At 42.6% G+C, this 121,791-nt stretch overlaps 7 protein-coding genes across 20 annotated transcripts; 3 read left to right on the forward strand and 4 right to left on the reverse strand.

The window, feature by feature from the left end:
• Positions 1 to 1,780: 1,780 nt before the first annotated feature.
• LOC309442958 (transmembrane protein 178B-like) lies at positions 1,781 to 13,634 on the forward strand (the record flags this gene model as incomplete). The annotated part of the gene is made up of 4 exons (XM_082059341.1): positions 1,781 to 2,159; positions 10,232 to 10,345; positions 11,579 to 11,716; positions 13,033 to 13,634. 4 exons carry the CDS (start codon positions 1,781 to 1,783, stop codon positions 13,275 to 13,277), a joined length of 876 nt encoding a protein of 291 aa, XP_081915467.1. The 3' UTR covers positions 13,278 to 13,634.
• Positions 13,635 to 15,126: 1,492 nt separating this feature from the next.
• On the reverse strand, positions 15,127 to 23,295 carry PSMC3 (proteasome 26S subunit, ATPase 3). The gene is made up of 12 exons (XM_082059337.1): positions 23,130 to 23,295; positions 22,963 to 23,043; positions 19,862 to 19,987; positions 19,042 to 19,146; positions 18,886 to 18,948; positions 17,276 to 17,413; positions 16,993 to 17,136; positions 16,620 to 16,768; positions 16,019 to 16,115; positions 15,725 to 15,870; positions 15,468 to 15,549; positions 15,127 to 15,345 (listed from the first exon to the last, which is right to left on the reverse strand). The coding sequence occupies exons 1-12, from the start codon at positions 23,154 to 23,156 to the stop codon at positions 15,235 to 15,237; spliced, it is 1,269 nt and encodes a 422-aa protein (XP_081915463.1). The 5' UTR covers positions 23,157 to 23,295; the 3' UTR covers positions 15,127 to 15,234.
• A 123-nt stretch (positions 23,296 to 23,418) lies between these two features.
• On the reverse strand, positions 23,419 to 36,381 carry RAPSN (receptor associated protein of the synapse). 2 transcript variants are annotated; one of them, XM_082059339.1, is made up of 9 exons: positions 36,292 to 36,381; positions 33,228 to 33,958; positions 30,127 to 30,465; positions 28,698 to 28,856; positions 28,259 to 28,357; positions 28,039 to 28,161; positions 25,402 to 25,455; positions 24,566 to 24,765; positions 23,419 to 23,815 (listed from the first exon to the last, which is right to left on the reverse strand). In XM_082059339.1, the coding sequence occupies exons 2-9, from the start codon at positions 33,270 to 33,272 to the stop codon at positions 23,743 to 23,745; spliced, it is 1,092 nt and encodes a 363-aa protein (XP_081915465.1). In that variant the 5' UTR covers positions 33,273 to 33,958; positions 36,292 to 36,381; the 3' UTR covers positions 23,419 to 23,742. The 2 variants fall into 2 exon arrangements, with proteins under 2 accessions (XP_081915465.1, XP_081915464.1); XM_082059338.1 differs by having other exon boundaries at positions 33,004 to 33,958.
• Positions 30,415 to 99,875, reverse strand: CELF1 (CUGBP Elav-like family member 1). 11 transcript variants are annotated; one of them, XM_082059330.1, is made up of 15 exons: positions 99,429 to 99,577; positions 81,492 to 81,532; positions 66,777 to 66,964; positions 65,902 to 65,984; positions 65,441 to 65,489; positions 62,104 to 62,238; positions 61,842 to 61,921; positions 61,363 to 61,524; positions 60,108 to 60,189; positions 56,971 to 57,099; positions 50,443 to 50,556; positions 50,074 to 50,259; positions 49,102 to 49,245; positions 47,287 to 47,455; positions 30,415 to 30,465 (listed from the first exon to the last, which is right to left on the reverse strand). In XM_082059330.1, exons 3-14 carry the CDS (start codon positions 66,952 to 66,954, stop codon positions 47,328 to 47,330), a joined length of 1,470 nt encoding a protein of 489 aa, XP_081915456.1. In that variant the 5' UTR covers positions 66,955 to 66,964; positions 81,492 to 81,532; positions 99,429 to 99,577; the 3' UTR covers positions 30,415 to 30,465; positions 47,287 to 47,327. The 11 variants fall into 11 exon arrangements, with proteins under 11 accessions (XP_081915456.1, XP_081915455.1, XP_081915452.1 ...); XM_082059329.1 differs by lacking the exon at positions 30,415 to 30,465 and adding an exon at positions 36,370 to 36,465; XM_082059326.1 differs by lacking the exon at positions 30,415 to 30,465 and adding an exon at positions 38,050 to 41,235.
• Positions 99,689 to 102,353, forward strand: PTPMT1 (protein tyrosine phosphatase mitochondrial 1). 2 transcript variants are annotated; one of them, XM_082059342.1, is made up of 4 exons: positions 99,689 to 99,994; positions 100,065 to 100,145; positions 100,623 to 100,814; positions 102,072 to 102,353. In XM_082059342.1, exons 1-4 carry the CDS (start codon positions 99,824 to 99,826, stop codon positions 102,210 to 102,212), a joined length of 585 nt encoding a protein of 194 aa, XP_081915468.1. In that variant the 5' UTR covers positions 99,689 to 99,823; the 3' UTR covers positions 102,213 to 102,353. The 2 variants fall into 2 exon arrangements, with proteins under 2 accessions (XP_081915468.1, XP_081915469.1); XM_082059343.1 differs by lacking the exon at positions 100,065 to 100,145.
• Positions 102,354 to 103,059: 706 nt separating this feature from the next.
• Positions 103,060 to 109,839, reverse strand: KBTBD4 (kelch repeat and BTB domain containing 4). Of its 2 annotated transcripts, none has more exons than XM_082059315.1 (4): positions 109,692 to 109,839; positions 106,996 to 107,616; positions 104,729 to 104,835; positions 103,060 to 104,141 (listed from the first exon to the last, which is right to left on the reverse strand). In XM_082059315.1, the coding sequence occupies exons 1-4, from the start codon at positions 109,708 to 109,710 to the stop codon at positions 103,281 to 103,283; spliced, it is 1,608 nt and encodes a 535-aa protein (XP_081915441.1). In that variant the 5' UTR covers positions 109,711 to 109,839; the 3' UTR covers positions 103,060 to 103,280. The 2 variants fall into 2 exon arrangements, with proteins under 2 accessions (XP_081915441.1, XP_081915442.1); XM_082059316.1 differs by having other exon boundaries at positions 109,773 to 109,813.
• A 12-nt stretch (positions 109,840 to 109,851) lies between these two features.
• Positions 109,852 to 115,772, forward strand: NDUFS3 (NADH:ubiquinone oxidoreductase core subunit S3). Its single transcript, XM_082059340.1, has 7 exons — positions 109,852 to 109,972; positions 110,071 to 110,133; positions 111,231 to 111,328; positions 111,598 to 111,747; positions 112,763 to 112,888; positions 113,170 to 113,289; positions 115,525 to 115,772. The coding sequence occupies exons 1-7, from the start codon at positions 109,930 to 109,932 to the stop codon at positions 115,690 to 115,692; spliced, it is 768 nt and encodes a 255-aa protein (XP_081915466.1). The 5' UTR covers positions 109,852 to 109,929; the 3' UTR covers positions 115,693 to 115,772.
• Positions 115,773 to 121,791: the final 6,019 nt, after the last annotated feature.

Raw genomic sequence — 121,791 nt, forward strand, 5'->3', positions numbered from 1 at the left:
GGCATGACTTAAAGGTCTGGGGGCTTTGCCAGCAATGTACATTTTGGAATCTCTGTCCCTGGATTTCTCTTTGGCTGTGCTGGTCCCCCTGCCCTTGGAGCTGCACTGTGAGGCTCTCTCCCCCATCCCTTTTTCTTTCTCAAAAGCAATCAACAATAACAAGGATTAATCAGCTGCCTAGTTCACAGGTTCCACAGAGTGGCTCTGGCACAATTGCTGCAGCACAGAGGGGAAAATAATTGGAAGGATTCTCATACATGTCAACTTTCTAAGGTGGTGGTCTTGCCAAAGCCTCTGTGTTCTGAAACTATAGCCTGAGGAACTGATGTAGCGAGTAGGGTGACATAACAGGATTGCAGATTGAAGAAACATGAAAAATTGGCTCTTTCCAAGAGAGAGGTGCTAAAATTGAAGGATATTTCCATGTTATCTAGAGCAGTGACTGTATTTGAAATTTTATCGTTCTTGATGTGGAAGACTTAATTTAGCTGTTATGTGTATGAAAATTCTTTTGACAGCAGCCCTTTCAATTTGTCTGCCTTGAAGGCACTAATGTGCAGTTGCATGGATGATAATCCCATCTGTCCAGTATGAACTGCTGAAGAGGATCATGCTGAAATGTGGTTAAAACAAGCTTTATCTGTGTTTGCTGCGTGTTTCCACCAGGCATAGTGCTGTGGGGAGAGAAGCAGCACTGTGTTCTGGGCAGGGGCCCTGGGAGCAGTCCTGGGGAAGGCATTTGGGTTGTGTTTGTAGCCAAGGGTGCATGAAGTGACAAGTAGGGGTGGGGGAAGGATCTGAATCTCCTACAGTTGAACATCATGGGAGACAATTTAAAGCACTTTTAACAAACCAGACTAAGGATTTAAAAACTGGACATTAAATTTATAATTTAGACTTACCACTAGATCATTTTATCTGGAGGCCAGAATTGAAAACACTCTGTCCTAACAACTGGCTTTGTGGACTGATAGAGCTGCAGCTGGAGGAACAAGTCCCACGGAACAAACAGGATCAAAAGGGATTTTGTGCCCTGGGAAATGCTGCATTTAACTAATGGCTTGGATTTAGCCAGCTTCTCATTGCATAAAATAGATTGACATTTTTCAGCTCTTCCGGCCTTATTTTCCATTAACTGATAATGAAGGGTTGAGGAGAAATCGTAATCAAAATGCCAACAAGTGCTGCTGCTAGTGGTGTTTATATTTCATCCACGTTTTAAAAAGCGCTCCCCCGAGGTCTCGGCGTTGGCAGGACCGATCTCTGCCCTCCGGCCAGCCCAGCCCGGGCAGCGGCTCCGGCGTTGGGAGGGGGCGCAGGGCGAGAGGAAGCCGCGGAAGCGGTCGGGGACCCCCAGCTCATCCCGTGTAGCTGCCGCTCCCGCCAGCCGGCCCGCGGTTCCAGCCGCATGGCCCCGGGGCGAGCGAGGGACCCTCCCCAGGCCGCTCCGCTGCGCGGGGCCGTTAGCGTGGCCGCTGCTGCGTGCGGGCCATGAGGGTCCTCGTGCCGCGGAGCAGGAGCCTGGGCCGAGTCCCCGTGTCGTGCGGGGGGGCGAGCGGCCCCGGGACCCCTTTGAGGCCGGGCCTGGAGCGCCCTGCGGGCTGCACAGGTGCGGGACCGAGTCCGCACCGGGGGCCGGGCGGCGCCTGCCGCGAACCCGGTGTCGGGGGGCGGGGGACGCTGGCCCCGTTTCCCTTCCGGGGGCGGCGCGGCGGCGGGCGGAGGCCCCCAGCCGGGCTGCAGGGGAAGCGCCCGCCCCTGCCGCCCCCGGCGCGGTAAGATGGCGGCCGCGGCTCAGGCGCTGAGCGGCTCTGGGCTGCTCCTGGCCGCCGCCGCCCTCGCCCTCCTGGCCGTGGCCATCGGCACCGACTCCTGGTACGAGACGGACGCGCGGCGGCACCGTGAGCGCTGCCGCGGCTTCGGTCACAAGCGCAGCGACCCGCCCGGCTCCATGTCGGCGCCCAGCTCGCACCTGCCGCTCCGCGCCCGTCCCCCGCGGGCTCTGCTGCCCGGACGGCCCCCGGCCCCCGCCCCGGCCGCTGCCGCCGCCGCTCTAGACTCGCACTGCGGCCGCCGCTTCAACTCCACCGTCTCGGGGCTCTGGAGGCGCTGCCACCGCGCGGGCTACGAGCCGGACAGCGAGGAGCTCATCCGGAAAGGTGCGGTGCCCGCGGAGGGGCGGGCGGCCCCGGTCCAGGCCCGGCTCGGCGGGGAGGCGCTGGAGCCCTGCCGCTGTCCGTGGTGCTGACCGCGGCTGCCGGCGCGGCCCGGCCGGGCCCCGGGTCTGCGGGCGGGGCCCCGGCTCCCGCTGCTGCGGCGTGACCAGGGCGGCGGGCGGGCGCGTGTGCAGCCCCGCACGGGCTCCGTGGCTCCGGCTGTCCCTGGCGTGCGGGAAGCGGCGAGCGTGGCTCTGACCCGATAGCGGGGTCTCGTGTGCCTCCCTGCATGCTTAAAATGCTGCAGTGCTGGGTGGGACCGCGTCCGCGGAGAGCCCCTTCTGTGGCCAGAGCAGGGCCTGGCGCTCGGAGAAGGGCTCGGTGGGCATTCCCCTGACCCTGACATTGCTTTATTGAACCCTGAGAAATGTATGGTAGTGTTTATAGCTCTGTGGTGTTTGCAGAAAGGAGAAGGGGACCTGTTGTTCGTGTTCTAGCATGGGAGAGTTCTCATTGCTGCAGTGGATTGCTAGGCCTTCATGGTGGCAGATGTCACTCAGGGCTCCAGGTGTGACAGCAGAGAAAGCTGTGGATCTTCTGCTATTGTGGTGCTGGTACAAAGCCAAGGAGTTCACAAAGTATGAATGCAATTCCTGGACTGGATGGTAGAAATAATGTAGTGGGCTGACCCACTAAGTCAAAATAAATGACATACAAAACAAGCTTAAGATAAGAAATGCCATGTATGGTTAGTGATAAATAACAGGACTTACTGTTCCAGCAGGTACATATTAGCACAGGGAGAGTAGGAGTTGGGAGAAGTGCTTCCACTGAGGCACAAAATGGAAATGCTATCTTAAGAAAGTGGGAGCAGTTCTTCAGTGTGGCTTCCAACCGTGACGCCAGTCCTGCACAGCAGAGGATGGATAGACTGCTTCTGTGAAGCTCAGCTCATCTTTGTCTGTTCTTCCCAACGCTCAGCAGTGACTTTTAGAAACTCTAGTGGCATGTGATTAGCTTCTTTCTCTATTTAATCTCCTAGGATCCATTTTATGCATTTTCATTTTTACTTCCATGTCGATTTCATTTCACTAAAAGGCAGCTCATTAATTTATTTCTATTAATTGTGCCTGTCATGTAAAATATTTATCTATTTTTTTTCTTCACATCAAGACAAAGACTTTCAGCTCCCATTGAGATCAGCAAAGTGTGGGGGAAGGAATGGCAAGAATACTAGTTTAGTCCTTAATAAGGACTTCTGTTTTGGGGGTATTTTCCCAGCACTACAACAGTCAAACAGGGGGGCCAGAGTCTGCATTCTGCATGCACGAGGGCGTTTCAGGGTGGTGAATGATCTTCCTCAGGGTCTGACGTGTAAAACTGGAGGGACTCTGAATCCAAAAGGTTTTCCTTCTATTTTATTTTTTTTCATCAGATGTTCTAACAACAAACCTTGTCTTTACCTACAAGCCTTGCTTGCCTCGTATTCTTTGCCAGTTAGGTCTGCAGTTGCTAATGTAATGATTTACACGTTATAGAGGGAAATTATTAATAATAGTTCTTCTAGAGTCAGTTCTTTAAATAGATACAATTCTCTTCTTATCCCTTCCCCTGACCTGCTTTACTAGCAACCCTTTCTTGTTCCCACTGTGTCTCTCTTTTCTCTGCCAATGGTAATTAAGCAGCCTTTTCCAGCTGATGGGCAGGTGTGGCTGTTGCTGAGCTTTTCTCTCAAGCACAATACTAGATCTGGGGCTTGCAAAGAGAAAAAAAAAAAAATGTTTTCTTTCCTAGTGTGAGCTGGAGATCATTACTGTGCACCTCTGAAAGTCCTGCTTTCTCCTCGATTTGCAGTAATTTTCAGCTAGCTCTTTGGTGAAGTGCGATGCCTTCTTATGTTCCTAATATTCCTGAAACTTGAGATTTTTATAGGTTTTTAGTGACAGAGGAGTAAATAGTGTGTTTTTCTCTTTGGGTGTGTGTGTTGTTTGGTGTGTGGTTTGTTGTTTTTTTTTTGTGAACGTCCAGTAGTAATTTTGATTAGGGTTTATACCTATTCATTTATTCATTTTCTGGTACCTCAGGAATAAGGTTTCTTTCCTTTCTGGGTCTCTTCTGAGTTCTGTATGAATTCCTAAGTCTATAAGTGCCTGTATCCATTTAGATAATTCCATGGATTTCTAATCCAGTATTTATCTAGCAAGTGCTGTGGAAACTTTCATACTTGAGCATTTTAGCCAATGATGTGTATACATGCACACATTTCTATATAATATGTATTTTTAAAAAATATGTAAAATATATTTGCTTTATGTATTTAAAAGGTAAAAATTGGAGTAAAAAAATGTAGAGCAAAACTGAGAGGTGGGAAATGTTTAAATGTAAGAGGGGAATGATGTGTGAGATTTTTCTTAAAATGCAAAATCACTATTTTGGAACTGTGAAAAAAATAGATAGTTTCATTTAAAAATACAATGAAGAAGGCAAAATAAAAAATAATGTGCAAACCTAATGTGGAAAATGGAGATTAGCAATTGGTAAAAGATAGCAGCTGAAGAACTGAAGGGCTTCTTGGGGAAACTAAAAGGACCTCCATGTGTAGAGAGGGACTCTGTGAGTGTAAGAACTTGAGCACTATATATCATCTTACAGAGCCTGTGCTAAGTGGGTTACACACTGGATAACTGATGCTGCAACAAAAAAAGACATTTTGGATGTAGAATTCTTAAGCAGTGAGGTCCTGCAGGGACCTGCTGTTTAGTGGTCTTCCCTATTAATATGAAAAAAGAGTTGCTAACAAAGTGGTGACAGTAGAAAATGATGAAATTGGAAAGATCTGTTATAATAGACTGCTTTGGATAGCTTGGTGAGTTCATTTGAACAACAAGCATTTTAACACCAGTACATTGAAGGAATTCAAAAGTTTTTTTGCTTTTCAAGCTTGCTCTGAGAAGGCTCTGGGGTGGGACTGGTAGGTCTCACATATACTGGGCAGAAGTGACTTCTTAGTATTACAGTGTAGCTGAGGAAGCAAGAAGAACCACTGGATGCTTTATCAGAGGAACACAACAGTTTGTGGCAGTAATGAGGCCCGTGAGGACAAACTGCTTGGTCCTGGTGCCTGTACTTCCCATCCTCTCCAACTGATGATAAACTGGAAGAGTTACAGGAGTAACTATGAAGTCTGTAGAGCATCTATTATAGTGACATATTTAATAAACTCAATCTGTTTGGTCAGGCCATTGTAAGTATGATGTCTCAGTAAATATGATCTCTGAGAGTTATCATAGTGTTTTAAAGGACAGTTGATTTACCAGATCTAGTGGCTTTTCGGTGATGATGTGGACAGAGTGACTCCATAGCTGTGATGCTCTCCACAGTTCTGGGCAGAGATGGTAGCAACAGGCCATGGAGCTTCAGTGGCCACTTGGTCCTGGGGCAGGAGGGAGAGGAGGGCCAGACCTCCCATGGTAGCTCAGTGTTGCCTGCCCATGGCTGCTGCCTGGCCTTGCTCATGGTGGGAAGGAGAGGACTTCTTCCATCAGTGTGAGAGCCAAGCTCCTGCAAGGTAGGACTGGGCCATGTAGCAGAACAGAAAACAAGAACCTCTCTGCTTCCTCCTCATAGCAGTGGCACAGAGGCAGTGTAGAGAAGAAAACCTGCATGTTTCAAAGTCAGAGGAGACGAAAACTAAACCGAGAAAATAATCGGGGTCTGCTGAGCCCAGGGTCGCAAATGGAATGTGTTACAGCGGGCCTGGATCTGGGTTTCCAGGTGTCTGGCAGCCTAGGGACAAGGGGCCTGTGCTCTGCCTGGGTATCTGAAGGCCCTGAAATTCTTTCTAGCCAGCATCCTCTGGTCTTTCCAGGCCTTTGTGTTGAGTCAGGAGAAAGGACTTGTCTAGACACACTGACAAGGGTTGTGAGAGAATACAGGAGGGGAACCTGTCTGCAGTTACAATCCTGAATGAAAAACAAATAAACCAACAAAACAAACAAACAAAACACATTCAGGACAAGGTGTGAGAAACAATGTTGGCTGTGGGACGGCACAGGCATGTGGCTTGGCTATGAAAGTGTCAGTGTGACACTGCTGGATGCAGTTCATTGCTTCTTATGTTTACTTTTTAATCAAGAAAATTGTACATGCAGTGCAACTCCCACAGTGTTCTTTTAATGCCCCTAAGAAATGCACATGTGTTTTATGGTGAGCTAATGACATGAGCACTTGCTCCCTTCTGTACTGTGTTCTCAACTTACTCATGTGCCAAAAAAGACTTGGTTTTCACCACATGACTCCAACCTATTCAAGCCCTTTCCTGAAGGCCAAGTTTTTAATTTTGGCAGACTTTCTTATGGTGCTCATCTGAGTGTGTTATAAGCAAAAATGAAATCACTTTGCTAGCAGGTTTCTGAAATGGAGGGCAAGATGCTGCCCCTGTTTTATAGGCTGGGATTTAAGATGTGTAAAAGGCTTAGGCCAAAGAACTTACTGGAGGACCTTTGCAATACTTTTGACTTCATTATAACTTTGAGGCTGCAAACCTTTTTTTTTTTTTTCTTTTTTCTTGAGTACTCGGTGAACAAGGTGTTGTATCACTCTAAATGCAGCCTTGTGGAATACCTGGCTATATTTGAGTGTGTAATGTCTCCGCAAATTAGACTTAAGAGATTCACTCAGAAAATAGGAAGCGTGAACTAGTGACTGCCAGATGCAAAATCTGACTACTGAGATTTGCGTGGGTGCATGTTATAATTTTCTGGTAGAAGGTGGGTAGATACCCTGCTGAGAGATCACCCTCGCTGCTTCCCTGATCCTCTGACTGTCTTGCCTACCTGTTTCAGCTTTTCTAGCAGATGCACAGGGAGAGGCTGCCCTTGTTGTGTCTTTGGTGGCTCACACCAGAGCAGGTCCAGCCTGTGCTCTCAGAGAAGTAGGAGTCTTACTGGAAACTGGCTTGTGATGGTCTAATCAAAGGCTGTCACCCAGCCCATGGATTAGAGGTCAGAGCTGAGCATAAACCCTAAAATTCGCTAACTCCTGAGCTCTTAGTTTTGTAAACTTACTGTTTTAATATAATTGTATGTGCTACCTACATAAAATTAGAACTTTGATTTCTGGGGAAAAAAGGATTAGGAGTAAAGTTTTTAAACCAGAAGCAGAATGAGTTGATGTTTGAAAACTTCTGAATAACCAGATTTGTATAAGAAGGTGGAGAGGTTTTACTTCTAGTCTATACATGTAAACTCTTGTAATAATACAGAGCAAAGATTTTCCCAGTGACATTTTAGCTGAGGAGTCCATAGCTTTGATCATAAGGCATGTACATGCTTAGTCTTTGATTTTTCTTTAATGAGCTATAAAGGTACTAATCCTTGCCCTTATATAAAATGCTGCTTCATATATAGTACCTTTATAATCAGACTATATAAGTGCATAGATCTTACTTTTAATTAATCCAATGCACTGTAATCTAAAATCCGATGTCATTAGTTTGTACCATAGACTTATTTCTCAACAACACATGTAAATCATGTCAATATTGAGATTGAATTTAGTCAACAGTTATAGGTGAAATTTAATTAGATATTGTGACCTGCTCTTTATGGCCTAAGTTCTCAATCCAGATGTTTACAGAGCTTTTGCAGATGAACTGGCATCCTCCATTACTGGGTTGTCTTGCTGATCCATTTGGTCTGGCAGCACTAGACTTGTTCTGAAATAACCCCGAGGGGAGTGCACCGCTCCACAGGGGGAGGCGAACAGCTGAAGGTCAAGGGCAGCGACTCGGTGTGTGGGTGTCTGGGTGTATCGCTGCCAGTGCCGCTGGTGTCCGGGGAGGTGGTGGGGGATCGCAGCAGGGTAAAGGGTGGTGGGAAGCACAGCTAAGGACAGGGATCACCTTGAAATACTCTGCTGCTCAGAGGCTTTTGGAACTCTAGCTTTGAGTTTTCCCCTTTTAGGGCATGTTCTTTACATGTTGGCATGTTCCACTTTAGTAATAAATGTTGCTGTTTCATTAATGTGGGGGAATTCAGATCACCTTTCCCTCCCTGGCCTGATGTCTGGAACTGGCTGGGCCTCTTGTGTGCAACTCCTGATCTTGTGGAGCAGTGGCTTCCTCTTTGCAGGTCCTTGCAGGAACCAGATCAGTACAGCCCCAGTGAATGTTGTTAGAGAACAAAATCCTGCTTCCCATTACCGCAGGAGCAGCACAAAGCCCATTTCTTCTCCTGGGTTTTCTAGTGTCTTTTGCAAAGCTGATGACTGAGTCTGCAGTCCCCTACTAGTGATTGTTCTTAATTAGCTCGCTGGCCAATAGATTGTTTCTGAAGAGTTCTTCTGCCCCAGCATTCAAATAGCAGTAATGACCCCACAGCCATTGTTTAAGAGGAACTTTTCGTACTGTTTAGCTCTTTTACCTTTTCTGGCTGTTCTCTTCCACCCACCATTCACATTTATCCTCCACCCTGCCCTGGCTATATTTATAACAGGGAGGGCAAGGCAGCTTCCTCTCCCTCTTTATATCTTCCTGAATGACTTAGACTTAGGGGTTGAGGGAATACTAAACAAGTTCGCCGGTGACACTAAATTGGAAGTAGCTGTTGACATTCTTGAGGGCAGAGAGGCCCTGCAGAGGGATCTGGACAAATTGCAGAACCGGACAATCGCCAACCGCATGAAGTTCAACAAGAGCAAGTGCCGGATTTTGCACCTGGGACAAGGCAACTCTGGCTGTACATACAGACTGGGGGACGAGATGCTGGAGAGCAGCTCTGCAGAGAGGCATCTGGGGGTCCTGGTCAGCAGCAAGTTGAACACGAGCCAACAGTGTGCCCTGGCACCCAAGAGGACCAAACGTGTCCTGGGGTGCATCCAGCACAGCATTGCCAACCGGGCAGGGAGGGGATTGTCCTGCTCTGCTCTGCACTGGTGCAGCCTCATCTGGAGCACTGTGTGCAGTTCAGGGCACCACAGGATAAAAAGGATATAAAGCCACTGGAGAGTATCCATAAGAGGGCTACAAAGTTGGTGAAGGGTTTGGAGGGGAAGCTGTATGAGGAGCAGCTAAAGCCACTTGGTTTGTTCAGCCTGGAGGAGACCTCAGCGTGGTCTACAGCTTCCTCACAAGGGGAGGAGAAGGGGCAGGTGCTGAACACTTCTCTTTAGTGACCAACGACAGAACCCGATGGAATGGCAGGAAGATGTGCCAAGGGAGGTTGAGGTTGGACATTAGGAAAAGGTTCTTCACCCAGAGGGTGGTGGAGCACAGGAACAGGCTCCCCAGGGAGGTGTCATGTCCCCAAGCCTGACAGTGTTCAAGAGGAGACTGGACAACACCCTCAGACACATGGTGTGAACTGTGGGGTTGTCACCTGCAGGGACAGGAGTTGGACTCAATGATCCTTGTGGGTCCCTTCCAACTCAGGGCATTCTACAATTCTATGATTCCTCTGCCCCTAGTATCTTTGTTGTTATTGGTTGTTTTCTAAACTAAAAATGCCTTTCAAGAAGAGCAAGCATGTAGGTTCACATTTGCATGTAGGGTACACTTTTCTTTAAGCTATAATGGAAACAAGCCTACCTGACTACTATTGTTCATCAAAAGTAAAGAACCAGTGACTACTGGAATGAATTAAAACTTTTCTTCTATGCAGTTCACTTCCCAGCATTCACTCAAAATTTTCACAGTGATTCTATGTTCTTAGAGACAAAGCAGTGCTGTTGGTACTTGGCCATGTTCTTGTCTCAGCCGTTCACAAGAGATTGTACCAGTTCGTCTAGGAAGGTTCCGGAGCTGGTTTTGGTGACTGTCTTTACTGTCTGCTTTCAGCAGTGCCTTCCTTGATCCTGCCTGGGTCAGCACCTTGCTCCCTCTTTGCTAGCGTTTCTTTGTAGCAAGACTCTCCTCCTAATCCCCATAGGCTTTGAAGTAAATAGCTCTTGTTTTGGTTTCATTTGCTCTGTTACTGAACTAAGGTTTCCCCTGTGTGAGCTCTACTAGGGCAGCCAATGCAGGAGCAAGTGCAAGACACAGGGGTTTCATGCCATTTCACACACTGTCTCTTTCACAGGGGTTATTCAGCGCTGCACTGCTGTGAAGTACCACTACACCTCCAGCTCTCTGCCTCGCAACTTACCCATCAACATCACCAACACCATCCGGCAGGATGAGTGGCATGCGCTCCGTAAGTAACCCAAAGCAGCATACGAGACTGTTTGGATTCCTTAATGCCTGAGTGCAATGCTAAATGAGGGCTCTGAATCAACTGTCGCTGGGTTTTAAGCATAAATATGTATTAGATAGTGATGAAGGGCAAGCAGTTGTCAAGGGGACATGAGATTTGGAGGGGCTTAAGCATCAAATTCAGGAATTCAGGCATGTGAGTAGTGTGTTATAAGGTGTAATCATATTCTGGATCTGGGGACAGACAATTCCTAGATGGCTTACAGCAAAGGTGCTGCATCACTGTACAGTCCGGATAGAGCTTGTTGCATTTTTCTGTGTGCGCACCAGTGACCTGGTGCAGCTCCCTGGCAACCAGCTCTTATAGGGAATATCTCCGTTTGTCTTTGCAACCTGCCGTTACCAGCTCCTGGCCCACAATCTGCCTCATGCCCAAGTCCTTTCCACACAAATTACTGACCTTTAGCCTGTCACTAAGAATGATTTAATTGTTTTTTTTCTGCTCCTGCATCTCTTGAGGTTTGTTTTTTGGTTCTGTTGCCTCCCATAGTTCTGCCTAGCCCCTGTCATGGGAGCCTCAGTGCTGAGGAAAAGCAGCTAGAGACTGAACTAGGAAGAGACAAGAATAGCACTTGTATTAAGGATGACAGAGTGCTGTTCATATCACTGGTGCCCATGCATTTTTTTAGAGCTTGTTACTGGAGTTGCTCCCATCATACTGTATTGATCTGCTGTCTGTTTCTGTCCTCCCACTATTCCTCTTTTCAGTTCACTTTATCTGCCTTCCATGTGCTGGTCCTTTTCTTCAGTATCCCCTCTCCCTTCTTTTATTTCTGTTTTCAGCAGACACTCACCCAACAAACTCCATCCCAAAGAAACACACCACACACACACACACACACACACACACACACACACACACACACACACACAAAAGAAAAAAAAAAAAGAAAAAAAGCCTTTGTAGTACTAACATTCCTCTTGATCAGGACAGAAATGCTCTCTAGTTGTACAGAGCCCAGCAAAAGGGAATTATGTTAGCCGGATTCTTTTAGTTTCAGTGTGATGGCCAAAGTAGCTACCTCAAAGAAGCTACATGAGGACTCCATAGGTCAAGTATAAGCTTTAGAACCAGCAAATCTAAGTCTGTCTGGACTCTCCCCTGGTTGTCCTCTCTGGGTGCCATGCCATGTTCATGTCTTCTTTCTTGCCTTTCTCCTTTCTCTTTTCTCAGATCTGCGGAGGATGACCGCTGGCTTCATTGGCATGGCAGTCTCCATCATCCTGTTTGGGTGGATCATTGGTGTGCTGGGCTGCTGCAAACAGCAGGAGCTCATGCAGTATGTTGCTGGGCTGCTCTTCCTAATGGGAGGTGAGAGCCTTTCGCTTCTACCCCTGAAGTCAGCACAGTCAGCATTGCTGGCTGGGGAGGTGCTCTTAAAAGTAAAAATAGTGCTTGCCTGGGGTGTTACACCTGTTCCTCTTGGCTGGGAGCAGACTTTCTGCATGACCAATGGTTTTTCTGAGCTTTGATTGTTCAGCTCAAAACCAGGGAGTGTCTTTATTTGAAAGAGGCATAGTAGCAACATATGCAGCAAAAGGGTGAGCTCCTGAGATGCTGCAAGGATGGGGACTCTTAAATTGCAAGCAGTAAACAGGCAACTTTCAAGTAGGAAAAAATGGGGCTCTACCTTAGAGCCAGGGCTGCTATCCTAGAGGCCCATTGTCAGCATCTGTAGTGGCTGCAAGCAAGGAACTTGGTGATAAAACAGCATCCATATAAATTAAACAAGTAGGTGTGACACTGCTTTGGTGCCTATTTTTTTCTTTTTCTTTTGGTGGGGGGCGGGGTGTTACAGATCTTCCCTTGCCATCAGCGAGTCTTCTTAAGGAGAAGTTTTTGGGGACCTGCACAGAAAACCACCGTGCTGACACAGCATGATGCTAGAAGGCCTGGAAGTAGGCTTGTGCCATCCTTGGTCATCTTATGTGCTGCTTAACTGCAGTTTCCTTACAGAACATCTGCATTTCTTTAGTGCACAGCATTGAGAGAATTAAGTATTTTAAGTGGAACAGGTAGACTGGGTCCCCTTCATTAGTATTTAGACACAGAGCCAGAGCTGGAAAGAATGAAATGTTCACCTTGCCCCTGAATCTAGTGTACTAGTGTATATTAGACACAGTAAAGTGCCTTCCACTACAAATTTATTTGGCTTATTTGCTCCTCTATCTAGGTGCTTAGTGAATATGTAGCAGATGACAAAAACCTGGGCGCTTTCCATGGGCCTAGGCTACAGCTGGCAGAAGTCTGAATGTTCCTAGTAAAAACCAAGCAGTACTGCACTTGGCAGCCCTGGCCTTAATTTATTTACCTTGCACAGGAGATACTGCCAAAGTCCTGTCTGGAACCTGATGACTTTAGTCTCAGGAGAATTGTGACTGAGTTCAAAACAGAAACAGAGGCAAGGCAATATTGGTTCTTTGGGAAGTGAGGTAGCCTCTAGTCTTACATATCTTGCCTTTTTTTTTTTCCCCTGCCCTGTAAGAAGAGTGACTGGTAGGACTACAGGAAATTAAAAAAAAAAAAAAAGGTAAAACTTTATTTTGAAAATACTTAGGGAAAAAACCAACACAGGATAATTAACCTGTCTGAGGGCAGCATAGAACCCTCTTGCTTTTCTCCTGCAGGTACGTGCTGTATCATCTCACTCTGCACATGTGTAGCTGGGATCAATTTTGAGTTATCGCGCTATCCTCGCTACGTCTATGGGCTGCCAGAGGACATCAGTCATGGCTATGGCTGGTCCATGTTCTGTGCCTGGGGAGGCCTGGGCCTCACCCTGCTGGCTGGGTTCCTCTGCACATTGGCCCCGTCACTCAACACTTCACGGGCATCCGTACAAAAACCCAGACAGGAAAATGGGGCCGTGTGACCTCGGAGGGAGCGCGGAGAGACTCTGGAAAGCGCAGCCTGGGCGGAGCTGTGGGTTAACACCAGAAGAGGTGGCATGTCAGTGTGTGGAGAGCAGTGCCATAGCTGTGGAAGCAGCAGCCCGGGGGATGCTGCTACAGCCTCCAGTCGCGGACACAGACATTGCAAGTAACTCCAGGTTTGAATTATTGCTGATTTGCTCATTGATGGTTTAAGGGGGACAGTTCTTTTGTTTTTCTTCTGTTTACAAGAGATTAAGTCAAAGGCTGTGTCTTTTTTTGTGCTGTTTTTTGAACTGTACCTCCATGGTCCTGTTATTGTCCAGTTGTAAGGGATGTTTACGCACCAACTCTATTGCTGCAGGTCTGAGTAATTCAGACCCAAATTAGGGCAAGGAACTATGTGAAGTTGGCTTGAACACTTTTGCAACAGGCGTGTCTAGTGTTGGCTCAGGCCATCCTTTCCCAAAATAACCTTGATCTAAGCCGAGGTTTAGGCCAAAGAAATAGCCCATTCTTAGTATTTATTTATTTAAATCAGAAATCTGTGCTATGCCATGCTGCAGTATCAGCTATTTACTCACGACTAAAGCTGTTTCCAAAAGGAGCTGGCTGAGCAGCAAGACTCTAAAAAAAAAAAAACAAACCAAAAAAACAAAACCAAACAAAAACCACAGGTGAGGTTACTCATTTGGCTAACAACACACCCTTGTTTTAATGGGGAGATGTCTGCAACATGCAGCTTGGAACTATTCCACTAGAGGCCAGGGTCTGTTCCTGAAGTATGTCAGTTTGAGATGCTGGGATCAACTTCTACCTTCCAACTAACTTGTGGGTGTAACTCTTGTTCTGTGAAAGGAGATGAGTAATTCTCTCAAAATTCAAATAGCAGCACTGCTAAAATAGCAGAAGATGTACAGCCCCCTCTAATACTAATCTCCAAAGGAACCACAATGTATTTTCCTCAGGAACGCGTGGCTTCTGCTCACTTCACCACTCACCCCTTTCTAATGTCCAGTGCCCCTGAGCATAGCATGTCAAGAACATGCATGCTCTGCTGGAACAAGCTCCCTCTCCAAAATGAGCAGTAAGGACCTTGGAACCAGTGCAGGTACTAGGGCTAACTCAGGAACATCAGCCAAAGTACTCTGGGGTACATTTTTCTTTCTTACATCTTTTCTCCCTCACATCCCTGCCCCTCTCCCAAGTGTCCAAAAACTGCACAGGTAAAGATGAGATGGCCAGCATTTGGAGATGTTTACATTGTATTTAAAATACAATACAGTGGCATGTAAGATACTTAATGCTAAAGTCAGTGTATTTATGAAAAGTGTAATTTTTAAATGGAAATTGTAATTCTCAACTGGCATTAAAAGTACTGAAAGACTTGCTCAGTGGATTAAACCTTGAATTCTTTCTGACTGATTACCAGACTGATTCACCACACAGCTCAAATACATAACAGCAATGGTACTAAAACTTCCAGAGTTAAGTTTAAATGACAAAGTTAAAAAATCATTCACGTGTGAATCATGTTCACTTCTCTCTTGCCAAATGAGTGTTAGTTCAAAAGTTTCAAATACTCTAACAAAGCTGTACAGTCTGTTCACTGGCTGCACAGGTAAAAACAGGGGATCCTGTCTGAGCTGCAGATCATCAATTTCAAAGTACACTTTCCGCGGTATAATCTGCTGGTCCTCATCCAGAAGTAGCAGAGCAAGATTTAATCCAGTTCCAGCAGGAGTAGGCTCCAAAGGCAGCATGATGGGCACCGTGGACAGGAGGTTCTCACCTTCCCTTTTGCACATGTAGAACCCCTGAGGAAGGGCAACAGCCCCAACACATCATGGATTTGTTTTTAGAGGGAAAAAAAAAGCTTTATTTTTTCCAGACATAAAGTGGTAACAGTCCAGTCTAGTCCTGTCCTCTGCCAAGGCCACAACCTTGCCTGGGCAGAGATCAGGCGTAGTACTGCAGATTGGCTTTTTTCTTTGCTTGAACCTCCAGGATTCCTTCCATGTAGTCCTCATGGGTGAGCTCCGTAGCTCCACGGCGGAGGGCAATCATACCCTGCCCAATGAGACAGGATTTAGAAACAGCATGTGAGCACCCCATCAGTTCAAAGTAATTACTCCCTGCTAGCTTTCACACCTCTCTCCTATCAGTGCTGGCTGCCGTAGAGGGATACTTACCGCTTCAACGCACACAGCCTTGCATTGGGCTCCATTGAAATCATCTGTGCAGCGAGCCAGTTCCTCATAGTTCACATCAGGGCTGACATGAGCAGGAGGGGGGAAAAAAATAGTCTGAGAACATGTATCAAATAGAAAAAACAAGGTGTGGAGCTTCCCTAAAACCCAACAGTGAGCATTCAACAGAAGAGAGTGCCAACCGCTCCACAGCCCATGAGTGACAACCACAGCCCCAGAAGGTCATGCCTCTTCCATACCTGACATTCATTTTGCGTGAATGGATCTGCATAATTCTGGCTCTGGCCTCCTCATTAGGCATGGGGAACTCAATCTTACGATCTAATCGTCCAGAGCGGAGCAAAGCTGGGTCCAATATATCAACCCGGTTGGTTGCAGCAATCACCTAAGTAGAAGTAGGGTCATCAGTCTGAGGAACCTGGAGGACAGGCCTCTCCTCTCCAAGGCTCCACCAACCTTCTTCCCCGTACACTGTTTTCCATCCCCTACTAGAGAGCCCTGGACCTCAGCAGCACGCCCCGCTAGATCCCAACCTTGACTTGTGTGTTTGGCTGGAAACCATCAAGTTGATTAAGCAGCTCCAGCATGGTCCTCTGCACCTCCCGATCACCAGCCTTCTCACTATCAAACCTGAGGAGAAAACAAGGGGAAAACTATCAGCATGAACCTCACCACTCTGCCCCTATGTTTTTAATCACATAAAAAGACAGAATGACCACAGTTCACACTCTTTAGCTAAGGTCTTCCAAATTCCTCCTTGAAGATACAGGAAGTCCTACCTTGATGACGATGATGACTACAGTAACTGTCAGCAGCATCTAAGCCTTATTATGCCCGTAGAGCTGAACAAGACAAATGTTGTCCAGGCCCAAGTAGTAAATCAGGGTAAACGTCTCCTCGCACCCGAGGCAGTTACGAGAAAACAGTTCTGTACAGCAGGAGACCATCAGATAGATCCTGAGTCTCATGTACTTCACTCATAAGGCAAATGATTGTGGCAAGTGCTGTCTGTGATGGATTCTCCACTCTTTTTCTGAAAAAGCCATGCTTTAAAGCTAGGATTCCCTCACATACACAGGCAAAGAGGGCTGCTAGAGAGCTCTCAAGAGCTTTACAACATGGCCTACACCTCACCTTTTTGTACCAATGGCATCCAGTTCGTCAATAAAGATGATGGAAGGAGCCTTCTCCTTGGCTAGAGCGAAAGCATCGCGTACCAGCTTTGCTCCATCACCAATGAACATCTGCACAAGCTGTGGACCCGCAAGCTTCAGGAATGTAGCCTGGGGAGAGAAAGAGAATCAATCCTATGCCTTGTTTCTCAATAGGGTCAGTTCTGAGAACTACAAGAAGCCCTTAATTAGAACAAGCAAGCAAGCAAGCAGACAAGAAAATCCCAGTTTCTGTAACACCAGTTTATATGTATGTCCCCTCTCCCCTTGGAGATGTTCTTATTCTTTTTCAGTACTATTCTACAGCAGCACACACTTTCAAAGGTTCCTTTTACCTTGGTCTGGGCAGCACATGCTCGAGCTAAAAGTGTCTTCCCTGTTCCTGGAGGCCCATACATAAGGACTCCTTTGGGCGGCTGTATACCCAAATTTTCAAATTTCTCCTTATGATTCATTGGCAGGACAATGGCTTCCACGAGCTACAGCAAAAGAAAAATACTAATACATAAACACATTCTCCTCCACAGACCCAGTCTGCCTGCTTTGAGCTGAAGTTCTGAGCTGAGGTTCAAAGACTGTTGACCTCAATCCCACCAGAACCTAAACATGAAGTATCACCTCTTGGATTTGCTTATCCAGCCCCCCGATGTCACTGTACTGCTCTGTGGGTCTCTCATCCACCTCCATGGCTTTCACTCGTGAATCATATTCAGTAGGTAGAGTCTCCAGGATCAAGTAAGAGTCTTTGTTCACTCCCTGTAAACACAAGTCCTTTGTTTTTAACAAGCCCTTCAGATAGCAATTATTAAACAAGCAAAGATGATTACTAGACCTCAAGGATGCAGAAATAACCAGCTTTGACAATGGCACTCCTCAAATCACCACAGCGTGGCACAGTGCACAATGCCACAGCTAACCTAGCATGTTTTAAAAAGAATGGGCCCAATTTACTTGCGATACAAGAGATTGTTTTTAGAAAACTTACTATGTGGTAAGCTTATTTTGGGGCGGAGTCTAGTTGGAGGCCTGTATCTAGTAGAGTGCCTCAGGGGTCAGTACTGGGGCCTATATTATTCAATATATTCATCAACGACTTGGATAAGGGAATAGGGTGCACTATCAGCAAGTTTGCAGATGACACCAAGCTGGGAGGAGTGGCTGACATGCCAGAAGGCTGTGCTGCCATCCAGTGAGACCTGGACAGGCTGGAGAGTTGGGTGGGGAAAAATTCAACTAAATAAAACAAGGGCAAATGTAGAGTCCTGCATCTGGGCAGGAACAACCCCAGGTTCCAGTATAAGTTGGGGAACAACCTGTTAGAGAGCAGCAAAGGGGAAAGGGACCTGGGGGTCCTGGTGGACAGCAGGATGACCACAAGCCAGCACTGTGCCCTTGTGGCCAAGAAGGCCAATGGCATCCTGGGGTGTATTAGAAAGGGGGTGGTTCGTAGGTCAAGAAAGGTTCTCCTCCCCTTCTACTCTGCCCTGGTGAGACCACACCTGGAATATTGTGTCCAGTTCTGGGCCCCTCAGTTCAAGAAGGACAGGGAACTGCTGGAGAGAGTCCAGCGCAGGGCAACAAAGATGATTAAGGGAGTGGAGCACCTCCCTTATGAGGAAAGGCTGAGGGAACTGGGTCTCTTTAGCTTGGAGAAGAGGAGACTGAGGAGTGACCTCATTAATGTTTATAAATATATAAAGGCTGAGTGTCACGAGGATGGAGCCAGGCTCTTCTCAGTGACAACCAATGATAGGACAAGGGGTAATGGGTTGAAACTGGAACACAGGAGGTTCCACTTAAATATGAGAAGAAACTTCTTCGCACTGAGGGTGACAGAGCACTGGAACAGGCTGCCCAGGGAGGTTGTGGAGTCTCCTTCTCTGGAGACATTCAAAACCCGCCTGGACACCTTCCTGTGTAACCTCATCTAGGTGTTCCTGCTCTGGCAGGGGGATTGGACTGGATGATCTTTCGAGGTCCCTTCCAATCCCCAACATTCTGTGATTCTGTATCTAAATTTTCAGCATCTACCTGTATGTATAAGGACCCCCATCCAACTACTTTTCTATACTACAAATATGACTGAATCCATAGTATCTTTTTATTAAAATTTTAGTATAGAAATGGTCTTGGAGAAATCTTGACAGATTTGTCTCCTTTCTAAAGGGCAAGCCATATGCAATTTTCTGGCCAACATTGTATCTAACAGTCACAACAGCATCACTCACCACTAGGTCTCCAGGCTTCAACTTCTCAGCATCAACCAACCCAATAACAGGCAGGAAATATGTCTGTAGGAAAGCACTCAAAGTAAGCAAAACAGCTGTACTGAGACAAGGTCCTTTTCAGCACTTCTCACATGTGGCTGGGTACATGGGTCTTACCTGGCGTGTAGAGGTCTTGATCACAGCACACTTGCCCTTTCTCTGGGAATCCAGGTCAATGTTTGCTCCATCCTCCTCCTGGTCGTTGGGGTCAACATCCAGCAGCTGAAAAACAATGTGAGAGATTTCACGATAATGTAACCAGGCTAGCAAGATGACCCCAGAATTAATGCTTCTAAATTATATACAGTAGGAGAAATAAAACTTCCTGTCACCCATCAGCAGTAGAATCTGAAAGCATTAAAGCCCTCCTGTAAAAACGCATTTCATTTCTTCCTGTCCTCATAAAGCAGCACACAATAGCACATAGATGCTATAAAGTCCAGAACAAAGCAGTAGCTAATGACACTGATTTCTCCTTCTAAAACACTAGAACAAATGAACCCCTTTTTTAAAAATAGAAAACTGTCTGTATTTTTTAGCAGATTATCAAAATTACTGAATTACAAAAAGAAGATGAGGTAGTCACAGAGCCACCACTTTTCATCCACTGTCTCACAAGTGTGAGGAAGCATGCACCAAGTTGCACATTTCCAAGTCTACACTACACGAGGCTGTGTCACCCCCTGATGGCTGTGTCACGTACAGACGAACAGCAGCCAACACCTAAGGAACAATGCGGACAAGAAGTGTGCAAGTGATGCGCACTTCTGGGTCACAAATAAAACCAGCTAAAAAACCTCAAAGTCGTGGCTGCAGGAACATCAGCGGTTTCAGAATATGCCACATCTCAAATTACTGATGAGTTCCCCTACCTTCCTCCCTCCTGATATATATTGTGCGTGCTTCCCGTGTTGCTGCAGAAGAGCACACCGCTCACCTCAATAACGTTAGAGACAAGGTATGGCAGGGTTTTGTTCACTTTGATTTTCTCACTGTTCTCTTTGATCTTGTCTTTCATGGCCTGAAGCTCATGGGTCACTCTCAGTACTTCACTCTTCATGATCTGGAATCAGGATGCAGAAAAGATAGGAATAGTATTAGAAGACTAAGGCAAGATAAAATTCATACCTTAGTCTAAAAGTAAAACAGTTATAAAAAAAAAATAAGCCTGGGGAAACATTAGGTATAAACGGAAACACAATATAAAAGGAGGAAAAGCCAGCAAATTAGCTGAAATTGGTTAGTTCAGCCCATTCTGGCCTCCAACTAATCAATATCCCTAAGTAATTTCTTCCCAATATCACTGGATAACCTTAGCTTGATCAACACATCAGCTTACAGGGTTGCAATATGACCTAGGTAAGGATATGATCTAGATAAGGCAACTTTGTGGTTTTCCTTTTTAATATATATGGGTATGCAGGTAACTAGATATACAAACACAGATGTATCTATATGCATCCATATACACAGACCCATTTTAAAGCTGGTTTTTGCTGCGTTTAAAGAAAAATCGCATGCTGGAACTCTGAAGTGATGACACGCAATAGCGTAGGAACAAACACCCAGAAAGACCTTAAGCTGAAAATATCACAGTACAGAATCAAAGTAAACTGAAAGTATGAACAGGGAATGGCAGAACTGAGGCTCATGTCCACTGAGAGCAGGGGGACTTGCAGCACCTCTGCAAAGAGATGTACCATCACTGCTTCTAGTAGCACATAGACAAACAGAAAAGCCGTTTTTATAAAGCTGTTCTGTTCTGCAAGACCATACATATGAGAAACTAACAGATCAGCTGCCTCTGCAGGGCAAAAATACTTTTTATTCTCCTTAAAACATTCAACACCAGAGTAATATCCAGTACTTGCTCCTCACAAAGCCAGGTCCTTTACAAAACAGTGGAACGTTTTGGATATAGGACAAGCCAGGCTGAGAGGCACCTCTGGGGTTCTCCACTTCAATCCCCTACTCAAAGCAGGGGCAGCCATGGGCTCTCACTAGGTTGCTCAGGGCTTGGCCCAACTGAATCTTGAAAATTTCCAAGGACAGAGACTAAACAACTTCTCTGGAACAACCTGTTCCACTGCCTGACTGTCCTCAGAGTGATGAGGTCTTCATACCCCTGTGAAAACTCCTATTTTTTCAATTTATGACCAGTAATTTATGTTTTGAATTAACCTTGGCCTATGCTTCAATAAGATACAAAACCTTCCTATAAGAAAAAAAGAAACAAAGCATATATTAGTAGCATAATAGAAAGCTCAAATTCCTACATCTTCATTATAATTTTAACTTTTCTGAAGCTTTTACTACAACTTTTTAAAACTCTTGATGCCTAATCATAATACTGTGCTGTAACACACACTTATTTACAGGACAGAACTATTACAGGAGACAATATAGAATTTGTTGCATAAAAATGCAAAAAATTTAGAAATTTGATTTAATAAACATGGTCTGGGAAATAGTCACGGAAACAGCATGAAAGGAGGATGCCAATAAATATTTTTGCCACCTCAGTTATGATGTTTTTACTAAAAAAGAGAGAAAGCAGGTTTTATTCCTTACTGTATTCTGCAATTAAAAAATAAGACACACATTTATCTTTGCTGTTTTCAAAGAATAAGAAAGTAAGTAAACAAGTCAGAACTACTTGTGGAGCCTGAAGCATTAGGATGAAGTTACTCTGCAGAATTTAACAAAATAATTTGTCTCCATATTGCTAACACCAGGCAGTAGAGACAAACTTATTCTAAAGCTGTAAGTGAGCTTTTATGTGAACCAGGTCTACCCAGGTCTGTCCTACTTAACATCTTCATGAACGACCTAGACAAGTGGATGGAGTGCACTCTCATTGTGTTTGCAGGCAACACCAAATTGGGGGTCACAGTCTCTGCGCTCAAGAGCAAGGCTGCCACTCTGAGGGACCTTAAGAGACTAGAAGAACAGGCACAGAGAACCCTTACAATAATAAAAGACAAAGGCAAAGCCCCACATCTGAGGCAGAAGAGCACCTCATCCTTACACAGGCTGGCGACAGGCTGGATGGGGAGCAGCTCTGTGGAAAGGGACCTGGGGTTCTCTGTGGACAATGAGCTGCACACAGACCAGCAATGTGCCCTGACTGCAAGGGTGGCAAACAGCATCCTGCACTGTGCTAACAGAAATGTAGCTGGTAGACGAAGAAAAGTGATCATCCTTCTCTGCTCAACACTTATTAGATCCTATCTAGAGCAGTCTGTCTGGTTTGGGCCCCCCATACAGCAAAGACATTGATAAACCAGACTGAGGTCAGTAAAGGGCCACCAAAATGGCCAGGGGACTGGAGCACAGGCCCTGTGAGAAGTAGCTGAGAGAACTGGGATTGTTCAGCTGAAGAAGAGAACTACTGGGCAAGGTGTCAAGAAGACAGAACCAGACACTTCACAACCCTGCACAGTGGGTGGATGCGACAACACACAAAGACTGAAACGAGAAAGGTTCATACTGTACACAAAGCAAATCTTTAACCCCACGAGGGCAGCCAAGCAGTGAGCCAGAATACCCTGCGAAGTGGTGCAATCTCTGTCACCAGATGGCTTTCACCATCCAACTGGACAAAGCCCTCAGCAGCCTGGGTTATGGCTGACCCTGCTTTGAGCAGGGGGTCGGAACAGAGATCTTCTCGAGTCCCTTCCAACCTGAATCACCTGATGATCCCACCTTACCCAGGCCAAGGAACAGGCTCCCTCTCCCCTGTGCCTACGAGAGCTGGAAGGCCTGGGGCGCCTTTAGCGGAAGCATCGAGGCTTCAGAGGCTCCGTGGAACAGCCATCCCCTCAGCTTCCCGGGTCCCAGCTCTTTTACTTTGCATTTCTTCCCTGCCTTCCAGGCTTACTGTTCCTTAGCCTACTCAGTCCCGATCTAGTCAACTGCATCGTATTTTTCATTGCTCTCGGCTGTCCCCGAGCCCTCCCCGAGCACCAGCAGCCCCGGGCTCCCGAGGGCGGCCCCAGCGCTTCCCGGCCCGGCCCGGCCGGCGGCCCCCGCCGCTACCTTGATCTCGCTGTCGAGGAGGCGGGTGCGCTGTACGATCTCCTCCGTGGACATCTTCAGCACCTCCTCGCCGACGCCATCCTGCGGGGGCACAACGGCAGCGTCAGCCCCGGCCCGGCCCGCGCCCCAGCCCCGCCGCCCCGAGCCCCGCCGCCGCTGCCCCTCACCTCGGACTCGTCCCACACCGACGCCATCTTTCCCCCAGCCAGCGAGCGAGCGCACAGCGCGGCGGATTCCGGGCGGCAGATTCCGCACTGCTCGCCCCGCAGCAGCACGACAGACAGCGGGACAGGCGGCTCGGGGGCCCCGAACCCGCTCTTTTTCCACGGCGCCCCGCCGCGGGCACGTTCCCTCCGGCCCCGCCGGCCGGACAGCGGCCCAAAGAATGTGCCGAATCTGCTGGCGGGGGTGGGGAAGGGGAACCGTCGCACAGGTCACGTGCCACCGGCCAAATCTGCTGAGTGATGGCCCCGCCGCCATCTTGGTGCGGGGCAGGGGCGGGGCCGAGCGCTGCTGCCCCCAGAGCCCCGCCCGCGAGGCGCCGCGAGGACGGGGCGCGGAAGTCGGCGCGCTCCAGCGGAATCATTTATTACAGTGCATCCCGTACAGACGAGCCGGGGGGAAAAGGGAGCGGAGCGGGGCCGGGCCGATCCGAGCCCGACCCCACCGCGCGGGGGGAGGCCGAGGACGTCCCGCCGCCCACCGGGGGCTGCCAGGCCCAGCCTGAAGGGCCCGGGGAGGCGCGGGGGCCCCGCGGCCCCAGCCGAGCCCCGCGGGCGGTCAGACGTAGCCGGGCTTCACCGACAAACGGCGGCAGTTGGGGCAGCCCCGGGTCCCGTTGGTCTGGAGGCACCTGCAACAGGAGAAGGTGGTTTCGGGGGGCGCTCCGTGTCTGCGGCCGGAGGCTCCCCCAGGGCAGCTTACAGCGCTGTTCGGTGTATTAACCGCGTTGCTCCGCAGAACGCTCCCTCCCGCCCCGGGCTAAGGTGTGATCCCTTTCCCACCGCTCCCCTAGAGGCACTTCAGCAAGTGCCTCTGCAAAAGGAGGTTCCTGTCCTGCTGGACACAAAGGCACAGCGCTTTGATCCTAATTTTGGTGTCGTTGTGAGGTTGTGTTTTTAATGCTTAATTTGCAGAACTAAGTGTTTGGTCACACTCATGTTTCTTCTAGAAATAAAATGATGGTACAGCTAACTTAGTTCACAGCAGTAGCCCAATAACTGACACCACCTCTTCACCTCAGTGCAGCTCTAGACAAGAGAGAAAGTGGGGGGAGTCATGGGAAAAATCCAAACTGCCCCTGGGAGTGAAGAACTGATTCCCCAAGAGGCATTAAGTGAGAATCTGTAAACTAGGCTAAGCATGAAGTGAGGGCAGCGGCGAACAATCACGTAAGAGGATGGGAGTGGAATGGATATGATGGCTATGTCTCACCCTTCAAGGTCGTGAGATTCTCAGCACTGCAATGGGATCCTGCAGGGCACAGGTAAGTAGGATGAAGACCTGGGGAACAGCATGCATAGGACAGTCCTGCTCTGGCCATCAACAGCTCTTTCCTATGACTAATGTAATGACAAGGATCTTAGTACTTCCAGCTCATTACTTTAAGTGGAAGAAGTGGGAGCAAGGCAGCGCCTGGAGCTGGTTGTTCTTCTCCCCGATGGACTCTCCACACATGCCACAGTACAGCTCCATCTCCTCCACGCATTCATGGAACTTCACAACATGGTCACGCAATTCTTGCTGCTGCCCCTTTGTGCGATAGATCCTTTCACACAGGCAGTGGAGCTTCAGCAGGCCAAGCTGCATGTGAGGGGAAGAAAGATAAGAAAAAGTAATAACAAGGTGAAGAAAGACCCGTAACAGAAGGAGTGGAAATCACTACAGCCCCATCAGCCAGCTAGAGAAACATCAGCACAGAAAGCTGCCCGAGGGACAGGATCAGTCGAAAGGACATTGGGTCTTTCAGCCCTTCCTGCCATTAACCTGCTTCTCTGTATCACAAAAGAGGACACATGCAGATTTGAGGCACTCTGCAGCTCTTTCATCATGATGGTTTTCCTGAGCTATCCATGACATATGCTGCATTTCACTGCCCTTTGCCTCCAAACAGCACACAGTTCAGCTGCTGCTCAGGGCAGTAATATTTTTCAAGATGAGACCCCTAATCCTCCAGCTCTCCACTTGTTTTATATCCCATTTTTACTGCTTCCCGTTCCCATTTGTTTATCCCTCTGTGACTCTTCCCTCACTTTTCAGACTTGCACACTGATGATCATCTGTGCAACTGCCGACAACTAAACTCTTCATAACAAAGCAGCTCCCAAGCATTTGACTGGTTAATAAGCAATAACAAGTCTGGACACTTTAATGCTTGGCTTCTTAAGTTGCTTGACAGAAGACTACGGACAGTGCTGAAGAGAAGCTGTAAGATCCTACCTTGTTCCCTAGTCCCTCTGCCAGCTCCTGTGCCTTTTCAATGCTTTCCAGAGCCTGTGAACAGAGAGAATGTATCATCAGTTCTCAGCCTGATATATCAAAACCAGACTTGTATGAATGTTCTACGGGAATTATTAGACATAAAGAGGTGCAGAGTAGAATCTGGATAAACAAGCATCCCTGTGATTCTGGAGATGCAAGACAGCTGTCTGGCAGACTTCCCTCCCAAAAGTTCATCCATAAGAAAAGCTTGGTTTCTGAAAGGCTACAAACAATCCAAGAGCTACATTTCTGTTCCAGCCACACCGTGCAAAGCAGAGGTATGATGATGGCAGAGGCTTGTGTTCCCAAGCGTAGAGAATACAGGCTTATTTAAACTCAGTCACACATGGTCATCAGGTTGGTATGAAGCACACGCAAACCAACCCTTTTCTCCATCCTACCCTAACTCCAATTTCACTTGTGCAAGAGGGGAGGAAAGAGATTAGCACCACCAACACACCATGCTCTTCCATTTTTTCCCTACTGTTCATATATCCACTTTGTCCTACTTACACATGGTGTGATGTGGGAGTGTACTGCTATCCATCTTTTTCAATCTGAAGGAAAGTATTTTGCATAGCAGCTGTTATACCAAGTGAGTCCCTGCTTTACCCTAGATGCCACAGAGCTCCTCATGGTTCTGATCATCAGTTTCTGTTTTCCAGAACTATTGAGATCTGCTTCAGGTTTGTCCAAAGGGAAGAAGAGGTCTCCCTTGTGATGCAGTATTTTTCAGGAGAACCATTGTAAAATTTCTACCCTATAATTTGGCATTATTGCTATTCTAGAAGAGGACTAGATGAGACAAAATAATGCACTTTGAATGCAGATGGTATTAGACCTGTGGTGGCAGCAACAGCCAAGGATAAGGAACTTGGAGAAGAGGGAAGCAGGAACTGAAGGCTAGCACGTAGAACACAACTGAGCTGTGCCTAGGAAGAGTGACTGTGTACTGAAAACCCCTGATTCTTAATCTGGTCATTAATTTCAAAGTGAAGCATGTGAGGTGGGAGAAGGAATGCTGAGAAGTCCAGAGGACAGTTTCTTTTGGAAAGGAATATGGGACTCCACAAGAGTTTGGGCAAGTAGGCTGTGGCAGCTGCCTGGGAGGGTCTCCAATAGCATTGACTACATGCAAATGAAAGGAAATGGACTAACTGGCCAAGGAGACCGGAAAGATGCAGGAAGCTAGGACAAGAATAGGGAATCTGCAAGTGGAAAGTTAGCAAATTGCTTCATTAGGTAATTGATATTGGGATTAGCAGCATGAGAAATGGCAACTGGGCCTGGTAAGTTGAGGAGAGGGCTTGGGTGAGTATCCAGGGCTGTGACATTTGAGGACGTCAGTTTTGGGGCAATGGGCATAAGGTCCCTGACCACCAGGGCAGACTTCCCTCTAATGCCTAGAACAGAATACAAGATACATCTATTAATTCTCTTATTTCGTGGGTTTTGGTGAGATTAGGACACTGTGCAAAGCCCTCACCAGGTTCTCACAGGTGAGAACTGCTTGTGATATCAGAGGGTGGCAATGGCTGGAGGGAGGGCCAGCGGACGTAGAGGTTTGATGACCGCCCTGAATATTCTCTTCTGTAGAGGCCTACCTGCTGTGTCGCGTCTCATTCTTTTGAATATGAGATATGAGGCTGGGAAGGAATTGCCCTCAGCAAAGTTTTTAAGTCCACAGTTTCTTCTTCCATTGCAAAAGTAGCATTTACTTACTGAGATTGCAAGGTGTATCTCGCTCAACCAGTTCCCTGCTGTAGGCAACTCAGATGCTGACAGGAGCTTGAATTTGCCTATCTGACAGACAGGTACTTGATTTCCTAATATCTGGGATGCTATGTTTGAGTTAAAATTCTTTGTGTCTCATATGAGTGATTAAGAGTGAATCTTCATTGTATCTACAGCATCCTGATGTGACAACATGCAGGCCTTCCAGGTTGTTCAGCACTAGTTCAAGGCTGTCCTTTGAGCATCTCATTCTGCAGCCCAGTAATGTTCCTGCAGTGCAATCTGCTGTGTCTAGTGCTATCTGGATTTTAACACACATACACTGCCTAAACATTTTCAAAGTAAGTAACTTCACCTCCTTGTACTATATTGACCAGTTGGCTATTCCCAAATGATCTTCTGCTCTCATTTCTCTGTTTCACATCACAGTTTATACACCTTCAAAACTTCTCTAGGAAACTGATGCCATGTTTGTCTGCAAAGCACATGGTGGAGCTGTAGAGCTGTCTAAACATGATCAGCATCACAACAAGCTTAGTCATATAGCTAAGTAGTAGGCAGTGGAATCTATTTCAGAGCATAAGCTGATTGCCTCCAATGGCAGAATTTAGGCTTCCTTCTCTCAGTGTAGTGTTTAAAGTCACCAGGAGTGACTAATGAGACAATTCTGTAAGTTAGCAGTCTGACGGTTAGTAACAAATTTCTGAGTGAGTGGACCATTCAGAGAAATTTAACAGATCCTGTTGGTAGGACCAAAGGGTACAAGTCTCTACTGCACTTTGATGTGCCTGTGGTTCAGAAAAAGACTGTATGGTCTAATCTTGTCTAAGAAACTTCTGTAGAAACAAGTTTGTAACTGACCTTGTCCAGCTCCTTCCGCATCATCCAGCACTTAGTCATTCCTAGCAGCACCTGGATCAGGCCCAGGCGGTTTCCAATCTCTGTCATGATGCTCATGGAGGAATCATACCGAGGAAAGGCTGTCTGCAGGGGCAGGGAAGAAAACACATGTTTTGCTATGGCCTGCTTTTCACACCCTCTGGCTATCCCCTTTGTCCCTCCTGGCAGGAAAGAGCTGTACCTGCACGTCTTTGCGACTCCGATGGATATCTGCAAAGCACAGCAAACACAGCGCTTGCAGAGGCCGGTCCCCGTGCTGCAGTGCAATCTTCATGGACTCCTGAAAGAAATCGTCTTTGGTCAGTAAAAGAGCTTGTTCTGGTTCAGAACAGCAGGGCTGGGACTGTGCACTCCAGCCACTGAAGGGTGAGCTCCAAAGAAAGATCAGAGTCTTTTTAAGGCAAGTGAAGTCTTGTTCACATGTTCCCAATCAAGGGCCATTCATAGACCCAAACTTTTGAGGGCCCATGGGCTACTGAGACCACAGCCCTAAGAGTGGGAGGCAGCAGGGACATCTGGAGTCAAGGGTGAGTGCCCTGGTATCTCTCTTCCTCTCATTTCTGCAGGTAAGATCCCCTTGCAGAGATCTCTGAGAGCTCTGCATCTGCCTGCATCCATACCTCACAGCAGTCCATGGCATCTGCCAAGCGCCCCAGCTTCCGATAGGCCACTGCCATATGATACTGGCTCATTGCACGGTACTTCAAGCTCCAGCCCTTTCCGTAATCATTCACCAGCTCAGCTGCTTTACATGGGAAGAATAAGGCTTTCTCGTAGTCCTGTAAGGCAAACAAGCAGACAGACAGCACTTACAGCAAAAATAAAGCAAAAAGAAAAGATAAAGCCCAACTATTTTTTATTTACTAACACTGCAGCAGCTAGCAGATTTCTGTACACCCTTCAACCCCTGCTGCTCATTTTCCACATGGCCTATTTCACTAGATATTTTCACTGGATATCAAACTGCGGAAGGTGGAATTGCCATACGCTGAATTCATATTAATCTCTGGGCTCAGGACACTAGGGCAATGACATCGGCAGCTTTATGCTGCAGGAGTGATTTACCCTCCTCTAAATCAAAAGCTGAAAACTTTTGCTGCTCTTACATAATCTCTGCTTTCAACATCCACATGGAGCCCTCATGTTCTCCACATAGTGAGTCAGGATCTCTGAGAGCCTGGTTATCCATCGTTGCAGGAAACAGAAACAAAAAAATCATGGCCTCACCAAATCCACAATAAGTAATCATACAATATATTTTCATTTTTAAGCATCTTTCTGCATTAAAAGCATTTTAGAAAGAAATCTTATTTTACAACAAGTACATAAAACTTTTATCTAAATATCTAAACCTATTCACAAGTAAGTTACATGAGACTACAGAAATGAAAGAGTCCTCATATTTTTTAGTTCTCCAAGATGCATGAAGAAAACAACAATTTTTAAAAATTTCCTTTCTCCATTCTTATTTCATACATCAGAGGTATCCAACACAACGTTCTGTTCTTTATTTTTGGTACTATGAGGGAAATTTACTGAGGGTTTTCAACACTCCAGTTGGCGAGTCTTCCATTATTGACAAAAATCAAGACTTGGAGAGGAAAAAGTATTTGTTGCTGTCTGCAATAGAAGTTTAAACTGGCAGATCACCCCCTCCTCAGTTCCTGCCTGGTTTTGCTTATATAAATAGCTATTTGCCTGAGATAGTGGCAGTAACAGATAGAGCATCCAGGAGTTCTGGCTGCCAGCCCTGGGTGCTAACAGAACCTCCTCTGATGTGATCTTTGAAGCTAAGTTTGATCTTTTCAACACATAGGAATATTCACAGCTGTTTCTGCTGTGCTACGCAAACGTTACACTAAATCCTCCCATCCTTACTGTGAAAAGAGTGCTCAACGATGATCTTACAGAGAAGAGATTTTAGTTTACAATGTTCTCTCAGTACTGTGCTTCCCATAGTAAAGAAATAGGCTGAAATTCACACCACTTCCAATTCTTTCCTAAATCCATGATGAAACAATCACCCTTCTGTCCCTCAGGTTACCGCACCTTTATCTGGGTGTAGAAGTTCCCGAGGCTGCAGCAGACTCGACACTCCAGCATCTTGTCATCGTTGTTGTGTGCATAGCGTAAAGCTTTCTCAAAGCACTCCAAAGCCTTCTGGAAAATGCTGAGGCCCAGGAAGGCATTGCCCATGCTGAGGCTCACCTGGCCGTTCAGCTGCAGGCTCACAGTCGTACCCTGCATGTTCAGGCACGTCTTACAGTACGAGATTGTTTTCTGGAATTCACAAAGTTTCTCATTGCTGCGAGCCAGGTTTAGGTAGCTCTCTGTAAGGTAATCTGGGTCTTCCAGCTCCCGTGCTGTGTCAATCTGTACTACTGCAAACTTTAAGCAAAAAAGACAGTGTTTATAAAGTGTGTAGTTTGTTTAAATACAGCTCAAACACCCACAGTGTAGCACCCTGTACTGGAGAAGTGGCTCATCTCTGAGCAGGGCAGAGAAGACCAGCAGCGCAGACTGAGAAGCATCATATACGTTGAGCAGCTATCAGCGCAGACTGAGAAGCATTGTATACACTAAGCAGTTATCTGGTGGTTTAAAAGGCCTATGAGCAGTCTGAAGAAACCTCTCCCTTTCTCCACAGTCTCTGGGGCAAGGAAGACGAACCAGGCTGGCAGTTAGTGGGAAAAAGCTGTTAAATGGCCCTAAAGGGAAGCAGGTGAAGAAGAAGACATCTGACAATGCAGCTCAGTTTTCTTTCACTCAGTTTAATTTACTGCACTTTCTCTGGAACTCTTATGATATTAAAGTAGTCTATTAATAAAAGAAAGTAAGCAAGGTGCTTTGTTCATCAATTTTATACTAACAAATTGCAGTCTTGATAGTTTTTGTTCTATAACCTTCAGGGTTCATTGCATACAGTTCTCTTAAATTATTTGAAGTCTTTTTCTTTTAGACTGCAAACTCTTAGGAGCAGGGACTCTCTTCTGTGTTTTGTGATGATAAATATATATTTAGCAATTTTCTCAGAATGTGTTTTCATTAGCAATTAGCAGTTAGGTTTATGGATAACAGTTCCCAAGGGCACCAATTGCTTCTTTTTGTATAATGGCAACACATAATAATTTAAGCTACTATAACATTTTATGTTCTCCACAAAATAATAAAAAAAAAAAAAACCAAAACCAACAAACCCACAACCATAAATTGTGTATGTTTGGGTATATATATTCTCAGTTTCCTTAGCACTTCAGGAAAGCTGCTGTGTGGGCCCAGTAATGTGCATTAGCTCATGCTTCCCCATATTCCCTTATCTTTGTACAAGTTCTTCATTATTTCCTGATTGCCACAGCCTCTTTCCTTGGTGTGAAGTTATTTTTCTCTCCGAAAGAGGATGAGCATCATAACCCTTCTTAAATCACAGTTAATTACATGCCCTTAATTCTGACCCCTTTTCTCCTGTTATTTCCTCTCTCAATGGTCTATTGCCGAAGTTCTCCTTCTGCTATCTTTGATCACTTGTGGTGTAAAATCTCATTTGACTGAAGCAATTTTTCCTTCCTAATATTGGGAAGGACTAAAATCCTCCTACTCCTGCTTTCTATTGTCTTCTCAGGTAACAAATTAAGGTTAAGGTATATTAAGCCCACTCCTTTGCCTGTTTCTTGTTTTCTGTGAAGCCTTCAGCATTTCTTCAGGTAGCCACATCTTACCTTTTTTGCTTATTTCTTCCCTAATTAGTTGGTTGTTTCTGCCACCACCCAATTCCACACCACTTAGCAGAATTGTTTTTCTTCAAATGATTTCCAAGTGTATCAGTATCCCTCTTTTCCTCTTCATCCTAAGTACTTGGTTTTAAGACGGGGCTTTGACATACACGTGCACGGGTTTACTAGTGAGATGCAGCTCCCCCCCCATTCTAATCAGAGCAACCAAGTTTTCCAGTGAGATGTGGGTGCTCCCCCTTCACATTTTGTGCTAAATGCTGAATGATTACCAGTCTGGTATAAGGCAACCAAAAACATCAGGACAAGAATATAAAGGCCCTTTAGCAAGACCCTATTTCAGGCTGAGATAGTTTCTTAAGACTATTACAACATCCTCTTGCCTTGTCTTCCAGATTCCTGAGTCACCCTCCCAAATGCTGCCTGCTGCTCTCTATATACATCCTGTTACTTCTCAGATCTACACATCAGCTTTTCTTTTTTTTTTTTTTTCATTTAATCAAACATGCTCTTGAAATGTAACTTCAGCTTCTTTTTACCACTCTTCCATCAAGCCACATATCCTTCTTTCTTCTGTGCTGTCCTGACAACTGAGAGCCCCTCTTTGACTTCAACTGTCAGACCCTTTCTGGAACCTGTCTCAATCCCCTGGCCAAAAAAAGCATCCTTTTTCCCTTGTTCCCTTCTTAACCAGCCCCCTTGCAAACACATTATTGTAACAAAAAACACTGTAAGATCTATATTAAATATCAAACAGCAGTTGAACAAGATAACACACATCTCCACAAGACTGCTGCTTATTCTACAGAATCCATTTGGAGATTTCTTTTTACAATGACATACACGCTGTACACAGCTTTAAGTGGAGCAAACGTTCTGTTTTCATATCTTTTTCTGAGCCTGATAACATGGTGTGCCTGTATGTGGGCAATAAATCAGAAAAGGTTCCCATGATTAACTGGAAAATCTCAACCTGGGAATCCCAAGGGACCAGACCGAAGGAAAAGTAGTATTCTGTGTATCTTGTGGGATGGAGCTATTGGTCACCACAGTGATTACGGCAGTCCACAATATGCACTCAATAGCTGGTACGTTCTACTATATACAAAATATAACCCCCATTTCCCATTCTAATCTCCAGCCACTCTCCATAGTGGGTGCGAAACAATGGCATGCATTCATCTCCAGTTCACCTTACCTTCAGCATATCTTTGTATCTGCCCATCTCTGCATGAGCAGTGATGAGGCAACCCAAAACCCGAAACCTGCCAGCAGGATCCGCAGACTTCTCCAAAACCCTCATCCAGACTCGCAGCGCCTTTTCGGTCTGATTAGACTGGTAAAGATGGAGTCCTTTCTCTATCTGTTGCTTTGTCTGGTCCTGACCCATCTCCCATGCATTAAAAAGCCTCATACACTAACCTCTAAGGGCAGCAAAAAGGAAGTGCACCGAAGAGAACACAGCATAAAATGCCCATTAATAGAGGAAGGCGGGTTGTGTGCTCAGAAAGCTTGGAGCCATACAAGCCCAGCTGTGTCAGGGGGCTGGAGTTGTGGCAGTGGCAAGAAGGGGTTGCTCAGCACTGAAGGTAGAATCCCAAAATCCGCTAGGCAAACGTCTTGCTCGCTAGGACTCCATCCGTGCATTTGCTTGTCCAATCCCATAAACAAAGAGGAAAAGCACAACAGGGAGAGAAAGAGAAAAATCTCAAGCGACAGGAGTGAAACTCAATCTGAGCAGCCAGTGCTGGTCTCCCCATTGGCTGCAGCTGCGCCTGCCAGTCTGGCTCACGTGGCCCCAGGAATGCTCATCAGGCTCCCCAGCTCCCAAGGTCACGGCGAGCCAACTGGCACCCCTGACCGCCAGCAGCTTAGAAATACCCCAGGGAGAGACAATGGCTGCAGTCACAGGGATGTCTCGGTTGTCTCTTTCCTCTTTCTGACCATCCCCTTCTACAAGTACGGGGGGTGGTGTGCTAGCCTGGGAGGTGGCAGCCTCAGCTACGATAGTAGCTTTAGGAACAATAGCATGCCTTAAAACATGTACACATGTGCAGTATGATACTTGCAACAACGTGCCTGATACTTCGCCAGGCACAAAATTCAGCATCCATTTTCACAGAGTTTGCAGCACCTCCTGGATCACGCTGTTTCTGCAAAGAAAAGATTTTAAGAGGACCGTACCCCCACTTCCATTTTCCAACTTGTGTCTTTCTCACCCCAGAACTACTTCAAAGTAGCTACTATAATATCAGTGACTTTGTATAATTTCTTAAACTACCTAATTAAATTTCAGTAGTGGTTGCACACACTCCACTTAGTAAAAAATGTAGGATTTGAGTGGAAAATCTTATGAAAAGACAGCAGAAGACAGGAAAATATAAAGGTGGCCACTCTTTCCAGTGTTGTCTCTCTTTTGAGGACCTCAGCTGGCGATATGGACTGTTTCTGTGGACAAAAGGTCAGCTCTGTCACACATTTGCTGCAAATATGGCACCAACTTCTTAATTTCAGGGACAAAAAGCTTATCATCCTGAAAAGCTTTGTTCACAACTGACTATTGCTCACTGCCATCAGATACCTGTGAAAGTCCTCCAAGAGTTTTCAACAGAGATTGTCAAAGGCACTGCTGCATCCAGAACTTGATCTTTTACGACAAATTATAATAATGATCCAAAGCAACAGATTTCTGCACCTTCTGGTTGCGTAAGAGGGTTCTTAGCCCAATTACAAGATAGCTTGAACTCTCCTACACACCTTTGAAAAAGTTAGACTGGTTCCTTTAGGACACAAGTTTCATACCCCCATTGATGTGCTGCATTTTTAATTGTCCTAGTCTTGGTTATCTATACATTTAGTCTGTCCTTCACAAAAAGAGATACCAAAGTTGGGAGGTGGGGAATGCCTCAGGGAAGTCTATTGCTTTTCAGATACAGAAGCCCCAGACATCTGTTTTGGGATCCTTTTACAGGACAAAGAGAATAAATGGTGATTCAGTTTTAACATCAGACCCGCACCCAGAAGCCGGCATGTCTCCAGCTGCCTCCCTACTTCTGTGTGAACTTGGTGGCAGCTCTTCTCTGAGGCAAGGAAAATACCAACAGAATCATCTCATAGGCCACCAGCGGGACCATCCCAGCCTGGGTCATGGCTGCATAAGGTAACACAAACCCAAGGGAGCCTTCCTGACATAGTATCTCTGAGGAAAGCAGGATACAAAAGAATAATGACCCACAGTCTACCCAGAGGCTTTATATCATAGCAGTGATGAATCTTAAGAGATATTCCAACCATACCTTTATCTAAAATTTCCTCAGAAAAGTATTCTTAAAAGAAAAGCATTTTAAATGGTAGAAAAGTCTTGCTACAACCAGACAGATTTTCTTTTGGGAGTTTATGTGGTCTATAATATTTAATTTAGCATTGTTTTCCAGAGTGGTAATGTGACAGGTGATGTATCAGCATAGACTCTGTGTCCTCTCAAACTCTGGAAGTAGAAACTGTAGAAAAGTCTACAGAAGGCTGAAAAAAAGTAAAGCTTATACGCAGTTGGTAATGTGCAAAAATCACTTCAGCAGCACTGTTAAAATTATTATCTATAGATTTTAGGGTTTCCATGAAAGTCTGGTTCGGAATTTAAAAAGTCCCTCCCTGCAGTAATTCTTACGTGTCTCTCTGGAGGTGGGTGGTGGGATGGATAAAAGGTACAGGAGACGGATCCCCATGGAAAACACTGATAATGGTGAGGCCACTGGATTTCTGGACTTGGAGGAGAGGCCAGGGACAGCAATCATTGGAGTCTGCTACATAAAAGAATCAAGCCAGGACCCAAGAAGGGTGAAAGCAAAAATCACCTAGTTCTTTGCTGGAGGAGGCTATTTTGCAAAATTAACTTTCTACAAGTAACCTGCCTGTAACTCATCCTCATGTTTTTGGACCACTGCTCCTCTCAATATTTACTCTCATATCCCAAAAGAATAGGCAAAGTGAGAAGAGGATGCTCTGCAGTCTGACAACACCCACATAACAGGAGGGAAATGATGTAGCCTGCATTTTGTTGATCACACCGTACTTCCTTGCTTTTGAGTTCTCCTATTAAACAATGCTCATTAGCCTCTTAAGAATCAACTCACAACTCACCTACTGAGATTAAAACTTATCCTAGTAAAATAAGGGCTAGACCAATCAAACTCAAATTGGTAATTTTCAAAACACAGAAACATACTCTGATATGGAACATACCACTCTGAGCCCAACATGGCTGCCTAAATAAAGCAGGGTAAATGGGTAGGATCACCAAGACACTGACTACCTGTGCTGCTTCGAGAAAGTATTGACAGTCATCATCAGCCTGGGGCTCAGGATGGCTCTAGTTTATACAAGATTCAGGTATGGCTTCTACAGTCCCTGATCCACAGTTTCTTCTCGGAACTGCAAATAAGTAAGCCTGCAAGGTGCATGGGAACTCCAAATCAGGGACTCTCACCTGTCATGCCGTGGAGCTATACACGTAGTGTAGCTAATCACGCAGTCACTTCTTCAGAGTGACCACTCTGAGCTGCTTGTCCTCCTCCCCATCGCTCTTCATAATGCATCCCCTGTGATTCCTGGCCATATGAAGACAGCAGAACACGGCTTGTGAAGTCACGAAGATGGGAGACTGCAGTCAAAACAAGTAGTGAAAGGCGGAGGCGGATGTGATAGGAAAAAAATTTCTCCTAACACATTCAACATCAGGACTTAATCTACAGGTTTGTGTATTTCCTGTTGATGTTGATAAATGTAACAACTCACGTGAGATGCAGATTATTTTCAGAGATTAATAGACTGGCTCTTATTTGTAGTTTAATTGTCTACTAATGGGTGGTGGCCTTTTCAATTAAAGAAAAAAACCTTCAAAAAATAAAAAAGCCACCTATCCAGCAGGATCTAGTTCTGTAAGAAACAAATGACATAAGCTTTAATTGCCTAAGATAAGGCTAGTGAACTTCGTGCACAAGCAGGAACCTTCCACCGCACCTAAACAACCCCTTTTTTGGTGTTGTTTCTCTCCATCCTTCACCTCAGACATATCTGAACTGAAATCTCTCCAGTTCCCTTCTCAACAGCTGCAAATTAACTGCAGAGATCCCACCACACTCTGCAACAGGTGGCTCAGCGCCTCCCTTGGCCATTGGTGCGCTGCAGGGCAAGGAATGCAGCCCTGAATCCTCACGCTTGTGAGTGCTCTCAGATTCACAGTCATGTAGGAAGCAATGGGGTGAAACAGAGTATGCCAGATAACAGAGGAAAAGGACAAGGAGGAGAAACACAGCTGCTCTGAAAATCCTTGCAGTCTCTGAGATGCAAGACAGCAGAAGGAAGGAGTAACATTACTGAATTTTAGGAGCTTTCAGAAACATAGCAAAGTCATGGCCATTGTGGTACTTTCCTTCTGAGAGAGGCAGTCAGACTTGTGGCAAGTTTCTAAATGAATGATACTTTGCCTTTACCCAATGTGTATATTTTTTTACAACTCATTTTATTTCAAATGATTAACATCTCTTAGTTCTAAAAGCAAAGCAGGTAACTTTCACTTGTCACAAAACCTGAGCTAGTAAGTAATCCCAACCCATTTGGGGTTTTCCTGTGCAGTATTTCCAGGACCAGGAGTACTGGGGGCTGCAGATACCTTCAAGTTGCAGATCCAGGGCAGGCTCAGCAAGCTTGGCCGTGTTCCCAGATGGGGGAAGGAGGCAGTGGTGGGTATGGGGCTCCTAGGAGCAGTATGAGCTGGGGCTTAACTAATCCTACACACCACCAGGCAGACGTGCTGTTCCTGCGTACCTCAACTCTGGTCTTATGCCTTGAAACACCACGAAGTGCAGTGCATGGACAGGCAAGTGGCTACACAGCACCAGTTCTGTGAGGCTGGACGTGCCAACACCTCCCCCCGCCCCGCAGCGTATCTCATACTTGCATAATCTAGAATTCTCAGTTTTTCTGTATCTAATGTCTAAAGAGGACTTGACTGCTCAGTGATGCAAACTGGAGGCTAAACAACCAAAAAACCTTTTCCATTTCTACTCGAAGTAGCTCATCTACAGAGAGGTAAAAATCCAGGGCTATAGTGTACATCCAGAACAAGTGGTATTGGGCCATGGAAACTTTTGTGGCTCACAGCTAAGAAACTGTGCTCTCATCTCCCCACACTTGGACGCCAAACGAACCTGAAGTTTAAGACACAAATACAACACACAAGGACTCTTCTCAAACAGTTTAATAGCAAATAAACAAAGGAAGGTACCACACTTGGCATATACAAAATGACTTGTTGTTGGTGTGTCTGTGCAATTAAAACAGCTTTAAGTTGCCCTTTGGGACAAAAAGAAAAAAACACACACACAAAAGGAAGAAAATTCCTTTAACACATACTCGCTTGTTCCAAACTTGTAACGAATCTTTTCATTTTTCAATCCACTACACAAACTCTGCGATCAGATCAGAAAAGCAACACGTGCTTCTCTGCTTTTTAAACCATTAAAGTAAAATCCGTAATTCTCTACAGAGTACAACACAATTTCACACAAAAAGACATTTTGTTTTGCAAATCAAAACAAGAAAAAAAGGAACAGCTCAAACAAGGTAAAGAAAAGCATTTCTACGACTGAACCACAACTTCGAGTTGATTAAATCCCATTACTGCAGAACAGACTCTACATTTGGTCATAGTGGCAATTTGTTTTCTCATCACATTGTGAATCACTTTACATTGTTTTCTAGTAGAAAAGGCAAAAAACTGTACAAAACCCCTAGTGTTAAATACAATGTTTGTACCAATAAAAAAGCCCACAGGTTTGTCTCCAAAATGTAAATTTTCTTTTTAAATTATTCACAAAAAGCAGCCAAAAATCAGAAAGGCAGCTGCTGCTCCACTGTCTCAAATCCATTAAAACCACCACAGAACAATTAAAACAACCAAAGGAAGAAAAGGAAAGAAGAAAGGAAAGAAACATCCAACGTTTGGCATTTTGGTTTTCTTCAGATATTTGTCCACAGGTTTCCCCAAAGTTCCATATGGAACCAAATGCACATGTACAGAAATGTATTGGCAGTTACTCAATACACTGCAGGGTATCGGTGCTCCCACTGACACACAGCCCTGTGCATTCAGACTGTGGGACTAACAGCAGCCAGCCCACAACCCTATCTCCCAAAAAACCCGTCTCTGTCCTCCTTTCATCCAGCCTCACGCTTCACTCCCAGGTATATGTACCATTTCCAAACATGGTCTGTCTTATACGCAGATTAAGGACTGTCTACACGAGTCTACCAATATTTATCGAGAATATAGTATCCTCAGCCAACTCCAAAGTAGGATAGAAAAAAAATCCTTTTGCATCTTTGCATTACCCCAAACAGTGGAGAAAAGTAAGATTTCTGGATCAAACACGATTTGCTTTCTCAGCAAAACCCCTTCTGGGATTTAATTCCACATTATTTGTTACTGTTAAGATACCTACACTAGCTTGCTTTTCCTTCTGACTGAAACTTCATCACAGCACACACTCTTCAGGTGCCTTCATCTAGAGCAGGGTTGTCAAACTCATTTTCACCAGGGGCCACATCAGCCTGGTGGTTGCCTTCAAAGGGACGAATGTAATTTTAGGACTGTATAAATGTAGGAGGAGTTATATTTATACGGTCCTAAAATTACCTTCAGCCCTTTCCAGGCAACCGCCAGGCTGATGCAGCTTCCAGTGAAAATGAGTTTGACATCCCTGATCTAGAAGCTACATCCCAGTTTCTACCTGTGCAGATGGTACATAGGGTAGGGGGAAGCCTGCCACCCAGAAAGCCGTAACCTGTTCGAGTTCATTCTGCAAACTAGAAAAACTGCTTAGCTCATTACCCAATTAAAAACTAAACAAAAACTAAAAAATCTCCGTAGAGATTCCCCAGCTAAGGCCCTTGAGAAGAGAGCTGGGGATGGTACCCTGTTCAGGTAACAGCTTCAGAGGCTGTTGTATTGTGCTTGTCACTTGGGAAAAGAGCCAGCAGTTGTAGGATCAGGGTTACAAATGCTTTCTCTGGGATATTTCAAACACTTTATTTCAAGAGCTAACCTCGATCCTTCAGGATCCTGCCACCAAGGTCTGACTGATGGTATTAAACTGGGGCTGGACTTCACAAACATTTACCCTGAATTACACAAAATGCTCATAAAGAGCGTTTCAAAGGAGCCCTAGCTTCACTTAACTTTGGAAAGAGAAATAACTGTGAAGTTCCCCCACCTTCCTGCTCCCCAGCTATCCCCTTCCACCGAAACTTCCAGTACAGGAACAGTGCAACCGAGCCCCCTGGGAGCCCCTGACAGCACTGGAGATGGAACAAGGTCCAGGTGCTCTGTCAGGCAGACAGTCTAAGTGCACAGGTAGATGCCCTCAGGTGGCTTCTGATCAGATATTTGTCACACCAAAACCACCAATTTAAAAGATACCTTTGAAACCCATTAAATTGCTCAGTTTTTGCACAAACTATAGAAAACAGAGAGGTGAAGGTGATATATACGAGGGTGTGAAGAAAACAGCAGGGAACATGCAAAACATTTCTGGGCACTATCTTAGTCTGAAAGATTAAAACAAAAACATCACATTTTGCTGAGGAGATTGTAGTTACAAAAAAACCAAACATGCTAGGGCTTAACAAAATACAACATCAACTATGATCAAATTTTCACTGCAGACTGATAATCACACAGGGAAGCAGGGGAAAAAATAAAAATAATAATAATTAAAAAAAAAAAAAATCAATAAATGCCAGGGCAAAAAATGTAGCTACAATCAGAAGAAAATGTAGTTCAAGTGTTTTCTGCTGATGCCACTCAAGTCACAAGTTTGAACTCATAAAAACATATGCTGTCTCCTCAAGCATAGAAACCAGATCAGCAAAATGTGACTAGGAAGTCTCCTGAAAGATTGAGTCACACCACATAATTGACTTTTTCTTCAAAACTGTGTTTTTGAAACTAAGCACACAGAAAAAACTAAGCCTAGAAAGTGATTGGCTGTATGTTCACAGAAATACAAATACTCCACAAGGTATGCTAGCAAGGCTGCTCTGAAGACAATTACAAAGAACCAGATTCACAAAATCAAGTGGTTATCTTACGAAGGTCTAGAAAAATAGAAATTCTTTTATATTCAAATGCAAGTTTAAATATTCCCCTTCAGCAGTCTTTCTAGCAAAACCAATTTGGCAGCACAGAAAAAAAAAAAAAAAAAAAGAAAGAAACAAACGTAATAAAAATACACATCAGCATCAAAGGTCAACACAAGGTCAAAGGTGAGAGTTCAAGCATCAGAGAAGCTGAAGAGACAAGGATTTGGACGATGTACTTGAACGCCACATCGACATGCTTTAGGCACAACGATGAACAAACGGCAGGAATCTAGAAAAAAAAACAAACCAGAAAGAGGGAGACCCACTGAGTTACACAGAGCAGTACATCCAAACACGGAGAGAGAGAACAAGAATGGGCACTGTACAATGAGATCTCCTGGGGAAGGGAGTTGACAGGGAAGGGCAGCACATGCCAACGATGGACAAGTAAAAGTCAAAGTACATGAAGGACACCAAGTAAACATCAGACTGCCAGAAACCAAATGGAAGCAGAGGCCTGGATTTTCCTCTCACCACCCAGTCTGTGGAACACTTCACAGGCCAGTGACACATTGGTTAGCATGCATTCACCTCACCCTGTGCCCGTGTCTTCACTGGCTCTGTTGAGGAGAAGAACAGAGCAAGCTCCCTCCCCAGGAGACCAACTCCAAACAATAGGGCTCCCAGGCGGACACTCGCCCACAGAGACTGAGACCATGAGACAAGACAGAGGGCACAAGTGATTCACAGGTGGTTTGACGGCTGAGACTTTTCTTGCATTCTAACATGGGAAGTTCTTAGGCACTGGTAGCCCAGGAAATCCATGTTCTTTCCTTCAGCTACAGTCCCTTCTCATTCCCTAGGAGCCCATGAAACTGTGGGTGGGTGATTTGGAACAGGGGAAAAAAAAAAGATTATACAAGACAAATAAGTAGAACCAAAAACTCCACACATTAGAGAAGAATTCCTTAAGACCTGACTGCAAGTTAAGACTTGTCCTAGCTGAGCACTTTTCATACCATTAGACCTGCACAGGGACTCTCCCAGCCTTCTAAATAAACAACCCCCAGCTCCCTGACTTCATGAGGAGGGGATTCTGGGCTCTGAGAAGCTCTACAGTCACTGTTGCCAGTTTGATGAGTAGAAAAAATACATTTCCAGAAGCTTTCTTAGAAGAGTTTATAAATAAAATAATTCTTATATTAAGTGATATGAATACCTTTGTTTCCTTCCCTCAGCTTGTAAGCTGCAAGAGACAACATTTTGGGAGGAACATGGGAGGTAGGGGAGAGAGGAAACAAGTTTTTTCTTTTTCTTCCTCCCTCCCTGTCTCCCCACCCCCAACTCCCGTTTATCTCCTGTTTGTGGCCTTATTCTTCAGCACATCTCAAAGCTGCTGGTTAGAGAATAGAGCAAGGTGAGACTTGCATATTATCTCACAGCATTTATAGCACATCTGAGAATAGCAAGTGTTGCATTCTAGTTCCAAAGCAACAAGCAGCATGTTGTTCACTAAACCTGCAACACTCCACTTACTAAAACTGCTGAGATGAATTTGCTCTTCATACTTTCCAAATTCAGGGAAAGGACCCAGTACGGAGTTTAAACCAACTCCAGCAAACAGAGTACAATGGAACTCTTGCAGTTATTTCTGTAGTTCTAGAAATACTCTAGATAGTTTGTGGATAGCTGTACGGTTTCAGTCCTAAACCAGAAAGGCAAATTCATCATGAACTAAGGCATGAGAAACAAGAGGCATAAAATGAAGTGACATCTAAGTATGCACCACAGAATTCTCTGTGTGATTTTTTTTTTCTTTAGAAATTTTTCAAATATTTCACTCAGAAATTTTGAGGGGAAAGACTCCGTTTCATTAAAGCCCTGAGGAATGACTGGCCTACAAAAGCAGAGCCATGAGATGCTGGACAAGAACTTAATGACTGGGGGAAAGTTATTCCAGTTTATCCTTGTTTTATTCTCACAACTGTGATAATGCTGTCTTTTGTGTTTTATATTTTGTGGGAGGTATGCTCAGGGACATATAACATCCTTACGTTTAAATGTCTGCAACCAGAAGCTCTCAAAGCATTTTACATGTTCATAGTTGCATGCTTCATTTGCAATTTGCTTTATCCAAGTTGCTTCTAGACATTTCCAAATGAAATAGGTACAATTTCATTCTGCTTGGCTGTTCTTCCCTAACTCACAACCATTAACAAGAAGAAACACTTCAGCTAATTCTATCATGCAAGCAGAATCTATTGTGCTATGTTAACTTCAGTACTCAGATGAAAAGCTTTTTCCTCATAGATGCATTTGCCGGTGAGGAATTTTCTGAGGTGCCTATTTTCCAGACAGTAGTGCCCACAGCAAGTAAACTGCCTCACCATTAAAGTATAAACAGATATTCACCATCATTGTCTCAGATAATTTTGAAAAATTCCAATTCTCATTCTGTTTAGGGTAATAATTTAATTGCTATACATCAAAGGCATTTTCTAATAATGCAAGCTTTGTAGTACTGCAAGAAAAAATATAAACTATGAGGAGATATCCTCTTTTGGACTGTTGATTGTCTAGGGGACTGAAGAATCCATTATTTCATTTACCACTGTACTTAATAATAAGCAGCATCATACTAAGCCTTCAACTGTTCATAATACTTTCATATTATGGCACATCTAGGAAAAACCAAACATCATCTGAGAAAAAAAAAAAAAAAAAATCTATCAAGTAGACCACTTCCATCTTGGTTCTAAAAATAGGTAAGTAATTCCTGGTGGCACATGTAACATGGAATTCCATTTCATTGGAAATCGTACTAACTTGTGTTGTAGAAAATGTAGATTCTTTGGTTTATGAGGATACAGAATATTTTATCCATGTGGCTACTTAATCTAATCTTTCTGCTGTTTATTTGAACTCACACATCTCTTATCCTAATATCCAGGAAATAAAGCATTTGACACTGATTTGATTTGCTTGAATAGGAGCATGACAGGAATTAAAAATGAATTTCAAAAGCCCCAAGTCCCCAAAACCCCAGACTTTCCTACCAGTAAGGAAGAAAATTGACTTCAGACTGGAAGGCAAGAGGAGCCTAAATCTTTAGAGTCCACAGCAGCCACCAGACACAGAAATGTTGACTTTATCTGATCAGTTCTGTTATCAGAAAAAAAATCTGCCCAAGTCACAAACCTGATACATTTATTAACTTTGGCAACATATACATTGATACACCAAGAAAGGGTAATGTGAAACAAATACACAAAAAGGGCAACATCTTCAGCTGGTGAAAATTGATGCAGCTCTACTGAAGAGAGCAGAACTGCATTGATTCAAACCACCTGAGGATCACATCTTTTAAAATTTAACCTGCATAGATTTTTAAATTTCTTTTTTTTTTTTTTTTTTGGCAATACTTATAGTTATGCCAGTAAGGCACAAGAGCTAGCCCAAGTTAGGTGTCTTCAGGTGATTATGTCTGGCAGGAGTCACTGATCAAACTAAGCCACAGTGTAAGCTGGTGAATCTCCCTCCTAAAGTCAATAGAGGAGTTGCACCTATTTGCAACAATGGCAAGCTTGATCCTTAAGTTACAGAACCGAGAACACACTACGGGATGCAGAAGCTAAAATATCTAATTTGGGGCAACTGAAATGACTAATAGAGAGGTCAGAGCATCAGGTTACAAGAAAAACAGGACAAAGGTCTCAGATAGTACAGTGGGTAGGGTGCAAAGAAGGTAAGAGTGACTGTAGAGACCCCAGAGCACAGTGCTCCCCTCCACTGGTTCACAGCATTCGTCTTCCCTATTTAGCAGTTGTTGGGCTGCAAACAGGCCACTGAAAATCAGTAGTTTCAATCATGCACATCATTATGTGTGTAAAACAATCACATTCAGGATTCTACAAAACCCTGGCCTTTTTTTCCAGTGAAATAATTTAGGTAATAAATATTCTCCACCCTGGAGCGGTATAAAACTTCTATAAAAATAGAAACAACATTCTTGGTTACAGCAGGTTGCACTTGGAGCAGTTGCTCCTGTGTGATTTTCTTTTTTTTTCTTTTTTCTTTTTTTAAAATTTTTTTGAAAAGTATAATATTTATATATATATAAAAAATCCCATTATCACCCTGGAGGCCTTCACACTCCAATACTCTTTTTCTCAGAAAACCAGGACACATCTTTCCCATCGTGCAGAATTCAAGTGTACATGGTTCACTTAAGTGTATGTTTAAGTTTCTAGAGAGATTGAAATAATTAACACAGAAGGGTACCACATGCCGGCATAACTGGGAAGTTTGGCAATCTGGCCTTTGAACCTTTGCCACCACAGAATTGTTTGAATAATACTGATAGATTTACCTGTCTGCCATTAATATAGACATACTGGCATAAACGGTTTGATTTTCAATTTAAGAATGGAAAGGGCTCTTGGATGCTACAGGTCAGGTCTTGCACTTCTGAGGTTTGAGATCCCAGGGGACCCAGTCCCTGGGAATGCCCGACATTCCCAACAGATCACTGCACCCATACTCTGAACATGATCTCAGTTCGATGCAATGGGTTCAGTGCTCCTCCTGCTGGAGCAGAACAGAAAGTCCCAACCCTATGTCTGACCCACACACCCATTATTTAGCAGCTGGGACCCAAATTGCCGTGTCAGCTGGTGCCTTGGAAAACAGCATCACAAACCAGGAATACAAAAGAAAAACAAAAACAAACAAGGAGAAAATATGAGGTAAATGGAACTTCTGTTAAAGATGCACAGAAATTGTAAACTTCCTCTTGTGACAGAGGTGGATTTTGGTGGTTATTAAAAATGGGACTCTGATTTCTTAAAACAACTCAGGCCAGAGTGTCAAAAATCCCTTGAGCCCCCTAAAACCAGTGTATAACAAAGGCCCTTAGCAACGCACTAGCAATTTCACAAGTGTGCAGAAAAAGCGTGTGTTCATTGAAGGGGTGTGTTCCATTTTCCTTCAATATAGAAGATAACAGCTAGTACCAAAAGGCAGAATAAGACTGAATGGCTCAATGTTCTGCTCTGGTTCCACAGCTCCTGTGTTAGCCTGTTTTGCACTGGTACACACCTCCCTAAAGGAAAACTGCAGTATAAAGGAATACCTAATCGAATCACTACACAAATTGTGTTTTGTTTTTTCTTTAACCCCCCCCAGGAAGTTATTGCAACAGAGTTAAGACTGAGAAATCAAATCCTATGAGAACATGTATGAAACAGGAGCCCCAAGAGCTGTGTTAGAGTAACTCTGGGCTTTGTATCTCAGTTTAACAGTCATTTTAATAGAGAAACAAACAGTGTTTACATTATGCTTATCAGAATGAATTCAAATTAATACTCTGCAAAAAGGACATTATTCCACAGAAATGGGGAATGTGATGAACTGTTAAGAAAAATAGTCAAAAAATTCTGCAGGCATGAAAAGTTTCTTGTTTCCAGCCCCAGATGCATTCATTAGACTAAGCTGTCTTGCTCTATACCCTTCTACAAAACCTAGAAAAAATACATGGGATAAGTCTTCTTAAATATGGAGAAACTCACTGCATCTCATTAATATTCAACTGTAAATGGACAGTGAAATTTTCTGGGCAGGGACATTGTTTAATAATTTCATAAAGTGCTGTGTACATTCACAGTGCTATATAAACACCACTTTATATACAGCAAAAAAAATCACTGCAGTTTTCCTTTGGCTTGTTAATGTGTTCACCCTTCTAGCCTGTCTCCTGCTTTAGAGATGATTTACTAAATCCCCACCATGGCATACAGCTAAATAAATTTCAAAGAGCGGATAGGGCATGACAAAGGCTACATGGAGTTGGTTCTTTGCTCGCCCAAACTTGGATGGACTCAGTTCTCATTCCCCATCTCTGTTTTCATCAGTTGTTCTGTGTTATTTCTGCTTTCCTTTCTCCTCTCCCCCATGGCGGTGTGGTGTCAGTTCTGCTTCCCCTTCTCCTCTCTACCCGAAGGCAGTGTGGTGTCAGTTCCTGCTGCTCCCTTTAACCTTCCCTCCCCACCCCCAAGGAGCTGGCATTGGTCCTTCTCAACACACACTGGTTACAAACACAGCAAACTTCAAATAAGGGAAAAAAAAAAAGAGAACCTCAGCGATATGGCACCTAAATTCCAAAGTAAAACACTGGAAACAAAAGCACAAACTTGTCCTCCATCCAAAGCGGGATTCTCAGCAGAGGCTGCAGCCAAATCTTCAGGGGAAGATGTGCCAGATAGAAGGCATGGATCAGCTTCCAGGACTGTAAAAACACAGCCTTAGGGCTTCGAATCACTAAGTGCGCTCCTCTCCAACTTACCAGAAGATCCTTCTCACTCCAGTCCCGGAGGGGAGGGGCGCTCAGTATGGCTTGCTGTCATTCTTAGAGCGCTTGAGCTGTACTTTCAGACGCTTCATGCCAATCTGAAAGCCGTTCATTGACTGAATGGCAGCCTGTGCAGAGACAGGATTGTCGTAACTTACAAAACCTGAAGAAAAGGAAAATACATAATTACGCCATGCCAAAGCCATCCAGAACGGCTACCCGCAACTGGAAATGCAGGTGCTCACAAGGTAAGAGAGCCTTGCATGAAATGCCATTTTCAGAAGCTCACAACTCTTTTAGATGCTTCACTAAAACTTCTTACTAATAGCCCTCAGACAAAAGCATTGCTTTCTGACATATGGAATTCTGGCCAACCGACACACAAAGCTCAGGAAATTAAAATAACATTTTCTATTATTCCAACAAAAATGACTACTGCTGTTTGTTTTATAATAACTCATACCTGGGAGAAAACAAAACCTGGAAGGTGTTAATTGCTATATGAAAACTCATGAAACACACAAGACTGGAATCACCCTCTTGGCATTATGGGAGCAGATTTGTTTGAGGAGAAGTAGCTGTCAAGGCAGCGTGGCACTTGTACCACTTTAGGTTTCTCTCTGATTAAAAGTTGTATATCATTCCAGAGAAAGAGCATCCTCAAAATAAACTTCTCCAAGGTTTTGATGGAACCTATTTTAAATACCTCCAGTCAACGACCGCTATCACTACCTGGGGAGATCATTCCATGTGCAGATGTTACAGCCTGATGCTGAGCATATTTTTATGTTCACACAAAGCATCAGATTGTTCATATCTTTTGGCTAAAAGACTAAAAAATACAGGGTATCATATAGGCACAAAGCTATCACAGGCACAGAGAAAGGCTCGCCTCTCGTACTCCATCACCAGAAATCCTCATCTATCAAAACAGTCACGAGAGCTTACAGCACTACAAAAACGCTACAACTGCTTGCACTGGGGTTTCAAAGTGAGGAAAATAAAACCACTAATCTTGCAGTCCACATGCACAGTCTCCTACTACACAAGCTAAGGAAGAATACGTTCTTTGCTATTTTTGCCTCACAGACTATAGCAGTTAACTGAAAATAATCTGATAGCATAGCAACAGTAGCGTGACAGGCTGATTTACAGTTTTAGGATACAGTTCCCAGTCTGATATGCCTCCCATCTAAACACACAATAAGCAGAACAAAATTAGCATAACAAATGCAACCAAAGTTAAGTAGTAAATAACAGCTGAAATGGTTTTACTATTACAGAGTTTTCAAGAATTACGATGAAGCTTTAAAACTGCCTTTACAGCATTTACAGAACATCAGAGTCAAATGCCCCTGTACTATACGGTAGCCATAATAATTATGAAAATATTCATAGAAATGATAATGACAATGTAGTAAGTAGTATATACAGCAATGCAAACAATTAGTGAAAAGACAGAAAGGGGGAAGAGAAGGAACTATACCATGAGTACAGTCTACAAATACAAACCACAGTGAATTATCCAGGGCTGAAACAGTAAAATTAGGCATAATAGTACAAAATCAGGAAAGGCAAAAAGTCACAATGAAAATTAGGAAAACAGAGTTCATTGCTGGAAGAGTTTCCATTTATTTATTTATTTTTAGGGATATATAAAGAAGGAGTCACTAGCATATATTTATTAATTTTTAGGGACACAGAGAAAGAGTCACTGCTTGACTTAAATGCTAGACCAGACAATATGCTGGAAAAGAGATTACCATAAAGAAGCCACCTTTCTACAGTTAATGATTAGATCCAACGTACCAAAACACTTGCTTAGATTGGTCTGCTTGTCAATGAAAACCTTAGCAGAGACAACATTTCCAAATGGCATGAACATCTGCAGCAGATCCTGATCCCCAAACTCCTGGGGGAGATGGTAGATAAACAGATTGGCTCCCTCTGGACCTTCAAACAACAAGTAGGAATATAAATTCAGAAAGAGCATGGATAACATAGGCCCACACTTCACAAAAAAACATGAAAGAGCCATTCAAGCCTAATTTTCTAGATAAAACAATGAAACTGCTGTTTGCACTTCTGCAGAGTACTTGATTCCAGAAAAAAATCAGCATGACTGTTTGCTGGGACTGATCATTCAAGTAATTCTAGCTCTTTCTCACCAGTTTTTGCTTGCTGCAATGAAAGCTGAACAGTGAGTTTGAGCCCCAGATGCTCACCAAAACAAAAATGGCTATGTAAAGCTTGCAGCCCAAAGAAACTAAGTAAATCTCAAAACAAAATAGAAGCAATTGCATAACTTGTAATCTGACAGATTCTTTGCTAAGTATCTTCCTACATTCTGCTGAAAATTTACTCCTACATTCTTCATACCGCACATTAAATTGATTCTGAATCTGAGTGAAGAGATTGGCATTAAGTATCTGTGGGAACAGGTGAAGGACCAAGAAAACAAAATTAACAAAACCACAACTGATTCTCCAGCTGTCGGATGTATTGGGCTGCAGACTCATACTCCCTGTCCTCTGAGAAAATAGAGGAGTGTGATTACTAAGCATTTAAGACTAGACAAATCCTGAGAGCAACCTCCTGTATAAAAACTACTTTGGACAGCCCTTAAGAGGGACACCTCACAGTTTTCTCCTTATCTTCAGTAGATTTAGGATTCTAAAAAATGCTGCCAAAGAAAAGTTCTGCAGATAAGGCAGCTGCAAAGGCTGAGGTTGCCATTTTGAAAACCCCTTTCTCAAGTTCTTTCTACAACTTTCTGCCTACCTTCTTTTTGACTTCCCGCTGCACCAATGCTCTGCTGTGTTAAGAGACTCTGGTTATAGAGTGTGGGCAATGCAGCAGCAGCATATTGCTGGATTCCAGAATAAGCCTGTGTGAGGGCTTCCATTGTGCTACCTGTCCCATTTGAGAGACCACCACTGCCAAGTCCTCCATTTAAGGCTGCCATTCCTGTGTAAGAAAGAGGAAATAAACATGAGTGAGTACTTCCACTGAGCTACATCAATTACCTTTCAAATACTCGGCACTGTTACAAAAAGCAGGGAGCAGGCTGCCCCACCACTTGTCACAAACTCGCACAGCCTGAGGAATGATGATCAGCTACTCCCCAACCCACCAGACCACATCACTTACCTGCTAAAGAGCTAACGTTGAGGCCTGCTGTAGCCCCTGCCAGTGTCTGCAGTGCTCCAAGAGAAGCCATTGGATTAACAGAGGAGCTGCTACTGGAGCTAGGTGAGGAACCTGCTATTAAAATAAGATAATTAACTTCAAGCAATATTTTTTTTGGTCCTGATAATTCAACTTCTTCATTAAGTTATTTCTGTAGAAAAGGCTAGTAAGGAACAGATCAAGACAACACAGTCTACTTAATGTTAAAAATAAAAAATTCCAAACCCACACAACTTGATTGCTCATACTGCTTCTACCTTCTAATCCCCTCCTACATTTTTGAGAATTTTCTAGTTCATCGTAACGTCTACTCTTTGTAGCAATAAAATTTTCATTAAGTGTAAGATACCTAAGACTCGGGCAATATACGAATGTTCGCTAAAATTTGTAACTCAGCATGAGGTGACCAGCAGTGATGCCTGTTTCCTGCTGACTAAAGTGAGTAAGAATTGCTTCATATTAATATCTACCCTTGAAACATCACACAAAGTGAGAGACCTGAAACACAGACACTAGCAACATCCAAGAAAGCTCCAGTCAAGCTGAACATCTGGTTTTCCTATACTGCCAGAAGAGGAACAGCAGATGCCCAGATTATTCTGACACATGAAATAATTTTCCATTAAAAATCCCACTGCAGCAGCTGGGGCGTGGGCCAAGAAAAGTGCTGGAATGTACATCCAGAATATGTAGTCTATCCTCTGTTGACTGTGCCACTAACATCTTCAACCATGTTTGCTCAGTAAGAGAAGTCTGCAGATACAGTTCCTAGCAGACTAACAGCTCATGCAGCTGCCAAAGTCTATAACAGGTGGAGTTCTACAGAAACATACATCAAAATGATAGGAAAAAAGTTTACCAAGCTGGTATATCAAAAGAAACAGAAGTCCAAATTTAGGTCATCTACAAAGATTATGGACATGAAAAATTAAGAAAAAAATTAGCATTTTTAATGATTATTCAGCAGTGGTTTTCCTAACAGGTTTGTGGACTACTCAGAAATCTGAAGAAGGTAAATAAGAAAAGCTATGCATATTGCTGTTGACCCAGAAGCCTAAATTTACTGCTCAAGATGCACTGGAAAATATTTATGGCTTCTACAAATCAAAAGATACTGAAGACTGGTGCTGTAGAGGCATCTTCTTGTCTGCTTTTAAGAGGAATTTATGTGTCAGATCAAATGTGTAACATTAGAACTGGAGTTCGGGCATTTTCAGTTTCCCTGATGTTTTTGTGTTTCTCAGTTACGCTGTGTACATCCAGTAAAACTTTCAAAAGAATTGTTAGCATCTTTTGAGCAGATTGACACACACTACATCTTCACCACTTCAAATATGTGGCACAAAGTCTCTCCTGGAGTGGAATATGGTAACTATTAAAATGGAATACAGCAAACTTGCTTAACAAGCCCGAGCAGAGGCTGTACCCAACAGAAGTAGCTGTACCTAACAAAAACTGCATGAGAACCCAGGGAGCTGCACTTCATATGACTGATTAGTTTTTGTACTGACAGAGGAAATGACAAACCTCCTCTGGAAAAAGTTCTAGACAAACTCTCTTAAGTCAGAAGTTGAAAGACAATGTCTCAAACTATATTTTAAGGTGCTTACTTGGAAGAAAAGGAGATAACTCCCATCTTACTATTAGTAGCATATTACATGTTGAAAAACAGAGAGAACAAGTTGCAATATAAGCCTCCAGCTGGTAGAAAAAAATAGCACACTTGGCTGAATAAAAGACAGTGTTCAGAAATGATATAGCTGCCTTAATTTTAGAATATTGCTTGTTTCTGTGACACTTCATTGCTAATCTGCATAATTCAAAAAGACACTACATTTGACAGATAAGAACGCCATTGTAAAAAAAAAAAAAAAAAAGTAGAACTACAATCAAATAGTTAGTGGTATGGGGGGGAAAAAAAAGAATGAAGCCAAGGCTAAAGAGCAAAAGAGAGAACAGATGTCTTCCCTACATTGAAAAGGTTGTGATTTTTAATAAATTCATTTAAACCAGTATAAAAAGCTGAACACATAGTTACCTTAGTTTAGCTGACTTTATCAGAAATCTCTTTAAGCAAAACAAGAAATGCTTTAGTATTGAAAATGCCAAGAAAATTCAACAGTTTTATTTTCTTCATCATATGTACATAGGAATTGCTGTACTGAGTCAGTACCCTACTTCTGATGATGACTAGAGGCAGACAAATAACAGTAGAGCAGAAATACAGGGCAATTACAAAGGAATACTACACAGGTATAGTCTAGATACCAATGCAGCAACCTGCTAATCTAGCACTTCTTTCCACCAAGTGCAATGTCTTTATATTAAAGTTATTATTTCAGTGTGTTTGGAACACCAAACTGTTTGACCCTCTAAGGTTCTAAGGCACGACTCCTGCAATTTAACCGTGCCCTATGCAAAGAAACAGCTCTTTTAGTTTCTGAACTGCCTGCTGACAACTTCACCTGATATCCTGTAATTCTTGTCTTGAAATATCTAACTGGTTTTTCCCTATTTGTCTTCATCACACCACTAATATACTTGTAGGCTTCAATCATATTGTCCTCACGTCAGTCTTCTGTTTTTCAGGCTCCCTTGTTGCTCCTAATAGGGAAGTGTTCCACAGTTCAAGCCACCTTTTTAATTCTTCTGGTTTTTGTGTATTATTTTAGATTGGAAAACAGCACACAGTAATGGGAATGGAAAACCAATACAGCTTTATACATGTTCTTTACTCCATCCCTAACACTTAACATTGTTTCTGTGCAGCTTTTGGTGGGTCATTGGGTTTTCTTGCTTGCTACTCGGGTCATGTTTTCTTAGATCTATCTACTGAGTCAAAAAGGCTAACTCTTACAGAACTAGCTGAAAATACTTGAAAACTTTTTCAAAAAATTTGAATATGTAGTAAAGAATAGCTAGAAAAGATAATGCAACTTGGACAAGGGCATCGACTACCAACTTATGGAGATAGGTAAACTGAGGGAACAGTAAGTCTGTTCTAACTCATCTAGCAATGTGCTGAAGAGCATCAAAATTCAGGTAATGAATCTGACTGAACTGTACCAGAATTAGTTCCAGTAAAAGCAGAAAGGCTATGATGTCTCTGTAAACAATTTTGCTGGAGACACACTAAGGCCAGCAAAGTGATCTAGTCTTTGCTGGACCTTTGATGGTTGCCTTTGAAAGGAGGCCAAATGGAAACACAGATCAGCTTTTGCAAACATTCTATTTTGCTCTGGAATAGACAATTCTTATTGACATTTGAGTCAAAAAGATGGTAGACAAGAAAGTCAAATCCTGAAATGCATCTACAATACTTTCTTGAATGTCCACAAGCTAGCAGTTTAAATGAATTTATCTAAGGCCACAGTCTCTGTGACATGGATTACTTAATAGGTGGATGCAGCAGTGGTCTGTTCAGTTCAGAGAGTAGATGCTTTATTGCAAGGTTGAAGGTTTTGCTCCATCCTATTCTACATCAAAATATACAACACTGCTTGAAAATATCTAAACAAAATCACCTGAAATGAGTAGGATGACACCACAACAACAATACTTAAGGCCTTCAAGTTCAACCATTCTGACATGTAACCATGCATAGTCCACAGACTCTACACTGCTTAGACTTCCAAGTTCCCCAAACACAGAAGGTATCAGTGCACGTGAAAGACAATCAAAAAGGTAGCTACACATAATGATTGTCTGGCTTTTTCCACCAGTTATGCAATTTGAGGACATTCTGTGATAGATGTCCAAATAAGCATCAGGTGAACATTTGGACGACAGATGGACAGAAGTCAAGCCGGTAGTCATCATGTGCAGTTCGGTTTAAGGGGTTATAACAGTAGAAGTCGCCATATGTCCCACAGACAAGGAAGGCATTTACTAAAACATTGTACTGAACAGCTACACACAGTTTTTTCAAGGTCTAGATATGGTTGAGGAGGGATGTTCTGAATGTGTGGAGCCTAACAGCCTTCTAGGTTAATACATACAGTGTGAATGCACATATAAACATTAATTAAAAGAAAATGTCGAAATTGCTTTTATAAGAGATAATATCCAGGTCAGAGTAAAGAGCTGAAAAACTGTATAATTACAGGAAGTATTATGAGATTTATTGCTGTCTGTGTACACTGAGGTTTCCTCTTCCCCCAACTTAAGTACAGTTTTAAAAGGTGAAGTATATTCATAATTCTAATGAAAAGCACTGAAACTGCTTCAGAGTTTGATGTCTGTGACTACATACAGACCACATATCCTCCAGAACTTTTTATTTATTTTGAACAAAGCTAAGCTCTACTCTTTAAAATTATACTTGAAATTAAGTCATAATAGTGACTGTTTCATGTTACAAGCCTGTGAAGAGTGAACTGACTGATACATCTGTATAGGATATTAATTCAAATAACCTATCATGATTATTATACTTGATTGTTGACATACAATAATTTATTGCTATGACTGGTGATCAGAAAGTTGTCTGGATTCAGCACAGGAGGTGCCTAAAAGCAGACTGCTCCCCAGCCCTAGGCCTTCCAGCAGCACGATGGGAAGTGGAATGGAGTCCTGAGGTATGTCTCTCATCAAGGGATAAGAAACCTTCAGAATGCTGTGGAACAGCCAAAATTCACAGACGGGAAATCAATCCCAAAGAATCACAGAACACTGGCATAACTTCAGTTGAAAGAAACCTTTGCAGGTCATCTAGTCTAACAGTCTGCTCAGAGCTGGTCTAACCTCTGGGTTAGGTTAGCCTGGTCAGAGTCCTTTCCAATTGCATTCTGAATCTCTGAAATGATGAAGATTCTACAGCCCCTCTGCTATAGCTGGTTCCTGGGCTTAATCACTCTCACCATTCATTTTTTTTCTTTTATTTCCAGAAAGAATTTTCTCTGTTGCAACTTGTGTCCATTGCCCTTGTCCTTTCACTGTACACTTTTGAGTAGAGGCTGTCTCTGCCTTTTCTAGCACATCTGGCATTTGAACTTCACAACCTGCCAGCGCCACTCCCCACCCTCAACAAATCAAGAGCACAAACTTGCTCCAGTCAGTAGGTGAGAGAGCTAATAAGGAAATCTTAGTTCTAAATGCCAGTCACAGCAAATTGTAACCTGACAATGCCAGCTCTGGTACAGCACGAGAAAACATGAGAGAAATTATCAGATATCTTCACCTTTAAGCTTTCTCTATGATAAAGCAGCATTAGTGGGTTATAAATGCAGCTGTTCTATAGCCTCAATTCCTTTTTTAAAAATTATGGGGTATTATAGCTGGGAGTAAAGATGAATTTTGAAATTTCAGTAAGGATTGCAGTCTACAAAGTTTTTGTTTAAAAAAAACCCCAAACCTGTCCAGCAACAGAACACACGTAGAATTGAATTCTTTCTTGGGGATTTCCTTAAGTAGAAAATTGTACAAAGCCCCCACGGTTTAACTCCTGATCGTGTGATGTAAGGTTTTCTGAACAGCTTTTTCTTGTAATCTCTTTATAATCTTTTGGTCTGGCTCCTTGGTCCCATGCAATACAAAAAGCTCCCTGTGGAAATTTAAAACACCTCTCAACCTCCTTTTGTCTCTCACAATCACAGGCAAGGATATCAGCTCTGTAGGCTGGATTTCAAAACTGGATGAACAATTTGGCTTTTTATGAAAAATAAACAAACAAACTAACCAAAACCAAACCCACATACCATGCCATAGATGCTGGGAAACTGTCACCCTGAAAATACAGGGTCTCCTTTTCCATGTCCAGATTTAGAAATAACTGAAAATAGTATAGAAATAGCTTGAGTAGGATACTGATCCTCATTTGTGGTGAAAACTGTCCATGTCTGATGTAAGCACAATTTATTTTTTGTTTTCTTGTTTGTTGCATTTAATGATCGCATTTAACAATAAGGCAGCAAAAGAACACTACTTGGATATTCTAACCTCTCTGGATAGTGTACATAACCTGAAGCAGGAAAAAAAAAAAACAAAAAACAACCACCACAAACCAAAACCCCACAAAAATACCGAACCCCCAAAAAACCCCAAACTACAAAAAAAAAACAGTAGAGCAAGATACTGAGTTTTATGTGCAACTTATACACTCAGTTATAGACAATGCTTTCCCGCAAATGTGCTAGGGGTCTGTTTATTCTACTTCTGTGAGGCAGTTATAGTATCCTTGTCTTAATTAATGCCAGAAAAATATAAACCATACTGTTCCAGGGCACAAAGTTCATTATTTCATGCTTAAGGCATCTTCTATCTCCACGTCCAGAGGAACAGTGTACATCTGCCACAGTACCTGCTTAAAATCACAGATAAAATGAGTATGTGATGAGACTGTAATAATGTGACTGGAAAAAGGTCACTTACCTTTCTGCTTCATGATGACCTCAAAAACTCTTTTTACTTTAAACTGATAGGACATCTATCCTGAAATGACTCCTAATGCAAGCCGTGTCATAACACACTGCAGCACGGGCAGTCTCTTACCTGAGCTGGTGAGCACACTCAGGGGACTGCTGGAGGAGGTAAGTGCAGCAGTACCGCTCGGTGTATTCTGAGCTGCAGTGGCCGCAGCTGCTAATGCAGCCAGGTTCTGTAGTTGCATCGCATTCAGTCCTGCAACACATTGAAGAATGCACAGTTTCTCCTACAATAGTCATCATCATCCCAGCTTAACAGATCCAGCAACCTCAGCACATCACAAGCGAGTAACAGGAAGGAGCTTAAAAACAACAGGTTTAATACTAGTTACTGATCTTTTCTACATTGCAATTCCTTCTTATAACTAAAAAAAGAAGAGTTTCTGTAAAAGAACAAGTAGTCATGATCCCAGAGGTAGACTCCACAGTATAGAATGTTTCAAGCAGTATTCTCTCCAGTCACAAAAGCATAACAGCTTTAACTGAGAGTTAAGTCAGGTCTGACAGCTCCTCTGCAAACTGGAGATCTTGTCTAGACACCAGACTAATAACCTCATCTTATGTCCCTCCACTCTCTGTAAGAGAACAGCAATAACTGCAGAATTATTTCAAGAAGGCCTATACATCACAGTGTTTACAAAGTCACACCTTTAACCCACGATCAGTTGAGTATTAGCAGGTTTCGTTTGGTCCCCTTGGCAGCCAAGAAGCAACAGCCAGTTGTGAGACAATGTTAACCGGCAACTCCTGACCACAAGATCAGACAATGTGTGTGTAGGCCAGTCAGCTGGTCAAACAAACATGGTAAGGAAAATGGGAAACAACAGGCATGATGTGAATAAGCAGCCAGGAACACTGGAGGGTGAGGAAGGTATCCTTGTGCTGATGGACTTTTACTAGTCAATTTCCTCATCTGACTTGACTTAATTTTGAGTCATAAGTGTTGAATGAAACCATTCAGTCAGTATTGACCCTGTAGTTTGCCCTCTTTTCCTGTCATGGGATTATCACTGATATTGATCTTCTGAATTCTGTATTTTAGCCATTCTTTGGGTTAGGCTAGCTCCATTCTTCCAATTCTGCCTCTCTTCCCTTTTCCCCTATTTCCCCTTCTTGTTTACACTTTTGCTTACTCTAACAATTTCTCCCCTTTTCATCTGAATTCAGACAATCCCTAGTAATTTTTCCCTACAAAGTTAAAACCAAAATTAAATTAATCACCATTCATATAACACTAACAAAACATCCTAGGCAGATGTGGCACCTCATCTTTCGGATGCTTAGTAAATACTTGGTGGCAAACACATCTCAAATAATTAAAATCTTTGTTTTGTAGTTTATGTATGTAAACAGACAACATAAGAATGTGTCAGTATAAACTATTTATTTTCTAAAAAAATTCTACTACCTTTAGCATAGCTTGTGGGTTTTTTTGTTAATATTTTCAATTGTTTTCTCTTTGTGACTGTCTGTTTCCCTAACTACATTTAGTGTCTCAAACAAGAGGATTCTGCCTTTATTTAGATTCTGAAGGTGTCATTTTAACATAAAAGCATGAAGTTATACTAATTTTTTAAACTATTTTTTAAGGTGCTACAGAGGGTTAAAGTGCAAGTGTTAGAGGTTGTGAAGAACAAAGCAGCTTGCTTCCTTTCTGAAGCAGTCTGGCATGGGCACACTGCACCTGTCCTCTTGTCATCACATTGTTTCCCCATCTGCTTTCAAACAGGGTCAAGATTAAATTTTGTCTACAAAGACTGATATAGTTTGGGATCTAATCACCTACTTACTTTTTCTTTCTATAAATGTCAAGAAAGGAGATCAGCTGAGATACTAACAGGATTTTGAAACAAAAACTTTCTGTGAAGAATTGCAGACGTGAAATAATTCTTTCAAAACACCATGCAATATGCTATTTATATGCCTGAGTTCTCAATTTTAAGGTGTTTATTTAAATAGTAAAGACATAATTACCCTGGAAACTTCATAGGCAGCATCAGCTAGTTAGCCTCTTCCCCCTGCCCCAATCCTTACTGTAGTAACAATTAACATGAGCTGGGGTGCTGTTTTTCTGCTTTATTACAACTTGCTTTTAAACAGACATACGGCAAGGGGGGAAACAATATTATGCACATAACAAAATCTATTATAGACCACCACCACACAGGCTACTAGTGAAACTGATTTTTTTTAAATTGGTTTTGCCAAGAGTCTTAGATCTAAGAGCTTGGAAGAGGTCTATCATGAAAAAGTAAACATAAGAAGCTAAGGTTAGAATCAACCTCAAGCATAAATCAAAGTTTTTACAATCGAAAATACTTCGCAAAAGCTTCTAATTGTTACTGATGGGTGTACCAACACAAGTCAGATATACAAAGACACTTTAATCTCATAACACTTTTAGATCAACCTCTGCGCAGACAGGACATGTAATATTATGGGCTACCATACAACTCTAGGAGGCAATTTTAAAAGCTTAAAATGTTCAGTATTAAACCAAACCTAGTTTTTCTGCTAGCAAAATAATTTAGAGAATGTGGTGAATAGAGTTACTAACATGTGCTTTGTTATTCTCCACACTGTGAAGGCAGAGGGAATAATCAGTTTGCAGCCCCAGTACTGCTCTACTTAGTGAATATTCTGAGTAGCATTCTGCAGCAAGAAATTGGCTCATACCTGTTAAGCTGATATTTCCCTAATGGCAATGCTGTAATCAGTCGTAATTCAAATGAAGGAACTAAAGAACCTGAATGAAGAACTAGTTCACATTCCTATTAACATTGCATTTTCAACTTTGATGTATTTAAGAACAAAAAATTTTAAATGGGAAACTTAACAAAGAATCCATTATTGCTGAAACACATGCACTAGCACTTATTTCAAAACACAATGCTTCAAATAGGCACCTGTTTGCATGAAAATAAACATACAGAGCCATCTTTTTGTACCCATGAGATAATTTTAAATGCCAGAGGTATGGCGGATTACCAGCATACCACGACTTACCTGGGTGACAATGGTTAACTAAGATTAAGAAGGAACATCCACACTTGTAGCAGAGCACTCCAGTCATTTCAAAGGAGTGGTTAACTTAGGACTACTTATTTTAAATGGTGTTAATGTGTCTATGGCCTTTTGGCTACTTTGTCTACCCTTCTTCTCTTTTCTTTGGCACTGAACTTGTCTTCTGATGGAAAAACTCACCTCCCATCGGGTGGAGGCTGCTCAATGTGTTCAGGTTCCCAGATGACGCAGCTGCTGTCTGCTGAAGGAGCTGCAAATAAAGCTAGACATTACACCAAAAAACAAAACAAGAGTGAGAGTGAGGGCTGGCTCTGCTTCTGGGAGAAACTGCACCACACCACAGCCAGAGCGCCGTCACAAAGGGAATTCCCACTGCCCATGCACCACATCGTAGCAAAGCGTGAAGAGAATTCCGCTCACACAATACAGCCAGAGCACCGTAGTGAAAATCCACATTGCTCATGCACCTCGTTGCAGCCAAAGCAAGAACACGATGCTTTCCCCACTCAACATAACCAATGCTGAATGAAATTTATACCTAACACACCAAGACAAAACCAGTAGAATCAGCAGCAAGAGAGAATCCTATTCAAATCACCTCAGGCAGCACTGCCACCCCATATGATATACTACCTCAAGCCAGACTTTACAGCTGACACCGCCAGCATAGGACAAATGGCAAATGCCATACCAAAACCAATGAGCCACTGCAGCCATGAGAGAAATTTCAAGCCTCAGCTCAGAAGTTATTTAAAGTGATCTCTTATTCCTTTCTGCATTAACTAGGTGTTGTCATAAGAAATCCTAATCTACCAAACCTAGAGCAGTAGTAAAAGACATAATGTCCCCACTTCAGCAGTGCACCATACCAAGAATGAGATGAAATTTTCCTCTTCTGTTCCCAAGACATTATATTGCATGAATATACTTCTCATAGCTACTCTGGCAACCCTTGTGAGCCACAGCACATCAGTTCATGAAAAGTTCACCCTTTAGAAGCCCAGCAAAATCAACTAAAAATCAGTGATGAACAGCAGACTACCCTCTGTTGTGTCATTTTTTGCTAGAGAGTAGCTTCTATATTCTGTAGCTTGTCTGTTTTGTGGGTTTTTTTGTTTTTTTTTTTTTTTACTGTGCACTGTCAGCTGCTTGGTGCTTCTAACCTGATCATCTTTTCTACTTGGACAGCAGAAAGCCATTCTACAGAAGATGGAAAAAAAGTTTCAGTAGTTAGGGCTACAGTGACTGGGGTTGAAATCCTCACTTAAATGTATCCTAACTGCTACCACATAACTTAATTTCAGCCTCCTCACCCCAAAAATGGGATTAAGAACTCTGCTCCTATCTACCAAGAGCCTTCTAAAAATGAACACATTAAACACTACAAGATAGCCACTGTAATTCCTGAAGAGATGAACCCAAATCAGAAACTCACTGCTAAGTATTGGGGTCCAAGTGTGTTGAGACCAGCCAGGTTTCCCCATACTGAGGCAGCACTGATCTGTTGCATTTGTTGCTGGAGTTGCTGAGCAATTCGTTTCTGCTCTTTGTCCTTCTGCGTGTCTGCAAATTTTACCACAATGGGAGAAGAGCAACCCTGCAAAGAGCAATTCAAACAATTACATACTTGCTATCCCCAGCAGTCACAAATATACTACTCGGTCACCGGAAGCACACTTTTTTTTTTTTTTCCCTCCAAATGGCACATTTCATTAAAGGTTCAAAATCTAATTTGTTTTTAATTCAAATGTGTATTTTGCTATTTTCTCTGCAGAGAGCAGGAGCAGAATAAACACAAAGGTCCAGGGATAGTATTTGCAAAGAAACACACACTGCACTTATCCTTCTCTCTGCTTTCCACAGTTACTGCCTGACAAATTAAATCTTCTCCTGACACCCACTAACTTGTTTTACCTCCATGGTTTGTGCTTGGTGCATTGCTTTGATTGCTGTTTGTGCCATGGCTCTTGTTGTAAAAGTCACAAATGCACAACCTGGGGAAAGAAAAAAAAGGAACCAAGTCATTCAGTACATCCACAATTACTGTGATGAATAAAGAAATGAAAATGCCTAGAGGGGCAGAGGGAATCACGGAAAGAGCTGAAATGCCACCTTAAGCTGCAAAAGGCCCCATCCAGCAAAGAATCTTGAACTGTCGGCAAAGCTTCCTGCTTACCTCGGCTCAGGCCATCTGGGCCCCGTAATATCCTGCATTCTTCAATCTGCCCAAAGGGGGAGAACATCACTCGGATATCATTTTCATTGCACTTCTTGGATATCATTCCAATAAACAACTTCCTATCTTCTACTGCTAAGAAATCAAAGGATAACAGTATTACCAGCAAATATGTGTTTACTAGGTATTATTTTGTTAAGTCTTCTCCAGCGACTGCAGTTACTTCCCTTTTATTTAGAGGACAGGCTTGTTAAAATCAGATTCCCAATAATGGAATATCTTTGATTTAAGAGGATGTATATGAGATACCTCAATGGACCTGAAGGATGCCTATTTTACAATGTTTTGTGTTTACACTTGCTGACTATTTATCCCTTGCAAGCCTGTGAACTGCAAGAATGCAAGAAAAGGAAAAAATATGTCAGATTCAGCACTTTTATCTCCTACATTCAGTTCCCGGTGAATGAGAGAAGACTTGTATGTATTTTATTGGACTATTTTAATCCTCTCTCCTCTGTCTCTTCTATCTTTAGATTACCAACATACCTAGCTGTATCTAAACAAGGAAGTGAGCTGCTGGAAGCTTCTTTCTAGCCTCTTTGTCATGCCAATCACTTAAATTTAGATCTGCCAATTTCCTCATGCTTCTGTCTCAACACTGGAAGCAAAAGCTGTTGCTAAAACAGAACAGTTTTACTTCTGTTTCAGATTCATCCGTTCTGATCTGTACCAAAAGCATGAAAATAACACTTCAAATCAGAACAATGGACTGTGTGCTACTGTATCTTGCCTCTAAATGCTGATGTTACCAGATACATTAGAGTTGTAGAATACGTTACAGTGTGCAGACTATTTAAAAAAAAATGGTCCAGAAAGACTTTTTTTTAAGCTTTTCAGTTACTGATTACTAATGTCAGTTTAACATCACGTGAGTGGGGTGAATCTGAATCCAGAGTAGAACTCTGTATCTCTCATTTTGTTTATTTAAGGATGCTAGTCATGTCTGAAATATTGTTTTAAAAGGGTGAATCAAATTATGCAGAATACCATTTCAAAATATATACCAGTTTGCAAATACAGCATTCAGCGCAATATAAGATGTATTACGACGAAGGCTGTAGCACAGTTTAAGGCTTCAACAGAGAAAGTAATTTCTTATTTAGTGCCATGATGAGGGGAAATCAACTTATCTGCTGAGTCTATGGTGTTGAAGAGGAATATTCCAAACTATTCCATCTGACATGATTTTGATTGACTATTAAATCTTAATGTTGTAGCCAGTTCACTTCCAAGCTCCTTCAAATGCTTTTTGCAGTCCATTTTAGATCAAGAGATCCAGAATCCCTTTTATTTATAGCAAATTAAAGTTCTTTTTTAACTGATACTTTATTATTTACATTTTCACCTGCATCTTTTACTAAAACTCATATAATTATGTAATAGCCTCTGAAGAGTCACCCTAAAATCCCATTAAATACTTTTTTTCCTCTTTCCATTATTTTTCCAGGATATTCATGTGTGTATAATGCAAGATCAATTTTTGTTTAGAGAACATACTATGTTGTCTCAACAATACTTCAGAAGAATTACTCGTTTCTAGATATATTGACACAGAAAGATATCCTGTATACATATAGAGGAGTTTGCAGATGGAATTACTCCTACTATGTTACCCATATATCTCATCTTCTGTTTCCAATTAATTCAACATACGCTTTCTGGAACCAGGACTGTCATCTTCATGTAGCAACACTAATAGTAACTATGGAAAATGAAGAAAATAAAATTCAGCCAAGCCTAGAAAGGCTGAAACTACATGATGCTAAACACTGTCTTTGCTTACCTTGCAGCAATATATATAAGGACATACACATATTTAAGCATGTAGGTATGTATGTATATAACCTTGTTGTGGAAATACATGGATAAATAATCATTAACCCAATGGTAGATGCTAAATGTCTTAATCCATCCAAAATGGCCAATGTGCAGAAATAGCAACAGTTTTTTCTCTACTGAGCTGTTGTGAATTCTCAGTCTCCCTTGTATATTAGGAGAAGCTTTGACTCCCACCCTAGCTGCAACAAGCTTTATTTCAAATTGGTCAAGCACTTGAAAAAGCATTTCCAGATTTCACGGAATCGTAGAAGGTTTGGATTGGAAAGGACCTTAAAGATCATCCATCTAGTTCCAACCCCCCTGCCATGGGCAAGGACACCTTCCACCACATCAGGTTGCTCAAAGCCTCATCCAATCTGGTCTTGAACACTTCCAGGGAGGGGACATTCACAACCTCTCTGGGAAACCCCTGTGTCTTACCACCCTCACCATACTGTACAAAAACAATTTATTCTAAATAGCTAATCTAAATCTATCTTCTGCTGGTTTGAAACCATTACCCCTCATCCTGTCACTGCACTCCCTCATGAAGAATCCCTCCCCATCTTTCCTGTAGGTCCCCTTTAGGTACTGGCAGGCTGCTATAAGGTTTCCCTGGAGCCTTCTTTTCTCTAGGCTAAAGACCCTCAACTCTCTCAGCCTGACCTCACAGAAGAGGTGCTCCAGCCCTCTCATCAGCTTCATGGCCCTGCTTTGGACTCGCTCGCACATGTCCATATCCCTCTTATGCTGGGGGCCCCAGAGCTGAACACAGTACCCCAGGTAGGGTCTCACCAGAGTGGAGTAGAGGAGGCAAATCACTCCCCTTGACCTGCTAGCCTTTCCTATGATGCAGCCCAGGATATGACTGGCTTTCTGGGCTGCAAGTGCACGTTGACAGCTTATATTTGGCTTTTCATCCATTAATACCCCCATGTCCTTCTCCACAGGGCTGCTCTCAACCCACTCATTGCTCAGCCTGTATCCATGTTTAGGATTGTCCCGACTCAGGTGCCAGACCTTGCACTTGGCCTTGTTGAACTTCATGAGGTTCACATGGGCCCACCTCTCTAGCCAGTCCAGGTCCCTCTGGATGGCATCCCTTCCCTCTAGATCATCAACCACAGCACTCAGCTTGGTGTCATCCACAAAGTTGCTGAGGGAGCACTCAATCCCACTGTCCATGTCCTCAACAAAGATTTAAACCATCTTAGTACAAAGAAGAACTCACTGGATGTTTCCCTAACTGTTAACATGGTTCTACCACAAGCAGCAGCAGTGGGGGATACTGAGTCATGGAACACCACTCACTATACTGAAAATACACTTTTTTTTTTTTTTTAAAAAAAAAATCAGGTTTCCAATTCAAGATTACTGCATCAGAAGCTGTTCAACAAAAGGAAGCTCTTTAAGCTTCCCTATTAGTGTGATGCCAAACTCAGGCCTTAGTACGGCTTACCATTACTCTTTTCACTGTCAGCTGGTTTCATCTGGATAGGATGGTGCATCTGAAATGTAAAAAGATTATTTAATCCTAGACACATTCAATTTATACTATATTAAATATATCCCATAGGAATTGTGCAAGAAAAAAATGGTAGCCTAAATATCCTCCACAGAAATACATAGGTAACAATACCTAAATTTCTCGAATTAAAAACAGCTTTCCTAATGATATGCCATCATTCTTCCTCAGAGTGCATTATAGAAGCCATGTCCACCCACTTCACCACCATATTATTCCCCCAAATGCTCCAAAATTCCCTTAAGATCTGTTATAGAAATCTCATGACACTGCTCTTTTGAATAATTCTTTTACAACATGATTTGAGGGCAAGAAAACATACATTTGTACACCAGTGGTAGCAGGGCTCAGAAAAACAAGACAGAGTTGCAAAGAAAGCATGGCTCTTCTCTTACCCCTGGGAGGATCTTCATGTTGTGAAGAGCATTCTGTGCTTCTAGTGCAGCTTTACGGGTATAAAATGTAACAAAACAGCACCCTGCAATTAAAACACAATTCTAGCCAAGAAAGAACAATACGAATCTTGATGTGCCCTACAGAAACTGCAAGTCCTGCTTCTAACCTTCCAAAGTAAAACATATGACAAACAGAAGAGGTTAGACATGTAAATAGGTAGGTACTACTGATTGCGTCAGCTTAGGAAAGACTTCTATGGGTGTTAAAATAGGATATATTCAGAACCGACCCCACATCACCAAAACACCGTTAACAAACATTTAGATACATCTGCCAAATAATTGTTGGCTACTTCCATTTTCAAACTCAACAATTATTTACTAGTACCAAAAGCTTACCTAGTTTCACAGGAAGATATTGCATATAACTCAAGTGCAAATCCAGGTAAGGCATTTAGCTAAGATCTGACATACACAAGTACTTGATATACACAAATGGCTAAGACCTCAATTTTACATTTTATATGAAACTGTGACACTTTCAGCAACATTTCAGTCACACTGTAGCATCACAATGATGCTCTGGAGCAACACAGTATCAGCTTGATGTTCTGCTTTACAATTATAATCCATACTCTTCAAGCATCTCCATTACTTCTGAGCTCTAAAAACCTTTCGATTTTCCTCAGCTCAGCTAATGACTGGATCACAGTCCAAGTATAATCTGACACACAAAGACTATACATCCTGGGTGTGCATGTACACTTGGCCACACAGAGCTCCAACACACACGTAAGTCTGAATAAGCAAACAACTAAGACTGTAACTACGTGAAAGCACCTGAAGTCTCACATTAGAAGTACAAAAGTTCTCACCTTTGCTCTGAGGAGGGTTTTGGCTCCTGTCCCTCAAGACATTGATTTCATAGACAGCACCATACTGTTCAAAAAGTTCTCTTAGATCCTTCTCACACCAGCTCCGTGGGACCTGACCCACAAACATCTTGATGGCATCTAGATCAGGTTGGTCTGGGTGATCCAGTGTTCCATTCATTTTCTTTGAGCTACGAAAAACAAGAAGGAATTTCTGGTTTATATCTTTTCACAGATTCCAGGTGCTATTGCAGCTAGAAGCAGCATGCTTCCAGTAAGATTAAAAAAATATATTTCTACACACATAAACGTATATGATTAAAATACACATCTAAAGAGAGACTCTTGCACATTCCTAGTCCTGAGAATATTCAAACACATCATCCACATTCATTGACAAGTTGTGTATTTGGAAACCAAACACTCTACACAGCTGCTTAGAACTTCTCTTATAATAACATCTGTTCCTATAAATGTAGTCAACACTTGGGTTTCATGAGATAAATCTGTTGAGATAACTGAAAAATATTACTAGTTCAACCATGTACAATTTTACAGAAAAAGAAACCAGAATAGGAAGGAACCAAAACTCAGTCTACCCACAAACTACTGAAGCTACCAGTAACCAGTGAAAATGAAAGGATAACATTTTTTTCATTGTTTTTAAATGTGACTATCTGTAACTGTTTCCCAGGGTGAAGATCCATCTTAAAACAGAAACAGGTAAAAGAGATAAGAACTTTAATTAAAATTTTGCAAGGCAAGAGCTCTTAGTAAAACTGGGGAGCTTCCAACAATATCTGGAAGAAATAAAACAGGCTTAGGTTGCACATGAAGAGGTTGGGATTGGACAATCTAGTCAGTCACAGGCTGAATCAAGTTAAATAATGATAGGGTGTTAATATAGGAAAAAAGTCACTTCCTAGACTACAACAACACAGAAGTTACGAGTATGGGAATCTTCACTAGGCTTCAAGGCATTACATCTAGCCAGACGAACAGTTTATAGCCTATTAATACAACCATGTTATACTCCACCCAGCTAATTGACAGTCATATACTACTTTCTGTATTCACTCCTCATAGTCTGCAAAGTGCAATGTGAGGTCACAACCTGCTATATATATATATATCTATATATATCACAGGACTGATCTCTGTGGAAGACTGACTGTAACGACACCCTATTGTAGCTATAGTGATCAGTAGGCTAAAATTGCTGACCAACCCCTGCATAATCTAGAAAGGACATGGGGAGTGAAATAGCAACTATACAATGATTCCCCCTGCCCCCAAACTCTTTGTTGAAGAATACAGGTGGCCTTCTTCCAGAGGAGTCAGCTCTCTTCATCTCTGCGTTTTTCCTTTAAAGACAGTTTTTGAATGGCTTAGTAACTGCACATTACAGTAACTCTGTCCATCTGCAATCATATTTCCCCCAAACAGCATATTAAAAAAAATTCCAAACCAGATAACATTTAGTTATTTTTTTTCCCCTTAATAGGGTGCTGTTCAGAGCCTAAGGAAAAACTGATGCTGGGAAAGCTTCTAAATTTACAACTGTATGAACAGACCTCAGAAACAAAGCTTCTTACTAGGAGGGAAGGAATCATCATAAATTCTTTCACTCCTCTCTACCTTTCCACGCAGAAAGCATCAGCACCTCTCCAAATATCCAAGGCAAACAATGCATTTTACAAAGAGGTAAACTACCTCTCTTAACTCAACACCTTTTAATTCCAGTTGAGAAGTCATTTACTCCCTTCCAATAATAATTTTCAGTGTTGCCTTTTATGCCACAGGCATTTTTCCTGTTACTTGGGCAACTCTTAACATGACCTCCACAGTATTCAAGGAATTTTTCATTCCTAATTAAAATGTTTAGCCTCAAGTAATTAATAGGGAAGAATAGAAACTGCTCTCCCAACAACTGATTTAAATAACTGCTTTTATAATAATCAGCACCTGTAGCACACTATAAACAACACTGCTAAACAGCTGTATTCCTCCTTAGCCCTCATCCCCAAATTATCAGATTATTTTTCTGCCCTAACCAGAATCCAACATCAATTGTCAATGTCCACTAGGATTTCTTCAGGAAAACAAACTGCAGTCTCTGCTCTCTCTCCTTTCCTCCGTCCCAAAGGGAGTTCATCAGACAGCAGAGGCTTCAGAGACAGCAACTCCAATGATCACTTTAGTCATAAACTTAGACATGAAGACAAAATACTTACACAGTGCTAGCATTCAAGGAGCAGTGATCCACCATCATCTCTGGGAGGAAATCCAACTTGAACGCAGCCATCACCTCAGTCTGTGACAAACTACTAACACTAAATCAGTGTATTGCCTAACCCCCAAACAACGCCACTTCCAAAAGTCCTGCAGGTCTTAACACTCAGCCACACAAAAAAACCACTCAAACCACAGAAACAGAAGCTCAGGGAGACCAGCAATAGACACCACAGAAACAGGCTGGACTGGGAAAGGGACATGGAATCCCAGATTAAAAAGGGGATGTGACCATGTGAAGGGAGGCTCAGCTTAATACACAATGAAAATGCTGATGCACTGGGCTTGTTTTGTGCAATTTTCCCTGGCGAAGCAGTACTGAGTGCTCTGTCAGATAAACAGACTGTCAGATCCATGAAGATAGCAATGGGTAACAGAGCAGAAAGAATACCAACTCCAGTCTTTCCATCCCCAACTCCTTGCTTTTCAAAATGGCAGTTCAAGGCCTTGAGGTTCAGACAGACACTTCCCATATCACCAATACTAAGGTGTGAAGTCAAGAGGTTCCTTCACCATAAACGTTTTCAGTGGCTGATCTCACTCTTTTTACCTTGTGCACTATTTTTGACATTTTCCTAACTTCTAGGGAGAAAAATGCCAACTAAATTGTTTCTCTGAACCTGCCAACGAAATCAAAGCTAAGCAGATTTGATTACTCAAAAATTCCTTAACTACCACAGAACATCAAAACATACTTCTTTTATAGAAGAAAAACATACTTTGCTCACCATGCATCTATAAATCCAGAGATATGCAGAGCCTATAGATGATAAAGAAAGGGAAAACCACAGTGATATGTTGAAAACTGTTTATAATCTTTGAAAAGACTGATCAGAACACCTCAGCTGCTTCATCATTAAAGCAGGAATAACATCTTGCTCAAGGGTTTTATACGGTATTTATATTTATACACACAATACAGACCTCTTGATAAATCTCCAAAACCCAAACTAATGGGGAGATAATCTGGGTAATACTGGATGCACTGACAGATGCAAAAATATGAGATAGCAGAGAGTAAGTGCGGCAGAAGTAGCCAGGTGTGTCCAAGCACTCCAGGAGGGATGACTTAATTAAAAGCCAAACATGAATCCAGATAAGCCTTACATATACAGTCAATATAACTGCAAAATAAACTCTTAGAGCATCAAGGAATACATGCTTGGGCAGCTGCGATTGCTTCTTTCTTGTCTGTCAATGACTGAAACATGTACTTGCACTTATTTAGACTGGCCAGTATATACAGCTTTCTTCACACTTGCACAGTTACAGAATGCCAATTATTTTTTTCATAAATAACCATTCCAGCCTCTGAAAAAAAGAACATTTCCCATCTTGCACCTACAGCAAGGTTAATTAAAAGGTTATTAAAAAGAGTTAGGCCTCGTAATACAAAGAGATATGTGTGTTACTGCAAAATAAGAGAGGACGTGAATTTAGCAGACATCAGATATTTAACAGTAACTACTTCATGCATGCTCTTACTATGTGGTAAATGCAAGAAAGCTTATTCTTTAATCAAAAAGGTGTAAGGTATCTTCTAACACCACTGTTAAGAGCATAAAAATAGGCACTAGGGAGCACAGGTCAACTTATTAGCTTTCAGTAAATTATTCATATCTACCCTTCAGACTCATCAACACTGAAAAACACCATGTTGTGTAAAACACATCATATCGAAATGTTAAGTTGAGCCTGGAGCCCACTTTATGTATTTCTCTAAAATAAGCCCACAGAAACACTTCAGATTTAGATGATTAGAACAGCACAAGAGACAGTGGGGTTCTTGCCACTGTTCACATAAACATACAGACAACACTGTAAGTTCTGCTCTTACCTATGAAGATCAGAATTCATTCCTTCTGATCTTCCAGTAGTCTTGAGATTTTTTAAGCAGCCAGTAAAATACCCCAACAGCCACATTCACTGTAGGTTTGATCAAAGATTATACTGGCTACAGACACTCTAGAAAATGGGTCTTAAAGAAGGTTACTGAGATTTATTAGTTTACTGAAGAAAATCACTAAGTCATCATGATTGTATCCTACAGACACCCTTCCCCTCATCTCTCTGCTCCCCAAAATGGAAGTCATACCTGCTTGTTCCCTTAAGACAAAACTGCAACAAATTACAGGCATTGTCGCACTGCTACACTCCATGTCAAATTCAGCCTACTTGCTTCGATAGTTAAAACATTAGTTTTGTGCAACTATCCTGGTACATATTAATTTTTAGTTCTTGTTATATTTGCTCTAATTTCTCCTGTGATGTGCTCACTTCATTTAATGAAGTGTGCCAAAAATATTTCACATGCAAAGAAAGAAAGAAAGAAAGAAAGAAAGAAAGAAAGAAAAATTAATTTCAGTGACAAAACACTAGGGTACACACAGATTTGTAGTACATAGTGAAATGAAAAGATTTATGGACTGCACTTGTGAAAATATCAGAAAGAGTCGAAAAAAAATGGTATTTCACTACTGCACAGAAATAAGAATTGAATGAGGAAGCAGTGTTTCTGTGGAATAACAAAAAAACCCCATAAAAGTCATCCTAGCCACTGCTCACAAAGAAAGAAAAACAGGAGAGCTAAACACACTTATTTTTTGCTCAGATGTCAAATCCCTGCTGGCTTCCAGATCCATTCTTTGACTGTTTCTATTCAAAGGAGAATAGAAACAATGTCTGAAATTCCAAGCCCTATGGACTGTAGCTACACATTTAATTGTGGTGCTAATAGGACAATATGAACATTAAAAACTTCTACATACTACAGACAAAAGTTGTTTTTGTTTTTTGGTTTTTACACTTCTGAAGCCCTAGATGATGCTGCAGAATATTTCACTATATATGCTCCTCAGAGATTGCAGAGTATAAATGCTAAAAGTTTTTCTTTTATTTTTGAGTTTACAGAATTACATCACATCCTGGGGCACAAAACCTAAACCAACAACAACAAAACATAACAAAACTAAAAAACTGTGTGGTGTTTTCTTTCCTATGAAAGCTTTGTTCATTTAAATGAGCAATTAACTCTGAAAGCTAAAGATAATACCATCTTTCATTTTATAGGCTGAATCTCAGACAACACATACAAATCTGAGACTGAGGCACTACTGGGATGATGAGAGCAAACTATGGGAAAGGATGCAGGCAACGGGGAAATCAGATGCTATGAAGCTTTGAAGGAGACAGATCCTAGAATAAACTTCCCCTTGTATTATCTGTGCATATCCAGATCCCTGCAGTGTTGCTGAATTGCAGGTTTTTAAACAGATAACCCCTAGGTTATGTGCATCAAAATACAGTAACTACTTGTCAATATTTTGTTGTTTCATTGTTGATCATGTAAGCATGTGGTGAGAATGTTTTTTGCCTATGTTGAAATCCAAACGCTCTCCCCATGCCTCACTGGGTACAAAGAGCCCCTTACCTAGTTGCCGGAACTGCAGTTTCTTCCTCTGCCAAGCTCTATGGCAGTCACGCACCGTGAGTATAGGAATTGGACACAATCAGCAAGTTGAATTTACCATCAGAATACATGAAGTTTAGGGCTGCCTACAATTCAGATTATCTGAAAAACATTTTTATTTAAATGAAATTTCTGTAGAAGTTTCCAGGTGGAGAAAAAGGACAGTAGGGGAAGGATGACAACTGGTTTTATCTCAGAAACAGCAAAGTTTCACAGTGCTCTCTCATGCATTTATCTGAGAGCACTTAGTTCCTCCATACTCTCCAAATCTAGATGATTTTCACAAATTAGGCAAGTATATTTAATTCTAAAAATAATTTAATGTGTTTTTTTTTTTTCTCCCCTTCCTCAAAATATTTTTGGGGAAAAAATTGAGGTAAATCAATACATTCTTGACCTACTTCTCTGGCTTGTGAATGAAGCCCTGTTTACCTGTAGCTTCTGCTCCAATTAATTCTGTGCAAGCTCAAAAGGAATTAATTCTGAACTTCTGTCTAACTGAAGAATCCCCAGGACTCCCAGCTTTCTTCCAGCAGACGAATTAGCAAGTCACCTATCCCTCTGGATTACAGGATGTTTTCTCTGCCTAATGCTCTTAGAAAGGGAAAAATAAAATGGTAGCTAAAGTTACCCTTTTATTTGACAGTAAAGACAAATGATACAAAATAAATTACACAAAACCTATTTTCTAATTTCTTTTTTCTAAAATTTTTTTAACAGGTAACCCATGGGCTATGTGCAGCAAAATACTGCACGTAAGAACTACCATTAGGAATGAACAACTAAGTAACCTCATTTTTAAATACAGACTGATCAATAATTATTAAGATTTTAGACCCCTTTGTCTAATGCACATAGTCCTAGTCATTATCAGAAGGAAAACACAAACTAGAATGTGTCCAGTGTGGCAGTTCTTAAGTTCCTTAGTCACAACTTTTTACCTTTCTAAATAAAGTGCAAAATCTTCACATGAAAATAGGTACAGAAGACACTGGCTTAAATCCACAGAAGTCACTGCTTCTCTGCGGTAACTGAGATGACAATTACGAGGTGGCAAAACAGTATATAAAGTCCTATACCTGTGTAAGTCTGTTGTACAAAGTGGTTTTGAATTAAATTGGTCAGAAAAGACCTATTGGTTGAACATGCTTTTTCAGAGAGGCACCAAGGGATTACAAGCTGCAGAAGAAAAGGCAGCTCTATTCCCAGCTCTGTACCAACTTGATCCAAAAATCCAAACAACTTCCCTTAGCTCCTCAATTTCCATATGTCACACAGGCAAACCAGGATGCAGCGATGCTTTCTTGGGATACAACTGAGAATACTGTTTGCTATACAATAAACCAATATGCTGGAGAGCTAACCCTTTACACAAGTATGCCAATACATACCAAAAGCAGATCTAAAAAAGCTGTTCCTACAGAAGTGTCTTACCTCCTTATAATAACCCCATTGAGTCCTGAGATCTTTCAGTAACTTCTACCTGTTTAGTTGTGCAGACCATAGCCAAGAGCCAGACTAGTTCAGAGCTACTTGCACACTGATGGGCAAAGGGCAAGAGCTGAATGTTCTGTTTTGATCTGCCTCTCACTTAATGCTATATCATTAGGAACTTAATGCCTTGAGACATTTACTGCTCTGACAAATTTATTTGAATATGAACAGTGGCTTCAAAAGTTTCCAAGAAGGAATCACAGTGTATGGCTTGTGCATTGTTTCCTTTAAAAACAAGCCAATAAAAATCCAACTGAGGTCTCTGTAGCAGGTATCTATTAATCAAAGTACTTCTAGATTAGAGCACAGACTGCATAGACATTCAGTTCCTCCTGTTTGTTCCCCATTCTGCATGCATTAGCGCAAAAGCACTTTAAAGGACACCGGCAAAGTAGCCTAGAACACCAGGTCTTCAGACACGGCAGTGACATTAAGCCATCATTTTGCTAGAAGTACAATAAAGTCCAGGAATCAACTTATGATCCAATAGAAAAATCTTTGACCTTCATGTAACAGCAAAAACAAGTAAGCAAGACTTGTATCCACAGTATTATCCATATACCAATGTGATTCTAAACAGTTCTGCTTTGACTGCCACACATTTACTTGCCTGACCAGTCTAGATGCCCTCTTTCTTTTATTTCAAACAACAAGCAATGAAGTGAATGCATATATCAATTGTAATAGGTCATGTGTGGCTATTACCTTCTTAAGCAGCTGGTATCTGTAAACTAAATTTTCAAGTGACAGCTAAGAACACAAAATCTTAATAACTGATACAAAAAGGAGATGATACTTCATGCAATTTTTGGAACTCCTTGTTGAAAGGTAGTGCAGATGCAACAAACTTATGTGAGTGCAAGAACAGACTGGACAAGTACTTGGAAGAGAGCTATCAGAAGCTACCATACAAACCACAGTAGGTTTTCCTGAGCTAGAAACAGAGAGGCCGAGAGACCACTAAGTCAGTTTTGTGGTGAAAACAAACACTACAGATTATTAGCCTTTGTGAATGGTTAAGACGGGTCTGGAACATGCCAAAGAGCAGGAGTATGCCTATGCATTTGTGTTGGGACAAGACAAAAAGCACTATAGAAAAAAGTAATAGTTGTTCTGCTAAAATTAAAAAAGAATGGGAGCCTCCAAACTTTGACAATTTTCCTCTCACCTCTCTCTGACACATAGCCTCTTTATCTGCTCGTCTGAGAGGGGACACATGAGCATGCTGTGAATACACTGTCACGGCTGTGGGTATCAGAATTCTTAAATGTGAGCAACCCACAGCTCTGCAGACAATGATCTGCTTCTCTAGGGCAGAACAGCTGCACGATGCTTCCCTGAGTTTTACTTTCTCAGCATACAGCTGTCAGCTAACACAGCAGCATGAGGCCACCAAGTCAGTGCGTGACCTGCTGCAGCTGTGTCGGCTGCTTCAGTGATGACACTACGAAGGTCTACATAGGCAATACCAAAAGAGAAAAAATATGGAATTGACCAGCCATGAAACTGCCTCCTGACAATGACCTCAAACACCCATCTTTGACCATAACATTTCTTACTCCCCTATGGCAACCAGGCCTAAGCAAACCAATAGCCTCTCCAAAGCTCCCTGGTTTGAGGCTACACAAATAAGCTTGCATTATTTTGAGGAATATCACAGCTGTCATTTCCAGAATCTGTATCTATTTAGTTATTTTTTTTTTACACAAAGGCAGAAATTCCAAAAAACTTCAAATATCACAGTTTGCAATAGTGCCATTTACAGACTGATAGTCAACTTCAGTTAGTATTTATGCTCTTTCCCAAAGGTAGCCAGTACCTACCCACCCTGTTTTCAATGAGAGTACCTGTGCAGCATTAGGGTAAGAGTCTATTAACTTACCAGAGAAATAAAAAAGATGTCCATGTAAGTATAATGTTTAAATTAAAATATTCTCCTAGAAACTGTACCTTCTCTTGACGATTTAATTATCTTCTTCTTATGCCTGTTCCCCAAGGATACATTAAACATGTCCATTAATCTTCATAAAAACATAACAAGAGATACCTGAATTGTTGTGTTGTCTTTACAGAGTAAGGCATTTTCTTTTACTAGCTTTAAGCTTCTATTTTGTAATTAAAGTTAGCAATTGTGACCTTCAGAGTAGTGATCTGAAGTATATATTCAACTTGTGTCCTTCCCAGCTAAATTTTGTTTCTTCATCTTGCATATTTCCTCATTTTTTTCAGACTAAGGGAACAGAAATGGAGACCAAAACCAGCATTATCAGCTAGTTCTTGGTAGTAGTAGTGATTTTTAAAAAATAAAACCCAGAAAACTATAATACAGTAAAACTTACTGTGATGCAAAGAAGACAGCAAAGGCCTGGCTGAGAAAACACGGTGTGAAAGATACTATATACAATCAAATGAGCAGATGAACAATGTGCCAAAAGACCAAATAATGAATTTGGAGCAGTTAATGCATGACAACCTATTAGAGGATCTGTAGTTGTAGAACAGATAACAACAAGCATTAATGCAGGCTCTCTAGGATAATGAATTTTGGCAAATCATAGACAAGAAGTAATCATCACACGTTTATCCCTCTTTGCAAGACATTTTCCAATTAATAATTGATATGAGGAAGAAGCATTGATCTATGATTCTCAGGGCAATTGCTTTTAAAGCAGAAGTGTATAGTTTTCTTCCTCGCATTAAATGAAGGCATATCATATACATGTTAAAAACAACATTTTTTTTTAAAATAGATGTGAAACGTGTATTTCAGCTTAGCTTAGCTCTATAAGAAGGTATGCAAAACAAAATTTCAGTTAAAAATTATTTTTTTAAATGTCTGCCAACATTTCATAGATGGTGTGGAAAGCATTTTGTGGTTTTTAGCATCACAGTGCTAGAACACAATATTAGTGCTGATATTTTGCAAGAGACAAACTATGGAAATCTTAAGTACTTAAGAGAGATCTGAAAGACCTGTAGACACTTTGGCACTGTAGACAGAAAAAAATTCTTGAGAAAGTAGGAAAAGTGGCTTGGTCACAACAATAGTAAGAGGAAATAAAGGAAGCAGAATGACACAGACCAGGAGACAAGGCAGGAAATGAGAGTATAAGAAGCGAGGACACACATTTCTATCCTGTGAAAGGACAGAGAACTATTAAAAGAAGACAGGATGTAATATTTAAGGCAGCAGCAAGGTTTGAAGGGGTTCCTATCCCCCTTTCTTTTTGTTTATTCAGATCATGAGACACAGAAAGTATGGAAGACAAATCACGCTTGCACTTCAATGCTTAGAACTTCAGTAGAAGAGAAGAATACCTCTGCTTTCATGGCATGATAGCTTGCAAGCATTAGTACAGATCCACTCACACTGACTTTCCCCTCTTTCTCTCCCTGAATGTTATCTCTGAGCTTACAAAAATGATTTTTTTTAAAAGACTGGTCAGAAGTTTAACTCCAGGTATTTCAGTTTTTGTGTAAGAATCAACACTGCAAGCAGTTCTATGGAACAGAATATTTAATATCTCTTTCAACTTTTCTTACTTTGCAAATACAAACATAAGACCTAGAAATCTGTTTTCAAATAGGCCTGTGTTTTGCTGTCTTCTCCTATATTATACAATTCTGCATCTCTGTACTTAGTCAAAAAGATGCACTGGAAACAAACATAATCTCTGCAATATTTGCTAGAGACATTTTTTTCAACAACTAAATACACATTTTAGGTTAGTTTTCTGCCACTGAAACAAAGCCAGAAGTTGATATTCTGCAAAGAAACTCGAAATCCACTGGGTCCTGGAAAGCTCTGATCATGGTGCTTGTCTTCAAGCCAAACATGCCACAAAACACTACAATGGGCAAAGCAACTACATCTGCACAGACAATTGCTGTGTGGTTGCATACTGGACCCAGGGGAGACTACAGAACCAGCTATATAGTTTCAGGACAATGCCACATATTGCCCTACATGAGAATCAAAAATGCCTTTAACCAACATTTATTGCAAGCAACATACTTTAATATTTTACTTTACACATGCACAAGGTAAGAACGGGTCAGTTACATTTTTACTTAAGAAACATAATGTGTAATCTTAATTCAAAGGAACCAACTTCATATTATTCGATTATTTTTAAACGTCTCCTTTCTGAAATGTCTTAGAACAGCAGTCAGTACTGTTTAAAAATCTTTGAGAAGTATGACAGAGGCTTTCTTTTTACTTCCCTTTTCATTCCCAGTTTCAGGAGACCTTTTGGACTACACAAAGGAACAACTCTCAAGTCTCATTGTTCTTTGCAGTCACCACATCAGCAATGCAAGCCATTTTGAGGAGTTCTTTAAAATCAAATTTTTTCTACTAATAGTAGCAGACACAAATGTGAACCAGTTAACATTATACAACACCAAAAAAATCAATCACTATTTCTCATTTCATTTTATTCAAATGAAAGCTTTTTGTTGCATGTTACCTGAAGAGAGTTCAAATGCAGTCCAGGCAGCTCCAGAAGATCACACTAAGCAGTTAAAATAGTAATTGCTGTAATAATAATGTCTACATAGTGCATTAACTGAGAACACAATAAGGCATGATATCCCCTGGCTCTTGGCACAAGGCTGCAAACGCAGCAGTGCAGCTCCAGTACCGTCTGTGAGCAGAGTGGAGATGGGGATGGGATGTGGTATTCCCGGAAAGGCAAACAATTCAAGCTCCCACATACATTGTGGGTAGAAAATACTAACAGATGAAACAAGGGAAGCTCCAGCATCACTCCTGGCACAGAAGAAATGCAATCAATTTAGGAAGTTATTATTTTGTTATCTTGTCTCCTAATCAAAGTTGAGACTCCTGCTGCATATTTGGACAAGCAGCCACCTACAAAACTTCACTAACTATTAAGCTACACATGCAGGACCATAACAAAAATGTCAGAGAGTGTAGTTCTGAAAAATATCTAAACTTTCCAAGCCTCTTGGAAAGGCCAAAGGAGAAACAGTATGATATATATGTGCCATAGTCTTCCTAATCAGCTAAGAAAATACAGCCATGACCATCTAGAATTTCCTTATTATCAAGGTCTAAATAATCTTTAGATGCTATAGTAGGCTTCAACTTCAGGAAGAGCTAAGCCCAGAAAGAATGAAAAAGAATACTCTGATCCAGAACACACCCTACCTCCAAACAAACAAATTTATCACCAAACAAAATTTACATGTACTTTCCTACACTATAAATAGCTTTAGAAGTATTGAGGAAGAATTAAATTCTGTTATGGTAAAAGAACCAAAGCTCCTTCTAAGTAGACAAATCTACAATCTCTTAATGCTTCTTTTCATCTCTACACCAAAGACTTCCATTTTGGAAGAGGCTCAGTTCTGCAGAAATTCTATTTGAACACAGACATGTTTCAGGTAAAACCAGATAAACTGCTGTTCTTCATCACACACCATGCCTACAGATCTGTCCCAATGGAGCTTTCATGAGAGCTTATTTTCAGAACAACAGGATCACCCTAAAGGAGGGGCAGGGCAGTAAGAACAATACAAGCACTACAATTGCAAGCCTCAGAGTAAACTCTTTATTCAAAAACCTGTCTGGTTATAGACAGCAGCTACCAGAAAAATGCCTAACAAAACCAAGTGCTATTTCAAAGGCTGGTTGATTCCTTAACTCAAAGCAAAGCTGACTCCTGCTCAGAGGTACCAGACTCGAAGCGCAATGCCATCAGTTTTATTCTGATATGTCTCTCTGGAGTCAATTTATGGAGTTAATCATCATAAGAGGCATTTCATACTGGAATGCGTACAGACAATATTATATACCATCATCAGATATTCAAGAAAAGACTTGATTCTCTTTCATTTGGACACCTTTCTACATCCGTATTAGGACAGATGATTCAACTTTATGTTGCTCTTAAGATGAGAAACCACGGACCTCACACCAAATGGATGTGTTCAGTTTTGTGAGTTACTTTCAGCAACCATAAACTTGATGATTATTTCATTATTATTTAAATAATCTGATTATTTTGTTATTTAAATAATCCCAAACTACTGATTCTGGACCTGTGCTTTGTAATTGGTAAAATCCCATGAGTTTGAAAAACTAGGTCTAAGCACAGATTAGTCTGTCTCAAAAGACACAAACTCTTCAGACTAAACTACAAGTATTATATAATGACCGGTATTATCTCTTTTTTATCTTCTGTGTGGTCCCAATGGAGAAACAAATGGCTAGGAAGAGCAAAGTACAGAGCACCAGTAATTTAGGAAATAAGTTGTGTGTTTTACAACACCCACAATGCCTGGAGACCAATGCCCTCTAACTGGTACTTCCATACACAGAAGTCAATCCCCAGTTCTCTAAAAATAACTTGAAAATGTTCCTGGATTTCTTAATCCAACTTTAGCTCTTTGTGTCCTGATGAGTGACATATGGAGAGACAGGATATCCTGCACTTCAAAGACAAATTTGATTTTCTTTCTGATACAGACATAAGTAAATCCTTTCCAATATATCTATGAAAACTGTAGCAAATGTCTGACCACAGCAGAAAAAAAGCATTTTCTCTAGACAATATCAAAACTCATCTCTCCCTTGTTGCCTACAGCCTAAAGCACACCTTAACTATTTCTGCCATAGCAAAGGTGATTCATCAGAACAGCAACAATTGCCACACTTTGAGCATGATAGTGTTGCTTAACACAGCAGTTACAGGTCAACTGTCCTCACAAGTGAACTGAAACTCTTAAGACACACAGTTCCAGAAAGTCCGATCTATTAGTTTTGTCCTCCTCTGACCACACACCAAATCACTCCAACTTGCTAAATCGGGGAAAGAACTAATTGATCACAAAAGAGCTGCTTTGTTGGGTTGTCAAGCTGACTTTGCATACCATGCAGTCAAACCATCACGAGAAGCAAGCATAACCAAAGGACACAGGACTACTCAATTGGAGTCTGAATAAGGGGGAATTGTCTCAGCTGCCTCATGAAACTACCCCCTTCCTGGACTTCAGAGGCATTAAAAAAACTGCAATGTAAAATCCTTGCACCAAGCATTTTCGTACTAGACTGTTCCCATTCTGCTGCACATAAGCAAATTTATCTCAGCCCACAGAGAGTTGTTCCACCTTTAGGGTTTCATGTACTACAGAATACTTGAGATTTGTTCTGGTCAAGAAATTACCATGAAGACACGCATTTCTACTTTGTAGTTTGTCATGTTTCTAAAATCATTAAACCACAGATGGAGCTAAAGAACTCACAGTCCTAAATTGTTAATGCTCCCAACCCCCTTTAGCAGTAAAAAGGCAGGAAGAATTTAAGGTTCAAGGAACAGTGCTCACTGCAGTGGAAAATGACTACCTTCATAATTGAAAGTAAAACCACCTTCTCTCTAAACCTTTGAAAGAAATCTCCAATAGGCAACTGAGGGATACCAACTGTAGCTGGTTCATACCTGCAGCTATGCAACTTCCTCTAGTCGTTCCAGTCTTCACTCTAAAAGGAGAAAAAAAAAAAAAAAACAGACATTGAGTATCCCAGAGATAAAATCAGATAATAACAATCATTACAACATGAACTCCATCTTGTAAAACACTGAGGACTGTGAAAGTGAAGCATATTTCTAATGACAGACGTCATAATGAGGTGGTAACAATCCTCATCAGACTCAAAAATGAAGATGCACATTTCAAAAATACAGAGAATAAATGAAAGGTGCAAAAGAAAGGACTGCAAACACAACGTGGCTGGCAACAGAAGTCTTGTGGCTTCCTAATAACATTCAGTGGACTTATCCTACCTGTCTGGCTTTTTGGCTCTCATGACAGAAGCAGAGTTACCAACAGCAGTACCCACAATCCTAGCTCCTATATTACTTTATTTTGACAGCTGCATCACCAACAGATGACAATGAACCTGCAGATGGGAACTCTGACATACAATAGCACAGATGGAAATGTATGAAAAGGCTCTGAATTAGGGAATGCAAAGAACAACACAAGGAAAAATGTTATTTTGCATTTGCATGATAATACACAAATCAACCAGGAACCATCCAGACTTTCTGTACTATCAGTTCATAAGTAGGGGCCGCAACGCTGTGATTCAGGGTTCTCTTTCTGCAGATTCAGTAACCGACCCATGACAGAAGCTAGCATATATTTAAATACAAACACTGGATTTTTTATTTATTTTATTTTTTTATAATTTCTTCTCTGCTTCCTCCTAGGCTATTTTTCAGAACTACAATCATGGTTGTCCAGCAGCATTTTACAGAAAATCCAAATCCATTTACTTATCTGTAGGTAACAAACTAAAAACTGTGTCCATCTGCAAGAAGAGTTACACAAAGCTATTGGAGTTCCCACATTTTCAGTGCTCTGAAGGCTCCTTCATAACCTTTGTTCTATATTCCTTGAGAAGTGTGGATAAGTGACCCATATCCTCTTCTAACTTGTCTTGTAATATACTTGTATATTTATCACCTGTACTTATGTCCTCTTTTCCAGAGGAAAATCTCTTGAGAATTTTTTATCCCTATTTTATAGCAATTTTCAATTGTTCTAATTTCTTCCTAATTTGTTCAATTAATAAATTATACCCTCTAAAGGAACACAAAATCCTAAACATAAAAAACCCCTTTTCTTATAATACTAGCTAAGAACAGCAAAAATCAATCCATAAATCCTGAGAAACATAACTCAGTTATCTGAAACGTAATTTTTAAATTGCGTTTTTCAAAATTACGAATTTATATTTTCTAGAATATTACTAAAACTTGACTATCAGTCAGGGAATGCTTTACATACTGATTTTGTTCCGTTTCACAATAACATTCTGGATTATGAAGCTCCTACTGGTGATTCAGGCAAATATATTACCTGAGGACACTTTCTTCTACCTCACCTACATTCCTTTCCCTTTTTGAAGTTTAATTAAAGAATATTTGTTTATGGCCAAAATATGGTCTCAGATTACTGCTAACATGTCTGGCTTCAAAATTTTTGTTTTCTTCCTTTTAAACCCAATCTTTGCCAGATATTTAAGCCCTATGGAAGTTGTCATAAATGCCAAGTTATATTTTTGTCATAATAAGCTTTCTGAAAAAACTGAAATACACAGCTCATTGATCTTGTAAATGCTTAAGAATATACTTGTAAACAACTTTTTAATGTTAAAAAGAAAGTCTTCCCTTCCCACATGTAACTATGTAACACTCTAAAGAATTAATTTAAAAACTTCAAAGGAACCGAAAGTACATCTAACATAGCCAGAGGAACCCATAACTCTTAGATACCTTTGGGAAAAAAATACACCTCAAGGAATCAAAGGCAAAATCCAAAACTATAAACACTTTGAAAAGCAAGCAGCAAATCTGACAACCACCTGTAGAAAGCCTGGGAGAATGCTCTTAAATCACAAATGTTTCTCAAAACAAAATTGGTTTAGTATGGTTCATTTAATTGCATGCAGAACATAAATACACCAAATACTTTATCCAAGTTTTTACATCAGACAAACCTAGCCTGAAGGCTAAGGAATCTGACAACTGTATTTCTTCTAAGAAGAAATCAGGACTTGGATACTTCAGACCAAGTTATATACAGCCAGCATTCTGCCAGCAATCTGTGTAGCATAGCAATTTCTGTAACTAACTGACATGGCAGAGAGATCCTGTGCAAACCGCAGATTCACCCCAGCCCAGCATTACATACTGATAGTGGACTGTTTTACATAGTTGCATGAGTGTAGGTTCTTAGTGGGGACAGCAAAATAATTCACCAGTGTAAACTGGAATATCTCATCACAGCTTTTGCAAAGAAGATTTTTCCTGAAATTGTCCCCATGACTGAAGTGCTGCATCCAAGTGCAGATGTCACTTCCAACCCCTGTACAAAGCTGGGAAGAACTATGACACCACCTGACAATTCCATGTAGAAAAATGAAGGTTTAACACGTAGATTTAACACTTAACCCTGCCAGATCTAAGAGTGACAAAATACACTCTCACTGATGAACAAACAGTTGTAACTTCTGGTATGCAATATAATATAAATAGACCTGCAGCTGGTAATGAAAACAAGTGGCTCCAGCCACTAAGTACTAGGCAACGGATATGAGCCAAATAAATCTAGTGATATTGCCTTCATACTTAATGGCAAAACTTCAGTCTCACCAGCACCCAGGACCATCTGTAAGAAATACTGGATCATTTAATGGATCCTGATCAATGCAATTACTGTCACAGTCAGCACTTGCCTAGACCAGTTAGTTCTGATTTCTCATTGCAGTTTCCAGGAATTAATGTTTGTGGGATATCAAGACTACTATTGACAATTAAAGAGGCTAAGAGATAAAACATACCACGTAGCTCAACCTCAGATATATCCTGGCGTCAACAGTCTGTCACATAAATCAACGTTCAGTCTGGATTCACTGTTGATTTACATACTTTTATGTACCAATATGGCCAATAATAAAAACTTGGAGATACAAAAATAACTACTTCTCTGGAGGTAGTGCAGGAGGGAGATAATGATGCAGAGAGTGAAGGAGCAAGTGCACTAGATAAATCAGATTACAAATAGAGAGGCCTATACAAATCAGATGAAGTTTGAATTACCGTACAGCTTAGGCCACAACCCACAGAAAGTGTGTCACTTTCTAGTAAATGTTACTTACAAGACAGCAAGACAGAGATAGCGACCAGAAACTCCTATAGTGCCAAAACCTTACCAAGGAAGCTGCCATAATTTCTTATCTGAGAAATGCCCATCTTCTACTGCAATCTTTACACCACCCAAACCTCTCAGCATCAGAAGCTACTTGCTCAATGTAAGGCAGCAGCTCCAAGTCACCGTGCCTGCTCACTTCATTTTTGCAGATGTCATCAAACACCGTTTTCCTCAGTGTTGTCACGTCAAGTACTAACACACATACAGGTTAGCAGACAATCTGTACAGTAAGCAGACCAGTTTAATTACTGACGACAGTATGTTTGACTATCAGAATGTTTGTTCAGTTGAAGATATAATAGGAAGAACAGAATGAAAAACAGAAGAGGTACGCATTTTAGGACCACTGCAGATTAAGATAAAAAAAGATAAAACATTTTAAATGCCATGCTTCAAGTTACTGTAACCAGAACATCATAAAGTATTTAAGATTTGGGATGTAGACCAATCTACAATGTCTGTTCCATGCCCAGTCAGCAATTACAGCTTAAACATTCCCAAGATCAACTATTAGCCTTACAACCCATAACGAAAGTGTCAAGAGACACTTTGAGAATGCAAAACAATTCTATGGTCTATTGGGACTGGGGCCTAGAAGACATGAGTTCTTTTTACTAATTATGGGATTGAACAGCATTGGACAAGTCACTTTATGGTCCTCAGAGTTTCCATTTGTACAGTATTATCACCTTATTTGTTTTCTTCGTGAAAAGATATTTTAGGAACTGGTGACAGAATGTATTACATAGGAGTCAGACAGTACCATCACATTGTTACAACTGCACCTCAGCTGAAAACCTAGTAAACAACTTTATAAAAGAAGTTTCCACAAAACATTTGTCTGCTAATAAAAAAAGAATCTCACCAACAAAAGATTTAAGCTTGCTATATCCTTCCAGATTATGGCATTAAGGAACTCTCAAAATATCTTCAGAGTTGCAAATATAGATGGAACGCAGCAATGTAAGCTTTTATTTACTTTCTGAATGAGGACACAAAATATTCAGAAAACACAAATTCACGTTTTGCTTTATGGTTACAGTACATGCCAGAGGAAGACTTACCAAATGTAGCACAGAGTTTTATGTCTTTTGGGTAAAAGATTGTTTTTGTTTCCTATACCCTCAATATTCCCAGTTTAACCATTAAGACTACTTCTAGCAGGAACACCACCAGCTGAACTTTAATCATCTCACCCATCTCAGCCAAAAGATTCAAATACTACCACTGTCACCTATCATTAAAGGCAAGATAAAAAAATCTCAGTGGGAAAATCAACCCTGTGCAGTGTTTAGACAGACCCCGCTTGCATAGCTCTGCATTAAAGTAAGTCTTTTATAATGGTATCAAGGTACTTACACACTTCTTTCTTTTCATTGCACAAAAGGAAATAGTTCAAATCCAAACAAGGAAGATGTATTGCAGGTCTTCCCACACAGATTCTCAAATGCAATCACTGTTCTGTGCTATTACACCTAAATTACTAAAAGACGACAGAGTGCATATGACCATTACCAGCATTTACTGCCAGCTTCAGAGGGAAAATAATTCTGAGGTGTCCCAATTTTGAAATGTTAGAATCAAACTGGATAGAAAATTCTGAAGACGTGTGAAATTCTGCATCTGCAAATGTTTAAGTATAAACATTTATATTTTATTTCAAAGAAGCACAACTAAGACAGACTGATTTACCTTAAGCTTGTATGTGTCTCTTGCTTGGCTTATGTTAGACAAATAGTTGCCATGAACTCTACTGTACAGAATCTGCCTTTGCCACACGTGCAAACCAAAGAGTAAAAATATGCACACTTTTTATTTCCTTTTGTTGTTTTTGTTTTGGTTTTCCTCTGGTAATATGCAGATGGTCAAATCCTTTGCAGAAGTAAATGGATACAAGCCTCAAATTACACTAGTTTACATTTGCAAAGAACTGGAGTCAATACTCTTTTAAAGAAATGAATATTGATTCAAATAACTTTCAACAGCAAATAATTTTCATTAACACTTCAAGAGATTTAATATTGGGTGTGTAGAGCTGAAGCTTTAAAAAAATATTTTGTACTACTTCTTTTTATTCACCAGAGGCAAACACTGGCGTTACTGTAGGAACATTAACTTAGGAATGTCCTGACTTTTGATCAAAAACACAACTGAAATCTAACAATTTCACTGCACGCAGTTCTTCCTAAGCTTCTGCTCGAGCTCGCTGAAGGTTTCTCATTTGTCATCATTTGCAGCATTTTTTTTTCAACATTTACCCCCCTCTTCAATATCTTTATATAGTATCTGAAGCATACAACCCCCTGTAAATTTACGACTTAATACCTACTGAAAACACACCAACACATAAACGCATGCAGCACTTTGAAGCATTATTTTTGTCTGAATACCATTTAGAAATGTAATGCCACAGTTAAGATGAACTTTTCTCCATCTGAAGAAGCTTAACTTCCATTCTTAGTTACAAATATCTAAGGATGACTAACAGAATGTCTTTCCTACTGATATCAGCAGCCTTTTACTCCACAAACTACTCTCATGGCTCATTTTGTGACCCTGAAACACCCCCTCCAAGCTGCTTGCCTGTGGTGATTCATGCTCACTGCCTCTCGTGCCAGCACAGCTTCGCTTGCTCCTCTCTCTTTCCAAGGCCTCCGAAATAAGGCTGGATCCGTCACCTGATCTTAGACTTTAGCTGGGTGGGGGGAGAAAGGAGTGGGAAGGATCAAGAGTGTCAACGCACTTTGCCAAGAACTAGAGACTCAGTACTTGCTTGTAGTTTTACGCACGTATTTTCAGTCACTCTTCACTTACACACTTCTCCATCCATTCTTCACATTCACTTTTCCTGGAAGGCACAGTACGACATCAGCTGGTTTCCACTGCTAGCTGGAGGAGACTCCAGAAACTTCATGACAAAAACAAGTGCTATAAATACAGTTTTGGCTGCATGAGGATTCAGACATAAAATCCTTCTATACATCTTGCTGCATTCTCGGGGTTTCAATACCTCAGACCTAGATTCTGGAGGTACCTTATACTTCCTGAATCAAAACCTCGCATGTAACAGTCTACATGGCACATTATCTTCTCTCTGTTCTCACATCAGGAAAGCTCACCAGTTTCTTCACAAAGAAACAGCAGGCTTCTCTGCACAGCAGCAAATGCTGCATATATGGTTTGTTCAGCCTCAAGAAGAGGAGACTGAGGGGAGACCTCATCACAGTCTACAGTTTCCTCAGAGAGGGAGCAGGAGGGGCAGGCGCTGAACTCTTCTCTTTAGTGACCAATGACAGAACCCTAAGGGAATGGCAGGAAGACGTGCCAGGGGAGGTTCAAGTTGGGTATTAGGAAAAGGTTCTTCACCCAGAGGGTGGTGGAGCACTGGAACAGGCTCTGCAGGGAGGCAGTCACGGCCCCAAACCTGACAGTGTTCAAGAAGAGACTGGACAACACCCTCAGACACACGGAGTGAACTGTGGGGTTGTCATATGCAGGGACAGGAGCTGGACTCAAAGATCCTTGTGTGTCCCTTCCAACTCAGGACATTCTAGGACTCGATGATATAAAATATTCCATTCATAAAGAAATATGGTATGACAACATTTAGTATATCTCAGTCTAGAACCAAATGGTATGTGCCACAGCATCTAACACAAGCAAACAATTCTTACTTCACTTTCTTGGGTTACATTACTAGAGATGACTGGATATAAGCTCTCCATAAAGATTAGATAGAAACGGGGCAGAAATACATAGGCATAGATCAAGATACTCCTATTGTAGATCTAGTTTAAGCCAATGCTCTTGCCAAAAAAATAGAGCACAACTCTTTCCTCACCAGCTATTCATTCGTATCTCTGTATAACAAGCCTGAGGAAGGAAATGATCCAGGTGTGATCTAGCCTACCAACAACAGGAAAACAATAGTTTTAACTCAGAAATGTTCCCTGATTCAACTCACTGTATAACGACACAGATGCTCTTGGCAGCACAAATGAAAGGGGAAATGCATGAAAGATGGAACAAGCCTCTTTCAGAGCAATACTGGCATATGCTCATTCAAATTAATCGTGAAACTACATCATCAGATTTAGATGCTGAATTTCACATAATTCTCTACTGATTACTTCTTTTTTAGAGGTCCCTGGCGATACATCCACTACTTCTGTTATAAAAACACTGTACTTCTAAGAATTGTGTGCATTTTCTTCCATACATTCACTTTCATTGTACCGATTTTTTTGTCAATGGACTGCCTCCAATATTTAAAGACGTGTCACTCCCTATCCTTGATCAAATTATATGATTCAGCTTTTTAAAACAGTAAGTAAATTCTTTTCAACTTTCACTTTTCACTTACTCTTCCTGGAGTTTAATACCTGTAATTGTTTTTCAAAAGCAGTTTTAAGTTTAACTAACTTCAGATGAACAACTGGACTTGATTTCAAATTCCTGTAATCTTCCCACATACCCATCCTTAACCTAACTGTATTATTCAACTGCATGACTATGACTTTAAAAAAGAAGAGGAATTGTTTTCTTAGAGAATAAAAGCAATAAAGTAGGAAGAAATTTTTTAAAAATACACTTTCCTGTGGAATTTCAGGACCTTCAAAGGATGTCAGACAAAAGTTAATTTCTCACTTGCCTCCAACCTTGATGAAAGCTTTTCTGCTAACAGGATACTAATGCAGTCAATCCAGAATGGATTGCTGGGTGTTCTCCCTTAAAGTATATATGGTAAATATGACTTCCTGTCCTTATGCATCTAAAACATTATATTTTGCTCCATGAATTACTTAAACTCCTGGAAAGAGGCAGAACACTAAGTTACTCTTTTTGCACTAGTGGGCAATAGGGCAAGACAAATTTACTACCTACATAGCTCAAAGCATCTGCCTTCCAAGAAACAAAACTGACAGCTTAGCTTAGGTCTGAACAATCTTACCTCTTACATATTGCTTTTAAGAAGATTCTTATAAAATAAAAGACTTAAAGCTCCTCGTGCCATTCTATAACTTGGCTTTATCTTTCATCTGCTCAATGCCCTTGGTGAACAAATATTTCTTCAGTGTTCTACTGATTCATCATTACATCTTTCACAGAACAGACAAACAATATTTTTTAAACATGCAATAGTTCACTTTCAAGAGGCCTTTGAAACTGTCTAACCATATTCCTGCTATAAGACTACAAGCAAAATTTAAGTATGCGACCAGAAAACACTTTAAAGTAGCGGAATTGTACAACCCTGGTCACTGGCATTAAGCGATACCAAGCTTTGCTTTTAATTGGCATTGTAAACTCAGAAACAATTTAGATTATGTTTTTGCCAGTTTGCTCTGGCTAGTATAAATGAAAGGATTTCAACTGGGGAATCAGGAAGTGGAAAACTGGGAAGGAAGAAAGAAAGGCAGAGGGCTTTAAGAGGATGTGAGAACTGGGAAATGTATGAGGGCACTTCAGACAACAAGACTGATGTCCCAGAAGCTGCATATTTACAATTAATTCCATAGGTTTTCCACATGAAGATGGAACAACTACTGCAGTGTGTGCTCATTAAACAAAGAATGATCAGAAAACAGTTAGACAACAAAGCTGAGTTCAAGTAGTTCAAGAATGAAATGACCTTCTGTCACACATCAATCACAGTTCCCTGACTGCAGACACAGTGTGACTCAGAAATTGCCAGGCAGCTGAGATCCCCCAATTTGCCTCCACAATTCACTTCTTCCAAATTCAAGATACACATAGCCTTCTCTGGAGGAAATACATTGAAGACATTGCAGTGGCAAGAAAGAAAAATAATTCATGCTGAGTTTATGGAACATGGTCCTCAAGAATGATTGTAGCAACATGCTGCCTTCTGTTTCACAAGTAAAACAGTTTCCCTTGCTCAAATTCAAGAAACCAAAGATCTGGACCCTATTTGCATAGATATTAAAAAGGCAGCAAAATTTGTAAGTGGACAGCATCCCCTAAAAGACAGAAAAAATACCCTACAACCTATTTCCTTCTCTCTCAAAAAAATTATTGCCAATGTTAACAGTGGATCCAGTTGCTGTGACTATTTTAAGCATCTTTTTGCTATTCAAAGGAAATTGTAACAGTTCACTACAGCCTCAGAAGCCAGACTTCCTGCACTATTTGTTCGCCTGACCTACTACTAAAGAAAAGCAATTGTGAATAGTCATCCCAATGTGTGCAGGGCCTTAAAAAAGTCTGTGCAAACACACAGCCAGGGAAGTCCTCATTACAAGTTTCCAGTTCTTCCTAACAAGGTATTTCCTACAACCCCATCCTTCATCACCAACTGCTTATTCCAAACAAGGCTGGCCAGGGTCTAGCTCCTCATTAATCCCTGTTGCCCATAACAAGTAAAGACAGCACTCAGTTCTCCCAGGACAGGATCTAGCTTTCATTAATCTTCACAGCAGACAGCGACAACCGACTTTTTAAGGAAAGATATAGGCCCTGGCTAATCACTCCCGAAAGCAGGCACGGACATTAAAATCCTCATCCCAGAAGACAGCAGCTCTTTCGCAGGTTAAAACTGCATCTTTCTGATGCTGCTGCTGCCCACTACATACTGTCCCTGCAAGATAACTGCCTTTCCTTCTCCACTCCTGCTCCCTTGATTCCCAACTTGGATGAACTGCATTTTACAGAAAAATAAAAGATCCACAAACAGATCACCTTTCACTTGGAATGCCAGTCTTCCCCAGAAACGCAGAGACAGACAGACAGACGGACGGAACAACAGAGACTGTAAGCCCTGGCTCTCAATTCTGTTCAGCAAATGCTGAATGCACACAGGGCCGGCCACACCGCCTAGTGAGCTTGCATGCTGCTGCTGTACAAATATAGAAAGCAGAAAGTGGAACAACCGTTTCAGCAGAAGAGATTCTGCTCAGCTACCCAAGAGGGAGGAGCAGGGAGCTGAACCAGCCGAACTTCTTTACCCATACATGGTCTCTTGAAAGAGACCATTGCTAAGACAAGTTCCTTTACACACACACACACCCCCTCCCTCACTGACACACTGTGCAGAGGAAGAAAAGAATTAAAGTGAACAAACTTAAAGGAGTTACTGTTTTGAAATGAGTTCCAAGTCCATTTTGATTGAGCCCACCTTAATAATGCAGAAACATCCACCACAATTCATCCAACAGGATCTGGGAAGCAACTCAGACACAAGACAAAAAAGTCTACCTTTCAGGGAATGCCCACATCCACCAGCATTTCAAGAACTACTGAACTGGCCAGGTCATCCTTGTTGTTCTGGACACACACATCCACACACTAAACTCTTAGTTTAACCTTCCCTCCACACCCCAAATTAAATTATAACAATATTTTAAAACCTCTCTCCCTTTTTAAGTATTTCCCTAAATCAGCAAGTGTGACCTTTCCCATTGGTTGATACAAACTACTATGGTGACCTGCCATACTATGTCTGCTTTCCCAGCAGTCCTTTAACACCAAACACAACTTAACTTTTTTCTATGCATTCTTCTTAAAAACAGAAGAAATACACATCCCATGCAGCATCTCCTCCCCACTTCCCCCTGCCCCTCTTCTCATGTACGGGCATAGAAAGAGAGTAAAATCAGTGTAACTGAAAACCTGAATCCCTAGGTATTCAAAGCAAAAAAAAAAGTGGTATGGTCCCTGATTTTTTAGTACACAAGTATGACAGTCTGCAAACTTGAAAACAGTTTCATTTATATACAAATCTATCATAAGACAGATTTATTATCCTATGCTGCTGCCTATTTCTTATACTTAGTGTAGCCCACATTTATGTGGTGATACGTACCTATCTTACAGAAGTTATCAGAAATGTTCTGTCACAAAAATAAGGGTAAGTTGCAACTTTCAGCTATACCAGGAAAGCAGTAACCAGTTCAGAATTAGAAGAGGTGCACTAGTCGCATAGTTCTGTTAATACGACTTGTAAGTACATATAAAAGTACTAGTGTTCAAACCAACAATCTCAATATTTTTCAAATTTCTTGTGACTGATATAACGGTTTAGGTTCCCTGAAAATTCTGGAAGACATTGGTTTACCCAGAATTAGTTCTATGCCTAAGAATATCCTGAATTATCTTCCTCACAAAAGTGATCAAGAATATGTGTCCTAATACCGCTCCCCTGAAAGCGGTCATGAAATGTCTATTAAACTTAGTCTTGAATGAAGTGAAAAATACCTTAAAATCCAAAGAAACTCTAAAGCAAATTCTGCAGCAGAGAATTAGTGCCACACTGTGAAATACAGATAGTACCACCTACTGCTAGTCTTTGATAGTGATCAAATTCTGGCACTGAATGTACAATCCAAAATGTAATATGGGTGGCCTTACTCCATAAATATAAAAATATTCTCACTTATCTTTTCCTAAGTCACCAAGCATATGATCACAGGTTTCTGAGCAGTCAAAACTATGCTTTAGAGAATATACAACACCTTTTTTCCCTCCAAAGATTTTGCATATCAGTAATTTTCAATGGTAAATTCCAATATCACTTACAACTGTGCAAGGACACTGCTTCACTCGTGAATTGTGTGACATGCTGTACAGTCATAACACAATGACAGGCAAGACAAAAAACCCAGAAGTTGACCAGTCATCAAGGTGTATGTTTTTTAATTTGGAAGTTTAAAAGGAAAACAGGAATTTTTGGAAGGGAAATCGCAAGGAGGCAGAGGTGAATTAGCAAAAAGATTTTGAGACAGTGCTCTGCTTAGCAATCTCATCCTATAAATGAGAGAAGAACTACTTTTACACTGTGTTGCAGGAAATGCAATAACTAGACATGATATTCAAAATATATTCTATCTTCCTGGAAGAGCAATATTTCACTGCCTTCTGAAGAATCATTTGTCAAAACTCTATTTTGTAAAATTGTGCTGATATTAAGATGCATAGTATCAATCCTGCAAATCTCTACATATAGTAAATTAAAGAAAATGCTATCATTTTTGTATGTGGACTTGGACGTTGCCTGCTAAATACTTCCTTTGATTTAAAGACTTCATAAGTAACCATCTCCTCTGCCTTGGAAAAAAAGATACAAACGTTCCCTTTCCAACAAATACTGAAGGATTTGTGGACAGCATACACATGTTGGAATATCTTTTGAACTGCATAGTTCAAGGCAAAAATAGCACAGAATACTCATCGATTCAGTGAACACCTGAATTTTAAATGATAATACATTTGAAGAACGATAGTTTTACTTTGACAAGTGAAATACTGAAATCTAGTGGATAAGAACTACATTATTTTTTGTGAAAGGTGCAGTATAAAACAGCCTGCAGAGAGAAGTAAAAGGTAACGAGTTGAAAAAAAGACAAGGTCCTGAAAAGCTCAAAGTAATTTCAAGTAAAAACATTGTAAGACATCACAGAACTTCACCCAAGAACTCAAAGGGAATTTGGTTCTAAGAGAACACATAACATACAAACATAAAAAAACCCCAAAACATTTGTCTGCAAAGGAAAGCCTGCTAGAATATCATACCAGCATGACACTGAATACTCAACAAAGACTCATCCTCTTATCCACATGCGCATTTAAGAGGTGTGCAGCTGAAAAGGCCAAGGAACTGGATGTGCCTGTTCATTTGCATGAATTTCAGCAATATCTAAACCAGTTATTCCAAGTTCAATGTGAAAATCCCTGAGAGATATGATTTTAAGCCCAGTTTATATAATCTTTGTCTATCTGGAAGTTGACCACTGCAAGCCAAGCCATTAAATCAGTTCTAAATCTACTCTTAAATCAGTTCAGACTCATTACCAGAACTTGCAGTTGGTGAGTTTGCCACTAGTGCTCTGCTTCTAATAGAGTAGCCAGTAAACCAACACATTTTTTATAAAAACAAACAAAAAAAACCCCAGACTATGATATACTGAGAATACTGAAGACAGACAGATAACGTGGATACATGGTACAGAGAAGACAGCTTATGGATGATGATTCCACTTCTGGCAAAAAGCTTTCACATACACATACCTGTGCCACAAAGTGTATCACAGAATTACAGATTATTAGGGACTGGAAGGGACCTTGAAAGATCATCTAGTCCAATCTCCCTGCTGGAGGAGGAACACCCACATGAGGTTACACAGGAAGATGTCCAGGTGGGTTTTGAATGTCTCCAGAGAAGAAGACTCCACAACCTCCCTGGGCAGTCTGTTCCAGTGCTCTGTCACCCTCACTGTGAAGAAGTTTCTTCTCAAATTTAAATGGAACCTCCTGTGTTCCAGTTTGAACCCACTGCCCCTTGTCCTATCATTGGTTGTCACTGAGAAGAGCCTGGCTCCATCCTCATGACACTCACCCTTTACATATTTACAAACAATTAATGAGGTCTCCCCTCAGTCTCCTCCAAGCTAAAGAGACTCGGCTCCCTCAGCCTTTCCTCATAAGGGAGATGCTCCACTCCCTTAATCATCTTCGTTGCCCTGCGCTGGACTCTCTCCAGCAGTTCCCTGTCCTTACTGAACTGAGGGGCCCAGAACTGGACACAATATTCCAGGTGTGGTCTCACCAGGGCAGAGTAGAGGGGAAGGAGAACTTCTCTTGACCTACTAACCACCCCCCTTCTAATACACCCCAGGATGCCATTGGCCTTCCTGGCCACAAGGGAACAATGCTGGCTCACGGTCATTCTGCTGTCCACCAGGACCCCCAGGTCCCTTAAATTAAAACTCTTCACTAAGAGTTGAAAACTACTGAAGACTTCTATTCAGCTATCTAGTTGCTCACTGTTCATCCTGAATTCAGTTAGCAACAATGCCTTTTATTTTAAAATGTACAGGGCTAAGATGGCTGAATACTTCCTTTACCTGGGAACACAACTGTGCTCTACTATACTGCTGTCAAACAAGCCTGCTCTGTCAAACGCAGTTCAGATTCATGAGCTATTAATCCCTACAGCAAATCATCCACAGACTAATTTGCATGGGAGCTTTAAAGCAGTTTATGTTTTCTCCCTTGTTCTATCCAAATTTCCTGTTTTAACCTAATGTATATTTTGGCTTTGCACACTTGAATCTTGTATCAGGTGCAAACAAGATGATGTTCAGCTGATGTTTGGGAAATCTCCTCTTCAAAATGTGAATGCCAAAGCTTTCTCTTTTCACTGTTGTGCCCCAAATATGGTATCTTGGCATGACAATCTAAAATAGGTGTAGACAATAACAGCAGAAAAGTGTTATCTTGCCTTTTTTTTTTTTTGTATAACACAAGCATCTCTAATGACAGGAGGAAGGGCAATAAAACTACTGGTTACTCTTTTCCAATCAAGCTAACCTCTCTTGCCTCAAGAAATCTTGCAACAGGATCACAACGCAAGATACTGTGTTGTAATACTTTAAAAGAAATACTCATTGAGGGCCTAGATAACTTTTCTCAATTTACAACTCCCATTCTAATAAACCCTGAAGTATTTTACTCTGCTTTGATTTATACTGTTTTTCCACCCTGCCAAATAACTGATCAATGGATAAAAATGATGCTCTTCTTGCCTGAAGGCCGTTACCCAGGCAGTGAATAACTCTGCACATTGTCTTGGGGAATGGTAAACTAAAGGACAAGAAACAATAGTGAACATGCCTAGATTGAAATACAACATTTAAGACATTCATGGCAAGACTGACAAATAAGAATTCAGAAATATAAATCTGAGCCTGTTTGACTATTGCTGCTGTTTCAGTAGCAAAACTCACATTATGACTTGGAAAACTGGACTGTCTCATGGACATACTGCTGAAAAACAATCTCTATTTTAACATCCGGAAGAGTGGGCTCTTCTTGGATACCAGAGCTGGAGACTAATAAATCAGGAAATCTCAAAACAAGGAGAATTTGTATCACTTCCCACCTAGCCCAAAGAAAGCACTAAATAAAACATAAGAGCAGGCCCTCTGAATAGATTTGCAGCAGAAGACCCAGAAGGCAAAGACATGAAACGAAGAAACATAGTAACTGATAATCAATAACCACATCTCAGAAAAAGCTGCAAGAAATAGTTAAGGAACAACCTGCTTATAATAAAGCTTCTTACTAAGTTCAGTTAAGAAATGGATTAGAGACAGTATTTTACTTAACTCAATGAGAATCCAAATATTTAAGACCCACACAAACATCTATCTTTTATGAAATTCAACTAGTTCAGCATAACATTGTTTGCAGTAATTTCAAAAGAAAGCTACGCAACATTATAAATATTTATCTTATGTCAGAGCACCATAATTTGTTTCATCTAACGATTCTTCAATTGATGTAAAAGTTACTTGCAAGGAACCTTGCAAATTATGGATTTATTATTGATGAGATATACAATTATTGCATATCTGTGATACAGTCACCTTTCTTGCTTTTCCCTTTAGAGGAGTAGCTCCATGCAGCATGTCTTCAGAATCCCTACTCATAACAGAAGAAATAGAAGTTAAAGACACCTTCCCCAAACCATGTAACAATAGTCTTACAAATGCATCTAGTTTTGAAGGACTAACAGAAAGGTGGATACACTAATAAGCACACAGTACTACTGTGGGGTTCTTCACCATATCTCGCACTGTGAAAGACAGATAAACCATATACTTTCAAAACAAAACTAACTACCGTGAAAAACTTTGTGTTTTAGTGATCATTATTTTAGGGCAGTCACTTTTCAAATGTCTACTTTTCTACAGGTTCTGTGCTCCTGTTTTGTTTTTGCGTGTAAACACAATTTCCTAAGCCTGCACCTATTACTTTGTTTCATATATAAAAACCAAGCAGATACATAACAGCAAGCACATAACTAAGGAGGTAGGATCTGAGACTGATTTTTCTCTAATGTAACACTAGAAACTTTGACAGGGAAAGGAAAAACACAGCCATCCAAGAACGATCAATCAGAAAGGTTGAATCCACTCCACAAAACAGCATAGACTTTCTCAGAATAAATATCAGCAATAATTTGAAAGTGACCACAGGCTGAAAGAGAACTGTAAGCACTTAAAAAAACCACAAAACACAAACCTTTTATATTATCATATTTTAAAATCCCTATTTAGGGATTTTACTGGTATATACATCTGCACCCGTGTCTCTGAGCAGACAAAAATTGTGCTCCTGCCCCGGGGACTCTTCCATCAGCAGGAATGCAACTGAACATATTAAATTGCAGGATGCAAGCTGCACCCACCTTGGCATTTCCTATCTCAGTGTAAAGATGTAGGTAGTATTTTTACTACTGCTGTGGCAGATGTTTATTTCCAACAAAACTGCCTCTTAAAGGCTTAGATCCAGACACAACTCCAGGAAGCTCAATATCTCACATTATGCAGAGCTCCCAAGAATATAGCTGAGGGGAAGAAAAACATGTGATGGGTTTATTACAGATGTGCAATGCCAAGTCAGTGCAGTGTATATGTTTTCTATCTGATGAATTAATCTATAGAAAGAATGCAAAAGGCAGCAGGAAATAATTTAGCAATTATTGTTATCAGTAGTACAAAGAATAAGACTGGAAGGACAGACAGATGCACCAAAAAAAAAAAAAAAAAAGAGGTGCAAGATACTCAGAAAGTCCAAGCTCTTGTAAACCAGAAGCAAAGCATGCTTCAAGATGTAAATCCTCACCAAATATTTATCTAAATCAAGTGAGCTCCCAGAGAAACACACCCAATGATCACACTCACACACTGCATACAAAAACGCTGCAACATTTGAAAAACCCTCCTCAACAACTTCTGGCAGAAGAGAATACCTGTGCCTTAAAGGTGAAAACATCTGGGTCACGATTCCTCAAGAATTTAAAGGAGTGAAGCTTCCACACTTTATTATAATGCTGCCTCTCAACTTCCTACTCGTAAACAATCTTATAAAAGTCTCATGCTGTTACCAACCTTTATTGCTTTTTCGTGTATTTATCATTCATTTTACATTTGGTCTGTCCTAGTTTTTGTATTTCTATTCCTACTTCATTCCAGTAGTGTCCATCATGCCTTTTTACACTTGAGACTGCACATCCCCACGCTGTGTTGAACTCCAATTCCCCTGCCTGTGCTTCTTGTACACTCGACTTGCCTCTACCTCCTCCCATACCAGCACACGTTTCACTAGTCCAAACGCCCCTACCGTGCTCCTGACGACATGCAGCCGCACCCCAGGTCCACAGGATAAGCCCTCGGGCCACTCCACGGCGATCCGGCAGACCAGCCCGCCCCAGGAGGCTGACTGCGGCCACAGCCTGGGGCCGCCGCTCCTCCGTCGCAAGGGCCGCCCCGGGCCCGCCGCAGCCCCCCTGCCGCCAAATGGCGACGCCACCACGGGCCGCGCTCGCACCTGCAGCGCCCCCCGCCGCCGCCCCACGGCCCAGCGCCGCTCGAGGCGCTGTCAGCACTCGATCAGATACGACAACCGGCGGCCTCCGGTTCCGGGCCCCGGAGGGGCGGCCGCCGCCCCCAGCGTGGCGCACACAGGGCGGCGGCGGAGCGGCCGCTCCGCGGGCCCCTGCCCCTCCGCGCCGCGCGGGGGAGAAGCGGGCGGGAGCGAGTAAGGCGCCCGCCGCAGAGGCTGCCGCCGCGGCCCGGCACGAGTGGCCTTACGGCGGGAGCCCCGGGGAACAAGAGGAGAAAGAGAGGAGCCGTTACCTGCGTGAGGCGGATCGCGTTCTCCGCGGGCTCGGATCCGCGACCGTCTCTGCCCGGCCCGAGCTCCTCCTGGCGGCCGCCGCCCTCACCTGCCCCCGGGGATCCACCCGCGCCCCGCTCGGCTCCCTGCGCCGCCTCAGGCCGGCTCCGCAAGATGGCGGCGCTTCCGGGAAAGACCAAGGCGGGCCCGAGGTGGAGGGGCCGGCCGAGGAGGGCGGGAGTGTGGCCCCGGCCCCTCCGCGCACCGCCCGACACTGCCCCGCTCCGGCCGCCCAGGCGGTGGTGGGCCAGTCCGGCATCCCCGCTCCCGCCACGAGCTCCCCCGCAGGCTCCCCCATCTGCTCACGTTCAGTGCGCTCGTCCGCGGCGCTCCCCCGCCTCTCGGCCGGCCCGCGATGGGGGTGGCGGCGGCGCTGGGCGCCGGGGCGGCGCGGCTGCTCTTCTATCCGACGCTGCTCTACACGGCGGTGCGGGCGCAGCTGCCCGGGTCCCGCCGGCCCTGGTTCCACCGCATTGACGGTGCCGTGCTGCTGGGGGCGCTGCCGCTGCGGGGCCGCAGCCGTAGGGTAAGGCAGGCGCGGCGGGGCGGGCCGGGCCGGGCGGGCAGCCGGTGCCTGACGGTACCTGTGCCCGCAGCTCGTGGCCGAGGAGAACGTGCGCGCCGTGGTGACCCTGAACGAGGAGTACGAGACCCGGTTTCTCTGCTGCTCCGCACAGGTGAGCCCGGCGCGCTGGCCGGTGCCCGCGGGAGGGGCCGCTTGTCCCGGCTCGCGTGGGGCTTCGGCCGCCTCCTGCTGGGATCTGACAGCAAGGACGCGGCTTCTTCGTATCTCTTAAAACTACGCGTCAAAGCAGTAAAACGTGAGGACACGAGTAAAGTGTTACAGCCCCAGTGGCAGATGGTGACGGGGAGTGTTAAATCCGCGTATGCCAATAGAAGAATGCCTTTTGTTTCAGGACATCTCAGCTCCCCTCCTTTCCTTTAGCTGAACCACATCTTTCCACTTCTTTAACTAGTGCTAAAGTTTTCATACGTTTGATCTAAAGGATTTACATTCAAAGTCTGATTACAACCTCACTGAATTCCCCAACTGCCTCAACAGTTATGGGTTTTCTTTCTGGAAAGACAAACAAACAAACAAACAAACCAAAACAGAAAAAGTTAAATGATGGAATCTGTTATGCCCATTTCAGGAATGGGAGGCCATGGGTGTGGAACAACTGCGTCTCAGCACTGTGGATCTTACCGGAGTCCCAACCCTGGGAAACCTCCATGAGGGTGTTGAATTCATACTGAAACACCGAGCACGTGGGAACAGTGTATATGTGCACTGCAAGGCAGGACGCTCCCGCAGTGCCACCATGGTGGCAGCGTATTTGATTCAAGTAAGAAGGGTTCTGTACTAAATGGGGTTTATTTTCATACAGTCTGGGCAAGTACAGCCAACCGTTACAATTTCCTTTTGCTCAAGAGGCCTGAGAATGTACAGGTGCATTAATATTCCATGATTTTACAGAGTTTGGATGGGAGACCCATTTCAAGAGAGGTAGATAGCTAGGCCCCAAATTTACATTGCTGTTTTGTAGAACTTGGCAAATGCAAGGTAACGAACAAGTGAAACTTAGTGTTTGCTGAACTGTGGTCTAAGCTTTGATAATATAGTTTATCTTTGCACACATTGTTGATCTGTGCTTGTGATACTGTCAAGATAATGCTTCCTGGCAATGAGAGTGATGAAGCTGCAACAAGCTGCCATCATAAGTAGTGTTTTCATTCATCTGTAGTCTGCCTCTGCCAGCTCAGTTATTAGCACAGGCACTGGCAAAGATGTTCTGATCTTATGGGAAACTGTTGTTGCAACAAGGCTTTGAAACACATGGTCTGACAGTATCTGTTGCTGGTTCTGGCAGATCAGTCAGACTTCAGGAAGCTGCTCAGTTTTCTGGGCCATTAATATTGCTAAGTTCTCAAAAGGTTTTGAATTCCTCTGCCATTCTGAATTGTCTCCATGGAGGAACAGATTGAGATGGGAATAACATGTCACTTGTGAGGGTAGGTCACCAAGCAGACAAACATCCATTTTTGTTGTTCAGATTTTCTCCTTGGTTAACTGAAATGGTGAGCCTTTCTAAGGTTTTCAATAAATACAATTTAGGATCAAGAGAAGTGACTTCGGTTTTCTGAGTTCCTCTACAGACCCAACTGGGTAAAACAGCACTAAGAGCAAAATCCCACCTGTGGCTTGTTATGTTGGTGCCATTAGGTGGTCCCTGCAAAGTTTTCCCTTAGTGCTGAAGTGCAGTGGGAGTAGTCAAGTTAAAAGAAAAACAAAACAAAACAAGCAAGCTGCCCTTTTGCTCTGGTCTAGTGTGAGGTGTGACTAGGACAGGAAACTATTCACAACATGCTGGAAGCATGAGTGAGACACAAAATGGAGGTCTGAGGCAGCTGCCATCCCTCTTTAACTGAGGGACTCATTTAATGAACTTGCATTGACATTCAGGCCCTTCTGAGAGGAACATGAAGGGGCAAAGCTGCAAGTTTTCTAACAGCTCTAATGTTGTCTGTAGCCTCCAGGAAGTCTTCATTAACTGGTGCAGGGATGGAATGGATTTTAACTCACAGGGTTTCTGCATTTTCAGCTGCATCACTGGAGCCCTCAAGAAGCAATAGAGGCTATTGCCAAGATCCGTCCCCACATCCTCATTCGGCACAAACAAGTCCAGGTCCTGGAGACATTTCACAGGAACATAATCACTGGGACAACTGCAGAGTGTCAGTAAGAATTATAAAAATCTGTGTTGGCTGCTTTAAAAAAGCCTTATGTTTTAATGAAGGCATAACTGTTGTACTTTTTGACCATAAATAAATAACTTTTTACATAAATTACAGTAAATGGCTGTTTCTTTAAAGCTTTCTTGCCTTATGGCTAATATCTTACTTCTCCTGGAGCCCCATAGTTCTTCTCTCCCACACAGTATCAGTGCTGAGCCAAACTGCAATCCACAGGAAGTTCTATAGTATTTGCAGGAAAGGAAAAGAAAACTTTGTCTCAGCAGAGACTTTATTCAGATTCTTACCCAAAGGGTTACAGTGCCAACAGAGAGGGGTAGGAGGAAGTGGTCTTAATTCCATCTTTCACCAACATTACGTTATGATTACAGGTGGGGATTCCCTGTACAGTAAAGGAAGCCAATGCCCATAAAAACAATCTCCCTTTATGGTAAGTGATGACAGAGCAGTATGCAAGTTCCCAGTCTGTTACCACTTCTCTGGGAGAAGTGCTGAATAATGCAACTTACTAAAGGTCCTGGGGTCAGCTCTGGAATCTGTTTGCTGTAAATATTTCTGCCAGTCCCTCCTTCTGCAATAGGAACACAGGAATGTTTAAATGGGGACATCCCTGAAGGACACAGTGCACATCTAACTCTGTGACTGACATGGCAGCAACTCACAGTGTTCTATGAAGTTAAAACTAGCAATTGAAGCCAAAGAGGACATTGTCCATACGTTATAGGATTTGTTATTGGTGGATTGGTTCCAGGCTAAAAAAAAACATTTGCTGCAGTTTGGGCCTCCAATGCAAGCAGCTTATGATCAAGGGATGAAAGTAATAGCATTTAGTCCATCTGAAATCTAAGATGCAGCAGTTCAACTTTAATAGTGCTATATAAAATAGGCCCACAGCCAGCAAGTCTGTACTTCCTCTGCACAGGTATAGAGGATGGGGTCTTTACTGGATGTTGTGAGCTCGCAGTAATTGGGACTGGTGCTGAGGGTCGTGGGAGACTCTGAGCTGCACAGCAGAACACCGGTGCTGCCTTTTCTATCACTAGGCCTTCTTTACCCGCTTAGGCCAGGACAAACTGCAGGTTAGTGAGCAGCACTTTGATGCCACTTGTGACTGTTACAACAGAGGTGGCTGGGTTAAGTTTAAAAGTATTCGCATCACCCTTTTTATAGCGATCACGAAATACATAGATACTGCCGTTGCAGCTAGCAATTTTCCAGGGGGATGGTACTGAGCTCCAGGCATCTGGCAGGCACAGCCGGGTGAAGCTATCCAGAAGGGGGTTATAGCATAGCAGTGAATCCCCCTCAGCTACAATGAACACCACATCCTTGTGTACAGCAGCATGCATGCGCCCTGCGAAAGGCAGTACGTATGGCTTCACGTGGCATTTCTCCGTGTTGGTATCATAGCATTGAATTAGCCGAGAGGGCTTGGTGAAGAAGTCCAAGTCATTTTCCTCCCCACCCAGCAGGTAAATGACACCATTAAGGTTTACACCTGCAGCTCCAGAGACTGCCACTTCCAACTGGCTGGTCTCTGTCCAGACATTGTCTCGTACTCTGTAATATATGACGGCATTAGAGAGAGTGTCCTGTAGAGTTTTGCCCCCCAGTGAATATATTGCATCCTTGCTTGGCACAGAGACAAGGGTGTGTTGGAGCCGGTCACGGGGCAGAGGGGCACACCATTCCCAGTCTATAGTCGCGTTGTTGCATTTCCACATGCGTCGTGGAATGGAGCCACCAACGACATATAGGTCGCTACCATGCTTGCAGGCTGCAGTGATCTGGTGACACAGGCTGTTCTGGCCACTCACACTTATGGAGTCATCATCAGCACAATGCAGAGAGACAGCGAGTGAATGTGTACGTGATGACTCCTTTCCAATCAGGTAGATGTGAACATTTTCTCCAATCACCTGAGAGAAAAGAGAGCATGTCAGCAGAATTAGGCCTGTTTACACAAACACCAGCGATGCCTAAGGCCAAATTATTCAGCATTTTAGGACCCACCTGTGATCCAAAAGTGTGTGACCTGCTTCCCAAGTCCTGCCACCCTACAGCATTCAGGATTTGGAGCCTCAAAGCCTTTTCAAGATACCAGTCATATCTGACATAGCAGTATAGCAACAGACTTCACTGGAACACCAGTGACTGTGTTTTAGGTAACGGCTGGTGACATCACTGATGGAGTAGACTTTTTATAAGGGGAATGCCAAACTCAGATTTCTGAACGGTCTCTCTGGTAACTGAGCACCTGGTGAAAAAAGTTATTTGTGGCATTGCTCAAATCACTACTGAAAGCAGCTTCAGGTTATATTAGAAAAGCTGTCAGTGGGGTTGCTATTTATGACAATAAAAGTATTCCTCACACAAGCACAGTGAATTTCAATGATATTTGTATTTTATGACTTTCAAGTCACACCTGTGAGCACAATACTCTGCCCTGGGAAGTGCAAAACCAGCAAGTGCTACACCAACCCCAGAACAGAAGGTCTTTTTATACCTTCAGACTTGATCGCAGTGTCTCTGAAAAGCCTGCTCGCTCCTCCTTGTTGAAGTTGATCCAGGTTTCTATAGCAACTGTTGGATTCTGAGAACATGGAACGCCATCTATGGTTTGGGGACAGAAAGGCATTTATGATACCTAGACAAAGATGTGTGTACTCAAGAACATCCTTTTCCTGTGACTCCCTCCCCCCACTCCCACCACAAACCTTACTTTCTAGAGAGGAAAAAAAGACATAGAGATTTATACATTTTGTCAGGCACGATGAGCACTGCCAGCCAGGAATCTACATTAAATTAGTTTGGATAAACAGAAGACAGAGCTGCCACGTCTTAAGCACTTTGGATGATTAGAAGTTTTGGTTCTGCCACAAACTATTGGTTGCATCACTGTCATCAGTACATTACCTAGAAGATTTTGGATATTTACTTCTAGTGAGAAAGCCAGCAATTATGCCCGTATTCATTGAGAGATTTCCTGGTGAAGGCCCTCTGATTTTGTAGTTTGCTCTCATGAAAAACCCTGAATTTAATTCCGCTGAAGGCATTAGACAAATTCCAACACTGTTCTCAATGGAAGGGAGGAAGGAGGAAAAGTGTAGAACAAGTATTTCAACTCTGTTTATTAGTAAAAGAGATTTCCATAAGCTATCCACACATGTAGTGGTTAAATGGAAATACTTTGATTTTGAAATGGGCCCTAGAGTGCAACAAAAAGTAAGCTTAATAAATTACTATTTCATGAAATTAATTTTTATCCTTGACACTAATAGCTTCCTCTATTTAAATCTCCATGAACTAAACAAAGATGCAGGAATTGCAAAAGAAAAACGTTTTCCCTGCCAGCACTAGGAGTATATTTCAGATTCTAATCCATTTTATGAACTAGGTTTTGGCATAAATACTGAGTAATGTGATTCTATATATGGAAATACATGAAGCATGGAAAAAAAATTAAGCAAGTAATTTACTTTAAGAACACAAACACTAAAGATCGTAGTCCTAAAACTATGGTCACTACATGGAATCCCTAGGAAGTTAAGGGTGATTGCCCTCTATAGCTTTATTTCATTATTTAAGGATTTTTTAAAATGAAGTCACAACTTAAATTAAAAACTTTAGCTAGATAATTATAAAAATTACTCTAATTTTATCATAGAGTTTTTTTGAGCTATCAGTACATACTCTCAATAGGTTTTTGACTGTAAATTTCTTTAGATGAAAAAGAGGTAATACAATGCAATATCTGTAAAGACTCTCGTATGCATAGCATCAACTTTAAAGGCTATTTTAAGTCTTAGAGACAGATTTGCCAGTATTCCTAAGAAGCCAGTCATGGTAGTTTTAACAGCATTTAAAACACACAACACATAAAGTATAGTTATTTACTCATTTACAAAGTTATTTAATTAAAGCAAGAAAGTGGTACTCTCTGGTCCCAAGTCCAGTACATCTGAATGTATGAGCTGCTTCTCCATCCTTGCTTCCTCTAGCAAGGGCCAAAAAATAATGTACATAAATGGACAAAAATGGAGTTGTGACTGCAGCATCATTGAGAGGTTTTCATGTACTGCCTGTACTAACTAGGGCAGAGGAGAATCTTTAAGGATCAGTGGCAGTTGGACTAGGTATTTGAAGTGTTGTCATCCTTCAGAACCCTGAGTCATTGCATCCATTACAGTGGAAGGCTATTACCTTCACAAGAAGGGCAATTATTACCTAAGGTGTTACAATGCCTCTATTTCAGTCAGCTGAGTGCCTAGCCTAAATAATCCTAACAATTATATGTAATTGTTGATAACACTGACATAGTACAAATAAGGCTTGTGCTCAAGCATTCTTAAAAATGTTCAGCTGTTGCATTACTATATTAAATGATGAACTAAAGAAAAAGTTTCATAAGGCATTCATTTATGGTAAGGCTTCTTTGTTTTACTTTTAATGCAAACAAAATACAACAAGTTGCTGAAAGTTAAAATTACATTTATAAAAAAATCTGTAATACTTCTGACCTGTTGACTCAGGAACTGCTGGGAATTACCAACATACTCTGTCCCTTTTCTATAGCTTAGATGTTGCACGTCTGGTAAAAATTAATAGTTTTTTTCTGATTATCTAGAATGTTTTGCTTTGCTTAGCTAAGCCTCTGAATAAACAGTGATTACGAAAGCTTGCATCTTTCCACCTATTTTGTTCAACCCCTGATAAACTCTCTGAAAGTCTCTTTCTGCATCCACATCCTGGCTGGTCTCAGGAACTCCTTACCTGTCAGGATGTCTGTCAGCAGGCGGACAGGCAGGTGTAGGAACTCCTCTGTGTCTTGCAGTTGAGACAAATGTGACTTTGCACAGTGTTTGGCAGCTGTGTAGAGCTCCATGTCACTGTGTTGATCTGCCAACCACATGACCTGCAGACAGTTCCTAACCTGCACCGTACGGGCCAGAAAACGGGAGCACTCTTCAAAAAGGGCAGTCAGCTGGTACATGTCTGCCACTTCATACGTTTCCTGCAACTCCTCTGCCCTCAGCTTTACAGTCCCATGGTAAATATAGTCCACAAGGAGCTGAAAGACACTCTCGCTAACGTCCTGCAGCTCAATCACCCGGTTGTGGGCCTCCTTTAGGTTGGAAGTGAACATAGAACGAAAAAAGCAGCTCTGAGCCGAAAGGACCAAACGGTGTAGCTGGAATTCTTTGCCTTCCACTGATATTGTAACATCAGCAAAGAGCTCGTCCTCCAAGCATAATTTCATAATGCCCTGGGCCACGCGGCCTGAGTGGGAGCGGTCGGTGAAGGTGTAGTTCACAAAGTAGTTTTCTTCTGCAGAGGAGCCCCCAGTCTCTTCTGATGCATCCATGGTGCTGCACAGATCAGACCTCCAGCAATCTGTAAAAATCACAATAATTATATGGCTTTCTCTCTCCACTACCAAGATTATGCAGTACTTCAGGGCACAGGGAAAAACATCAAACATCTTGGTAAGGGGCCAGCATATTTTAGACTGAATATAAAATAGCACAGCCAGAAACTTCTGCTTGAGCTTCAGAATCTCAAACAACAAATGAGAAGTTGGCATAATTAAAATTATAATATATACCAAACTTCCAGTACAGTGAGCATCACATCCCAGCAGAACTGGGAGACGTGCAAATCTCTTCACCGCTCATTTCACCAACACAAAGAAATGCAGGAACAGTTATTCAAGTGGAAAGTCCAGCAACCGCCCTAGGAAACTTGCAAAGCCAAAAGAATGTGGCAGCACCATAGCTGGGCTAGATGGAAAAAGGATTACAGTATCATACTAACAAAGAGCACAGACAGCAGTTCGTATCATCAGGAGAAGTTAATTACCATCCAAAACCAACATGATGAATCTGTGCAGTGGTATCAAGTAAAGTGAAGTTAATTTTTTCCAAAAAGATGCATGAGAAGTCTGCCAAATATAACCACCAGTCCTTCAAGTTAAACAAATGAGATAACTGATGGTTATGCTCAGTTTGTTAATGCACCAGACACATTCAACATGCAAAATAACCTATTAGATGTTGTTAGCCACTGTTTCCCAAGTGGCAAAGAGAATCTGGTGTAAAAGATAATACCTCTTAGTAGCTACCAGAGATTGAAGAGCTCCAAGCAGTTAGTGGGTCAGAAAGCTTCTGAACCAGAGGAGTGCTGCAGAAAAGAGGCCTTTTTTTAACATGGTCCTTGACAGCACTAGTAGTAAACAGATGCCCACCTGAATTCACTTTAAATTTATTTTTACACCTCATCTATCAGCCATGGTAACTGATATCACAAATTTCTTCAGTTAATACCAAACATTATTTCCAGTACAATGTTTTCCAACGACAGGATTTTTCTCCAGTAGATTCATAGTTACTCTTCCGTGCTTTATTTTGTCAAACATGCATTTTCTTACAATAGCTCTGCTTGATACAAGAGGGCTCCTAAGTTCTTTGCTCAAGTTCTGTCACGTGAAGTAGAGTCTACATCCCTAATCAGCTGGGCAAGTCCATCCCATTCCTGATGATGGCCTGCCTTAATTATACCTTTACTGTGATTTTACAATAGTTCTGGTCTGTCTAAAAACTACCTATACATTAGTCTGTAAGAGACTGAGGGACTGTAATCAGCACAGAACACATCAGTACTGTTTCTCCAGCTTTACCAAGCACAAGCCTATCCTGCAAACTGGCTCCCACTTCAGTGAAAGCTCTTGATCCTTACAGTCAAGATGCACAAAGCTGCAGCCCAGAACGCCAAAGTGAACACCAAGACATGGACGGATCAACTACTCTGCCCTCCTGGCATAGCAGAACCAGCTGCCCCCACTGTCCTGCACAATTTCCAGAGGACTGGTGCCAAGTCATGAAAGAAGTTGTAACAGCAGCTAAAGATTGCTGTAAACCACACATCCTTCTTGTAAACACAAAGTTCTCCTTTCATCCACGGCATCGCCACTATAAAGAAAGAAAAGTGCAGGAAGACTGAAGAGTCCTATGAAGCAAAATTTTATATTTCACACATTGTTTCCATTACCAAAGCAATGGCCCCATATGCTGGGCTTTAGATAGTGAGGCGGTAACCAGCACCTGGCACACCCCGCACCTCACTTGCTCCTGACACGGTCGCGGGTGCCGTGACAGTGCCTGGGATCCCACGCACACAGCTGAGTGGCTTCACACTCGGGGGGGAAGCGAAGGAAAGCTACAGGCCGCCATCAGGCCCGCACTAACGCGGCGAAAACCGCCAGTTCCCGCCGCACCGCGCTGCCTCCGCCCGCACCCGACAGCGGCCGCGTCTCCGCAGAGCTCGCTGCCCCCGCGCCCGGGCTGCTCCTGCCCGGCCCCGGCAGGAGCCGCGGCCTCTTGCCGCCCCCCGAGCTCCCAGCCCGCCCCGGGGCAGCAGTGGCTCCTCCAGCCCCGTCCCCGGGCTCCGCCCCGCCGCAGCACGGCACCCACCTGCGGCACCTCCCTTCATGCCGCCGCCCCGGAGCCTCCCGCCGCCCCGGGGTGCCCCAGCAGCGGCTCCGCGCCCCTCACCCTGCGCCAGGCTCCGCCGGGCACCCGCCGCTTCCGGACACCCACCCGGAAGCGTCCTCGGGAAGCCACGCGCGTTTCCGCCCCCCGGGGGAAGCGCGACGGCGGCGTCGCTTTCCGCTTCCGGTCCGTGCCCTTGCCCGTCCGTGTCGCGGCGGGGATGTTGGCGGCGGCGCGGGGGCTGTTGCGGGCCGCGCTGCGAGGTGAGCGCCCCGGGCCGAGGGGCGGCGGCAGCGGGGCCGGGCCGGGCCGGGCGGCTGGCGGTGGTTGGGACTTGTGACATGTCCGTTTCTCTCCGCAGCTGGCGCAGGCCCGGCGGCGGCGCAGGCCCGGCTGGCGGGGAGCTCCGCGGGGGAGACTCGCCGTAAGTGAGCGGGACCGGCAGCGGGGCGGGGGCCCGGCGGCGTCTCAGGGCTGGGGCGTTGGTTTGGTTTGGGGGAGGGGGCAGCGTCAGAGACCGGGGCGAGCCCTTGTGTCCCTGTCCGGTCCCGGCCCGGCCTTGGGGCCCTTGGGGAGGTTCTGTGCCGTAGAACCGTTGTGGTGGGTGCATTAGAAAATGGTTGACGCCTGTCGCACATAAACCTGCATTTTGTCCAGAAAAGCGGTTCTTTTGATAACGGTACTTGCACTGTGGTCACATCTGCATCCTTCCCCAGGGACCTGCCTGATGTTCTGGGCAGCAGCTCCATAGCCCCTCATTGCCCTGGATCTCGAGGAGTGTTAGTCATCATAACAAACAAATAAAAAGGCAACATAAGATCCTAGGATGTTTTGATTATGAGGGAGTTGCTTAGATGCTGGTACATGAAACAAAAGCAGGATTATTTTGTCTAGAAAAAAGGATCCTTTTAGGTGGAGGCTAAATGTGAGGAGCAGCATCTGTGTTCAGATTGTTCTGTCATCTCTGGCTCTCTCTTGTTATTTGCTTCTCCATCATCTTGTTGGGCTGTTCCTCCTTGTGACAAAGTAGCCAAGTGGTTAAGGCAATGGACTTCTAATCCATTGTGCTGTGCACATGTGGGTTTGAATCCCATCCTTGTCAAAAAGTTATAGCTTTTATGCTTGGACTCGATGATCCTGGGGGTCTTTTCCAACTGAAATGATTCTATGATTCTATGCTGTATTTACAATGCACAAAAAAAAATGCTGTCAAACACTGTCACAAACTTCTTTCCTTATCAAAGTCTCTAGTTCTGTGTTGTGTACCACATGTATGTTGCTATAGTTTAGTCTCTATTACGGCATCCTATGTGTTCTATTTAACATATAAGTTACATTTAGCTTCGCATTTACCATAAACTTTGCAGGTCACCTGAACCTGCTTGGCTTCTGCCAGAGCTACTGAGAGTCATCTAGACTGGTTAAAGGGATATTTAAGTCAGGGATGGGATTTACTACCCTTCTTTCTGTAACTTTCTGTATTCCCTGCCATAATCTTAGGAACTTTATTTTTCTCTTTAGCTACTGTCAGACCAAAAAATGAAGTAGAACAGAAGCAGCTGTGTGCCTTTGGGGAATATGTGGCTGAAATTCTGCCCAAGTATATCCAGCAAGTACAGGTAGGTGGTATTCAAGAAATCGTTCTTGAGGGAGGGACAGGACTCAGTGAACACACTCCTTGTTCATTAGATGTTTTCAGAAGTTGTGCTCGGTAAGAAATATTGTCAGAAATACATGAAAGTCACTGCTATTATTAAGCCCTTTCATGTCATGTCATTATGTGTCTGCTGGACGATATATGCTCTTTGTTTAGGTGTCCTGCTGGATTTAGTGTAATGTTCAGTCCTGTTGGTGTTTGTACTCATGCTCTTTCTGCTATTTCCATCAGGTGACCTGTTTCAATGAGCTGGAACTTTTGATCCACCCAGATGGGATCATTCCAGTTCTGACCTTCCTACGGGATCACACTAATGCCCAGTTCAAATCCTTGGCTGACTTGACTGCTGTTGATGTCCCATCTCGGCAGTACCGCTTTGAGGTAAGAACTGCTCGTAGGTGCAGGACTTGGAGAGTTTCAGAAGTGCTGATGGCTGTGGATGCTGTTGCAGCTTTTTTTTTTTTTTTTTCTGTTTTGCTTTCTGACAGTGAAAAGAAAATCTGCTCTGAAATACTGAGATTTTTAATCAGTTGATCATGGAAGCACTAGCAGAACTAATACTGCATGTGTTCCTAGCCTGGCTTTTCTTTTACATGCTGCTGAAAGTCTATTTTTTTTTTTTTTTGCGGGGGGTTGTTTGTTTTGTTTTGGGTTTTACAAAGGTGTCTCGAGACTACTTTCTGGCCTGATGTGAACTGGTGCTTTTCCTTCTTAGACTTACGCCCATCAGCTACTGTTGACACAACTGATCATGTTTTTCTTTAAATCCCATCAACTTTCTTAATAATTTTCCTATTTTTAAAAACAAAACAAAAAACCTGTTTAGTTGTTTTAAAAACATTCCCTGAAAGTCAGGACCAAATAGGAGATGACACAGATTTTCAGAAAGCTCTCAGAAGATCTGGGGCACTGAACTTCCACTGACTTCCAGTGGCTATTTGAGATTTGGTCCCTGCAGATGCTTTTGAAAATCTCACTGTATAGCTTTTCAGCTGCAGAAAAATTCTTCTTAGCTTTCTCCCACTGGATTCTGAGAGCAATTGGTAGCCATTTTCTTTGTGACAGACTGTTGAAATAATATTGTCAAGTGACTCCATCCCTTCAGTATTCTCATTTTTAAGACTTAGTATCCCTCTTTACTTCAGTTCTGCTTCATCAGTCATGGTTTCTGCATCTCACATTGGGTTTTTTTACATTTGTAAGGATCAAAGTGCTAAGCTATTGGAACCTCAGTTGTAATAGTGTCTTTTCGTGCCCAGCTCTTAAGTGCTGAATGTGATTCTGCTGATAAAGAATATTTGCAATAATCTTCCTGTGCCTTCGCTTAGTCAGTACTGTACTGCAGAGAGATCCACAAATGTTATACAAGACCAATGCAGCTTTTATTCTGCTTCAGATTGTGTACAATCTCCTGTCTCTGCGGTTCAACAGTCGGATCCGTGTGAAGACGTACACTGATGAGCTGACGCCTGTTGACTCAGCAGTGTCTGTGCACAAGGCAGCAAACTGGTATGAAAGAGAGGTGAGTGCCAGTGTACTTGGGAGCAGAGTCTTTTTGGAGAGAGACTGAGTTTTCCTGATGAAACTGATTCCCAGGGCCCTGAGGAAGAAGAATGGCAGCCCTGGCTGCCATTTCAGAATAGGAGGTAAAAGGTTGTTTGATTGCTTTTGAATGGGTTCCTGCATCAGTTTCACTGGCACTGCACACAGCCAGGCATGGAACTGAAATTTTATGGACATAATATATGAAGAGTTGGCTTTTTTTAAAATCAAATTCAACTTACTTGGCTCCCTTTCATTTAGGTTTGGGACATGTACGGTGTTTTCTTTGCCAACCACCCTGATCTAAGGCGAATCCTCACAGACTATGGGTTTGAGGGCCATCCCTTCCGGAAGGACTTTCCACTCTCTGGTTATGTGGAGGTAGGAGATACGCTTATGTCAAAAGTTATCAAATCTCTCCAATATCTTATGTCGTAATGACTCAGTGTCCAGATGGAGACCAGTGACAAGTGGTGTCCCTCCGGGGTCCATATGGGGACCAGTACTGTTTAACTTCTTTATCAGTGATATAGGTGGTGGGATCAAGTGCACCCTCAGCAAGTTTGTGGATGACACCAAGCTGAGTGGTGCAGTTGACACACCTGAAGGACAGGACACCATTCAGAGGGACTTGGACAAGCTCGAGAAGTGGGCCCATGCGAACCTCATGAGGGTCAACAAGGCCAGGTGCAAGGTCCTGCACCTGAGTTGGGGCAATCCCTGGAATCAATAAAGCCTGGGGGATGAAGGGATTGAGAGCAGCCCTGTGGAGAAGGACTTGGGGGTACTGGTGTATGAAAGATTGGACATAAGCCGACAATGTGAACTTGCAGCCCAGAAGGCAAATAGTATCTTGGGCTGCATCAAAAGGAGCATCGCCAGCAGGTCGAGGGAGGTGATTCTGCCCCTCTGCTCTGGTGAGACCCCACCTGGAGTACTGCATCCAGCTCTGGAGCCCTCAGTACAGGAAAGACATGAACCTGTTGGAGAGGGGCCAGAGGAGTCCACAAAAACAATCAGAGGGCTGGAACAGCACTACTGTGAGGACAGGCTGAGAGAGTTGGGGTTGTTCAGCCTGGAGAACAGAAGGCATTGGGGAGACCTTATTGTGGCTTTTCAGTACTTAAGAGGAGCTTGTAAGAAGGATGGGGACAGACTTTTTAGTGGGGCTTGTTGCCATAGGACTAGGGGTAATGATTTTAAAGTAAAAGGGGAGATTGAGACAAGAAATGAAAGTTTTTACAGTGAGGGTAGTAAAACTCTGGAATGGTTGCCCAGAGAGGTGGTAGATGCCCCATCCCTGGAAACATCCAAGGCCAGTCTGGGTGGGGCTCTGAGCAACCTGGTCTAGTTGAAGATGTCCCTGTTCATTGCAGGGAGTTGGACTAGGTGACCTTTCAAGGTCCCTTCCAACCCGAACTATTCTATGATTCTATGATCTGAGTTTTGGTACAGAAGTGTGACTGCTTTATAGTCCTTTGTCTGAAAGGCGCTAAGGATCTTTCATGTGTCTGTATTCCAGAGGAACTGTATAGATCTCCTGCATGGAAATTTGAAGTCATCGCAAAGTATTATCTGTAATAAGGCAGCCGAAGGCCAGAGACACTGAGCAAATTCCATGTGCTGTGTATCAAAGAAATTTGTCAGGCAGAGGAAGTGCTTCTGCTTTTGGCATGTCTTCTGGAAGATTAAATTTTCCACTGCAATACTGGAGATTCCCAAAGGAATAAAGGACTGAACTGATCTTAATGCAGTTGGAACTCCACTTTGTTGAGTTTTTGTAGATGCAGATTATAAAACTGTAGTTGAACTGACTCTTGGCATTTATCAAATATTTACCTCTTTATGTCAAACCACAAGTGAAATGAGTGTGCTTGGTATCTGTCTACTTTCAAATGACTGCCTTGCAGAAGCAGTCATATTTGCTACAGTTCTAAGACTGAGCTGAGTCTCAGGAGAAAACAGTGAGGTTCTGCAGGCAGTGAAGTTCTGTTTTAAGAAAAACAGAAGTAACAGCAAATCCTGTGAGTGAGGACCGGGCAGGTTCCCCTGAGCTGTGGTTTGGAGATCTGGACTGGCACAGTGAGGGTAAATCAAGCCAGTCAGAAGCCAGTCACCTGCATTTCACCCTGGTTGTCTTTTTGTGCCATGATCTGAGTGTTAATGCTAAGAAACACAATGAAAACCAAAGAAACTTCCATATTACAATGATTCATGAGACTAGTCCCCAGCTATGCCAGCTGGATGGGCCACCTTATTTCAGCGAGAAATTCCAGGAGAAATTCCATTGCCATATGACAAACTAAATGTGTTATTCCACGTGGACTTCATATGGATTGTAGGCTGTCACTCCTAATTCAGGGCAGTTAGTCAGGACACCTGAGGTAAGTGGCAGCAAAGAAGAGGTTTTTCTTGGAGAGTCCAGAGTTCTTGGTGGCATCTGGAGGGCTCTTGTTTAGTAATGAGAAGAACTGAAGCTGTGGCCTATCCATGGCATAAGCAGCAGGATTGCCTGCACCAGGGGGTGGTCTGGGTCATTACCATGTGCAGCCAATAGCAGAGATGCTATGGGGACTGTTTGAAAATGACTGGCCTGTGTCCTTTGCTCTGTTCTAGGTGCGGTATGACGATGAAGTGAAACGGGTAGTGGCAGAGCCTGTGGAGCTATCTCAGGAATTTCGCAAGTTTGATCTGAATAGTCCTTGGGAGGCATTTCCTGCATATCGTGCAGCTCCAGAACCCCTAAAAATAGAAGCAGGAGCCAAGAAAGAAGAGGCAAAATAACATCAGAATGGAGCAGATGCACGGCACCGTCATTTCTGTTCTGACATAGTATTTATAATATTAAAAATTGATACAATATTCTTGCCTGTTGTGGTCATGTGAATAATACTGTTTTCAAACTGGATGAAAAGCACACGGTGAGGGATGCTAATTTACAATCCTGATAATCCAACTGATAGATGCTTATCTGCTGCTTTGAGTTGTAAGACACTGGATTTTGTCTTTTTGCTTTGCAAATTGAATGGAGTACTGGCATTCCCTGCAGCTAAGATGCTTCATATGCACCGCTTCTGCTCGCTGTCCCTGCAGGCATAAATCACACCCTTGGCACTCCCCAGGAGACTCTGCTGAAGCAGTTGCATAGCTTAAGCAATGGGACAACAGTGTCTCAGCTCCAAGACGGGTGTTGGGAAGACCATAAAAATACAGTGAACAGGCAAAGTGGTTGTAGATGGTTGTAATACGGTTATCAGGACAACACAAGATATACCTGGTTCCAGGCCAAAACAACTGTGGAAATGTGCATTGTTTCTTTGGGAATTAGGTCAGTGCCTCTTCTGGTAGAAGTTGCAGGTAACCTCTCAGGAGCCAGTGCCTCATGCTGGCTTTTTCTTCACAATCAAGCAGTCTTTACTTTCTCCAGCATCTTCAGATTGTACTTTTTCCTGCAGTCAAAAATACCTCCCTTCCCTTGTCATAGAGTCTATGCCTTTTTGTCACTATTCCAATTATTTTGAGTTGTATGATATAATAGCATTACCACTATCTGCGTGCTCTTGTGGAAAATTTCATCTCTCTCCCAAAAGCTGGAAAAATACTGTAGTTTCAGTCCACCCACCACCTGTTTGAATGTGATGACATTACAGCAGTCATCAATTAATATCCCTTGTCCTTGGTCCAGAAAATGCGTAATGCAGTTCTGCAGCAGAAAGCTGACTGACCTCATTAAGATCTGAAAACTATTGTGTAAGAGATTTCATAAAATAGTTCATAAACTGTTTGTAGAGATCCCCTGAATCACTGCTTAAGCCTTTAAATTGTAAGAGGACTTACTAAAAAGGGGAGTTGGGTGAGGTTACTGTATAGAATGGAGGATGGGATAGGACAATAATAAATTCAATTCAGAAATAAAAGGGACAAGCACTCATTGTGACTAGAATTTGATCTGCTTGCAAGAATCAAGAGCTTAACTCTACAGTAAGAATCAGGTTTCACGTTTGGTTTTACCCCAGCCTTGTAATCATGGGCTTATTTATTTATTTATTTAAATCTGTTACAGGCTGCTGTGGCTGGCAGTGTTTGAGGTGTGACTCAGAAGAGTGTTCTCTAGTTAAAATTAATAGCATTTGCCACTCACCTTAAAAGTTACAGCTCTTTATGGGAAAGAGAAGGGAACACAAAGCAGCAGAAGTTTAGGGATTTATACAATTCTTAGCTCCGCTTTGGGTCTGCCATCAATTGAGTGGATTAAATAGGAAATGTACTTTTAGTCCTTCTTACAACATGTTCCACAGCTGGTTCTGTTTTCTGTTGCAGTGGCTCTTTTTGCGTGCTGACGCCTATTGCAAAAGACAGAAAAGTTCCTGGCACCACTTCTGTTACTGAGAAAAGTCTTTATAAAGTACATTTCCCTGCCACGTTCTCCCTCCCCCATCTCAGGTTGGTTGAAGCACCATGCCAAGACTCATGGTCTTCGTATCATAAAAAATACATATTTCCCAGTACAGTAAGTCGGAAGACTGATGGTAGCAGGAACAGAAGGAAAACTGCTATTTAAACATAATGTTTGTGCAGAGGGAGAATTTGATTGACATAACATCAAGAAATGTTAGACACAATGCTCTGTCAAGTTAGACAAAATGTGAGGTTTGCTGGAGAATGTGTGTACTGGACTCAAAGTAGCCAGCCCTGTGGGGACAGGCACTAGCTCCAGCAGGTCTTTAATATGTGGGATAGGTGCTAATGGACCCAAATCTCATTAGAGAGTGCAATTTACTCACCCAGATGCATTATCCCAGGGCACAAGAGGTTACACAGCCTCACAAAGTACTGCTGGTGTTGGCACACTGCCTCTTGCACTGCTCCTGAGGCCATCCTTGCCCTCAGAACTGCTTGATCTGGGTTCCATGTGGCTGGTGGGCACTTGCTTTGTGCTGGGTGAGGCTATGGTCAGCTTGGCCAAGAACACAGCTGCCCACCAAATCCTCTGTTCCTGCCTGGTCCATACTGCCAGCCTCCATGAGGCTCGTTTCCTGGGCTGGTTTTCCCAGCCGTAGGAGGACGTTGGATGAGATGTAAGTCAGATGTAGCTGACTTACAGACGCGCTACTCAGAGGAGAGATTTTCTGGTAGTGCAGGGACAAATAGACTTTAGGTGGTGACTCACAGTCACCATGTTGAGCTTCCCCAGCTGAGTAAGTTTTGCTGGTGTTTTCCAGAAATCTGGCATTTCTTCCTACAGCCTGGTGACCAGACTCCCTGAGGATGTGGCTATTGATGGTGTCAGGGTGTCCACCTGCATCACAGCCACACCATCTGTACAGGCCCTTATGATTGATCTCCAGCCAAAATCCAGATAGGGATTTCTGCTGGGCTTGGCACTCCTGCAAAACAGAGATTATGGGGTATCGAGGGATAGGCTGGATGACAGCATGCCCCATATCACACATCCAGTGTATCCCGTTAAATCTCCAAGTTGTGTGAGGCCTCATGGGGGTCCTTTTGCGCAGTAGGTGCAGTGGGATGAGTCTGTCCCTGTCACTTCTTACACAGTCCCTTACTCCTTCAAGCAGGGGATGCAGCTCACAAACTGGGACAAGACAAGGAAACATTTGCATGAGGATCAGCAGCACCGTACCTGGAAAATATCCTTCCTTCCTTCCTTCCTTCCTTCCTTCCTTCCTTCCTTCCTTCCTTCCTTCCTTCCTTCCTTCCTTCCTTCCTTCCTTCCTTCCTTCCTTCCTTCCTTCCTTCCTTCCTTCCTTCCTTCCTTCCTTCCTTCCTTCCTTCCTTCCTTCCTTCCTTCCTTCCTTCCTTCCTTCCTTCCTTCCTTCCTTCCTTCCTTCCTTCCTTCCTTCCTTCCTTCCTTCCTTCCTTCCTTCCTTCCTTCCTTCCTTCCTTCCTTCCTTCCTTCCTTCCTTCCTTCCTTCCTTCCTTCCTTCCTTCCTTCCTTCCTTCCTTCCTTCCTTCCTTCCTTCCTTCCTTCCTTCCTTCCTTCCTTCCTTCCTTCCTTCCTTCCTTCCCTCCTTCCTTCCCTCCTTCCTTCCTTCCCTCCTTCCTTCCTTCCTTCCCTCCTTCCTTCCTTCCCTCCTTCCTTCCCTCCTTCCCTCCTTCCCTCCTTCCCTCCTTCCCTCCCTCCTCCTTCCTTCCTTCCTTCCTTCCTTCCTTCCTTCCTTCCTTCCTTCCTTCCTTCCTTCCTTCCTTCCTTCCTTCCTTCCTTCCTTCCTTCCTTCCTTCCTTCCTTCCTTCCTTCCTTCCTTCCTTCCTTCCTTCCTTCCTTCCTTCCTTCCTTCCCTCCTTCCTTCCTTCCCTCCTTCCTTCCCTCCTTCCCTCCTTCCTTCCTTCCCTCCTTCCTTCCCTCCTTCCCTCCTTCCTTCCCTCCTTCCCTCCTTCCTTCCTTCCTTCCTTCCTTCCTTCCTTCCTTCCTTCCTTCCTTCCTTCCTTCCTTCCTTCCTTCCTTCCTTCCTTCCTTCCTTCCTTCCTTCCTTCCTTCCTTCCTTCCTTCCTTCCTTCCTTCCTTCCTTCCTTCCTTCCTTCCTTCCTTCCTTCCTTCCTTCCTTCCCTCCTTCCCTCCTTCCCTCCTTCCCTCCTTCCCTCCTTCCCTCCTTCCTTCCTTCCTTCCTTCCTTCCTTCCTTCCTTCCTTCCTTCCTTCCTTCCTTCCTTCCTTCCTTCCTTCCTTCCTTCCTTCCCTCCCTCCTTCCCTCCCTCCTTCCCTCCCTCCTTCCCTCCTTCCTTCCCTCCTTCCTTCCCTCCTTCCCTCCTTCCCTCCTTCCCTCTTTCCTTCCCTCCTTCCTTCCCTCCTTCCTTCCCTCCTTCCCTCCTTCCTTCCCTCCTTCCTTCCCTCCTTCCTTCCCTCCTTCCTTCCCTCCTTCCTTCCTTCCTTCCCTCTTTCCTTCCTTCCTTTCTTCCCTCCTTCCTTCCCTCTTTCCTTCCTTCCTTTCTTCCCTCCTTCCCCTCTTTCCTTAACCTTCCTCTTCTCCTTATCCTCCTCCCCTGAGCACCTGCCAGACAGGCCCAGGCTGGGGACTGTGGTCTCCCCAAATTCTTGGTGAGATGTTTGAAGCAAGATATTTTTCCAATTCTTTAAGCAGAATTTCCCTTTCATGAAGATGCTACCAAACTCCCTTCAGTCCCATCTTAAAGAAACCTCCCTCGCAAAGCTCTTTTGGTGTTGTGTTAACCACACCTTGTGCCTTCTACCACTGCCCTGGACCACAAGTGTCTCTGAGCACAGTCTGTGTGTGTCCCTGTGCCAAGATGCCTGTCGCAGCGTACAGATATAATCTGCAATGGGACAAAGAAGCAGCACAAATGTACTGTGTCAAGAGGACAGGTAGCTCCAGCTGTACAAACTCAGCTATGTGTATGTTTACAATTGAAAAATCTAAGACCCAAACAAGGCGGCAAAATAAAGGTCTGTACAAAATATGTAATGGTGGATGAAGGCACTAAATAAACCAATAGACACTAGGATTTAGGGCCTGCAGGAGTCTGTGATGTGAGAACCAGAGGAAGTCTTCCCAGCAGACGATGCCACTTGTGACTGTGGCAAACTGAGGTTACTCACTACTCTCTTCCCTTAATAATTTCTCACTCCATTGCCCAGCTCCTCTGTGACAGGCAAAGCTTCAGCCACCTGGAACAAATTTTGCATCAGCATCCAAACAGTTCCTGCAGTTTTTGATCCCTCATGTCTTGTTCCCCTTTCCCATCTTCTTGCAGGTCACCTTCAGCAGGTCATGGTGGAAAGCATGAAACCAGTCAAGGTGACGCTGCAGAAAGCCTGGCTTGATGTGACGCTTTGAAACTGCTGCTACAACAGACGGTGTGACTGGGGGAGTGTGGAGGGGCAGGGCTGTGCATACCCAGCTGTGAATACCTGGCAAGGACAAAACCCCTTGGGAGAAGCAGATGCGCTGCCTAACATTGCAACTGTACTTGCGGGGACTATGTGGAGCTGTCAGAAACTCAGGCTTCTTTCTGCGCACCATACAACTGCTGCTGCTTTACAAACAACTGAGGCATATATTTATTATTCTGCAATTACTTTTCAGTGTGGAATTGTGAGACAATTCTACAAGATTCCCTCAGGTCAAAGCAGCATCTACCACTGATGCTCATCTGCCGCCTGCCACTGTATCAGTCACCTAAGCACAGCCTCTGGGCCTCCTCTCTTCTCCCTCCCACCAAAATGGTATCCTCCTGTAGGGACTTCAGCTGCAAGCTGTGCCTAGGAGATTCTCCTGTTGACAAAGTCATATATGGCCTTTGCTGGCCAAAATCCTGGACTCCTCCTTGTGTCACATGCTGCATGCTAGAGGGAGGTTGTTTCATGGCCCAGGAGATGCAGTGCTTTTTTGCATAGCGACTTCTAGACAAACTCATGCATACATTGTGGACGGTAAGGGACTCTGGCACAAAACAGAAGGCACATCAATCTCACTGCACAGATGGGTCATCAGTGTCTGCCTCTTGGGTAGCATGTGATTCACAGTTTAATAAAAGATATCTCATGCCAGAAGAAGCAGAAGCAGCAGAAAATAATGAAAACTGAAATAAGAGTAGCCTGATTTGAAGTTAGCCAAGGCTATGACAGAAACACCGTTGTTATTTTGATCCCAGCTGAGGGTAAGAATGCCTCCAGATATTGAGGGCCCTTCCTCCTGGGACAAATCTGGGACTCCTCCATTATGTTCAGCTTTTCTTCACAGCTGGTGTGAGTCCAAATATTGCAAGGTACAGCTACAGATCCAGGAAGTTTCAGGAGACATGCTACTTTGCACATTGACAACTTGCCAACTGGAACGTCATCCCTACTCTCAGTAAACTATCTGGTGACAGTAGTCACTACAAACTGATATCCTGTAACTTGCTGAGAA

The sequence above is a fragment of the Streptopelia decaocto genome (genome assembly GCF_964273445.1).
Source record: "Streptopelia decaocto genome assembly, chromosome: 7".
Classification (NCBI taxonomy): domain Eukaryota; kingdom Metazoa; phylum Chordata; class Aves; order Columbiformes; family Columbidae; genus Streptopelia; species Streptopelia decaocto.

Bases quoted from the DNA above. Each gene is read 5' to 3' on its own strand.
- PSMC3 (XM_082059337.1), bottom strand. From the start codon at position 23,156: ATGGCGTCGGTGTGGGACGAGTCCGAG. The intron at 15,550-15,724 runs GTATGGAAGAGG...TGCTCATGTCAG, and splicing joins TCACGCAAAATGAATGTCAG to CCCTGATGTGAACTATGAGG. The intron at 15,346-15,467 runs GTAAGTATCCCT...CTCATTGGGCAG, and splicing joins AGGCTGTGTGCGTTGAAGCG to GGTATGATTGCCCTCCGCCG.
- PTPMT1 (XM_082059342.1), top strand. From the start codon at position 99,824: ATGGGGGTGGCGGCGGCGCTGGGCGCCGGGGCGGCGCGGCTGCTCTTC. The intron at 99,995-100,064 runs GTAAGGCAGGCG...CTGTGCCCGCAG, and splicing joins TGCGGGGCCGCAGCCGTAGG to CTCGTGGCCGAGGAGAACGT. The intron at 100,146-100,622 runs GTGAGCCCGGCG...TGCCCATTTCAG, and splicing joins TTCTCTGCTGCTCCGCACAG to GAATGGGAGGCCATGGGTGT.
- KBTBD4 (XM_082059315.1), bottom strand. The intron at 104,836-106,995 runs GTAAGGAGTTCC...CCCAAACCATAG, and splicing joins GCTGACAGACATCCTGACAG to ATGGCGTTCCATGTTCTCAG. The intron at 104,142-104,728 runs GTATAAAAAGAC...CTTTTCTCTCAG, and splicing joins CACTGCGATCAAGTCTGAAG to GTGATTGGAGAAAATGTTCA.
- CELF1 (XM_082059330.1), bottom strand. From the start codon at position 66,954: ATGAATGGAACACTGGATCACCCAGACCAACCTGATCTAGATGCCATC. The intron at 57,100-60,107 runs GTGAGTTTTTCC...AATGTGTTGCAG, and splicing joins CAGCCTCCACCCGATGGGAG to GACTGAATGCGATGCAACTA. The intron at 47,456-49,101 runs GTACGTTGGATC...CCTTTTCTTCAG, and splicing joins CAATCTAAGCAAGTGTTTTG to GTTTTGTAAGTTACGACAAT.
- NDUFS3 (XM_082059340.1), top strand. From the start codon at position 109,930: ATGTTGGCGGCGGCGCGGGGGCTGTTGCGGGCCGCGCTGCGAG. The intron at 109,973-110,070 runs GTGAGCGCCCCG...TTCTCTCCGCAG, and splicing joins GTTGCGGGCCGCGCTGCGAG to CTGGCGCAGGCCCGGCGGCG. The intron at 111,329-111,597 runs GTAGGTGGTATT...TATTTCCATCAG, and splicing joins AGTATATCCAGCAAGTACAG to GTGACCTGTTTCAATGAGCT.
- RAPSN (XM_082059338.1), bottom strand. From the start codon at position 33,219: ATGAGGCTTTTTAATGCATGGGAGATGGGTCAGGACCAGACAAAGCAA. The intron at 25,456-28,038 runs GTCAGTTACAAA...CTCTGTTCACAG, and splicing joins TGCGGAAGGAGCTGGACAAG to GCTCTGGAAAGCATTGAAAA. The intron at 23,816-24,565 runs GTAATGAGCTGG...CTCCTGTTGCAG, and splicing joins TCCCACTTCTTCCACTTAAA to GTGCCTCCAGACCAACGGGA.